This window comes from Elephas maximus, chromosome 16, assembly GCF_024166365.1.
Source record: "Elephas maximus indicus isolate mEleMax1 chromosome 16, mEleMax1 primary haplotype, whole genome shotgun sequence".
In the NCBI taxonomy this organism is placed as follows: Eukaryota; Metazoa; Chordata; class Mammalia; order Proboscidea; family Elephantidae; genus Elephas; species Elephas maximus.
Window position 1 is genome coordinate 39,570,223 of NC_064834.1, and position 122,963 is coordinate 39,693,185.

General features: G+C 39.6%; 3 protein-coding genes across 3 annotated transcripts in view; 2 read left to right on the top strand and 1 right to left on the bottom strand.

The window, feature by feature from the left end:
* Positions 1–14,872, top strand: part of LIPN (lipase family member N) — a 26,170-nt gene extending 11,298 nt beyond the window's left edge. The window contains exons 4-9 of the mRNA XM_049855427.1: positions 2,355–2,464; positions 5,322–5,458; positions 7,737–7,883; positions 9,721–9,792; positions 10,966–11,037; positions 14,639–14,872. Coding sequence (XP_049711384.1) covers positions 2,355–2,464; positions 5,322–5,458; positions 7,737–7,883; positions 9,721–9,792; positions 10,966–11,037; positions 14,639–14,872 — 772 coding nt within the window. The remainder of the gene's footprint in view (positions 1–2,354; positions 2,465–5,321; positions 5,459–7,736; positions 7,884–9,720; positions 9,793–10,965; positions 11,038–14,638) is intronic.
* Positions 14,873–38,606: 23,734 nt separating this feature from the next.
* On the top strand, positions 38,607–60,406 carry LIPM (lipase family member M). The gene is made up of 9 exons (XM_049855362.1): positions 38,607–38,753; positions 45,441–45,558; positions 49,041–49,239; positions 50,104–50,213; positions 53,852–53,988; positions 54,128–54,274; positions 56,327–56,398; positions 57,714–57,785; positions 60,035–60,406. Exons 1-9 carry the CDS (start codon positions 38,607–38,609, stop codon positions 60,311–60,313), a joined length of 1,281 nt encoding a protein of 426 aa, XP_049711319.1. The 3' UTR covers positions 60,314–60,406.
* A 1,558-nt stretch (positions 60,407–61,964) lies between these two features.
* Positions 61,965–92,990, bottom strand: ANKRD22 (ankyrin repeat domain 22). The gene is made up of 6 exons (XM_049855881.1): positions 92,821–92,990; positions 76,158–76,349; positions 70,383–70,490; positions 66,438–66,515; positions 63,536–63,634; positions 61,965–62,659 (listed from the first exon to the last, which is right to left on the bottom strand). Exons 1-6 carry the CDS (start codon positions 92,839–92,841, stop codon positions 62,582–62,584), a joined length of 576 nt encoding a protein of 191 aa, XP_049711838.1. The 5' UTR covers positions 92,842–92,990; the 3' UTR covers positions 61,965–62,581.
* Between the last annotated feature and the right edge of the window lie 29,973 nt (positions 92,991–122,963).

Below are 122,963 nucleotides of genomic sequence, written 5' to 3' on the forward strand. Positions count from 1 at the left end.
CCTTTACACGAACAGATATATGCACACCCATGTTTATTGCAGCACTGTTTACAATAGCAAAAACATGGAAGCAACAAAGGCGCCCATCAACTGATGAATAGATAAATAAAGTATGGTATATTCACACAGTGGAATACTACACATCGATAACGAACAGTGAGGAGTCTGTGAAACATTTCATAGCATGGAGAAACCTGGAAGGCATTATGCTGAGTGAAATTAGTCAGTTGCAAAAGGACAAATATTGTATAAGACCACTATTATTAGAACTTGAGAAACAGTTTAAACTGAGAAGAAAATGTTGTTTCGTTTGTACGAGGTGGGGAGGGAGGGAGGGTGGGAGAGAGGCATTCACTAATTAGATAGTAGATAAGAAGTACTTTAGGCGAAGGGTAGGACAGCACACAATACAGGCGAGGTCAGCACAATTGGACTAAACCAAAAGCAAAGAAATTTCCTGAATAAACTGAATGCTTCGAACGCCAGCGTAGCAGGGGCAGGGGTCTGGGGACCATGGTTTCAGGGGACATCTAAGTCAATTGGCATAATAAAATCTATTAAGAAAACATTCTGCATCCCACTTTGAAGAGTGGCGTCTGGGGTCTTAAATGGTAGCAAGCAGCCATCTAAGATGCATCAATTGGTCTCAACCCAAGGAGAATGAAGAACACCAAGGACACAAGGCGATTACGACCCCAAGAGACAGGAAGAGCCCCATGAACCAGTGACTACATCATCCTGAGACCAGAAGAACTAGATGGTGCCTGGCTACATCCAATGACTGCCCTGACAGGGAACACAACAGAGAACCCCTGAGGGAGCAGGAGAGCAGTAGGATGCAGACCCCAAATTCTCATAAGACCAAACTTAATGGTCTGACTGAGACTAGAAGGACCCCAGTGGTCATGCCCCCCAGACCTTCTGTTGGCCCAGGACAGGAACCATTCCCGAAACCAACTCTTCAGACATGGATTGTACTGGACAATGTGTTGGAGAGGGATGCTGGTGAGGAGTGAGCTTCTTGGATCAGGTGGACGCTTGAGACTATGTTGGCATCTCCTGCCTGGAGGGGAGATGAGAGGGTGAAGGGGGTTAGAAGCTGGCAAAATGCACACGAAAAGAGGCAGTGGAGGGAGAGAACGGGCTGTCTCACTAGGGGGAGAGTAATTGGGAGTGTGTAGCAAGGTGTATATGGGTTTTTTATGTGAGAGACTGACTTGATTTGTAAACTTTCACTTAAATCACAATAAAAATTATTTTTTAAAAAAAAGACTAAGAGTTTTGAAGTCCCACAGGCATGTCAAGAGTTGTTAGTTGTCATCAAGTCTTTCTAATTCATGGTGATGCCATTTGTTATAGACTAGAACTATGCTCCATAGAATTTATCCCGCCCAGGGATCTAAGTTTGAAGTTGTTGTTTATTGTTGTTAGGTACCATCAAGTTGATTTCAGTTCATACCGATCCCACGTGACAGAGTAGGACTGCCTTATAGGGTTTTCTAGACTGGAATCTTTAAGGAATCTTTACAGGATCAGATTGCCAGGTCTTTCTCTTGCAGAGCTGCTGGGTGGGTACCAACTGCCAGCCTATCTGTTAGCAGCCAAGCCTTAACAATTGTGCCACCAGGGCTCCTTCAGTCAAAAGTGTTGTCGTGTGCCATGGAGTTGATTGCAACACACAACGATCTTATGTTGTTGTTATTAGGTGCCATCAAGTAGGTTCCAACTCATAGCGACCCTATAGGACAGAGTAGGGTTTCCAAGGAGTGGCTGGTGGATTTGAACTGCCAAACTTTTGGTTAGTAGCCAAGCTCTTAACCACTATGCCACTAGGGCTCAGTAGAGGCCTGTAAACTAGACTGGGAGGGAGAAGAGAAAGAAATCCAAGGGAAGGGAGTGAAGACAAAGGATGATAAGAATGAACTTCAGATACTATAAACAGGTTTTACTACAATGTAAAAAATATAAACACAGCTGGAAAAAGTTACAATTGCCTACATTTTTTTGGAAATCAAAGCCCATTGCCATAGAGTCAATTTTGACTCATAGCAACCCATAGGACAGAGTACACCAGCCCTTTAGGGTTTCCAGGCTGTAAATCTTTAAGAAAGCAGACTGCCACATCTTTCTGCAGCAGAGCGGCTGGTGAGTTCAAACCGCTGACCTTTCGGTTAGCAGCTGAACACACAACCACTGAACCACCAGGGCTCTTCAACCACATAAAATTGGATAAAAAATGAAATACACACTGAATAAGTAGACAGCACAGAATTCTGAGTGTAAAAAAGAGGAGTGTGCAAGCACTCAGAGTTTTAAACTTAGTTGTATTTATAAACCCCTGTTTTATTTTGCAGTTTTGATGAAATGGCCAGATATGATCTCCCAGGAATAATAGACTTCATTGTAAATAAAACTGGTCAGGAGAAGTTGTATTTCGTTGGACATTCACTTGGCACTACAATAGGTATGTTTAGAAGGACAAATGTTATCAGAGTCTTACAAGAGCTCGCCTTAAATTGGAATAGAATAACTGCCATTTAAAAACCATACCTGTTGCTGTCGATTTGATTCTGACTCATAGTGACCCTCCCTGTACAGTGCTTTTAATTCTCTGTCTTTTGAGGGGCAGATACTCTAGCGCCCTAAGTGGAAAGACCACCCCTTCCCTCGTGCCTAGAGGCCATGAATATGTAGGGTAAACCTTTCCCCATCTCTAGTCACAGTGCCTCATTTGTAATGGTGACGCAGTTTCTCAGGGACAGCATGGACCAAAATCCAAAGAAATAATTCCAAAGAGTAAGTTTCTAGATTCCCTCAGCTGAAAATGTAAAGCTGAATGACTTGAAATATCCCCGAGAAATGGTAAATATACATCAGTCATACCTTCCTTACAACCCACCTGTGATTTTTAAAAAATAAAAGGGTGGGACTTATATTTGGACAAATTGAAAAGAGATAGATATATTTTGCTGTCGGGTTGGACAATATACGTTTATATATAGATCAGCTGAGTTTACTTAGCATGTGATTTAATATGTATGGCGTAGCAATTAAATGTAAGCAGTATGTAGAAAATTTTTTTAAAGTTCAAGACACTGCTCTTTGAAATGTTACTTTTTTAAAGATTGCCTGGATCTTTTGGGAAGAAATCAATAACCTAGTTTCAAATAAAAAAGGAATTCATAATAATTAAATTTTGAATTTGTTACTGATTTTCCACTAAATTTTTCAATAGTAAGGGACTGGGGACTGAGTCATGTGGAATGTGATATTTCAGTTTGAATTTTTTTAATTAAAACTGCAAAAGCCATTGCCGTCGAGTTGATTCTAACTCATAGCGACTCTTTAGGACAGAGTAGAACTGCCCAATAAGGTTTCCAAGGAGCCCCTGGTGGATTTGAACTACTGACCTTTTGGTTAGTGGCCATAGCTCTTAACTACTATGCCACCAGGGTTTCCGCTAAAACTGCAGGAGACAATAAACATTCTTACAATGTTTTCATTATCACCATCATCCTCAACAGTGAGCATATGTTGATCCTCAGGCAGCTTAAAATCTTAGGACAGACAGTATCAGAGAGCATAAACTAAAAGGATATCAAATGACTAATGGGAGACCCCCAAATGCCACTAAGAGCCAAATAATTATACTATACTAGCTAACACTATTGAACACTTACTATGTGTCAGGCACTGTGTTCAGGACCTTTTGCACAATATTTCCCTCTAATCTGCAGAACAATCCTACTATTATTATCTCTATTTGATAGAAGAAGAAACAGAAGTTCAGAAAAATTGAGTTGTCCAACGTCCCTTAGCACATAAGCTGCAAAGCACAGACTCAAACCAGGTCAGCCTGACTTCACCAATGGGGTGCTTGGGCCCTGTGAAGAAACTGTATGAAGGAGGAAAGGCTTTAGCTGGGTCTGGAAGAAAGGGTAGGACTTGGATATGCTCTTATATATGATCTGCAAAGACAGCATAGGAAACTCAATCATCATTTTTCAATGAACACTATTAGCATTTTGGGAAGGGAAATGTTCACTATTTATAGGACATTTGGTAACCCTGGCCCCAGCCCACTAAATACCAATAGAGCTCCCCAGACAAAGTGACCACCCAAAAACTTATCTCCACATACTTCTAAACACTCCCTAGGGGGCAGTATCAGTATAAGCCTGGTTTAGTCTTTGTATCAATTGCTCAACCAAATATTTCAGTTCTTTTTCTGGCCAAGGCCCTTTTAATATTCCAACAAGGATTTCAGCAAAGAGCCTCTGCTATGGATCCAGACACACACACACACACACACACATATTAATAGAGGTTCCTGAAGGAGACACATGAGGGAACCATAATATACAGATACTTCCCTTGCCTTTCCCTGTCTTGCGCTTATCTTATCCCTCATCCTCCTAAGGCTATAAATGTTTGCAATGCAATTGCTGAAAGCACGGAGTGGATGAAGCCAGTTGGTCCTTGTTGTAACCACGGTGAGCCCAAGGCAAGTCTTCCATCTTGGAAGCAGGGAAGAGTCTGAAGGATTGGCAAGCATCCAGTGAAATGCTGGGAGAGTGAGCTCTCATTCCATTGTGAAAAAGGAAGCCTGCCAAATAAGTGGGTGATGCTTCAGAAAAGGATTGATTGGCTCACCTCTCACGAACAGACTATTTCTAGAAGCTCTGTGACTCATCCTCGCATCTCAGAGTTGAGAGTAAAATGACAGCATTGCAAGCATTTACCCCATGCCAGGGAAGTAAGGTCGTCCACAGTTCATCCGGCTGTAGCTGCTTTGGCAGTTTCTCCTCCACCTTTCCCCCATTAGCTGCTCCAGTTCCCCAACCAGGTTAAATTGTCCATAGAGAGAATAAGAAAAAACTGGGAACAAAGGAGTAGAAACGGCTAAAGGCATCTTTGCAGAACAACTCGGAAAAGTTTCCCACCTCATCCCCAAGATCACTGCACTAAATCAAACAAATCAAACCGTCTGCCGTCAAGTCACCTCTGACTTATAGCCACCCTATAGCATTGCGATAAGAAAACCAAACCAAACCTACTGCTGTCGAGTTGATTCTCCCTCATAGTGACCCTACCGGGCAGAGCAGAACTGCCCCATAGAGCTTCCAAGGAGCACCTGGTAGATTCAAACTGCAGACCTTTTTGTTAGCAGCTGTAGTTCTTAACCACTATGCCACCAGGGTTTCCTAGCATGGCAAAATAGAAGAATAAAAATAACAAAGCAGAGTTCTACTTCTGTTAGTAGAAGCATTACGTAAGTATCTCTAATTTTTACAAAATTGTCTTGTCTCCTGTTCTCTCAGGGTTTGTAGCGTTTTCCACCATACCTGAACTGGCACAAAGAATCAAAATGAATTTTGCCTTGGGTCCTACGGTCTCATTCAAATATCCCACGAGCATTTTTACCCGTATTTTTCTACTTCCAAATTCCATAATCAAGGTAGGCATGCCCTTTCACCAAAATTTATCTGAGGATCTCATTTTCTATCACAGATCCTTTATTATCCTTTAAGTAGAAGTAGGAAATTTAGATGAAATCTACAGCAATCAGACTCTGTGAGCATGTGCTTATGTGTGTGTGTGCCCTTGTGCATGTATGTCTTTTTCTTAGTGCCTACAGCTCCCACCCACACTTTAATATACTAAGTAATAAGCAGAGCTGAATATATGTCACATGAACTTCTAGATGAGCTGAGGGTTATGTCAGTATGAGGTCCAGTTACAAATTTTCTTGGGACATTTAGTTGGGCAGTGTCTTAGTTATCTAGTGCTGCAATAACAGAAATATGACAAGTGGATAGCTTTAACAGAAATATATTCTCTCACAGTTTAAGAGGCTAGAAGTCCAAATTCAGGGTGGCAGCTCAAAGGAAAGTCTTTCTCTCTCTGTTGGCTCCGGGGGTGAGTCCTTGTCATAAATCTTGCCCTGGTCTAGGACCTTCTCCATGCAGAGACCCCAGGTCCTAAGGATGTGCTCTGCTCCTGGCTCTTCTTGCTTGGTGGTGATGAGGTCCCTCTCCTCTTTGCTCAACTCTCTCTTTTAAGTCTCAAAAGAAATTGACTCAAAATACAACCTAATCTTATAGATTGAGTCCTGTCTCATTAACATAACTGCCTCTAATCCTGCCTCATTAACATCATAGAGGTTAGAATTTACAACACATAGGATAATCACATCAGATCACAAAATGGTGGACAACTACATAATACTGGGAATCATGGCCTAGCCAATTTCACACAGATTTGGCGGGGACACAATTCAATCCCTAATGGGCACGTCAATGGATTCACAATGCCCAAATGGAAGACACTCTTGAGTTACATATGACCACTGATGCCCCTGACTTTGATGTTAGGTGAACCTAGCAGGTATACCCCTTTCCATTTGGGAGCTTGTACTAATTTACTAAAGCTAAGATTCCAATTCTATCTTAAAGCTCAATTATTCATTCAAATATTTTTTAGTTATTTTCCAAAAGTTGGAAAAGTAATTTGACTGCCAATTGTGGATTTGGACTTTGTTCATTGAAAGGATTTTCCCCCATTCCCTGTTTTTGTTTCTCTAAAAAAAGTCATTGCCACAAAGAACATAATAGTTTACCAAGATTGTCCATTCAATTTGGAGTAGAGGATAAATTAGACGTGGATCAAAATAAAGTCAAGGAGATCAGTTAAAGAATCACAGTAATTCACATTTAAGAATATGAAGTTCTGGTTTTGGGTGGTGGTGTTGGAACAGAAATTATTATTTGTGAGTTTTAGCACAAAGAAGACTTTCCATAGGGCCTAATGATTGGTTTGATACCAGTTTTATTGTTTTGTTTACTGTAAACACAAGCAGTAACTTCCCTTTTGTGTAGTTGATAATTCTATTTCAATGTTTATTGACATCAGTGAGTTTTAAATGTTTTCTACATTCGGACAGGGTTGAGCAGATTAATTTGTTAAATTAAATTCAGAGGCAGACACACCTGTATTTAAATACGCCAGCTCTGTACATTTTGTTTTGCATAGATAGGTCATGTCTGAGGCAAAGAATGTCCCTGGCTTCTTTCAGCATTATATCACCTGCTTTCAAATTTTCTGCTACTTCAAGTCCTCTTTCCATCTCCCTTTTATTTCCATTCCCAGCTTTTCAGAATATCTGTGGCCCCAGAAGCTCCAGGCCCCCCACCAGAGATCTCTACCCAAATTATTTTCCCATGCCTTTCTAACATCATCAAATCTTTGCTGTCAAGTGTCCCCTCCTTTCCATGCGCCACTCTCTACTTTGCAGCGTGAGAACTAGCTAATCTGGGACACTAATATAAAACCAGTGTACCAATGAGCAACAGAGAAAACTCTGCTTTTCCTTCTTATTCAAAGTAATATCCGACCTTAAAGGGAAATTGTTGCACCTTCCTTGCCACTAAATGATAAATACAAAATGCTGGGCAATCTCTAATTGGACAAAATACAGGGAAGCTTCACCATAGGGAAGTCAATTTGGAGTTGAGGGTCCTTTTCTGCAATCTCTTTGTAAATAATACTGATGATCTTCCATGGTTGGAGACGGAGTCATAAGTCAGTTTTCCTGAATACATTGGTCTCATTGACCAAAACAGCAAATACAAATATATTCCTAAGTATGGCTCATACCAGGGATAAAGAAAATGTCAAGAAGTCTGAAGATAGTTTTTGGAAAAAAAAGTATATATATATATATATTACTTTTACAGGCTTTTATTGGCACTAAAGGTTTCTTTTTAGAAGATAAAACAGGAAAGCCACCTTCTGTCAAAATCTGCGACAATAAAATACTCTGGGTGATATGTAGCGAACTTATGTCCTTATTGGGTGGATCCAACCAGAAAAATATGAACATGGTATGTATAATGATTATGAAAGTTTTCAGTAATTTAAGAAATTCTAGCTTTCCTTTGATTTGTTTTGATGTACCTATTACTGCATAAATTCATATGACATATTGTATATACTTAAAATCAGAGATTCTCTGTACACAGGTCAGGTATTCAGTGGACCATACAGTGCATTAAAAAATAAAATACTAGAAAAACAGAGAAGCATATGCAGGCATTGAACGTATTTCATGTGTGCCTTAACTTGTAGATGATTTTGACCTCAAATACAACTTACCACTTAACCTGGAAAATACAGGAAGAAGATGGAATTCACTTCTTGTGAAGAAGCAGCAGTCCTGTTTCATCAACTCTCTGTTTCCTGTTATTTAAAATTAAAAAAGAAGGAGAAGAAGATAACAACAAAGAGGAAGAGGATGAAGACAAAGAAAAACAAAAGAATGAGCAGAAGGGGGAGAAGAAAAAGAGATTATATTTGCAGACTACTGTGGCGGCTGAATAGTTGTTGTTGTTAGTCTCCATGGAGTCAGCTCTGACTCCTGGTGGCCTCATGTACAACAGAACAAAACATGGCCTGGTCCTGCCCCATCTTCCTGATCACTGATATGCCTGAGGTCATTGTTGTGGCCACTGTGTATTTTGAGTGCCATCCAACCTAGGGGGCTCCTCTTCAAGCACGATATCAAGCAATAGTCTGTTGTGATTCACAGGGTTTTCATTGGCTAATTTTTGGAAGTAGATTGTCAGGCCTTTCTTTCTAGTCTGTCTTATTGTGGAAAATCCACTGAAACCTCTTCGCCATGGGTGACCCTGCTGGTATTTGAAATTTTGGTGGTATAGCTTCCAGCATCATAGCAACATGCAAGCCAGCACAGTACAAAAAACTGACAGATGGGTAGTGAGTTGAATAGTTACCTCTGCCACGTTCCAAAAAGGAGCCAATGAGACTGTTACAGTGCAGCTAGTCCCAAAGAAGATAACTGTTCTCCACCGGCTCTCCTCACTCCCATTCCTTAAAAGGCTAAGTTGTGTTAGACTGAAAACCATGAAGAGCCATTATTTAAAGCCTGCTTAAAAAAAAAAATTTTTTTTTTTTTTTATTCAAAAGTAATGATTTTCAATAGTTTTCCTTGTTGAGTTTTACTTTATTCCAATGCCTGGAATTATGATGACAAGTCTGTAAAATGTTTACAAAAATTGAAGTACGGTGCATACGGAAGTGATTGGTTTTCAGCTTGTTTACTTTTCAAATATTTATTATATCCTCACAGGAGCCTGGCAAGTTGATAGTACGATTTTTAGTATGTTTCACTTAAAGGATGAATAAAACAGAAACTCAGAGATATTAAATAACCTTCCCAAAGTCACAAAGTTTATGATTAACAAAGTAAGACCTGAAATCTAGCACTTCTGATCTCCTGTTCTGTGATCATGTATGTGCATGTACCTGCACACACGTGCACACTCATACACACGTACATATACATTCACATACACACACACTTACACACAGCCTTTCTCCTAGTTGCTTTCTCCATGATGTCCATTGCTGCTCCTTCTACTTCAAATTAAGAAAAATTTCCCAGCTTCAGAGCTAGTGCAGGTTTGCCCTCAAGCAACCCATCCCTCTACTCAGCCCGTATTTTTTGCTCGCATCCAAGTGTCCAACATGAATATGTATTTATCTGGATGAGTCTGCTTTGCCATTACCAAAAAACCCAGTACTCATTTACTAATTCTTAGTATGCTTGTTCTCTGCTCCTGAAAGGCCTCAGGTATTTTGGTGGGTGATTCATTCTTGCTGTAACATATTTTGTTGTGTGTGTGTTTTTTTTTCCATCAGAGTCGAATGGACGTGTATATGTCACATGCTCCCACTGGATCATCAGTACAAAACCTCCTGCATATAAAACAGGTAGAGTCTTTGTCGTGGAAAACCATTCCAATCATAATTTTCATAATACATCAAAAGACAGATTCACCGCTGTTAACAGGCCTACTTTAAGAAACTTAGCCACTAGCTTTTGTTTTGTCCTTGGTCTCCATCTTTATGCTTTAATGATCCTTGGATTTTAAGAGCAGGCATTGATTTTGCTGGATGCCAAGTAGGTGACATAAGCCAGACCTTGTAAAACAGACCCTAAGCTAAAGCAAGAGGTAAACTGAGGAAGCCCAGGAGAGCTGAGGCTTACACAGAGAGAGAAATGCCTGTGATTTTACTTCCTCCTGCAGAGTCTTGGGGAAACCCTGGTGGGGTAGTCGTTAAGTGCTACAGCTGTCAGCCAAAAGGTAGGCAGTTCAAATCCACCAGGCACTCCTTGGAAACTCTATGGACAGTTCTACTCTGTTCTATAGGGTCGCTGTTGAGTCGGAATTGACTCAATGGCAACGGGTTTGGGTTTTTTTTTTTCTTCTTCTTCTTCTTTTTTAAGGCGTCTTGGACCCTTGGTGGTATAGTGGTTATAGAGCTATGACAGTTACCCAAAAGATCAATGGTTCAAATCCACCAGCTGCTCCTATCAGTCAACCCTATCAGGCAGTTCTACTCTGTTCTCGGGCCGCTATGAGTTAGAATGGCCTGGATGGCAATGGGTTTGATTATTTTGGTAAGAAGTCTTAGCAAGCCCTGATGGCTTAGTGGTTAAAGCTCCTGGCTGCTAACTAAAAGATTAGCAGTTCATAACCCACCAGCTGCTCTGCAGGAGAAAGATGTGACAGTCTGCTCCCCTAAAGATTACAACCTTGGATTCCCCTTAGCCTTTTCTTCAAACAAAGGAGACCATTGCTTCTCTTTCTCTGTTCAGCCACATTTTCAAGTGGTAAAAGGTATTACTCCAGTGACTCAGTGGAAATCCTGGTGGCATAGTGGTTAAGAGCTATGGCTGGTAACCAAAAGGTCGGCAGTTTGAATCCACCAGGCATTCCTTGGAAACCCTATGGGGCAGTTCTACTCTGTCCTATAGGGTCGCTAGTGTCAAAATCAACTCATCCGTAATGGCTTTGGTTTGGGTTTAGAGACTCAGAAGCTTTATTTTATTCTTATGAGTCCTAGCTTGAATGTTCTCTTTTTAAAAATTATTTATTTCAGCTGTACGGAGCTGACGAATTCAGAGCTTATGACTGGGGAAGTGAAGCTGACAACATGCGTCACTACAACCAAGTGAGCTACCCAGAATGACCCCAGAATAGTGGTTTTGGGAAATTATAAGAAAGAATTATTCAAGAGTTAGAATATTACCTGAAAGTTGGTGGCACTGGCACTGATAATTTTTTTTTTAATTTTTAAAAATTTAAATTAAATTTTCTTTAGTTATTACTTTTTTCCACTTTTAATCTGTACTCATTGCAGAAAAGTCAGAAACACATATAAAGGAAAGTATATCCTTTGTAATCCCACTATCTAGGGATAACGAGGTATGTTAATATTTTGGTTTATTTTCCCCATCTTCTCAGCATCATACTGCTTATACACAATCATGTATCTTTCTTTGTAACTTCCATTCATATCAAGACAGAACCAATGTTAATGAGAGTTTTTAACATGATTTTTAATGGCTATATAATAACAGAAAATATTTCATAAAAATCTTGACACAGAACAAATGAATATTCACTTTTTGATACCAATGGAGAAAAATCAGGATTCCAAATGAAAATTGAGAGTATTATCCGCCCTTAAAGAGTTGGGTCTTAAAGCATTATTTTCCCCTATAACTTTATGCACCAAGATTTGTAGATAGATTTAGATCTGTACTTTCAATTTATCCCATTATCACCATTTTGGTACTCAAGCAAATACTGAGCTTCTAAGCATGGACTAAGCACATTAAGTTAAAATCTCCCAGCACATTTATTCAGAGCAGTCGATTTCTCAGTAATGGATTTGATTGTTAGAGGAATGATTCTATTAGTCCTTAGGACAACTACAAGAGCCAGGCTATGTATATTTCCCTTCTTTTTTTTTTCGTTCAGCTTGATTAAGGTCTGATTTACAAACAATGAAATTCATTTTATGTGTCCATTTCAATGAGTTTTGAGAAAGGTATTCATTTGTGTAACCATCATCACGCTCAATATATAGAACTTTTCTATTACCCCCAAAGTTTTCTCCTGACCCTCAAACTGTATATTTGGAAAAGTATATACTGTACTGGCAAATGCTTAGGACAGGTTGAGAAAAAAAATATTAAAGTGGTTACCTTCAAGAGGTGGAGGCTTGGAGAAAGGAAGTAGACAGACATGAAAAAGTTAAAGAGCACTCTCGTTTTGGACTTTACATACTTCGGTTTTCTTCAATTACTTTTAGTGAGCATGTTATATTTATATATTTTTTACATTGACAAGAAAATGGAACAAAAAACACACACTCAAGATTGTGTACAGTCAAGGTCTAACATATGTGCAGAAAGTCAGTGTCCTTAGAACGTATCATCGGTTAGCTGATCCTACCTGGCTCCAGACAAATCCTGTTTTGTTTGTTGGTAATTTTAGAAGTTATGAAGTCAATTTTTATTACATTCCCTCTGAGTAATTAATCCCAACAGTTTACCCGCTCTGCAAGTTCCCAACACCATCTCTGTTCCCTTCTTTATGTTTCATTGAGAAAAAAAGATTGGCTCATGCAAGCTCCACAAAGGTAGGTGTTTAAAAAAAAAACCTCGGTTTTACTCACCGATATTTTGTCAACTGGAAGAGAACCTGGCATTTATACTGTGCACTCAATACATATTTATTGAATGAATACAATTTCTTAACTTCCCTCTTAACTACCTCAAAATGTCTCTGTCCTCCTGATTTTCTCCTTTCTCTCTCAGAAAATGAAAGTTCCTTATTTTACCAAATTAGCTTAGTCCCGAGCCCTTTCTCCCACCTTCTCTTACCTCCTCTCTTTCCTGGCTCCTATTTTATTGTCTTAAAGAACTCCTGCCTTTTATGAAAAACAAACCAGCAAACGAACCTTCCCTCAACCTGGCAACTCTCAAGTCACCTTTCCATTGCTCTGTTTTTATCAATATATTTTTTAAATATTTAAAACAGCTAAATATCTCCACTTTTTCCATTCTTCCATTTACTCCTGGGTCTAGGAAATGTGGTTTCTATCTTTATATTTCTAACCACTCTATTTGAAGTCACCAGTGACATTTAACGGAGCCCTGGGTGGTGCAAATGATTAAGCACTCAGCTACTAACTGAAAGATTGATGATTCAAATCCACCCAGAGGTGCCTCAGAAGAAAAGGTCTGGTGATCTACTTCCAAAAGATCACAGCCATTGAAAACCCTGTGAAGGACTATTTTACTCTGATACACATGGGTTTACCATGAGGTGGAATCAACTCCATGGCAACTGGTTTGGTTTTGGGTTTTTTGGTGACATTTAATTACTAAATATAATTGCCTATTTTCACCTTCTGAAATATGTTATTCTAGTTACTACAGTCTCCTTGTAACTCTGCTACTTTGGACTTCCACAATGCAGTGATCTCTGATTTTTCCTTCCTTTTTTTAATTATTCTCTTTATCTCCTTCACTGGCTACTTCTCCTCCCACCACTCTCAAATTCTCAGCATTTCCCACGATTCTTCACAGTTTTGTCCCTTGGAGAATTTAGCTATCTCCATAGCTTCAATTGGAGCAGTGGTGGGGAAGTGGTGAAGAGACTGGCTGCAAACAAAAGGTCAGCAGTTTGAATCCACCAGCCTCTCCTTGGAAACCTTCTGGGGCAGTTCTACTGTGTCCTATAGGGTCGCTATGAGTCAGAATCAACTCCATGGCAATGGGCTTGTTTTTTTGTTTTTGTTTTTGTTTTTTAATAGCTTCAATTATCCCTTCTGTAGACCATCCTTACTACTTGCCTAGAGTTATTCAGGAGCTACCTCCAACCCACCCCTTATTCAAGTTATCCCACAAACTGATACCAATCCATTCTTCCTAAGACATCCAAAACCAAAAAACCAATCCCACTGCCATCAAGTCAATTCCAACTCATAGCGACCCTATAGACGTACAGCTCTGAAAAATAACCCTGCTTTGCCCCCAAAACATCTAGAAGATATCTGAATCCCTTACACTGGCATTCAGATCTTGACTGTCTGATTCCAGCCTTATACCCTGCTGTACTTGCTCACAGATTTTGTCCTCCAAGTACACTGGACCATGTGTATTGCTGACCATGGCCTGCAGAATCTTCTTGCCTCCTAGAAAGCTCTCCTACCCCCATTCCTGCCTGTCAAAATCCAACCATCCATCAAGAGTCATTCCAAATGACTTCTTTTAATGAAGCCCCCAATAAGAAATAATTTCTTCCTTGTCTTTACTTCTCTTGTATTTTGGGAGTGTTTTATAGCATTTGGGAGTCCTGGTGGTACCGCGGTTAAGAGATCGGCTGCTAACCAAAAGGCTGGCAGTTCAAATCTACCAGCTGCTCCTCGGAAACTCTATAGAGCAGTTCTACTCTGTCCTTAGGGTCTCTATGAGTTGGAATTGACTCGATGGTAATGGGTTTGGTTTGGTTTTTGGTTTATAGCATTCAATATACCCTACTTTGTACACAAATGTTTATTTAGCTATCTTGTCTTGCTTATTTTTTCTCAAGTTCCTTGAAGGTAGGGACCAGTGAGGTTTTCATCCCATCTTCCACAGTGCCAGAGAGAGCTATTGTCATAGTAGATATTCATTGTGCAACCTCTCTATTTATTTGAATGTGGCTGTTGCTATAATTGTTCTTCCTCTTATGAATGACATTTCTTTCCTCTTCCGTAGAGTGGTCCCCCACTATATGACTTAACTGCCATGGAAGTGCCTACTGCTATTTGGGCTGGTGGACAAGATGTACTTGTAACGCCCAAGGACGTGGCCAGGATACTCCCTCAAATCAGAAATCTCAGTTACTTCAAACTACTGCCAGATTGGAACCACTTTGATTTCATCTGGGGCCTTGATGCCAGCCAACGGGTATACAGTAAAATCTTAGCTTTGATGAAAGAATATTCCTAAGTACAATATATTCACTTCTCAGTTAAAAAAAAAAAAAAAATTTTTTTTTTTTCTTCTCAGTTAGAAGTTGCTTCCAAGCCCACAAGAGGCTTTAGGAAAAATACTAACCAGCAGTGAGGTTGCCCCTAGCACTTCCCACCTTTTTGCTCTCACAGAGGTGTTTCCTTATCTTGGCACCCCAAGTAGGAATTATTTAAACTGTGCTCCTCTCAATACAGGGGAAGTCAGCGCAGCTAAACTAAACCAAAAGCTAAGAAGTTTCCTGAACACAACCAAACACTTCAAGAGGCAGGATAGCAGGGGCATGTGTCTAGGGACCATGGTTTCAGGGGACATCTAGGTCAATTGGCATAACAAAGTTTATTATGAAAATGTTCTGCATCCCACTTTGGTGAATGGCGTCCAGGGTCTTAAAAGCTGGCAAGTGGCCATCTAAGATGCATCAATTTGTCCCTACCTACCTGGAGCAAAGGAGATTGAAGAATACCAAAGACACAAGGAAAATATTAGCCCGAGAGATTAAAAGGGCCACATAAACCAGAGACTCCATCAGCCTGAGGCCAGAAGAACTAGACGGTGCCCAGCTACCACCACTGACCACCCCGACAGGGAATACAACAGAGAGTCTGTGATGGAGCAGAAGAAAAGTGGGGTACAGAACTCAAATTCTAGTAAAAAGACCAGGCTTAATAGTTCTTACTGAGACGGAAGAAACCCTAGAAAATATGGCCCCTGGACTCTCTGTTAACCCAAAACTAAAACCACTCCCAAAGCCAACTCTTCAGACAAAGATTAGACTGGACTATAAGACATAAGATGTTACTCGTGAAGAGTGTGCTTCTTAGTTCAAGTAAATACACAAGACTAAATGGGCAGCTCCTGTCCAGAGAGGAGAGGAAAAGGCACAAAGGGGCAGGAGTTGGTTGAATGGACATGGGAAATCCAGGGTGGAAAGGAGGAATGTGCTGTCACATTATAGGGATAGCAACTATGGTCACATAACATTGTTGTATAAATTTTTGTATGAGAAACTATCTTGAGCTGTAAATTTTCACCTAAAGCACAATAAAGAAATAAAAAACTGTGCTCCTCTTTCTCTAAGGAATGTTAATATCTGAAATCACAGAATCTTATCCCCGTAGGCAGGGGTAAACGTTTTTTTTAATCCAAAATGAGTAAGCTTTGCTTTGATAAATGCACAACTGAGGGAGTAGTTAAAAGAGGTCTTTTTCTTTCCAATTTTGAGAATTATACTGTGGCTTCATGTAAGTAATACCCCTTCCCATTCCTTTTGTCAAAGGATTGAACATAAACATAGGAGTACTGGGCTATAGAGAAAGCCTTTTGCAGGGTAGTTATTTGGGAACATATTTTGAGTGGCTATAACCTTGCAGCTTACCTGAAATGATAGCTAAGGCAATAGCCATTATTGTCATCTATAAGCAAACTAAGAGTCCCTGCTGGGGCAGTGGTTAAGAGCTATGGCTGCTAACAAAAGGTCAACAGTTCAAACCCACCAGCCACTCCTAGGAAATCCCATGGGGCAGTTCTACTCTGTCCTATAGGCTTGCTATGAGTCAGAATTGATGGCAATGGGTTTTTTAATAAGCAAACTATGAAATAAGCCCTGGTCCACATCAATGAGCCTGAAAGAAAATGGTATAGTGGAAAGCTAATAAAATTTAAGTGTTCCAGGAGCTTGTCTTACGCTTACAAGCTAAAAAGAAAGATATAAAACTGGGAATGACTAAGGAAAGTTGAATTACTAATGTTTTTTAATTAGTCATTCTAGGCCTATTAAATTAATATCAATTTGAGAAATAATCTCCTATTGTTTTGTTCTAAAGATAAACTGAACTGATCAGACATAAGTCTTCATTATCAAAGTAGAAGTTTACTACTGCTCTTGTATCCGTGTAACATTTAAAGCAGTTCCCAGAAAGCCTGATTTAGAACCAGCAAGGGAGGCACTGGGACTATTTAACCTCTTGCTCTAGTTAAGTCTCTAAAACATGCAGGACGTTGATTCTAGGATTTAGAGCAGAGTTCAAAGAGTGGCATGAAATACTGGCTACTTTGAAGAAGATTGGAATTTTAGTGTCATTTCCTCCATTTCTGAATGGTATGAACCTGGAAGAGTCCTCTACCTTCTATGAAGATGTGATTAGTGAGAAAATGATACACATATATACCTTCAACAGTTTATTTTACCTTACAACAGGTAGATGTAAATTAACTCACTAATATTTTCATGTTGGACCAAGGCCTTTTAAAAAAAATACTGACTCCCTGGTTGTTTTGTATACCACATAACTGCTGTTCATTAAATAATCCATAGTTTGTCATTTTTTGTTTTTAGTATCTTTAAAATGTTTAAAAGAACTTGGGAAGCAATTTTAAGTGCAAGTCATTCTGTATTTTTATGATTTTTATTTACCAAGTGAGACTAATTTGACCACATTTTTAATGACTTTCATTAATCTTTTCCAAAGAGTTCAATGCAGCTTTCATACAAACAATACTTTCTTTATCTAGTCATAGTTCATCAAATTATACAAAGTTAATTAAATAATTTAACTGTTAAAATAAGTACCAGTATCTATTGCCATCGAGTCAGCTCCAGCTCATAGTGACCTTATAATAAGTTCAGCAGGGATAAATAAGTTTGGGGACAAATATCTGACTCTTAGTAAACATACAATTCAAGTAAAGGGAGTAGAAGGATGTGGCTTTACTAAGTTAGCCTATTAGTTATGAACATTTAGTAGGCATTGGACATCAGTTAATGTATTTTATGGAGAAAAAGAAGCCATGTAGCAAGGACCGGGACCCAACCCACAGCTTTGAGTTAATCTCATTGATCTCAGCCTGAAGCAGCACCACCTCATCCAAATTGCAGACCTGTGAACATAATAAGTGTTCCCTGTCATAAGCCACTGAGATGCTTGTCGGTATTTGCTCCACAGCATGGTGTAGCAATAGTTGACTAAAACAAATGCCATACGAGCTCTCTTAACTGATGTTTACTTAAGCAGATTACTATATTAACCTACATCCTCCTTTCTCTCCATAAAACAAGATATAAAACTGTCCATGTCCACTAAAATCTTCCTTGTGTTATTCCTTTATGGTCACAACCACCACAAAACTCTCCTTGTACCTGATGCCTGGAAACCACTAATCTCTTCTCCAGCTCTATAATTTTTTTTTTTCATTTTAGTCTGTAAGTCGGAATCAACTTGACAACAACTAACAACAACATGCTATCTATGTAAATAGAATCATGCAGTATGTGACCTTTTGATATTGGCTTTTTTCCCTCAGCATAATGTCCTTGAGATCCATCCAAGTTGTTACATGTGTCAAGTTGGTTCCTTTTCTTAATAATATTCTGTGCCACAATTCGTTTAACCATTCAACCACTGAACAACATCTGGGTTGTTGCCAAGTTTTGGCTTCATCTTTTAACTTTCAAGGTCTATCAAGGTGACTTGGAAATACAAAATACTCAATTCAGATTCATTAAATTAAATTAAATGCTAGTCCACCCAATCTGTGCTGATATCTTCTCTGATGTGTACAGTGTCCTGAAGGGAAATGTCGGTTTCTCTAAAAATTTCTTGCCTACAAAGGGTTGACTTGACTACACAATTCTTCAATCCTATCTTAATCTTATATTTAGAAATTGCGAAATATTTATTTGACTCTCTTTACATTTTAGAGTCCTAATGTGATTTAAGAAAAGTGCTTCGGAGTAGGGTAAAAACAGGCTGTTGGTATTTAAACCTTGATAGATTAAAGTGTGGCAGGGCTTAACTCCATCAAAATTTCCATCAGCATGAACACCTCTTCCACAGAGCCAACCCAAATGAAAACAACAACAAAACAACAATGTGTGTAATTTTTAAATATGATGTGACATGTATATGAAAACATCAATAAATGCTTTTCTATTTTACTAATATGTTTTTTTTTTTTTTAATTAAACACTGTATAGACTATGGAATACTGGCTCAAGAAAGGCTCTTAGTTTTCTCCATTCCATTTTCAATCAGATTGTCCCAACCCCTTCCTGTGGGAGAATTCTGTAGCCAAACATTCCTTCTTTCTGTACATCTTACCTTTGTTTGCCATTTTAATTTGTATGTGAATAGTCAATTGAGGTGATAAAGTTAATTTATTCATAATACTATGCACCCTTGATAAGCTTCATCAAAATAAGCATTTTTATTTTTAATTTTCTGGGCCCTGCCCCCTTCCAAAAAAAGAAAAGATTCCCTGGAACCTGTACTATAGGTAATGAACACCTAGCCCTAGACTTTGTCATAGCACGTCATCAACAGTGTCCGGTGAAGAAGCTCTGAACATTGAAAACGGAAGTCAGCAAATCAGCTTTGGGGTGGAGCAAAGAAAAAATTACTAGCCATAGACTCCATAAAACTTATCAAATGTGTACATGGAGCCTGAGAATATTTATTTGTTTTAATTGATTATTTTTTCATTTTATAAAAATAATATGTGTGTACGATAGAAAATTAAGAAAATGTAAATATTATGAAATTGTTTTAGTGTTAAATAGCTTCTTTATACTGGAGTTTTTTTTGTTTTGTTTTGTTTTTGGCATTGGCCCAATGCATATCCATACTTTCACAGTTATTTGTATGTATTTAATTTTAACTTCTTTGTTTCACTATTTTTTATGTTGTATCTCTTAATTTGATGCATGTTTCAAGTAATTTTTTTCAGGAAGGAAGCTATGTTGATTAGGGTCTGAGCCTATGTGTGTCTGAGAATGTCTTTTTGCCGCCGTAACACAGAATCAAACATCTTGGGTCAAAATATCTTACCACAAACTTCTGGAGACATTTTTCCATTGTCTTCTGTAGCTTAGCATTACAACAGAGAGGTCTAAAGCCACTTAGTTTTTATACATTTGTAAGTAGCCTGTTGGGATTTTAAATAATTATTTCTCTGCTAACATGCTTATTTTTTAATTGTTTTGTTTCATCTCTATAGTTCAATGACGTGAGCAAGCATAGTATGCAAAGGTCTTTCCCTTCCGTTTTGATTTGCAGTGAGCCCTTTGAATCTACATTTATATGTTTTTCTTCAATTCAAATGTTTTCTTCTATCATGCCTTTGAATATTGGTGTGTCTATCCTTTTGTTACTGTCTTTCATTCTAACCTAGTCAAGGAAACTCAAATATCCATATATTGTTTCCTCAGTGTTTGTCATCGTCCCTTATTGTTGATATGTCTCTGCCTTTTCCTTTGACTTATGGGCATAGTGACTGAGTTTGTTCTCCAGATCACTAATATACTTCCATGCAATTCTGTGCTTTATAGCCTCTAGTGTTTTTAGCTATTTGTTTTCAGTATTCTTGCAATTTTTCTCTATCTTATCCATCTTCCTTTATCATGCTGTCATCTTTTCATAATGAAAAATTTCAGACTTAAAAAACCATATGGAAAACAATACAATACATAACTGTGTTACCACCCAGGCTCGGGAAAAAAAAATTATGAATGGAATTTATGTCTTTCTCTGCATCAACTGTGGTATATTTTTCTAGAATCTTGTCTATTTTACCTGAATTTATCTATCTTCCTCTCTGCCTACCTATACATATATATACATATCATATATGTGGATGTGTGGATTTACATATGCATAGGTACACATGTATACATATATTTTTAAATATTACATTATACCTTAAATGCACCTTCCTTCCCTCCCCTTTCTATTTCATATTATATTCTTTTAATTTCAGTATATTCTTATTTCCTGATATTTTCATCTGAGTCCCACTGAAAATTTTGGCATTAGCTCACCTAAAAAGTGAAAGCACTTCTCCAACAGGATGCAAAATTTTTATCAGCTATGCCACAAATGTGGCCAGTCTAAGTGGCAATTGTGTTCTTCCTGAGTGACCTTTGGAATCAATCACTTTCCCACCACAGGCTGGTAACCATTTTTCGCAATTTAGTCCATACACTTCCCTTCCTCTCCAGAGTAGGATGAGCACGGGACTGGGAGTCAGCTATCATGATGTCTAAAACCAAGGCTTTATAGTTATTTATTTGATTTGGGGAGGTTCATTTTGTTTTGCTTTACATTAAACAACTCAATTTCCCTTTCTGGACCTGTTTCCTCTTCTATACAATGAACAAGTTGGATTGGGTAGTCTTTTGTTTACTCTAAATACTTATAAGTCTATTCTATACATTGTAGAATACATTAGTTGCTAGTTACATATGGCCACATTAAATTAATAAAGGTCAAATAAAAAAAAAATTCAGTCCCTCAGTCTAGCCACATTTCAAGTGCTCAGTAGCTACCTGTGGCTAGTGGCTACCATATTGGACAGCACACATACAGACTATTTCCATCATCACACAAAGTTTCATTGGACAGCACTGAATATGCTCTAGAAAGGCACTCCTCAGTCAAAATGAGTGAACCCTAGCAAAGCAGGACTTATTTAAACAGAGCTCAATTAGTTCTAGGCTGGGAAAAGCACTTGTGGGCTAGCAAGGCCCACTGAGATCAATTTATTGGAGGGGAAGCTTACCAACATTGCAACCAGACAGCACTTGAATCAAACCTCTGCTATTTACAAGCCATCTGATCTCAGGCAAGTAATTTAGCTTCTCAGACTCAGTTTATACTCCTGTAAAATGGGGATAACAAAACCATGCCTCATAGCCTGAGCACTATTAGTGTGGTAGTATATGTGAAGCCCCAAGCATAGTGCCTGGAGACTGAATGGTACTCAGGAAAACTTTCTAGTATTGAGGATGCATTCAGGATTCGAAAACCTGAAGTGTTGGCAATGACAAGGCTCCCCTACCTGAAGTGCTCCGTGAGGAAATTCCTGTTAAGGCCCCAGTGAAAAGCTCCCTCTGCCATGAAGAGTTCCTTGATCCTGCCCATTCTCACTGTATTCCACAATCACTCATCATCTCTACCATCAGTTGATAGAATCATGTCTCTGTCTGAAGTCTGTAGCACTTTATCCTTCCTTTTCCTGTGGGTCTAGCTCTTTTCTACCTCAAATTGCCCTGATTTGTTGTCTTCTTATCAGAGTGAGACTACATGAGTACCAGGACTTACCTCTCTCTCAGCAAGCCTTGCAAGGAGATCTGCACGTAACCGACGTCCAATAAATGACCCAGCAGATTTTCCACCCGTGATTTTCAATCTTATTTCTCCCTGTCTTGCTGGCTCACCCTCTGTCCATGTAGACAACAGATTAACAAAAGGAAATTGTTTCACAATCTCAAAGGATGCTAAGTGAGGAGCGCAGTGAGCCCTGAATGTCCTGATTCTTCCCTAAATTTAAGTAGAACAGTGTCCTTCTAAAGCAATATTTCCCAAACTTTCACATTCTTCACTCACAATGTTTGTTATATCTGCATACCAGAAACCAATTGCCATTGAGTCGATTGTAGCTCCTGGCAACCCCATGTTTCAGAGTAGAACTGGACTCCAAAGGTTTTTGATGGTTGTGATCTTTCAGAAGTAGATTGCCAGGCATTTCTTTTGAGGTGCCTCTGAGTGGATTTAAACTGACAACCTTCTTTTAGAAGCTGACCACTTAACTGTTTGTGCCATCTAGGGGCCATCACCTATAATATTGCTCATTTAAATGTCTCAAAGTCAATTCACCCAATTAAATTAAATACCTTTTTAAAAAGGAGCCCTGATGATACAGTGGTTAAGCACTCAGCTGCTAACCAAAAGGTCAGAGGTTCTAACCCACCAATAGCTCTGCAGAAGAAAGATGTGACAGTCTGCTTCTGTTGAGATGACAGCCTAGGAAACCCTGAGGGACAGTTCTACTCTGTCCCATAGGGTTGCTATGAGTCAGAATCAACTAGACAGAACACAACAACAGCACCTTTTTAAAAGAAACTCTATAGAAATACTAAAAATGGGGGGGGAAATATCATCAAAACTTGTAGGTAGCTACAAAAATAACAACAATAAGAAGCAAATAACATAATAAAATAGATGCCGTGACTAGTCTGTTTACTTGAGTTTTAGAACTGCTTTCTTTTTGTTAAACGTGCTCTTTGCCTGAAAGAGAGATTAGCAAGTGCTAGAAAGAAAGACAACAGCCAAAGCTAGACTTTCCCATTGATGAATTTAGAAGGTTGAAAGAAATTTGATTGGGAGATTGTGGTTGGTTAAATAATGGCTCCCCAAAGATGTCCATGTCCTAATCTCAGGAACCAATGAATGTGTTACTTTACATGCCAAAAGGGACTTGGCAGATGTGTGTAAATTAAGGATCCTGAGACAGTTTATCCTGGATTATCTGAGGGAGCCCATATAATCACAAGGAGTCTTTTAAGAGGGAAGCAAGAGAGTTAGAGTCAGAAAAAGCAAATATGACAATGGAACCAGAGGATGGAGTGATATGCTATGAGCCAAGGATGGCAGGTGGCCTCTAGAAGCTGGAAAAAACAGAGAAATGGATACTCCCCTGAAGCCTCCAGAAGAAATGCAACCCCGCCAACACCTTGAGTTTAGACTTCTGACCTCCAGAACTATAACTTTATGTGGTTTTAAGTCATGAAGTTTGTGGTAATTCGTTACAGCAGCAATAGGAAACTAATACAGAGACTAACTCTCACACTATGTGACTCAATATTATTTAATACCATGCCCATATACCACCTAAAATCTTCCAAGTCCCTATTGGTATATACCCTGCACATGGGGAAACACGGCAGAATGAACTCCACTGGGCCAACAGGGAAAAAGGTATTCATAGATTAAAGGAACCCCAGAAGAATTTAGGCCTGAGGCAGTGAAACTGGTTGCTAAGGTGATGGCTGATTATAGGGGAAGCCCTGCCCGGTCAGTGTCCTGCTTCCTCTGCTATCTCGGCCTTTATTTATACTGTAGCTCCTAGCTGAGGAGACTGTTCCTGAATCAGCCCTTCTGTAGCAAATGGACTTTGTATTAAGGTAAGTTCTTTCTGCTTCTAAATCCCACTGCATTTCTCTGAGACCAAAATAGGCTTGGGAATATTCTCTCTCTTTTTTTTTTTTTTTTTTTTAAGGATTTATTGTGTTTCATCTAGTTACAAAAATAAAAACTGTCTCTTGTAGATATTTTAGAACAAAGACCAAAAGAAGAAAATAATAGGTAACCAATATCCTCACCACCCAGAGAGAAGCACTTGGTTTACAATTTTGATAGATGTTTCTCTGGTTCCATTTCTATTCATATTTATAACTTAAAAATTATTCAGTGCTGTTTTACAGCCTTCATTCTTCCCTTTAATACACATTATGAACGCTTTTGCATTAACGGTAGTATACATCTACAATATTCTTGTGATAACTGAACCGTATTCTGTTGTAAAGATAAAGTAGAACTTACGTAACCCTTTCATACACATGGCTGTTTAATTTGTTTATAATGGTTCACTCTTTTCCCTATACGCAAATATTTTTGTCCACCAATGATGGCTTCTAAAATACATTTCTAAATTAAGAGTATTTAAATGTCTCGATACATATTTCCGAATTGTCCATCAGAGAATTGTAATAATTTACATTCAACCAAAGGAATATTTTTTAAAGAGAGTTCATTGCACATTTGAGTGACTAAAATAGAGGCAAATAAATGTTACCCTTAATAAAAAGAGAGAGAAGAATCTTTTATTTTATACTTCTTGTGATAGCAAGGCAATGAGCTTGCCTTTCTCGACCTGGCCAAGTCAAGAGAGAGAAAGAAGAGGACACAAAAAGATGGAGTAATTTCTTAAAAAGAAAAAGTAAAGGACTTTTTTTTTTTTCCTAGAGGCATTGAGATGAACTTAAAAACAGTTCTAGTATCAGTGTTTTCAAGTTTTGGAATGGTGTAGTAGCTGGACAATCTTCATTATAGCAAAATGTAGGTCTTTCCAAAGTCTTAGCCTATTTCAGTAAAGTTACATGGTATAACCCTGCCAAGAATAGATCTGATGATTTAATCAATACGGGCATTCAATCTATGTAGCTTTAAAATCAATTTCCGCTTTGTCTACACAGATTGTTAGGTGGAGAACTTCCAAATCATTCACTTGTTTAATATGGTAGCAAGTCTAATGGCTACTAGAGCAGTGAGTATAGACAAGGTGAGTTTTGCCCAAACACTGCAGCTGACCTAGCCCAGCAAAGGATAACTACTAAAGAGCTTGATTTATTGTTGGGATGGTGCCTATTCCAGGCTCCTTAGAGATTCTAATTGAAGAATGAGGTAGAAGATTTCCAAGTAACCAACTTTATTTTAAATCTTCTCTACCTCACATCTGCAAATTGATATTAATCCTAATAATAATAATAGCAATAAGTAACGAAACCAAAAATCTGCTGCTATCAAGTTGATTTCGACTCATGGTGACCCCATGTGTTACAGAATAGAACTGCTCCATGGTGTTTTCTTGGCTATAGTATTTACTGAAACAGATTCTTTCACAGTGCCACTGAGTAGGTTTGAACCTCCAATCTTTTTGATAATAGTCTAGCACAAACCATGTGGGCCACATAGGGATCTATAGCAGCAACATGTTAAGTACCTTCTGTGTGCCAAGCATTACGTGTGCACCTTACACACATGTTTTATGTAGTCTTTACCATGATGCTATAAGGAAGGCAGTATTATTATTATCAACTTATAGGTAAGCAAACTGAAAATCAGAAAATTGTCCAAGAGTCCACAGCTGGTAAGAGGCAGAGCTTGGATTTGAACTCAAGATTTGTGGGACTCCACTATTCTCCACTCTCCTTCTAGGTTGTCTCCTTGTTATGTGTCCTTGTGGCTTTAAAACCAAACCAAACTTGTTGCTGTCAAGTTGATTCCTCATAGCAACGCTATAGGACAGAGTAGGACTGCCCCCATGGAGTTTCCAAGGAGCGCCTGGTGGATTTGAACTGCTGAGCTTTTGGTTAGCCACCATAGCACTTAACCATTATGCTACCAGGGCTTTAGGTCAGTTACTATTTCCAGGCCCCATAACCAAACCTACACATACCTTTACTTACCCCTTTAAAGGGGTAATTTTAAAATGACAGCTAGAGTCATTTCTGATCCCTGGTTGCTCCTTCATTAGGTATATTACAGGTTTGAAAGAGCAGGGAATAAAAACAAATTTTCTCCTATATACTTAAGGCAGTTGTTTTACAAATTCAGCTTCTGGATTTTTTGTTGTTTGTTTTGGTCTTTGTTTGGTGTGTTTTAACGTGATTAAGGATAGGCTGCATTTTCCCTGTTAGAAAGATACGCTGAGCATATCCCAAACAATCAGATATACAACCCAGGGCAGGAATCTTTGGGGAGAGGCTTCTGGGAATGGTTATATCAACACGAGTCATGGGGCAAAGTAGGAAGCCAGCAACTGATATGTTCTGGCAATAGAAAGGGGAATCCCAGGGCCTCATCCCAAATGCCAGGATGCATAGATAGAATACTGAACACAGAGACACTTACTATTTGATTCTTTTAAAAGGCAAGAGTGGATGTTAGTAGGATATTCCCAAAATACTAGTGAGGCAATGGAAGGGGCCTCTCTTTGCCCTACTTCCTTTCTACTCTTTTCTCTTGCTTTTCATTTCGTACTCCTCCCTGCCTGCCTTAACCCCTATGGTGTGGAAACTGATCTTACACATTTGGGCAAGTCGTTTCTCTTTTCTGCACTTGAGCTGCCTCACCTGTAAAACAAGGGAGATAAAGAAGTCGATCAGCCAGTTCTTTGCCAGCCTCAGCATGTTATATTCCTATAAATGTGATTACTTTAGAAATGAGGGTAAGATGAAAGTGGAGTGAAACAACCATGCACTTCTGTACCCCCACTCAGGAAAATTAAAGTCTCACTTTACTTCAGTGCCTTTGAAGGACCCCTCCCATCGTTTAGTTCCCTTCTCCCCTCGGAAGGGTTTGTGGTACTTCCTACAGCTCTGCCTGACCCAAACCCTAACTTTGGAAGCCACTCAGCTCTAATCTCCCCACCAGTGCTGCGGGCACTAAAATAATCCCCCACATCAAAATATCCAAAATCCCCAAGGATGATGACATAAGCAGATATTTTCTACTTTTTTCAAGTGACTTAGAACAGAATGTCAGAGTAGGGCATATAGACGCCATCATGCCCAGTGATTTTAAAACCTTTTAGAAGCAAACATCTTTTCAAACAAAAAATCTTACATAAGGTCCCAGTACACACAAAATCAATAAATAGAATATGGCTAGTATAAATCTATCATATTCAGATTTTCAAATATTCAAACATGTAACCTTCACACATTCTGAAGTGGTGAGGATGAAGCCACTTTGGTGATCCCCAAAATTAGAAATGGGGTTATAAGCAACCTTGCTCTAGTTATCTTGTATCCATCTCAGATTACACTTTAGGGCTCTACTTCGGCTATATCATAAGGTAAAATCTACACAGATCAGTAGTTGAAGTCATAATTGTTTTTAAACACCTTTCCTTACAAATTCAGGGTTATCTTCAATTATACAAGATAGCAGAACGAGTTTTATTCTAAGGTTCCAGCACATATCAATAAATATGAGGTTCCTAAAGTTTTCAAATTCAATATACAATATATACATTTTAAATTATACATTAAGCAAAGTTATTTAAATAGGTAAAATTATATTAATTTATATCATGTTAATTACTATAATTGAATTGTATTAATCAAATTAATTATGTTAATTAAAACACAACTTAATTCATGTGTTTGCAGATTCATTAAGTCTTCTACAGAAACCAGGCTTCCTCAGTGTTAGTCTGAAAACTACTGATCTGGTTTAAACTGAATTTTACAGATGCTGAGGCCTAGAAAGGTCATACGACTTACTGCTGAAGAACCAAATCCCAGACCCTGACTCCTAGTCCGTGATCTTTCTACCCCACATGAATGTCTCATTAACCAAATTCATTTGTTATTAGTGGAATTTTAGGCCTTATAATCAAAACATAGTGATAACATTTTTCATAATTAGGGGAAGAGAAAGGTTTGGGGACAAAGAAATTGATTTAGGTAGCCCCTAAGTTACTTAACAGCCTTCTTGGATAATTTAATCCTACATCTGATTACTATTCGGTTTATTTATCTGTTTAAATTCACTCACAAATCATAGGCAGTTTTAAATGCAACATTTAGACTTCTTTGCCTGCTGGTTTATAACAGGTATAAAAGTCTTAAGATTCTCCTCTTCTCAAATTGTAGCCTACAAGTCTACAATCAGTAGTCCAGATTTCTTGCTCCAGAAACCATGAACTCTGTAGCTAGCATTTAGAAGTAGTCCTAAGCGCATTATCCAGGGGTATTGGGAGACACAGGGAATGGAGATGCCCTAGTTTTCTCTTTAGGTGATGTATACATGAAGCAACAGCCCTCCTTTTGGCCCAAAGTCACATTTCCTGTAAGGTTGTTTGTCATTCAGATGATGGACTGACTAGACACAGATGTCACCAAATCCCTAAGGCCAAAAGGGACCCCAGAGACACTCTGATTTCTGCCCTTAGTCTTTTTCACCAAAACATACTCCACCAGGGAGTAGCTATGTATCTAGCTAGTTCTCCGGGGTTTTTTTTGTTTTTGTTTTTTAATAGCTCCTCTATCACAAATATCTCCCTTTTAGGGTTTACAAACATGTATTCAACTTTGTCAATTCAGCCCACTCTTTTTTTTTTTTTTTACAGAGGTGAAAAGATAATTTAATTCTCTTTGGAATTAACCTCTTATTGGTGGTTCCCGCTTTTTACACAGGGGAGGAAGTTGAACAACCTACCATTGACAATAACTTTGGAAAAAATAGTCTAAGTAGGTACAAAGTGTGACCACAAATAATGTGATAGTTTCTGAATGCATATATTACCCGTCACCTTGGAGTCATTTCTGACTCATGACGACGCTATGTGAACTGTGCTCCATAAGGTTTTGGAAGTAGATTGCCAGGCTTTTCTTCCAAGTTGCCTTTGGGTGGGCTTGAACCTCCAAACTTTTGGTTAGCAGCTGAGCACGTTATTTGTTTGCACAACCCAAGGACGTCATTGTTCTTTGTTTGTTAGGTGCCGTCGAATTGGTTCTAACTCATAGCAACCTCGTGGGCAACAGAACAAAACACTGCCTGGTCCTGCGCAATCCTCACAGTTGTTGCAATGTTTGAGCCCATTGTTGCAGCCACTGTGTCAATCCATCTCATTGAGGGACTTCCTCTTTTTTGCTGACCCTCTTTGCTTTACCAAGCATGATGTCCTTTTCCAGGGACTGATCCCTCCTGATAACATGTCCAAAGTAAGCGAGACAAAGTCTCACCATCTTCACTTCCAAGGAGCATTCTGACTGTAATTCTGACAAGACCAGTTTGTTCATTCTTCTGGCAGCATGTGGTAGATTTAATATGCTTCACCAACATCATAATTCAAATGTATCAATTCTTCTTCAGTCTTCTTAATCACTGTCCAGCTTTCACATGCATATGATGTGATTGAAAATACCATGGCTTGGGTCAGGTGCTCCTTAGTCTTCAAGGTGACGTCTTTGCTTATAACACTTTAAAGAGGTCTTTTGCAGCAGATTTGCCTAGTGCAATGCTTTTTTTTTTTTTTTCATTATTTGCAGATTTATTATTTTCAGGGGAGAACTGATGACGAGGACCTTCCTCCATGGCCAATGCAGCTGGCACCCTGGGTTCAGACTTCTGGCCTACTGGACTGTAGGAGAATGAATTTCTCTTTGTTGAAGCCACCACTTGTGGTGTTTCTGTTGTAGCAGCACTAGACGACTAAGACAGCGCAGGACCAGCAAGTGTTTCGTTCTGTTGTACAAAGGATCGCTAAGAGTCGGAACCTTCTCGACTGCACCCAACAACATAGGTTACCAGGGACTGACGGGCATGAGAAACAAGGAGTCATTGCTTAGGGGCACTGAGCTTCGGTTAAAGATGACGGAAAAATTTGGAAACTGATATTGATGATCACTGCACAGCATGATGAACATTATTAATGTCACTGAACAATACATGTAAAAATGTAGAAATAGAAATTTTTTTGTTATATATATTTACATACTTAACTATAATTTTTTTTATTAACTTTTATTGAGCTTCAAGTGAACGTTTACAAATCAAGTCAAACTGTCACATATAAGTTTATGTACACCTTACTCCGTACTCCCACTTGCTCTCCCCCTAATGAGTCAGCCCTTCCAGTCTCTCTTTTCATGACAATTTTGCCAGCTTCCAACTCTCTCTATCCTCCCATCCCCCCTCCAGACAGGAGATGCCAACACAGTCTTAAGTGTCCACCTGATACAAATAGCTCACTCTTCATCAGCATCTCTCTCCTACCCACTGTCCAGTGCCTTTCATGTCTGATGAGTTGTCTTCGGGAATGGTTCCTGTCCTGGGCCAACAGAAGGTTTGGGGACCATGACTGCCGGGATTCCTCTAGTCTCAGTCAGACCATTAAGTATGGTCTTTTTGTGAGAATTTGAGGCCCACTCTTTTTAAAAAATATTCTGAGGATAAATATAATGAATCTATTAGAAACAGAAAAATTGGGATGCCAAGATATAAAGACTTTAAGGTAGCCATTTGTTCTTTTCCTAGCCGCTTAGTATACTTAGGAAACCCTGGTGGCATAGTGGCTAAGAGCTACAGTGGCTAACCAAAAGGTCCACAGTTCAAATCCACCAGGTGCCTCTTGGAAACCATACAGGGCAGTTCTACTCTGTCCTATAGGATTGCTATGAGTCAGAATCGACTCAACGGCAACAGGTTAATTATACTTAAGAACATTATTTTGCTATCATGGAAGAATTCTGGAAGTTCAGGCTCATCGCTGCTCTTGTCATATCTCCTTACCTCTAGGACTGAGTGACCCTGAATGCTAAACATCTCAATAAACCGTGGAAAATTCAGTTTATCATTAGGGCATTTGCAAAACCTCTACCAGGTTGGCATTAGGTGATTCACTGCATTTTTCACTTGACATCATGCAAATAAAATCTATGTGATTTTATTCTCTGTGTTTTGCTACATTTGTTGCTTTGATGCCAGCTAGTTTTATGATGCTTAATTAATGTTTAAATCCTCGTTGAGATGAAAGAAAACTGAACCAACATAAACTATCATTAGCAGTCACAGAAATGAGTAACCTGCCTGTTTCTTCAACCTCTGTATTTTCTCCTTGTCTTGTTATCTAGTGGTGCTATAACAGAAATACCACAAATGGATGGGTTTAACAAACAGAAATTTATTTTCTCACAGTTTAGGAGGCTAGAAGTCCAAATTCAGAGTACTAGCCCTAGAGGGAGCCTTTCTCTTTCTGTTGGCTCTGGGGGAAGGTCCTTGTCTCTTCAGCTTCTGTTGCCTGGTTCCTTGGTGATCTCCATGTGTCTTGGCATCTATCTTACCCCATCTCTGCTCTGCCAGCTTGTTTTAATCTCTTTTATATCTCAAAAGAGATTGACTCAAGATACAGTCTACACTAATCCTGCCTAATTAGCATAACAAAGACAACCCATTCCCAAATGGGATTATAACCACAGGCATAGAGGTTAGGATTTACAATATATATTTTTGGGAGACATGATTCAATCCATAACACTTCTTATACATTTTAAAGCCTCAAAGAAAAAACCATGGTTATTATGAATCATCCTTTTACTATATTTCTGATGCTGGTAAATACACAGGGAAATGTTTAACCCTAAAATTGCCCAGTCTTATATCTCTGCCTAGAACCAAATTTCTCTCTGGGGAAAGGGCCAAGTTGGGACAATTTGCCTTGTAGGGATTGGAGCATCTCTCTCCATAGGCACTGGTGTCACTAGGACTGTGGGAGATGCAGACTGAACTAGGCGACACTGTCAGAGGGGGTGACACCAAAATGACTATAACATTTTTGTGCAGTGGTTCAGCAGAAATTTATTATTTTTTATAAAAATATCCCCATAGTTATAACAACAAAAACATTTTTCATAAAGCCAATTTATATGTATCAATATACCTACAAGGCTAAAACTCTATGTTAATTTACCTTTTGAACCTTCTAATAGACTTGTCATTATTACTCAATTACAATGCCACTTTGAATCACGTAGTTTTGTCTGCACGTGCTACAAGCGTGCACTGTTGTTTTTGTTGCTGCCAGTGTTTTTATAGTTGCTGATTTTGTCAAATTTTCTGATGTTTTAGCTACAATATTGTGGTAGTGAGCATTTGTGGACTTACATCAGTAACTTTTTTGAGAATGATGTAGCAGTTAAAGGAAAAGGAGAAAAATCTAAAAAGACTTCTACTCCGATATTAATAATGTTGTAACTAATAATGTTGTAAGTCAATGTAGAACGATTTTACAAATAATTTTGTTGTTAGTATTCATATAAGCTAAGAAATATTGGGGCCCTGGTGGCATAGCGGTTAAGAGCTACAGCTGCTAAACAAAAGGTCGGCAGTTGGAATTCACCAGCCGCTCTTGGAAACCCTATGGGGTAGTTCTGTTCTGTCCTATAGGGTTGCTATGAGAAGAAATATTACATTTAAGCAATTTACAACTATATTTATCACATATTATTCTATGATTAAAATTGTTAATAGACATTACTAAAAATTCTGTATGGTCTGGTACAGGAGAAGGTCCATGGCAGGGGGGAGGGTGTAACACCATGATTTACCACACTGGGTGACACCAACCCTAGTGACCCCACTGTCTACAGGCAGGGTGTCTCTGAGTGCTTCACAGCAGTTGCTCTCAAACCTAGCCTATTCTCAGACTCATTTGGTTCACTTAAAAATACAAATTTCTGGGCCCCGAACCCAGAGACCTACTTCATTAGGTCTCAGGCCAGAACCTATGAAGGTTAAACAATCTATTCTAGAGTTGGTGAGAAGAAAATTCTTCAGTGTCATGGAGAATAGGAAGTATCTCAGAGAAATGAACTAACATTGCTTCCAAGACAGACAACGAGAACAGTTCACATTTTTTCACCTGGAAAATAGACATCTACTAAAGGAAGGTAACAAGCTCATATGCAAACCCATTTTGGAGGATTTATCAACAGATATTGAAAGGCAAGATTTTTAAATACTGATTTTAAAAACATGTTATATATGTTTTATAAATTGGAGGGTGTTATGGATTGAATTATGTCCCCCGGAAAGACATGTTGAAGTCCTAACCCTTGGTGCCTGTGAACATGATCTTGCTTGGAAACAGGATCTTTGAAAATGTAATCAGTTAACAGAAAGGCATACTGGTGTAGGGTGAGTCCTTATACAATCATAAGCCAAAAAACCAAACCCACTGCCGTTGAGTCGATCACAACTCATAGCAACCCTATAGGACAGAGTAGAACTGCCCCACAGGGTTTCCAAGGAGCGTCTGGTAGACTGAAATCGCAGACTTTTTGGTTAGCAGTTGTAGCTCTTAACCACTGTGTCACCAGGTTTTCCATCCAATCGCAGTGGAGTCCTTACAAAAGACTAGAAAAAACGCAGAGAGACAGACAGAGGGAAGACAACCATGCGACAAAAGAGTTATACTACCACAAGCCAAAGAAAGCCTGGGGTTACCAGAGGCAGGGAGTGGCATGAAACGATCTTCCCCTATAGCCTTTGGAGAAAACATATTGCATTCAGACTACTACTCTCCAGAACTGTGAGACAAATTTCTGGCTCTTTAAAACTACCCAATTTGTGGTACTTTGTTATGGCAGCCCTAAAAACCTAACATAGTTGGAAATTTTTTCCCTCGGGCCTATATTCAGATACTGTTATGGCTCTAGGTCAAGATTTCTCAACCTCGGCACTGTTGCCTTTTGGGACAGATAAGTCTTTGTTGTGGGAGGCTATCCTGTGCATCACAGAATGTTTAACAGCCTCTCTGGCCTCTACCGCTAGATGCCAATAGCATCCCCCCAGTGGAAACAACCAAAAAAAAACTTTCTTGACATCACCAACTGTTCTCTGGGGAGCAAAAATCACTCCCAGTCGAGAACCATTGCTGTAGGAAAATCATGTAACCTCTCTGGGGGCTTCAGATTTTTGCACTCTAAGATGCGGGGGTAAAGGTGACATTCAAAGCAGTGGAATCAGAAAAGACTATATAAGAAGTGATACTGATAAAATTAAATACATAGAATATATTTTTACAACTTTGGGGTAAGGAAGATCTGCCACAGAAAAACAGAAAACCCAGAAGCTAAAAATGAAAACATCAAAAGACTCAACTCTGTAACATTTTAACATTTCTGTATGATTAAGTAATCCTAAAAAGGGGGGGGGGGCAGGGAGAGGGGGCAAGAATCAAAAAGGAACTTTAAAAGAAGGGAAAATATTTACAACATACGTAACAAACTGCAGATGAATAGCCATAAAAAATAAAAGGCCCAATCAGATCATTAAAATAAAAACAGAAAACAGGATAGTAATTTTAAAAGGCAATTTAGTAAGGGAAATCAAATAACCAAAACACATTAAATATGTCAATATAATTCATTATATCTCAGGAAAATGCAAATTAAAACTACAGTGAGATATTTTGAGCCCATCAGACTGGAAAAATTGAAACGGTTTATGAAATGCAGAACTGGCAAAGCAAGGTGTGGAGAAAAAGGTATGCTCATCCCCTGCTATGAAAAGTTACGTTGGTTCAAGCTTTTTGGAGGCCGTTTTTTAGCAGTAGCTGTGAAAATGTAGACCGCGCATAATCTTTCACCAGTAGTTGACATCTATAAACTTACCCTAGAGAAGTATTCTTCCTTGAATGGAACATTCTCAGATACAGATCCACTCAGAAGGTCAGCCAATTCAGTTTAACATAGAAGACAAGGCAGAACTGTGACCTGGTAGAGGGTGGCATATCCACCAGATGTGGCCAAGTCGTTGGCATCCCTCTAATCCTCCCACCACCTGGCCAATAGGCACTAAATGAACATTTTGTTATACCAAGAGATAATCAGGTAATTTTAACAGCAATCAGCACGATGCAATCATTTACAGGGAAGCCTATCCCTACGAGAGTGACTGAATGTTTTAGCCCCTAGCCCAAAAGACATATCTCTAGGTTCCCGAATTATCTGGTAAACAAATGATCAATTCCTTTATAACTAAGAAAGTCTCTTGGTGAATGTGGAAATAAAGCAAGGGGAGGTGATGGGCAGGAGAGTACTGCTCCAGCCCATGGAGCGGCCTGAGGATTCATCCCTCTCCAACAGAAAATCTCATTTGGTGAAGGAATCACTGTGTTCCCCAGGTTAATTCCTACAATTCTATTATTCTAAATCCTTCCCCATTTCTGTCATATCTAAAATGTCTTTAACTCTCATAAATGGCCTCAAAACAAATTGATTTTAAATTACTTTCATTCCAAAGATATATATGTGTGCATTCCCTAAATAACTTTTTTGAAGATATACATTATGAAATCCAAATCAATAGTATTAGAGTTATAGATCTCACACTTGTTGAGAATCACCAATCTATGTGCCAAATGGCAGAATTCAAAATATGTGAATGGAATTACAAGATTTAGTCATCCTTGAGCTATAGCTGGGCCATAAGTTGGACTAGCAGTATCTCTCTCTGTGTGGTCCTTAGGTTGTGTAGGCTGTGTCCATGGAGCCCAAGAGTTCTATGAATGGGCTCTCTTGAAAAATGTATGAAATTTTGTCTAGATGTGCATATGTACATTTTTCAGAGAAGAGGGTTTACAGTTTTCATCAGCTTCTCCAAGGATTATATAACTTAGAAATGTTTGAGAACATTTGTATGAGCACTGATCTTTAGTCTATGTGTTCTGAAACCAAAAACCAATCGGAAAAAAACATATGCTTTGAGCTCATGCATACCACCTAGGAAATTTTTTCATTATTTAAATTTTGAAAGGTGTCATTTCCCATGTCCAAATAGAGTTAGTCCTTCAATACTAGATCTCATCAAGGCCAATGTTATTTTTCTACATGTCATGGTTCAAAGTAAAAGGAACTCACTAAGCAGATTTGAGGTGAGCTTTTTTTTTTTTTTTTTTTTTTTTTACTGGGCACTTGGCCTAACAGGTGGAAGTTTCTGAAGCTGCTTTTGACAGGTATTTCTTTCCTCCTTCTTTCCTCCAAGTTATGCTATGCTTCCACTTTTCATGTTTGTTTTCTTGCTCTTGTTTTATTGTTTTTGTTTTGTTTTTTAGCTGTTTCCATTTTTACAGGTTCTACCTCCTACACACTGTACTTTTCTGGATAGGGCTACAGGACACTTTATTCATTTTTTCTTAAAAAGCTTTTCCTTAATTTTTCTCATAGTTGACCTGTTGCCTTGATGTAACTTGGTATTTAACTGATTTATAGATTGTGAACATGAGGGGAGAGCCATTTTCTTAATTTCAAGATGTCCTAAAAAAAAAAAAAAAAAACCCATTGCCATCAAGTCAATTCCAACTCATAGGGACCCTATAGGACAGAGTAGAACTGCCCCATAGGATTTCCAAGGCTGCAAATCTTTATGGAAGCAGACTGCCACATCTTTCTCCTGCAGAGCAGCTTGTGGATTCAAGCCGCTGACTTTTTCAGTTAGCAGCCATGCGCTTTAACCACTGCACCACCAGGGCTCCTTATTTCAAGATGTCAGAGAGCTTCAAATCCTCCTGTTTATGTTTATGTATAGAGATGGTAAAAACACATTTTTTTTTTTAAGTTTTTTGACAGAAACCACTAAAGATAAATCTCTCAAGATAAACAACCCCAAGTTGAAGGTCACCTGGCACATTTGGGTCCCCTATCTCTCTTGATAATGCCTCTGATGCTTTCCATGGGCTGGGGGTTGCTAAAGTGATGAGGGCAATGTTAATATTCTGCTGTGGGTAAGAACTGTATTTATTTAACATTGCTTCAAGATGTAGCTCTTTGATGTCACTTTACCTTCTTCCAAAATGCTAGTTGTGAGCCCATAAGGTCACTCAGGAATCTGAGAGTCAAATTGGTTGCCGTCTTCTCTGCATTGTGCTCAGTACCCAAGGAGGTCACAGCTGCTAAAGGCTGAAAAAAAAGGGGACAGTCGTTCTACTACCAAAAACATAAGACTCTTCCTAAACTAACCAGTTTATTGCCATCAACTCTATCATTAATAAATCTGTATAATACTCACAAGTATATTAATCCAGTGTGGGAACTGAGATCTCATTTGAACATATTAAAGCAAGTATGAGTAGATTATAGTTCCCAAATTTATAATGAAATCGTTTTTTCCCATGTGGTAATACTATCAAACAGTGAATTAAAATATCAGAATTTAATTTTGGCCTTGCCACTATCTAGCTAGATAAAACTGGGCAAGTCATTTAATACTTCTTCGCATTTACAAAAATGAAGGCGCTGAATGAGATGTTCTTCTCTTCTGGCTATAACATTTTAAAATCCTAAAATGTCAACAGTGCGAGACAAAGTTCTTTCCTAGATTTTTTTTTTTTTTTTTGTACCTAACTTCAGAGTGAGCTTTGTGGGGTCTGAGGACAAGGGTCTCTGCAGAGCGTTTGACAAGTTTCACTTCAGCTCTTCTAATTAGGTCAAAATGGTCCTCTCAGGCATGCAGCAAACCAGCAATGATGGCAACATTCTGACTAGTCCTGGTAAGAACCTCAGGGTTACCTCATCACACCTGTTCAGCCAGCCCAGAGCAGGCGAGGCTGGGTTATGTGGGCAGGTACCTTCTCACAAGACTTGTCATTCCAGCTTCAGCTTCAACTAACTCTTTTACAAGCCAAATTCTAAGTCTGCAAACTGGCATGGCTGCTTTTAGCTCAGTTCGGAAGAGCTGAAGTAGAGAGTAGAGACATATTTTACTTTAAATAATTTACTTTCTTAAATTCCAGCATATTCTTTACTTCAGTGGCAATAATTCTACCCTCCTGGCCTGTTCAGTTATTACCAGACTTAGGAAATGCTCACATCTCCACACTGGGACTTCCAGTTCATGAAAATAACTAGGCAACAACTCATTATTTTAGACTTTGCAGATGATTTAATTACCAGATATCGATCTAATCAATCAGCAATGCACTACTGATTAAAACGCAAAATAAAACTTTTTGCACATGTCTATTTAGTTGAACTAGATAGAAATGGCCTTAATCACAGAAGATCCATTTTCTTCTAATATTCTCACTCAACACTAAAAATAGGAAGTGTCCTTAAAATTGTTGGTGTTTTAAATAAAAACACTTGTCACTATATTGATCTTCAACCAAAGTACAGCGATCATTGAAGCCTCAGAATATAACTACGAATACTTGTAATAATTTCTGTGGACACCACATCTTGATACCTATCAGAGAAAGGTAAAACCTTAAAACAAAAGGATGCAAGCTATGGTCCTGATGATTTGATGATGAAGAACAAGTGAGTTATAGAATGTATTACATGGGCATAACTCCAGATTGCATCAGAGGAAGTTCTACACACCTAGAAGTTGAGAGATTAGTGATTTCATGTTATATGAGGGTGGAGTAGGAGGAGCCAGATGCTATCAGGACACCCTAAACAATGCTTCCAGCCTCCTTTGTGTTCTTCCATTTCTATCAACCAAGCCTACTTAATTTACTTCCTAGTTTGTAGAAGGAATTACAGGTGGAAAATATATGAAAGAGTTTTTAAAACCAACAGATCCTTCTTCTCACTTTAGAATTAGTTATTATATTGCCAGAAAAAAATAAATGCAGATGTTGGATCATGTCAGAAATTTTTTCAAGAGAATGGATTGTTTCACACAGGGTGGAGATGTGGCTTCTGATTCTGGTGGCGTATTTGTTCGAAAGAAATGTGAATTCGGGACATATGCCAACTAAAGCTGTGGACCCGGAAGCATTCATGAATATTGTAAGTTGAGATTTTCCATAATGTTTTGGGAAAATTAAGTGCCTTTACATGTTAACGTTTGCATTTTGTATTATCCGCATTATGTATTACATTTATGTATTGTGGTGATTTATGCTAGCATAACATAGTGAGAAAGTGGCATATTATACTAGAAAAAACGCTGAACTGGGTGTCAGTAGGCCCAGTTCTCCTTTAAAAAATTCAGTAAACTCAGGCAAATAACTTATCTCTTTGGACCTCAAACATAACTGAACATTTCCTGAACTCTTAGATTCATCCTATAACAGAGAACTCACTGAGATCTTTTGGGCCAAGCCCAGACTCTTATCATGTCCATTATGTTTCTGCTTTTTATTCTTTTCCTATGTTCTTCCTTATTGTCAAGGGATCAGCCCTCACTTCTTGCAATCAGGGCACCTACTTCCAGTTGCATCCTGTACCATTCTAATCTATTAATTTTATCCTGTTCAGGACTGATAACTCTGTAAAGTAGCAATAAAAGGACCCTGAGTGAGTGCTAGAAAGAGTCTCCTGTGAGTAAAATGCATGAATGATGTGACATCTCTTTAGATCTCCCAGAGATTTTTGGGTGAAGGGGACTTACTTTCAGATTCTTAATTGTGTTTTAATAATGGCTGCCATATATTAACACTTATTCCACACTAGTCTTCATGCTGAAAGCTGCACAGATACTATTTCATTTCATGCTCACTGCCCTATGCAGTAGACATTATCATCCCCATTTTTCAAATCAAGGAACTGAGAACTAAAGAGGTTAAGCAACTTAAACTAGGTCATGCTACTGGTTTATGGTAGAGTTACAATTTAAATTCAGATCTGCCTGAACAAAAAGCCCATTAATTGTAACCATTACCCAATAAACCCTCCCAGGTAAGAAGGAGGAGAGTCTACTTCCAGATGAGTAAGATGATTGTATGTTTTGCTCATGCTCCGTAGACTTATCTAATACCTCTACAATTCTGACAAACCATATAAATATGCTAAATATACAGGATGACCAATATCAGGTTTCTTTTGACCATTTCAATCATTGATTGTCCTTTGATGGTTTGTCGAGATAGTTACAAGATTGGTGCAAATCCTTAGGAGCCACCCTTCTGGCCCCAAGAAAATCCCACACAAATTCTTCTGGGTTCATGGGTGGAGAGAATCTCTTCAGCAACAGATATAGCCAATCTCCTGAACGCCACCCACTGCGTGTGCCGAGCACCCACACACTGTTGGGGTTTCAGGAGCCCTAAAACTAAAACCACTGAATTGGGCTTTGCATTGGGTAGTCCTGGTGGCACAGTGCTTAAGAGGTCAACTGCTAACCAAAAGGTGGGCAGTTCAAATCCACCAACTGCTCCATGGAAACCCTATGGGGCAGTTCTACTCTGTCCTATAGGGTCGCTATGAGTCAGAATCGACACAACGGTAATGGGTTATTGAGCAGCTATGCCTACAGAGGCAATGTAAACAGGAAATTTATATAATTCTTGGTGTGAAGTCAACAAAATAGAATAAAAGTGGTTCAGAGTCTGAATTAATTTGACTCTGTATACTAAGTTATATGAACCATAGTCTAGCCTATATTTAGGTGTACAACTGGCTTCATTCATATATTTTTCTAGCAAATGTTTACTGAGCACCTACTAACCCATTTCTGTTGAGTAGACTTCTACTCATAGCGACCTTATAGGACAGTGTAGAACTGCCTCGTCGGGTTTTCAAGAAGTGGCTGGTGGATTCGAACTGCCAGTCTTCTGGTTAGCAGCCTGAGCTGTTAACCACTGCATCACCAGAGCTCTGAGCACCTACTGGGACCCTAATATTGTGCTATGCACTGAGATTACAGTGCAAACCAAGAGTATCAAAGGCCCTGACTTTATGAAGTTTACAATCCAGCAGGAAAGATAGACAATTACTAATTGTGAGTACTGGGGTCAAATAAAATAAAATAGGGCTACCTAACACTAGGATCTTAGGATTTTTTTTTTTTTTTTTTTCCCTTAAGAAAGGTATTTTAAGCTGGAGTCTGAAAAATGAATAGGAGTTACTTGAGTGGACAGGGACCACAGTGGTGGGAGATTGTAATGTTTGAGAAGAGTGTTCTAGGCAAAGAGATCAACATGTGGGATACCTCTGGAGCAGCTAAGAACGTGCCATATTCAAGGAGCTAAAAGTAGACCATATATAGCTGGATTTTAAACATTGATATTTTTTCTTATCACAAAAAGTAATACACGCTCATTCTAGAAAATCTAAAAAATGCAGATGGATGAAAAAAAGTGGACAACAATCACCAGTATACCCAGCACCCAGAACTCACGGCCAACAATTCTGAATCATAGCTATTGTGTCTGAGCAGAACTGTGTTCCGTAGGGTTTTCAATGGCTGTTTTGGAAGCAGATCACCAGGATTCGAGGCACCTCTGGGTGGACTCAAGGCTCCAACCTCTTGGTTAGCAGCTGAGCACTTTACTTGCACCACGTAGGGACACACCCAGAACTAACCACTGATAATTTTGTCATATGTTCTCCAAATCTTTCTTCTTATCTATGAATCTCTATTTTCTTTAAAACAAAAAAAGGGGGAGGGAATGTCATGCATAATTTACTGTTTCTAATATTTTTCAATTTAATATATATCATGAAGAATTTTTCATGGTATTAAATACTCTTTAATACCATTCAAACTGCCTGCAATCATGTTCCTTTTTTTGGAGGGGAGGGTTGGGGGAGGGGCTGTTATATATATTTATCCCAGCTTGGATTCTCTGAGAAGCAGACTCTGAGGCAGAGTTCATGTGCACAATGTATATTAAGGAGAACCCTCAGGATCAACACCTGTGGAAAAGAAGTGTCTTAGTTATCTAGGGCTGCTATAACAGAGATACCACAAGTTGATTACTTTAACAAAGAGAAATTTATTCTCTCACAGTCTAGGAGGTGAGAAGTCCGAATTCAGGGTGCAAGCTCCAGGGGAAGGCTTTCTGTCTGTGTCAGCTCTGAGCGAAGGTCCTTGTCATCAATCTTTCCCTGTCTAGGAGCTTCTCAGCACAGGGACCTGGGGTCCAAAGGAAGTGTGTGCTCCTGGCTCTTCTTGCTTGGTGGTAAAGAGGTCCCCTTGTTTCTCTGTTTGATTCTCTATATCTCAAAAGATATTGACTCAAGATACAACCTAATCTTGTAGATTGAGTCCTGACTCATGAACTTAACTGCCTCTAACCCTGCCTCAGCATCATAGAGATAGGATTTACAACACATAGAAAAATCACTTCTGGTGACAAAATGGTGGACAATCACACAATACTGGGAATCGTGACCTAGCCAAGTTGACACACATTTTGGGGGGACACAAAGCAATCCATAACAGGAAGGGAAAGAAGTAGGAATGAGCAAAGGTAGAAGCCAAGCTGCAATGCAGGCTTTATTATCCTTTATAACCCTCCCTTTGAGTATAGAGTATAGCCTGCTGACCATCTGCTGCCTAGAGACAATGCTCACTGTGACTACATGTCTTTCTCTTCTGAGATGTCCATGCTCCTATCCTACCCCTTCAGCTTTTTTGGATAACTGCTCAACACTTGGGGCAGTGGTTAAAGCACTCGGTCACTAACCCAAAGGTCAGCATTTCGAACCCACCAGCTCCTCCATGGGAAACAGATGTGGCAGTCTGTTCCCATAAAGATTACAGCCTTGGGAACCCTATGGGGCAGCTCTACTCTGCCCTACAGGGTCACTATGAGTGAAATCAACTCACTGACAATGGGTTGGGTGGCTCAAATTCTCCCACCATGATGCCTTGCCTGACTACCCTGCTCGTGGTGCTCTTCCTGCTCTGAATTCCTTGGCTCCTTCATTCGCTCACATCCTTCATCCCTCAGCTGACACATTACATATATCTTCTCACTACACATTGGTCAGATATCCTCCATTCTCATGTACTGCATACCTATCTCCCCAAATAGTCTACAACAGTGATACTTGAAGGATAGGCCCCAGAACAGCAGTATCAGTATCCCCCCAGTAATAGGTAAAAATGTAAAGTCTTCAGCCCCACCCTAGACTACTGAGTCGAAAACTCTGACAATGGGGTCCAGCAATTTGCATTTTAACAAGTCCTCCAAGCAATGCTGATGCAGGTTAAAGTTTGAGAATCACTGATCTATAAATCTCTTGGGTAACAACACAATGGTGCTACACACACACACACACACACACACTACATTCCTTAAGACTTGGTTAACTGATTTTAATTACATTAGTAGCTAATGCTGGTTGAGTGCCTACTATATACCAGGAAATACAGTTAGGCTTGTATGTGCATTCTCTTTCTTGCAATAACTCCATGGACTATTAACCATTAGTATTTCTAATTTACAGATGGGTAAACTTAGGCCTAGGGATGGGTTAACTAAACTTCCCAAGTTGAAACAGCTAGTTCAAGTAATAATGTTAGAGCCAGGATTAAAACTCAAGCAGTGGATGTAAGGGAACATACCAGCCTAGAGATATAGGTTTAGGTGGTAGATATTTCTACATATATAACTGTAGGTAATGCTTATATATCAATACAGACAATAGAGCACACAAGGGACACAGTCAGGGCAACTTCTTAGAGGACAGAGAGAGGAACGCAAAAATAAAGGGCAACCGACTTAACTACTATAGCACAGACAATCCTGCAACAGTGGTATTAACAAACAATAATTTATGAGATAGTTAGAAAGATATGCCAAGAGGTGTGGGAGGGCATAAGATTGCACAACCATCACAGGTACTGATTTGGTGGTGGATATGTCTACATACATGACTGTAGGTGTTCCTCATATATTAATTTAGACACTAGAGCACACAAGGGGCACAGTCAGGGAAATCTCTTAGACATAACCAAACACCTCACAGGATGAAGGTCCTAGGCTTGAAGGCAAAAGGCCATAGACTCCAGGACATCTACATCAATTGGCACAACATAGTTCATAAAGACAATGTTCTGCATCCTACTTTGGTGAGTATCGTGTGGGGTCTTAGAACCTTCCATGCAGCCATCTAAGATACAACTATTGGTCTTTTACTGTCCAGAGCAAAGGAGAGTGAAGAAAACCAAAGACTTAAGGGAGCAATTTGCCCCAAAGGACTAATGAACCACAGCCTACATGACCCGGAGACCACAAGAAGTAGATGGTTCCTGGCTACCACTACCAACCGCTCTGACTGGGGTCACAACAGAGAATCCTGGCCAGAGCAGGAGAAAAATTGTAGAACAAAAAATCAAATTCACAAAAAAGGCCAGACTTACTATTCTGGTACAGACTGGAGGAAGCTCCAAGACTATGGCCCCAGGACACCTTCTGAACTGGAACTGAAGCCATTCCCAGAGACCAGCTTTCAGCCAAACCATAGACAGGCTCATGAAGTGAACAATAACACCCAAGAAGAACGTGCTCCTTTGTACAATCAATTATACAAGATCGAAAGGGCAACATTTGCCCAAAAGCAAAGTTGAGAAGGCAGAAAGGGATAGAAAATCAAGGTGAAAGGAAATGGAGAACTTAGGATGGAAATGGGGAAAGTGCTGACACATTGTGGGGAATGAAACCAATGCCATGGAATACTTTATGTACAAACTATCGAATGGGAAACTAATTTGCTATGTAACTATCACTTAAGGCACAACAAAAATTAAATAAAAAAAAAAAAACTTCAAGAAGTGGGGCTCCAGTGCCTTTTTCTTAATTACTATGTTATATTGCCCCTTATTCTATAGGGAGCATATAAGCTCCTGGCCTTCTCTACTCTTGTTCCTTTTAAAGCAGCAGCTGATAGAAATAGATTCCTTCTGGTCTGAGCGATAACAGTGGGCAGAAACGGTGAGAATACTTAGATCTCTGTAGCTTCGTGTTTTTCAAAAAATTTCTACATGCTACAACTGATAGAGCAGGGTTCTTTACCAGGGGCCCAAAAATAGGCAACAAGGAATCTGAAACCCCTGAGACTATGTGGAGAAGTGTGTGTGTATCCATATGATTATTCATTTTTTATAATTCTCCTCAAATTCTCTAAGGACTCTTGACCCAAAATTAAGAACCACTGCTCTTGAGTCTGTGGTCATAGAAGTAGAAAGAATGTTAGGGAATGCATGGCCCACAGGTTCCTAAAAGCTGGCCTGGAACAGGTGCCAAACTGGCTGCATTAGAATCACCTGATCCCTTACCTGAACTGGGTCTGGGAATCTGTATGTTTAAGTTTCGCCAATGATTCTGATGCACATCCAGGTTTTAGAATCAGTGTTCGGGTCCAGTGGTTCTCCAATGTGTTATCAGAATTCCCTGAAGAGCTTGTTAAAATGCAATTTGTTGGGCCCCATCCTCAGAGGTCCTGATTAAATAGGTCTGGAGAAGAGCCTGATACTTTGCAAAAGTTCCCAAGTGATGCTGATGCTCTTGGTCTAGGGCCCACACTTTGTGAACCACACTCCTAGCCCAAACTCCATATTGAAGATGAATATGAAGGCCTGGAAGAAGTTGACTGATTTTTCTAAGGTAACATGATTTATTAGGAAAAAGCAAGAATTTCTTGTCTACATCTGGCAGCATGAAGGAATCTACTTTTTTACTTTCAGATTATTAAGGATATTGCTATATATAACTGAACTCGAGAGAAATTACTCTTTTTTTACAGAGTGAAATCATCCAACATCAAGGCTATCCCTGTGAGGAGTATGAAGTTGCAACTGAAGATGGCTATATCCTTTCTGTTAACAGAATTCCTCAAGGCCTCGTGCAACTTAAAAAAACAGGTACGGTTCATCCTATGTCATGCCAACAAGGCAGTCCTCCCTGCAGCAATGATTTCTTTGTGATTAGAGTCTGTAGAAGAGAGTTTGAGTTCTTGGTACAAACTGGGGCCCAGTGTTGGGGCCAAGAGATGGCTTCAATTTCCCCATAATTCCTATCACCACCACTCACGCCCCCATCAATTATCTCAAATAAACATACAGTGTTTGCTTCTCAAAAACACCTTCAAGAAAAGTCCATTCCTTGTCCCCTTTCCAGCACTTAGCCCTTACCTTAAATCCCTTTTTAAATAGATATTCCAGAACATCCACTGGTGGAGTCCCTTGAACAGGCCTCATCAAGCCCTGCCCAGGAAGAACACAAACTCTAACGTGGGCCCTCGTGCTCAGCCCCGGACATACCTATATTCCCAGTGCAAATAACACTTTAAATATTTACCATGTTGACCAACTTCTGACTAAGGAATTTTTGCTACATGACTTTTTTTTTTTTTTTCCGTTTTTTCTACATGTTTCCATAATTCATACAATTCCAATTTTTGTATATGGAATTTTCAGCTCTGGCTTTTTTTTTTTTTTAAATCAGCTTCATCACCATCCTCCATTTCTACTTTGTTGCTCTATTCATTTTAAAAAAGCTTACAGAAAAAAATACGTTATCTGTCATGGGTACGGAGCATGTAATTTTTTATTGTGTTCTTTCTATACGCTAGGTATTATGCTGAGCACTTTATCTGCATTAGTCTCATTTAACTTTCATAACAACTCTATGAAGAAACTGGCACTCACAGAAGTTAAGTAACTTACCCAGAAAGTACGTGCTAGTGCTTGCTAGTAAGTGGCAAAACCTGCACTCAAATCAAGATCTGTCTGCCACTGTAGCCCATGTTCTTAACAAGGACCAGAAAATGCCAGACAGATGTATGCTACTGGGATTTGGTGGTCAAGAAGCTTCAGGGTTCTATTTTATCCCAACTTGTACTGTAGAGCTTTATGAAATTAACGTTTGTGTTTACACCAGCTGCACATGCCTGGTATGCTTCTGCTTTGGTGCCTTTGAACCTAGGATTCCTCCTCTGGATGGCTGTTTCAACAGATACCTACATATCTTGCCCAGACCCTTCTTCCCACCCTACTTTGTGAGAGACTCATTCCCTGACCACCCTATTCAAAATATCAACCCCTTCCTGCTTACTGAGATCTAACTTGTTACCCTGCTTACTTCTCTTCATAGCACTTATCACCACCTGATATGATATTTACTTGTTTGTTTATTGTCTGTCTCTCCCCAACTAGAATGTAAGCTCAATGGTAGCAGGGACTTTCCATTTTGTTTAAGCCTATATCCAGTGCCTAAATGAGCGCCTAGTACATTTTTCCAGGTACCATCAAGTTGATTCTGACTCACGATGACTTCATGTGTGTCAGAATAGAACGATCCTTCCTGGGGTTTTCAATGACTGATTTTTCAGAAGTAGGTTGCCAGGACTTTCTGGGTGGACTCAAACCTCCAACCTTCCAGTTAGCAGCTAAGCATGTTGTTTACATCACCCAGGGTCTCCTAGCATATTGTAGGTGCTAATGTATGTGGAATGGATGAATGAATTTTATATAAACAGATGAATAGCTTGGGGACACTGAAGAACTTTCCACAAAGGCCCACAAAATCCAGGGGGATAGACAAGGCCTCAGCTCTTCCTTCATTCCCTCTCCGTGTCAGGTGTCAGGTGCTCACCTCTCCCAAGCAGTGGAGTGGCTGTAGCAGTTCCTAATCGCGGGATCACCTGCAGCGCCTCTGCATGGACACAGCTTATTTTCTCACACCGTTTTACTTAATCTGTTCACTAATTACATACGAGTTTGGGATTGCAGGAATCAGCCTTCTCCGTGCAGAACTGCCCCCTCTAGTGGCTGATGTTGTTCCTGCAGCTCCCTTGCACCTCGTCCAAGGAGGAAGTGACACAGCACTGAAGGAAAAAGGATTTTTTTTTACCATCCATTCAAAGAGAGGGCCGATCAAATTCGTACTGCAAACAAGTCGGAAAAACTGAAAACTATCTATAAGCTTGTGATAAAAAGCCTTTTTGTCTTACATCATCAACAAGAAAGAAAATTGGCTTAGGCCATCCTTAAAAATGGCGGCTTTTTTAAGCATAACACACACTAACCTGCTGGCTATAATCTAGATGTCAGCATACTCTATGAGATGTCTAAAATGATATAAATGAGCCAGTTCCCTCACTAGGTGGACCAAACGTACAAATACAGCTAAAAAGGGCCAGGCTGGCCCCAGCCACGGAAATGTCCTAAGGACGCCACAGGGTGGCGCTGATCTTCCTTGATTTGATCGCCAGGTGTTGAGACAGTCGGGGCCACCTCCCTGAGAGCTAACAGGATTCACTGAAAGACCCAACGTTAAGGAAGACCCAAAATAACACCAACTGCCTTTCTCCTGGCCCTGTGCTCACAGCCCTCCGTGTCCTACGTATTTCTCTTCCCAGAAGGATAAGATGAGGCAAACTGAATACTTCCCAGATCCGATTGAGTTTGTTGTAGAAAGGTCTGTGTCTTACAAGGAGACTGCCTACAGATTTGATTCAGGGGTTAATCTACTCCTTTATAACAATAATAACAAGAGCTACTATCTAATAGGAGTGTACAGTGGTTCAGGTGGCAAGCTGAAGGCTTAATGCACAGTATCTCATTTAACCTCCCAAAGCCCTCCCTGTGAAGTGGGTGATTGGATCCTAGTTTTCTGATGAGGACACTGAAGCTCAGAAAGTCACTTCTAGCAATAACTGCAGCAACAGCAGCAATAAAGCTGCTCCTTATCACAGGATTTTATTATTTGAAGGCTTCCTTACTTTCTTACTTCGCTAATCTTGTGCTTTCACTGCCTCAATCCTGAAATAGTCCTTATCGCCAAGAAGGAAGATATGTTTATAACACAGGCCCATCTTACTCCAAAGCCTGTAACCAGCAAGTTACTATATATCTCCACATCTACATCCATCTGTCATCTATCTATCATCTATCTATCAATCTATCAATCTATCAATCTATCTATCTATCTATCTATCTATCTATCTATCTATCTATCTATCTATCTATCTATCTATCTATCTATCTACCTCCTGGGGCACTTTCCATATCCTCCTCAGAGGAGCCCAGACAAGTAATAACGACTATAATAACTACTCAAAAACAACAATAGAACTGACCTTTATTCATTCTTTCTCTGTGCCAGGCATTGTGCCACCTTCTCATCATGTACTATTCTATTTAATTACGACAAAAATCCAGTTTTATTTGATAAGGAAATTGAAACACAGACAAGTTAAATAACTAGCCAAGAAAATCAAACTAGCAACCAGCTGAATCAAGATCTGAACACAGGTTTGTCTGACATGAATGTTCACGCATATTAGCAAATAATGAGAAAGGTGGAAGACCATTTCAAACTGTTGAAACTCTCCCTTGTGCAGGTTCCAGACCCGTGGTGTTACTGCAGCATGGCCTACTTGGAGATGCTAGCAACTGGATTTCCAACCTACCCAACAACAGCTTGGGCTTCATTCTGGCAGATGCTGGTTTTGATGTGTGGATGGGGAACAGCAGGGGAAACACCTGGTCTCGGAAACACAAAACCCTCTCTATAGACCAAGATGAGTTCTGGGCTTTCAGGTATATGAGAACCTTGAGAATGGAGGTGGACACGGATATCTTAGGGACAACTGGGTAACGAATTACTGCTTCTAATGTTTGGATAATATAGTTTGGTTGGGTCTTCAATATCCTACAAGAAACCCCTCTACTTGTCTTAATTAACTAGTGATTCTTATGGGGAAGTAGTGAGGAAGATTGGGTTCCCAGGTGGAACATTGGATCTGTCTAATGGGGTGAGAATGCTGGTTGGCGATCACGTTATTCTGAAGTGATCGGAGACTGAAATAAGAGAAGCGTATATAGGTCCATTGCCTTGCAGATGTGTATCCTGGGACTAATGCTTGGCGTTATATTGTGAGTAAGAGTGATGACAAGGGCTAGTACCCCTAGAAGGAGATGAGACCAGGCAGAATTAAATAAGGAAAACTGTTAAGCCTAGGGATCATCAACTTGAGTAACACATCTCTCATGCTCTTACGAAAAGATTTTAATGTTTTATTTAAATCATCTATTGGCATTCAACCTACTCTTTTATACATTTCATCAAAGAAAAGGCCCTACAGAATCTTTAATACTTTTCATATAAATGCATCTACAGGGATGGCCCTGTGTTGTTCTGCTAACAGTACATCAGGATACCTCCATTAGGAGGTGGAACATGGGCTCAGAAAATATTAATTAAGGATGACTATTGCTCTCTCTGTAACATCTGAGGAAAACAGTGCATCACAGGTTTGAAACAAGTCAGTTCTGAGTGTTATAAGGGACACAGCAACAGGCTGTTGGGACTGACCACTCAAGGGCTTGCTTGTTAAACCCTGGGCTGCTTTTGTCTGTTTCTGATTATAATTTTTCATATAACTTTGTCTTTTCCCCTTGTAGTTATGATGAGATGGCTAGGTTTGACCTTCCTGCAGTGATAAACTTTATTTTGCAGAAAACGGGTCAGGAAAAAATCTATTATGTCGGCTATTCACAAGGCACCACCATGGGTAGGTTCAAAGGAAAGCAGGTTTGTATACACAGAAGAAATGTGAGCATATGATGCACAGCTCCGACTGGATCAGTGCCATCTCACCTCACACTTCCCTCAGATCTGGTCTTATCCTCTTCCGTGACTCTAAAGGCCACGAGAAAGCAGAGACTAAATTGAGGGAGGCTTGTGGTATGGTGGAGCCCTGGTGGCACAGTGCTTAAGAGCTCAGCAGCTAACCAAAAGATCAGCAGTTCGAATCTACCAGCTGCTCCTTGGAAACCCTATGGGGCAGTTCTACTCAATCCTATAAGGTCACTATGAGTCAGAATTGACTTGACGGCAGTGGGTAGGTTGGTATGCTGTGGTAGAAAGAGCAAGTACTTTGGAGTCAGACAGATGTCGATTTAAATACTGTCTGCCACTTCTTAGGTAAATAACCTTGAGCAAATTATTTTACCTCCTTGATCTCAGTTTAAGTACCCCTGGTGGCACAGGGGTTAAATCGATCGACTGCTAACTGAAAGGTCAGTAGTTCGAAACCACCAGTGGCTCCATGGGAGAAAGATGTGGCAGTCTGCTTCCGCAGAGGTTTACTGGCTTGGAAACCCCTATGAGGTCTCGATGAGTCAGAATCAACTCAATGGCAGTGGGTTTGGTTTGGGTGGGTCTCAGTTTCCTCGTCTATGAAATAGGGATAACGATGCTGCCTTCTTAGTTATTTGGAGTATTCAATGTGATGATGTATATAAAGTTAGAGTGTAAGCTCTGTGAAGCCAAGAACTTTGTCTAAGACACTGATGTAGGAGCACTTCCTGACACGTGGTGTGCACTCCAAAAATGTGTGTTGAGTGAATGAATGAAGCCCTGCGTTCAGTGTCATGCACATGATGGGCAATCAGTAAGCACCAAGCATTACTATCATTTTCTTTCCAGAACTGAGGGAAATTTTACTCAACCCTTCCTGGAAAAATCTCAGCCAGCTTTTTGTTAACTCAAAAGATATTTATTGCTCACTTAATTCAAAAACATACCACAGAAGTCAGTCTTAAGCCATTTGTTTTCTGAGACCTCACCAGGCCATCCAGTCACTTTGGCCACTGACACTGAGTTGCCCTGTGATTAGATTCTGCAAAAGTTCATAGTGAGCATTACCTCTTCAAAATGACTGTTATCAGCAAGCTCCGAGTTCACCTTTTGCTAGCTATTTATCTCCCAGGATGGGGTAGTCCACTTATCTCTCCCTAGCATTCCTCGCATATAGGCTCTGTCCTCAAGTAACTGGAGGATAAAGTACTCACTTGCTCTAGGAAATTTCAAGGGCAAAAGAAGCCATCATCATTGAAGGGGGAGAGGTTTTATGTAAGTTCAGCGTTTTCCAGGAAAGTCTTTTGTGTATCAAATTGCCTTAGCAAACACACCCTGAGGAAGGAGTCTGAGACTCATGACCAGTCTGGTTAGCAAAGACCTACAAGGCCTGGACCCTCTGGCTCATCCTACTTGACAACATCCATGTACAGCAGAATAATGGGCAGTTTTTATTTAACTCCCTATCCTCTATAGGACAGTTCTACTCTGTCCTATAGCGTCTCTGTGGGTCGGAATCGACTCGATGGCAACAGGTTTGGTTTGGTTTGATCTGCTCATATTTGTATAAATAGTAATGTTACTATATGTGTCTATTGGGGTAGATGTGATTCATAGGAGCTTCTTAAGCATTAATCATGCTATAGAACTTTCCAAAGCTCTTTCCAAGCCATTGTTTGTGGTCATTACTCACTGACAACGATGTTATACGTTGAAGAATAAAAATGAACTGTGAATCAGGAGTTCTGGCAGCTTTAGGACTGCTGGGACTCAGGACACAAGTTCATTAGGCCCATTTTTAACTGCTGCTCTCTAGTGAATGAAGAGTTTGACTTTTACATTTTCCTTTCCTTATTTTTCAATATTATTAACTTATTCTGGTGATAATTTCACTAGGCACTTCTTAGAAAGAAAGATAGGGTGTCATGTCTGTTCCTACTCTAATATCCAGAGGCCTCTTCAGTTTTTTTCCCTACACTCCAAGCTCTTCAGTGACATGAAGACAGAGGTGCTAATGATGAGGCTAAATCTATTTCAAGGGGAAGGAGGGGACAAAAAAACAGGATTCTTCTGGTAGCGAATCGTGGAGCTGTTAATATGGAGAGCTTGAACGTACTTCACGTAAAGAGAAGTATTGCTGGAAGAAGTTAACTAGAGTTCGCAGGTCTTACCATCTGAACAGAGGTCTAACATAGTTAGAATTAACCTGGGATGTAATTTAAAGTGTTTTCGACCCCATCTACCGATGGCACAGCTGAAAGAATAAGAAATAATAACGGGTTACTTTTGTGCTTACTTTTGTATGTGTCTGGCAACCTAATCAGATGGTGGGAAAAGTAGAGAAAAAAATCAGACTTCTTTCATACTCACTAACTTTCTGGGAACTAGTAAGAAGTCATGGGATTCTAATTTTTCTCTGCCCAAGCTCCTAAAACTGCTAATATCGGCCTAGACAGACAGTGCACAGACTCTCTTGAAATAGACACATAGCTTTTCAAATATGATGACAATGCCCTGGCTTTATAGAATAGCCTTTTTCTCCCAAAGGCATCACAGAGATTATGGTAATTTGGGGAATTCATCTCTCTACTTTACAGATAAAAAGAAACTGAGACACAGACTAATTTATACCAAATCTATGGCAGAAATAAGTATTGGAATTCCATTCATCTGATAATTTGTCCACTAGATTATGTTATAAATTGGATTCCAAAAAAGTTAGGGATCAAGAAAAAATACCCCAAACCCTGCTATTCTCAATGTCCGTCATGTAACAGAACATACTTGTTATCAATAAACAAGGCAACTTCTCTGATTCTCAATTTCCTTCTCTGTAAAGTAGAGATTAGAATATGAATAAAAACCTCACAAAATTCTCAGAATTAACTGAGGTAAGAACCATGAAAGTTCCCAGCAAAATATGTCTAACACATAGCTTTATCTCTCTCTCAGTATACATTTTGAGACTATAATTCTCAAAGTCAATATTATTGGATTCAATAATTTAATTCAATAATTCAGTGTGAGTCTGCTACTTGAAAGCAAATATGCTGGGTGTCATAGGGAATACAGAATTTTTTGCTTTTTCTCCTTCAAGGAGCTTATAATTTCATAGGAGAATTAAGATACAATCACATGTAACTAGCCCCTGAGGTCACCTTTTAGCTAAATAACAGTTTGGTTGGCTCACAAAATGAAGACTATCACCCATAAGTACTATGCTTTTTTAAAAAATCATCTATGAGACCAAACAGTCAACAATTACTTTAAGATAAAGACAGGAAGGTAAGGGAGCTGAGAAACTAGATTAATGGCAACAGAGCAACCAGAATGGAAATACCGAGAATGTTCGCACATTATGAAGAATGTAGTCAATGCCATGGAACAATTTGTGTAGAAATTGTTGAATGGGAACCTAAACTGCTGTGTAAACCTTCACCAAAAACACAATAAAATATTATTTAAAAAAAAAAGATACACCCATACATAATTACTGAAGCATCTTAAAGTAGGATAGATATGATCTCAAGGATGTACCGTATACATGCTGACACGTTTCCCTTCTCGCAGGCTTCATTGCATTTTCCACCATGCCAGAGCTGGCTCAGAAAATCAAAATGTATTTTGCTCTAGCTCCTATAGCCACTGTCAAATATGCAAAAAGCCCTGGAGCCAAATTTTTGTTGCTGCCAGATATGATGATCAAGGTATGTGACTTCTCAGATAATTCCTTGTCTATGTAGAAGAGCCTTCCAGCCCAGCTTGCTAAAGCGCACCCTTTTCAATTAGAGCCACTTCCTTCCTGCCTGTAATGTAATGACTACTACTTCATTTCATATTTTACAGGGATTGTTTGGCAGAAAAGAATTCCTGCACCAGCACAGAATTCTTAGACAGTTTCTTATTTACCTTTGTGGCCAGATGATAATAGATCAGATTTGTAGCAATATCATGTTACTCCTGGGTGGATTTAATTCAAACAATATGAATATGGTAAGTGGGAGCCTCACAAATTTTTTGTTTCCCAAAGCAAAGCTAGGAGTTATTACTCTCATTCCTGGAGGGTGAGCTAATGACACTGAAGACTTAGAGAAACAACATATACCCTGTCTTTCAGTTCTCTACAAATTGTAATACTGTGAGGGAAGTCCTTCAGCATGGGCTAAGGCAAGGTTAGCATAAGGGCATTGCTAAACATTAGGTTCACAGATTATAGATGGAAGAGGTCTGAAAGCAAATTTACTGGCATAAATTAACAATGAAAAAAAATTAGAACCTAGTAGTCAAAGGAGAGGAATGCCATATATCATCAACCTATTCCTTCTACTTGGATACTTCTGGTATGTGATTTAAGCCCTTTTGTGGGAGGTCTGGGAGTTTTGGTTAGTCTTAGGCCCATGGGAGCAGCAGTCAAGAAATCAAACAACATATTGCATTGGGCAAATTAGCAGCAAAAGACCCCTTTAAAATGTTAAAATGCAAAGCTGTCATTTAGAGGTCTAAGGTGTGCTTGACCCCAGGCCATGGTATTTTTAGTCACCTCATATGCATGCAAAAGCTGGACAATGAATAAGGAAGACCAAAGAAGAACTGACGCATTTGAATTATGGTGTTGGAATATTGTCTATACCATAAACTGTCAGAAGAATAAATAAACCTGTCTTGGAAGAAGTACAGTCAGAATGCTCCTTAGAAGTGAGGATGGATAGACTTCATCTCACTTACTTGGTGTATGTTACCAGGAGGGACCAGTCCCTACAGAAGGACATCATGCTTGGTAAAGGAGAGGGTCAGGAAAAAGAGTAAGACCCTTGATGAGATGGATTGACACAGTGGCTGCAACAATGGGTTCAAACAGAGCAATGATTGTGAGGATGGTGCAGGACCCGGCAGCGTTTCATTCTGTTGTACATAGGGTCACGATGAGTCAGAACCAACTTGTCACCTAACAATAAACGACAACATAGGTACCAGTTAGTGGGCATCAGGGTGGGTCCCCTAAAAAGCATACTCTGAGATGTTTAGTGTGCAGAATGGTTTTGAGTTGTGCTCTTGGAAAGGAACAGATTTGGGCAGTTGGAAAAGTAGAGCTGTGATATAGTCTCAACTGAAGCCTCAGTTGGCCCTACAAAGAGCTGTGAAGATGGGATGACTCTTTAGAGCTTTCTCAACTTAGGGCAAGAGAGCTAAGTTTAATGCAGACCACCCCAGAAATGTAGGACTCATTGAGCAAAGCAACTCTGCCCCTGAGGCAGTCTGCAAAGTGGAGGGCTATCTGCCAGCAGCACTCACAGGAGCTTGAGGAATAAGTCTTTAATTCCCAAAGAAATTATTTTATTAGTAATACAATGATTACATTAAGAGGTACCATTTGGTAAACATTTATTACATGCCATGCTAAATTAATCCCTATAACAGCCCTATGAGAGAGAAATTATCAATATCCTCATCACTCTACAGATTAGTATTCTGAGATTTAGTGTGATTGAATAACTCACTTAGATTCACCTAAAAATTAAATGGCAAAGCCAGGATTTGAATATAGGCAGCCCAATTCCAGAATCCTCATCCTTAATAAAGGAGCCCTGTCGGCGCAACAGTTAAGTGCTCGGCTGCTAACCAAAAAGTTGGTGGTTCAACCCTTCGGTGGCTCCACTGAAGACCTGGTGATCTGCCCCTGTAAAAATTACAGCCTAGAAAATGTTATGGGGAAGTTCTACTATGTCACATGGGGTCACCGTGAGACAAAATTGACTCAATGGCACCTAACAACAACCACATCCTTAATAGCTCTAGTAAATTTTTTTTAAAGAGGTCAGATCTCTAATGAGAAGTTACCCTCAGAAGAAAAATGTAGGTGCCCAGGAGTACATTTGGTAACGGTTTTTATTTACGTGTACATGTGTATTAATGTTTCATAGATAATTGCTGGTAATTTAATGATGTTCCCATTTCTTCGTCTAACACCCTGAGGGTTTGGTCTTGACTGGGTGCACAGCTTGTGAAATTTCCTAAGTCCCACAAGCCACTCATGCTTTGTTACAGAGCCGAGCAAATGTGTACGTTGCCCACACTCCTGCTGGAACATCTGTGCAAAATATCCTACACTGGAGCCAGGTAAGGACATTGGATGTGTAGTCTTTGCTAAGGGCCATTGCACATTTTTCCTGGAATACTCAGAGGATGCCCTTGTGACAGCCCAAGAGTTTTTTACATTTATTCTGAGATGAAACTCAACCCTGCCAATCCTATTTCACCTATAAATTTGATCTAGAGTATTGAAATTTTTTAGAAGATGAAAGGAAAACACAGGAGTGGCCCAATGGCGCCTTTTGTGAATCTTGAAAGTGTGAATTAAGGTGGTCCAAGTGAAATATTTCTCTTTCTCTGACCATGAAAACATGAGGCTGGAGAAGACCTTGTTTCCATGTTCTCCTTTTTGGCTCTTCCAGCAGCTGGGATAAATAACCAAACCAAAAACCAAACTCATTGCATCGAGTTGATTTCGACTTAGTAACCCAAAAATGCAAAAGTGGCACCTTAAATTAATTGCCCTAATTGTCCAAAGAGGTTTTCACGGGAGTCCTATGTGCTGCAAATTTCACGTGCAACACAGCAATGAAATACCCAATTACCAATCAAATGAACTATCTCTGAGGAGTGGTGTGATTAATTTAAGGTACCATTCAGAATTGATTCAAGGTCAATGGAGTATCACAAGTAAATGTTAAGTGTTCTTTTGCATATGAAGAAGCACTGACTACAGGAGTGGTGTAGATGGTATCACAGAGTGACCCCAATTGGCTGTGGAAATAAGGGTGGATATAAGGCCAGAGAGCTAGAACATAACTACCCTCAGGTTCTCATCTAGTAAAAATACCCAGTTTGTTTAAAAAAAAAAAAAAGGGTCTTAAGTAGAATATTTTAAGAATACTGATGATGACATTTATAAATCATAAATATGAGTCCAATCTATTCTAACAATTGAGAGTCTAGTCATATTCTTCTACTGTCGTATTTTTGGATGTGTTTGTGTACGTGTGAAGTTTTATAACCAAAACCAAAGAATTCTGATTGGGCTAAGTTTGGCCACTATCTCCCAGGACAACCACATTGCCAGTTCCAGGGGGTGCTTTCCCATTTTGGTCTATGGAATTGTGCAGAACACCCACATAGACTACAATGCGGATGCACTTCTTGGATTTGCATAACGTAGGGGTCAAATATTTCTTAATACATTTTTCTTCCTGAAAGGGCTTCATTCTTGCCTTACGCTTGCCAGATTACCCCAACACTGACTGGAAGAGTAGCCTCAGCCTTGGGTTTCTGCTTCCGCTCACAATTGCAGACGTGGTAGCAGATTTCCATCATCATCCCGCCCTTACCCAGTGATATATTTGAATGCCTCATAAATTTTTCTGCTTCCTTTTAGGCAGTGAATTCTGGGGAACTCCAGGCATTTGACTGGGGGAGTGAGACCAAGAATCTGGAGAAAAGCCATCAGGTAAGACTATCTGATACCATCTGCTGGAAGTGTGTGAGGGAAGTAGTAAAAGGGATGGGAATAACATACAGGAATTTAAGCAGAAAATAATGGTTTTGGTTTGATTCCATTTGAAAATGGGGAAGTTCACAGCTTCATAAGGAGATCTTTGTGCTTCTTTAAAGAAGTAGCAGGCCGTTTCTGATGAGGCTGCCTCTGTGAACCAGGCCCTGGGCTTTTCTAGAGCAAGAAGGGGTAGATTTAGAACAGTGTAGTCTGTGAAGCTTGCCAGAAGGATCCTTTTAGGATAAAGAAGAAGAATGGGAATGGCAGTAGGGTGGAAGAGTTCCATGCTATAGACAAAAGCTCATTAAATGGCAAGTGGAGATCACTATGTTAGCCCGACCTCTGCACTACTGTGTATTGTGGGCAGGTCGTTTTGACTTTTCAAGCCCCTGTTTCTTTATCTTTAAAATAAAAACTATTGGACTAGATGATCTTCAAAAGATCTCCAGGTCATATTTTTAATGAATGTGTAATCTGCATGTGAAAAATATGAAAAAGAATGTTATTACATGACTCAGTGTGTTTTCAAAGCTATAAAGTTAAATGTAAAAGTTATAGAGAATCGGAAAAGGATAATTATGCTCTTCATTTAAGAATTTTGGTTAGCATGTGTGTGAATGTAAACCAATATTGACTACACAAACAGTAAGCTGGAGGGAGCAGAGTGGAAGCAACCTAATCCTTCTTGGAGAGTCTCATGTCATGGTTAACATCCCCTTGCTGCATAACGATCCAGACAGAAAAGGTTAGGAAACTGGACAGACTGTGTAATGCCCCTGAATAGCAAATTCTCAATCACAGGTATCAGCTACTTTTTTTGATCATTCTTCACTGTTTCCTAAACCATGTCTTTAGAGAAAGCATCCCAATCCTAAGACAATTTTAATTTATCAACATTTAATGTACTGGTTTCTAGAGAAGGTGACAAGTGGAGCATCCAAAAAAACCAAATTCATTCCCATCAAGTTGATTGGGACTCATAGCATCTCTATAGGACAGAGTAGAGCTGCCCCACAGGATTTCCTAGGCTGTGATCTTTAGGGAACCAGTCTGCCACATCTTTCTCCCATGGAGCGGCTGGTGGGTTCGAACTGCTGACCTTTTGGTTAGCAGCCAAGTGCTTAACCACTGTGCCACCAGCACCCCCAGGCACCTGAAAATGGTAATGGAAAAGAAGAGAAAACATAAAAGAGGTGTCATAGAATCACAGAACCTTAGAACTAAACATGGTGTTTATTTCAATCTTTTAACCTGTAAGATAAGAAAAAATATTACTGGCCCCATAGAATATTCCAAGCTTCACTAGCTACGTTAGGATATAATTCCAAATTCTTAGGCACCACAAAGAGGAGCAATGACCTCTCAGAGTGGAGGCAAGGCTCCATGGTGGATTTGCTGAGTAAGAAATGGGCGTCTATTTCTGTGGAACATTCTGGGTGCTGATGAACTCGAGGGCTCAGCCAGCCGGCCTGATCTGGTGGTACTACTTGAATAAGGTGAATTCTGAGGAATTAGGAATTCTGGACACGCTCCTTTGAGTGACAGGAGGTTTGAGCAGGGGTCTAGTTCCTACCTCACCTTGGTTCAGACTGCCTGAGTTCCTGTGCCACAGGCCAATTTGTTGATTTTCCCTTGTTTTTGGAGAGGTGGTCAAGATGGGCCTGCCTCAAGCATTTTATGCAATCCAGAGTCAGAAAATCCGATACCTTCCACTGAAAACATACCCTCTGGAAATACGTGAGAGAAAAGTAGTCGCAGCAGGTTCCAGTAGCTTCCATTCTTTGGCCTCTCTCTGCAGAATATCTCTAATCCTTGCCTCATGAAACATATGTGAAATTATATCTTAAAAAGACAGGGACATTATTTTTAAAAACATTTATTAATAGGAAGAAAAAAAGTTGAACACTATTGAATGCCTGAAGTACTAAGTAGTTTACGTGTTTTCTTATTTAACCTACTTATTACAGACATTGTCCCCATTACACAGATGAAGAAACTGAGGTTCAGTGACATTAAGTAATTTTATCTTAGAGTGTGAAACAAAAACTCCAACACAGCTATGTATGATTCTACCACCCATACACCTTCCACCACAATACATGGTGTATTTATTAGGCTTATTTAAATGTAAGTTATGAATTTGGAAATCCTAAATGTTTTTTTTTTAATGTTATCTAGAGTTAAAAACCATTCTTTTTCTCTAGCCAACTCCTGCAAGGTACAAAGTTAGAGATATGATGGTCCCTACAGCAATGTGGACTGGAGGTCAGGACTGGCTTTCAAGTCCCGAAGATGTGAAAACACTCCTCTCTGAAGTGACCAACCTCATCTACCATAAGAACATTCCTGAATGGGCTCACGTGGACTTCATCTGGGGCTTAGATGCTCCTCACCGTCTGTACAATGAAATCATACATCTGATGAAGCAGGAGGAAACTGACCTTTCCCAGGGAACGTGTGAGGTCAGGTTGTCAAGCACTTGATACTGACAAGTCTTAGAAACACCCTCATGGAAGATGGGGCTGGGGTCCATAAGCAGAATTTTACGGAGGTTTTCCAGAAGTGAAAACCTACCATATCGGTATATAAGGTAGAAAAGGGAGGGAAGAGAGAAAGTATACATACCTTCAGATCTCTGTGCTTGACACTGACTGACATTTAATTTTTCTTTCAATTAATTAAATTACTCATTGGGTGAAAATAGGCTTCATGTGCTATTATATATTCTACCACCTCGAAGGATAGGTTTTGCCTGATGGTCAGCAAGTATCTAGACATTCTCTATATCATCAGGTCAACTTCCTTTAATACATTAATTTTTTTCTATAAGCCATATATTTGCAGCAGCAAAGTAAAATGACAAATTGGGATAGGTATTGAGGTCTCGAGTCTTGGGTTGTTGTTGACTTCGAAAAAATAAGCTAGACGTTTTCACCTTATAACCGTAGAGGCATAACACTACCTCAGAAAGCCAAGGTAAAATGCAGATGAAATATATTTTAAGTATCCTTATAATAGGCCCACATTTTAAAGTTGGGTCTCAGGGAAGAAAATTTTGTAGGATATTTATGAGTTGTCCAACAAAGGCATTATGCATTACAGAAAGCACGTATATGTATTTTAGTACCTACAGCCTAGACCACGTTTGAGAGTTTACAGCCTATTGCTTGGAGATACAATGGCTAGAAATGTCTGGCCCAGTTTTCTGCCTCTAAAAATTAATAATAGCTAGGAAGAAAATATTATAATGTAATGAAACACGCTTATGTATTTTATCCTTTGATCAAAGTTACTGTCAGACAATCACCCCAACTCACCCACAAATCGAGATTTATTTCTTTAGAAAAATTATTCAATTTTCATACAGCTTCAAAGACGGCAGTAATAAATTACACGAGTAATAGTACAATTTTGCAAAGTCTAATCCGAAACTAAATCCAAGGTACACTGGCATATAGAGTCCGCTTGTTTCCCCTCACCTAGTCACCTGGTAACTCAGTTCAGTGTTAACGGATCTTAAATGGATCTCAGATAATATACTGAGTTATTTAAGGGTTTCAGAATATTTCTACAGGTTCCTTCCCTTACAAAATATGTGCCTTCAGGCCCTGTACATAAAAAAAAAAAAAAGTACATAGTTCAATAAATATTCCTAGGTTTGACTTTTATTAGACCTTTGTTCTGGGCAAGAATAGTAAACCTTTCATTCTTTAGGTTGTGCTTATTACCACACACAGTGTGGTTTAGCTTGTGTCCACGGCCATGGGTCATTCAGACTTGATTTGCAAAGTTCAATCATAATTTTTTAAATATATTGATTTCCACTCTATCTCATTCACAAAAGAGGTGAGATATATTTTGGTTTCATAATCTCTCACTTAAAAGTATATTCCAAATACCACCTCATCTCATCATATAGCTATATTTTTTGTAAAGAAACTCTTTACCCAAATAATTAACAATAATATTTAAAATTTTATCAGTAAAAATAAACAAAACTAGCAATTTTGGTATCCGGTTTTTATTCTCAAGAGAATCATAAAGATCGTTTAGAACAAACATATTGATAGTTACATAGTCTCGTTCAAAACTAAGACAGCCTTTACTTGAAAACTGATACCAAAATGTCTCATAGTGTGCTGATAAAGTGGCAGTCTGGAAAGAAAGGAAAACAAAAACCCTCATTTCTAGCATTTGCAATTTCGGTGATGTAAATACTTCTACCACTGACAACTAATGGATGTCTTTGTTGAAGTTATTTCACCAAAGGAATATTTACACATGAACCTCTAAACCCACACATATATGCACATCACTCTATACAAATGCCCACATTTTGACTTTTCTTCTTGCTAATCAAAGGGACCTGAAAGGAACAGTTTGTGTCCTAGGGCATGAAGTAGACAGGACAGACTCTATAAGTAAAACAACTGCAAAGACAGAATACTCTTTTGTATAACTCTGCTCCTTTTCTTTAGAAGAGACTGAGGTTGAAACATCACGTGTTTAGGCTGAAGTGAAGACTCCAACAAATTCAGTGCTTCCCCTACAGGATTATGGCAGTGGTGAACCACACAGAGCAAAACACATTATAAATAACAAGCTCTTCAAAAACGCTGCCCATGGCAACCGTAATTATCCCCATAAAATGGTGGCTTTCAGATTGAGTGGCCCACATTCCAACAGTCCAAGATGGAAATAGAATCCAGTTCTTTAACTTTGCCCACTTCTCCATCTGTGAGGCCACAGGATTATGAAACTCTCCTTAGCATTAATTCAATCTGGAAAAATTTTAATCTCCGGGCAATGTCCAGTGAATTCTCACCATGCTGAGGAGAAAAAAAAAAAAAAAACAGTTACTTATTTCCAATAGAGTCAAGTGTCAATGCAAAGGATCTAGCAAGCAGTTTAGAGTCATTGACTCTCAGGCTTGACAAAGGCTTTAAATGTCATTCAGTTCTAACAGTAATAACCCCAACCAGTTGCTGTCAAGTCAGTTTCAACTCATGGTGACCCCATGTGTGTCATAGTAGCACTGTGCTCCATAAGGTTTTAATGGCTGATTTTTCACAAACAGATCACCACCTTATTCCAAGGCTCCCCTGGGCGGACTCAAACCTCCTACCTTTCAGTTAGCAGCCTAGCACATTAACCATTTGCACCGTCCAGGGACTTCCTCGAACAGTAATGTTGTTGTTTGCCATGGAGTCGATCCTGATTCATAGTGACCCTATAGGACAAAGTAGAATTGCCCCATAGGGTTTCTGAGGCTGTAATCTTTATGGGATCGGATCGCCAGATCTTCTCCCCCTTGAAGCCACAGGGTGGTTCGAACCAGTGACCTTTCTGTTAGCAGCTGAGTGTTTAACCATTGTGCTACCAGGGCTCCTATAGCAGTAATTGTTGTTGTTGTTGTTATGTGCCATCAAGTTGAGTCCTACTCATAGCAACCCTATAGGACAGAGTATAGGGTTTCCAAGGAGCAGCTGATGGATTCCAACTGCCAGCATTTTGATTTGCGGCCTGAGTCTTAACCACTTTGTCACCAGGGCTCCATTACAATAATAGGATAAGTCAATCCCTTAATGAAGACGATTAATTCTATTTTATTAACATCAGAGGCAAATAATTTACTTCAGCACAAGGCCTAGGTTAAGATATGATGCTACTGGAAGAACTTCACACCATAGGGCACAGATCCTTACCTTATTCTTTATCATGGGGTCTGCATGGGCTTCAAGGAGCAGAGAGACAACAGTCTGGTTTTTCATCTCACAGGCATAATGTAGGGCAGTGCAGCCATACTGAAACACAAGGGGCCAACATTGCAGCTCATCAGTCAGGCTCTCTGAAGACAACAGTATGTGGCTTCTTAACAAATACTTTTTTTATTTTGTAGCTTATAACTTAAGTAAAACAAACAATTGGCCAACTATCTATGGGCAACTGTATTTCACATACTTAAAACGAGTTATCTTCTCTGCTTCCGTGTATATATTAATATCTTACAGGTCATCAGTATCTCCCTTGCTCATTATCTGTTCTGAAGTTAAAAAAGCATCTTACAAAAAGCTGGTGCTCAAAAATCCCAAAATTTCTTTGTAAAACTCTACGCGCTTGGGTAATCACCGCCTTGATCATGTTCCCAGTTTTCCCCTTAAAGAACTTCCACATAAACTTTTTTTCCAAATATTACCCTTTATGGTCCTTGATCAAATCCCCACATCTGAAAAAGACAAATGGCGCTCACACTGCTGCAACACACCTACAAGATCAATGCAGCTCTGAGTAGAAGTTCCCTACGCTTTGTGTATCATTAGTGGATCATACTGTTGGTACTAATTAAAAATGCTAAGGACAGATCAAAGGGAATTTAAAACTGGGGCATTTGTGTCCAAGATTTTCTCTTTCAAAAAGCAGCCAAGCAGCCCTGGTTTTGGTAAGTGAAGAAATAATATCCTTGGCCATCAAAACTAACAGAACTAATTCTGGGCCTGGTTCCCTAGGAGCTCTTCTAAGTGCTGCAGTCACTTATTTTTATTAAGTGATGGCATGAGGAATGCAAGATCTAGCAGTGAATTTTTCCTGGTGAAATAGAGTCTAATAACCTTAAAATCCAAAACACTACATTACTTAGAGTTGGAAAATGGATCTTAATATTCAGATTATTTTTGGATAATGTTTGGGGTGTGTGTGTTTGTGTGTGCACACACACATAGAAATATACTATCTCTGTCTAGAGATAGAGACATAGAAAAACATTCTAGAGAAATTTTGGTTACAGGCACAAACTTTACACCTTTTGAATTTTTCTTAACCTTTACTAGTATTTTACTTAACACATTTCAAAGGTATCTAAAGAAATTATGATACATAGTAGTAATGTCTATCCAAATTAATTTTAAAACTCTGTTCAAAATAAAACCATATATTATATAAACATTCTCTTGATCTCACACGTGCTGTGCATGCGTGTGCGTGTGGACACATACACACACAGCCTCCATTTTAAACAAATGATATAAATATACCCAAAACTAAAATGATATAAATAATTCCTAGAAACAGGGATGGGGACATTTTCTCTATCACAGAACAGTGTGCACACTCAAAAGAAGTCAGGCATCACAAATAAAATATTACCTTTTATGGCGTCAAATTTCAACTTGTCCATTTTTTCAATAGAGAACTGGAAAGCCAATTTTTTATTCAATAAATGCAAGCAAATTTAAAAGATGTACAAATGAACTTTTGACTCATTATGATCATTTAAGGGAGGAAGGTGAATGCAAGGATGCAGGCGTAGAGGCAAAAACAAAATAGATATGTGGACTGAAAGAAGTTGACTGAGGCTACTTGTTATACATTGAGTTATGTCCCCCAAAGTTATGGACTGTAAATTCTAACCCCTACTCCTGGGAATGGGAAACCCTGGCAGCGTAGTGGTTAAGAGCTATGGCTGTTAACCAAAAGTTTGCCAGTTTGAACCTACCAGGCACTCCTTGGAAACCCTATGGGGCCATTCTACTCTGTCTTATAGGGTCATTATGAATGGGAATCAACCGGACAGCAATTTTTTTGTTGTTCGTTTTTATTCCTATGGATGTAATCTCATTTGGGAATAGGGTTTTCTTTGTTATGTCGGTGAGGCCATGGCATTGTAGGGTGTGTTTTAAGCCATTGGCACAGAATAGGCAAGCACAGACTAGGCACAGAAGAGGCAAGCACCAATGGAGAGGAAGATACATGCCACATGAAGATTGCCACAAACACCGAGAAGAAGGCTAAGATGCTGTGGAGATTGCCACAAACACTGAGAAGGAGGCTAGAGAAGCTAAAACAAGGATATTCCCCCAGAACCAACAGAGAGAGTCTTCCCCTAGAGCTGGTGCCTTGGATTCAGACTTCTAGGCTCCTGAACTGGGAGAGAATAAATCTCTGTTCATTAAAGCCACCCACTTGTGATATATCTGTGATAGCAGCACTAAGAAGCTAAGACATTACTCCTGCTGTGATCTCTACTCTTACTCATCACCATTTGGATTTTCTTTGACCTTTCAGTTACCTTCAGTTTATAGCTGGGGACTCTTCTACTACTGGGTCGGGAGCTCGGCTGCAGGAGCAGCTGTTATGATTTACTGAACACAGGCACTCTGCTAAGTGCCTTACACAAATCAGCCCTGTAAGGTAAGTACTATCAATATCCCCATTTTACAGATGAGGAAACTGAAATTAGCAAAAATTTACATCTTGCCAAAACTCACGTAGGTAGTAAATGACAGGCCTAGATTTGCAGATAGGCATTCTAACTTCATCTTCTTAACCACCATGAATGCTGTTTTGTTATGAGAGCCTCTGGTTTCCTTAACTTCTCAACAAAGTTAAAATCAGTTCTTTCAAAAATATTCCATGATCAGTAAAGACTTATTCCTTTGAGTTCAGTGGTGGAATATAGATAATCTCAAAGTCCCCTGACTGGCAGTAAAAATAAAAGAGAAAACTAAATGCCGGAAAAGAATTCAAGCAACTCCATCCGTAAATGGCAGTACACTACCTCCAAATACCATTTTGAATATTATTTCAAAAGAACTGAAATGACAAACTTACGCAGTCTGCAGCATTAACATCGACGCCAGCAGCAAGTATCATTTGTACAAGAGTTTCATTCTGCTTTGTCTTTGATATCTATAACAAAGGGCAAACACAAAAGAAGTTTACTTTAAAAAAACGTTTTCTCCATCTTATGTCTGGAACTATTTTAATCAGTTACTCAATGAGCTTCATTTTCATCTCAACACCCAGCATGCCTATCCATTGTTTTTAAAATGTCCCCACCTGGTCAACACACACCCCTTAGCCCTGTCGGTTAGTTAAAGCTGCAGTTCTCAGAGTACAGTCCTTGAATGGCAGTATCAGTACCTAGAAACTTGTTTTAAATGTAAACTCTCAGCTACACCCCAGACCTACCAAAAAACCAAGCACCGCTAAAGATGGAGTCTTTCCCATCCTGGCTGAAAGCCCTTCAATAATTTCCCGTTACTCTCAGGACAAAAATAAGCTCTTCGGTGTGGTCTATGAAGCCCCCGTATGTTTCAGCCTCTGCATATCTTCCCAGCCCCGTCTCACTCTGCACCCCCTGGCTCACCCTGTTCACCTGCGCTGGCCTTTTGTAGTCTTTCATTCTGACTGGGCTCCCTCCTTTACAGGATACTCCCTCTACCTAGAAGCCTTCTTCCTCCCATCTTTGGTAAATTCACCTTTTAGATCTCAGCCCAAGCACTCTTCCTCCAGGAAGCTTTTGCTGACCTACCTGACCAGGTAAATCCCTCTCTTCTAGGCTCACATATACCAACCACCTTCTCTGCATCAACTGCTTCATGGCGATGTGTTTGTGTCGTTATTTGATTAATGACATTCTCTCCACCACCCTTGAAATTTCTTCAGAAAAAGGACTAAATTTGTTTTCCTCATCATTGTATCCCTACCACCAATGCCTGGCATGCTACTGGTCCATAATAAATACATTTTCAATAATTGAACAAATGAAATTCACTTTTCCTCCCTAGTCTGCGGAGATTCTGACCACACGCCCATTGGAGCCTTCCCCTAGCTTTGCATTGACAAGGAAGCACAGCTCTCTCTGCTCATGTGGCCTAGCCCTGGAGTTCAGCTCCTTTATCTTCTAGAAGTCCCAGGATGGTGCAAACAGCTGACTTGCTCAGCTGCTACCCAAAAGGCTGGAGGTTCGGGTCCACCCAGAAGTACCTCAGAAGAAAGGTCTGGCAATTTACTTTCAAGAAAATCAGCCACTGAAAACCCCATGGAGCCTGCTGCCCTGAGATAATCTTTAAACCTTAAACCAAAAATATCCCCTGAAGTCTTCTTTAAGCCGGGGTTTCAAACTAGTTTGTTCTGGTTCGGAAACGCTGCTGATAATTTGCATTTCTAACAAGTTCCCAGGCAATGCTAATGCTGCTGGTTAGGGACCAATTCTGAGAACCACTGGTACAGCAGTGGTTCTCAAAATTTATTATAAATAAGAATCACCTGGGGATCTTGTTAAACTATAAGTTCTGATTCAGTATATCCGGGGTGGAGATGCAAATTCTTAGCAGGGATGCGAACTGGAACAAATTGGTTCAAAGCCCTGCCTTAAACCAAATGATAGGTTAGATTACTTAGTAAAGAATGTTTGCCTTGAGCGTGGTACTCCTTTGAAGAATTACCTTTATGAGATCACATTGACAACAGCAACTCAAAGTCAGATAGGAAGCTTAGGGAGCAGTGAGTTTATGTTAATGGAGGTGAAACAATTGGGAAAAGGAGGGTGAGAATGGTTGTACGACGTGAAGAATGGGATCAAGGTCACTGAATTGTACATGTAGAAGTTGTTGAATTGGTGTATGTTTTGCTGTGTATATTTTCAAGAAAAAGAAAACTATGGAGCACGGTTCTACTCTGACACCCATGGAGTCACCATGAGTCTGAAATGACTTTGTAGCAACTGATTTTTAGCACCTAGGAAGCTCCATTAACTTGTCTCATTTCCTCTTACGTCCCTCCTGTGTCAACTTCCAAATCGCCTTTCTCCTTCTGCTCTTCCCTAAAGTAACTCAATACTTTCTGGGCTGTTCCCCCCCTAATTTTAGCTCATGCCACTTTGGCTTGTTGCAAACCTATATTTTCAGACCCCATTAATCAATAAGATACAAGTGCAGTTAGAACCGGGGATAATCATTCCACTTAGTATTTTTTCCTATGTCTCCAGTTTCCAAACATTGAACCATCTTAAGAGCAGGGTTGTATGTTAACAAATTCTGAATGAACATGGTAATCAGTGTGATTTCTTCTTGGTTCAGAATTTGAAAAAAGTCTGTAAATGAATGACGGATTTCCTCCAGCCTGAAACTACAAATATTCAAATGCTATGTGCCATATTTTTACATAAATAACGCTCACCTTCTGCATTTGTTTGCCAATCATGCCCTTACCCTCCCTCCATGAGGCATTTTCATAAGCACTGCTATGCTGAAAAAACTGGCATAGAGGCACTTACAAAGATACCTGTCAGGGGAGGGCAAGTTTGGCAAAAGAATGTGGAAGGCGTGTATTATTTGTGTAAAAAAAGTATTAAATTCCCTGGGTGGTGCAAGCAGCAACTCACTTGGCTGCTAACCAAAAGGTTAGAGATTCGAGTTCACCCAAAGTCACCTTGGAAGAAAGGCCTTGTGATCTACTTTCAAAAGACCATAGCCATGAAAACCCTATGGAGCACAATTCTATTCTGACATACATGGGGTCACCATGATTCAGAATTGACTCAGTGACATCTGGTGTGGTAGCATGTAATAAATACACAGTGAAATTTTTCAAGCACTTTTCAAGAATATAAGCAGGTTATATATTTATCAGAGGAAACTCTGGTGGCATAGTGGTTAAGTGCTATGACTGCTAACCAAAGGGTGAGTAGTTTGAACCCACCAGGTGCTTCTTGGAAACTCTACGGGGCAGCTCTACTCTGTCCTATAGGGTTGCTGTCAGTCGGAATCGATTCGACAGCAACGGATAACGTATCTATTTATCAGTGAATTATAGTTTTTCTGTTTCTCATAAATCCAAACATCAAAATCAACGTTGTCGTATTTAATTATATTGTTGTTGTTAGGTTCCATCGAGTCAGTTTCAACTGATAGCAACTCTATGTACAACTGGTTAGTTAATTACAGTTCCTCAAATTCTATAACATACTTAAAAACCTAAGGAAATAACATCTCCAATTGGTGGACGTTGTCTTGGAGCTTACATTAATAGCGGTAACTAACGTCCATGGTCTGTTAGTGACGAGGAAGGAGCATGGCTATTTAACTGGAATGGATTATGAATCTGGTGGGTCATCTCTCGGAGGTGGAACTGACCACAAGGGGGAACAGTTGGCAAAAAGCAGACGAGTCAGTGCAAACTTGTGACTCTGCTTGAAAATAAAACTGGGGCTTCGTCCACTCATAGTGTGACTGCATTCCTGCACAGAACAGTTTTTTCAAGAAAATTTCTACCTGTCAAAGATTCATTGAAGCATGAATAGGTCCATCAAGGTGAAAGATGGACTTCACATTCTCTATAAAGATCTTCCATGTTAGTCAGATTTCTGGATCCAAGCCTCTTTAATTCACAACCAGGGTGGATCCTTAAAAATCAGCAACTTGGAAGTATATGTCCACAAACCTGAACGTCTCTTACAAAAAAAAGAGAAAAGTAGAAAGGGAAAATTTTTATAGCGTTCAAGATTTTTGTGTTTCCTTCAGATGATTTTTCATCAAAATTGATTTTTCCAAATAAATATCACACAGATTATCTGACTATTGATGGCTAACAACTTTGGATACCTTTCTTCTTCCTTTACTTCATAGCACTGCATGTGTGTTGGAAATGTCATATAAAGTACAAAGGCTTATTTTGTTTTTACTTCTTTGCAATGTCTCACCAGCCAAGCAAAACTCGACGAGTCATGTGATTGCCTCCCTATGCCTTAGTTCTAACAACGGTTGTACTCACCATGAGGAAATAGCCAATAAGCAGAATAGGCATTAAGAGGATAATGAGTAGATAATCAAAGAAGGTGAATCTCCTCTTCACAGCATAATGCAAGCAGGTTCTCTCTTTCTAAAAAAAAAAAAAAAAAAAAAAAAACGATGTTCTTTATTTTAAAAAATTTCACTTCAACTTTCATATTTTTCAGATTACCATATCAAAAAATTTTATGGGTGCTTTTTATTTGTGCAGTACCCATGGGATTTTCACTAGCATCTCTTTCTATTTGGCATGTCTGACCAATAAATTCAGTTTTCCCATGGGCCAGAACACTGAACACAGGCCTGTTTTAACAAAATCCGTGGAAGGACTACAGAAAGACAGTAGAGGTGAAATATACATTTTACAAATCATCTAAAGATGGATTCTCACAATCATTGTAGTTTTTGGGAAAAAAATACACTGAGATGTAAACATAGCACTGAATTTAGTATTAAAACCTATAGGTATTCCTTAATCACCCATGGTGTACAAGTTATCCATTTGGTGGTTTGTGCATAGGAAAATCATCACCAGGTGGCAAGTTTTCCATGTTCCTCCACGCATACTGACAGTGCTAGAAGAATGCAAATAACTCAATGTAATCCTTCAAATACGTGAATGTTTATCAGGTCATGTATTTAAGCTTTTAGGAATTATGGGGGATGTGAAGTCCCAGGGCCTCGTAATCAAACAAAGGCAGAGAGAAACATACACAAATACATATAATGCCAAACAGTCTGTGATAATTGGATTACCAGCCACATCAATGGCAGGAGAGGGAGAGAGAAAATAGAGGTTAGTTCCAACTGGGGGAAGGCACAGATCTGAAATAAGAACACTTTTTGTTTTTCTAAATGTCCAAGTATATGTTTCCTGTAAAAAATTTAGAAACCATGCAAGAGTATAAAGATAGGCTTTAAAATCACCCTTTATCCAACAGCCCAGAGTTAATTGTTGACATTGTGGCATATTCTCTTCTGGTCTTTTAAAATGCAGGTTTGTGGGACTTAAAAATGTAGGATCAAATTGCATATTCAAAAATCAAATCTTGCTTTTTTGCACTTAATATTTATAATATATGCATTGTTTGTGCCATTTACTACATTTGAACATATGATTTTAATGGCTGCATGGCTTTTTATCGAATGGAGCTACTTTATTTAGCCAAACCCTACATGTTGTACATTTCAAGTTTTTAACTTCTCATTTTTATAAATAATACTGCCTGAACATCCTCATTCATAAAGCTTTGTCAACATTTCTAAATTTGTTGAGCATAAATTTCTAAAAATAGATTTCCTGGCATAAAAGTTACTAATACTTTTCATAAGATAGTGTCAAAGCATGCTTGGACAAGATACTAATAATAGTTTACACTTCCTCGTCAAGACTTTGACTTTCTTTTTTAATCCTGGTCAGTTTGACAGGCTACATATATATATATATATATATATATATATATATATATATTTGTCTGTGTATGTGTATATATATCTTTTTAAAAATTAATTTAATTTGTTCTTTATTGAATCAATGTTGCTTATTGGGCACACTCATCTGAATCACCAACAGAGATTTTTAGTTTGTTTTTAAGCCATTTTAAGACATTTGTTGATTTAGTACTTCTTATTAATATTAATATAAAAAGATTAGCTAAAACCAAAACCAAACCTAGTGCCATTGAGTCGATTCCGACTCATAGCGACGCTATAGGACAGAGTAGAACTACCCCATAGAGTTTCCAAGGAGCGCCTAGAGGATTCACACTGCCAGGCCTTTGGTTAGCAGCTGTAGCGCTTAACCACTATGCCACCGGGGTTTCTGTAAAAAAGATTAAAAAAAAAAAAAGATTAGGTCTGGGAAAATGAAAAGATTACCTAGACATTAAAAAAAAAAAAAGAAGAAAAGAAACTGCATACCAAAAACAGTTTAATCTAGAAGTACCCACTGAAGTTCTTTCCATGATTTTTATAATACCAGAGGACTCCAGCTGGCTGGCTCAGGGTTCTCCTCTGCAGAACAGATAAGGCACCTCCTTACTCGGTCCCTGTGTTTTCAAACATCTCCCTCCCTCAGTTTCTTAAGGAACAAGCGTCTCAAAAGAGTATATGAACCATCCCACAGACATCTGTCTTCCAGCATCACCTCTCACCATGTTTCTACCCACCTAGTTTCACAGCTGTGTTCAAAAGACATCCTGTCATGCTCTATTAAGCCACTTATCTGTTAGCTACAGCATAGACATGACTTGCATTTAACCGCCAGCAAACAAAAACTAGTCAGCACATTTGTCAAGAGAGTCCCGTAGTGATCAATTTTCTGATAACACATTATTACATCAAATTAGCTGGCATTTAAACTGGGGAGTCCCTGGGTGATTCAAGCAGTTAATGTGCTTGGCTACCAACCAAAAGGGTAGAGGTTCGAGTCCACCCGGAGGTGCCTTAGAAGAAAGGACTGGTGATCTACTGCCAAAAAATCAACGATTGATTGTTCTACTCTGACACATGGGGTCACCTCGAGTTGGAAATGACTTACCGACAACTAGTTAAACTGACTTGGGAGAGACGTGGGGATGCTACAGAAACTTTTTTCTCGTTAACTGCACTTGAGTGGATCCAGGAAATTCATTATTATTGCAAAAACAAAAAAAGATTTTAATATTTAGTCAGTCTAATATAAATTCAAATGTTGCCTTTACTATGCTGCAGACACTAGCGTTCAGAAGGGATTCCGGGAGGGCGTTCACAGGCATGCGCACCTAGTCTGCTCTTTCTTGCACCTGAAGGCTCTAAGGCAGTTAATGTCACGTCTTTAAATACATTCTTTATGCCTTTCTGTGTGACTTGAAGTAGTCTCTGGTTGATGAGCTAGCTCATCCTTGGCAAATTTCTTAATAGTAGACAGCCATCCTGATATTAGCATATTTTAAAAATAGCAATTAATTTTAAATCACCCACTTTTCCACCACATTTTCAAATGAGAATGAAAAACACAGAAAAACAGGCAAAAAATATATCCATTTTTCATGACTGCTCTGAAAGAGAACACAACAGAAAATCCCTGATGGAGCAGGAGAACAGTGGGATGCAGATCTCCAATTCTTGTAAGAAGACCAGACTTAATGGTCTGACTGAGACTGGAGGGACCCTGGAGGTCACAGTCCCCAGACCATCTGTTAGCCCAAGACTGGAACCATTCCCGAAGCCAACTCTTCAGACAGGGATTGGACTGGACTATAAGATAGAAAATGATACTGGTGAGGAGTGAGCTTCTTGGCTCAAGTAGACACGTGAGACTATGTGGGCAGCTCCTGTCCAGCAGTGAGATGAGAAGCCAGAGGGGGATAGGAGCTGGTTGAAGGGACACAGGGAATATAGGGTGGAGAGGAGAAGTGTGCTATCTTATTAGGGGAAGAGCAGCTAGGAGAACATAGCAAGGTGTGTATAACTTTTTGTATGAGAGACTGACTTCATTTGTAAACTTTCACTTAAAGCACAATAAATACATATATCTCCACATGCAGAGAGCTAAGAGGTCCTCATCTGTCATGCTGTTCTCATGCCACAGTATCTAATGCTTGTTCCCCCATCACACCAAGGCTGCACACTTAACGAATAATCAGATGCAATCAATTTGCAGCAGCCAGTATCAGAAGGCACGTTTGACAGCATCCTCACCCACAATGCACCTAATTGCTTCCCTTAAAGAAATACTTTAAATTAATTTTAAATATGTCAAGTTAATTGTTGAACTCAATTTTCCGCTGAGCTACTGGTAGCCACCTGTGATGTTTTCTAAAAATATAGGTTGCTGGACCCCTTGTAAGTCTGCTGAATCAGACTATCAGCAAGACCTAGGCCTTTAAGTTTTATAATACTTCTTCAGGTAATCCCGATGTCCAGCCAGAATCGAAAGTCACTACTTTGAGTACTAATGAGATGAAATTGTTATGTTTGTTTTTTTTCTTTTAATTTGGCCATTTGAAGGGAAAGAGCCTAATAATACAAACAAAAAGAAAAGGGAAAACAGCCTATGGATTAACACAATGCTATGGACCGAATTACATCTCCCCAAAATGTGTGCCGTAAATCCTAACTTCTATGCCTATGGTTATAATCCCATTTGAGAAGGGGTAATCTTTGTTATGTTAATGAGACAGGATTAAGGTAGGGTATGTCCTAAATCTATCTCTCTTGAGATACAAAAGAGATTAAATAAACAAGGAGTAAACAGAGATGGGGGAAGAGAGAAGCCAAGCCGCATTAAGATTGCCCAGGAGCAGAAGCTTGAAAGAGACAACCTTCCTCCGGAGCCAGCCAACAGAGAAAGAAAACCTCCCCTGTTGGAGCCAGCACTCTGAATTCAGACTTCTACCCTCCTAAACTGTGAGAAAATGAATTTCTGTTTGTTAAAGCCACCCACTTGTGGTATTTCTGCTATAAAAAAAAAAAAACCCACTCCCATCGATTCAATTCTGACTCATAGCGACCCTATAGGACAGAGTAGAACTGCCCCGTAGAGTTTCCAAGGAGCACCTGGTGGATTCAAACTGCCGACCTTTTGGTTAGCAGCCATGGCACTTAACCACTATGCCACCGGGGTTTACTCATTTCTGCTACAGCAGCACTAAATAACTGATGCACACATGAAACACATTAATGTGGTTTCTGCCTTCTTTAATTAGCAAAAATAAAATAGTTGATTGTATATTCTGTTCAAAAATAATATTAAGTGTGGTCTACAAATACCTGCACTGCAATCAGCTAAGGTGCTTGTTAAAATTCAGCTTCTCCAGAGGGTTCTGGAGCACACTGAAGACAGAGCCACTTCTCCATGGCATGCTTACCAAAGCTCCAGTGCCAGAAGGGGGAAGACTGGAGTTCTTTTTTAAGACTCTGGGGCTTTTCTAGAACCTTTTAAAGCAATTACTTCTTGACCCTTTCAAAATATCCCTATCTCAGTAAGATGGGAATAGAGCGTTTCACCCAAACTCAAATTGTGTAGAACTTCTCGCGAGAGGAAAATGGAGAAGGTTTTGACTAGTAAGAAAGAATCTTTAACTGCTTTTTTTCTGGAAGAATGCTTTTCCTGCTCCTTACAGCCCTTTCTGCTTCCTGGACGTCCATGAAAATGGCTTAATTACCCTGAGCCTAGTTTGGTTCCCTCAGCTGGGAAAAATGGTCTAAACTACATGAGCCTCTGTGGTAATATTAACAATTTGAATAGCTCTTCATTAACATCATTTTCATCTCTGACATTCTAAAAATTGCTGCATTCTTTTATTCTATAAGCAAACTATATAATTAATAAATTGTCTTCTGGAGATCAGGTCCTCACCACAGTAAAAATCTATTGAAATAGCACCAGCAGGTCAATATCTCTTTTCCGGGAAACCCTTTCCATTACTTGTACAACAGTGGCAGGGGAGGGGGGAAAAAGGGGGAAATGAAGAATGAAAAGAAAGGAAGAAACTCTATGCTGCCGAAAGAGTGACCCATTCTCTTCCAGAGTGTAAGGACATCATTGACCACAAAATATGCCTGCTGATTGAACTATGTTGTATATTGCTTTTTAGCCTAATAAAACATCCTCTGTGTGTGACAAATCTCTCTAAAGTAAGGCAGATAGAAACAAATATTGTTGCCATTAGGAGCTACAAGTGATGAGAAAATGATGTTCACCACTTTCATTGATGTGAGGAGGAAGGAATCGCTGTGGTCAATTTCTCTCTCCGCTCAAGTGTCATAACCTCACCTGGTTTTTGAGATTCACATCAGCATTTCTTCTTAAAAGGAAGGAAACGATTTTCAGGTGCCCACGCCTGCAAGCACAGATCAGGGGGGTGTCTCCATTAAAGCCATCTTGAATGTTAATGTAGTTGTTGTCTTTCTGCACCCACCGCCACACTTGACCAAAGTCATCCTGATAGGCCGCCTGGCAGATGGGCTGAGTAGAGAAAAACAAATGCAGGTTTTGAAATACATGCATACTTAAGCCACCAAAAAAAAAAAAACTTCAAAAGTTTCCAAGTTGTTATATATTGCTTCGATGGTTAGATTTTTGGTCTTCATTATAAAATATATACCCAGCCTTAAATCTAGAACAAGTATAGCTCATGAAGTCTAGGAGCCTATAAAATTTTTCTAAATTGCTGGGCACACAGAAGTATTTGTTAAATGCATGAATGAGTGAGTAAATAGATGAAATATTGCAAAATCTACTCAATAAGGAAACTGGGTATTGTGCTTCTAGATAGATAGGCTTGTTAGAAGAACAGAATTTTTGCTAAAGACAAAATAGGCGTATTAAAAGTTTATAGCAGGCCTTAAAATTTCAAGTCAGAAACCACAAGTCATCAAATCTTTTAACATGATACCTTAAGAAGCAAAAAAATTTAGCTCTGATGTCAGCTGTCACCATCCAGAATAGCCCACCAGTGCTTTCAATGTCTGAAAGAACCATTCAAATGTCTTTGTAGTACTTGTCAGTTGAATTATAAGAGACTTATTTCCATTATTCTCTTTATCCATACAACATTCTACACCTTTGAAAAAGAAGATACTCTAAAATAAAGGTTCTTAATCCTGGCTACATATTAGAATCGCTCGGAGAGCTCTGAAAACTACCACTGTCTAGATACCACCCCAGAGTTAAGTAAATCAGAATCTTCCCAAATGAAGTAACAAAGTCACTGCTCTAAAAAAATCACATAAACCAAGTGCATTACTGAGCCTGAGATGACTGCCTTGGAGCTCTCACAGCTGATTCAGGGGGACATTGTCACCCTCTCGCATTATCTGCAACCCAGCAAGGAGGTGTCCTATCAGCACATCCTTATGATTCCCTCTGCTTCCCCTTCTGTAAAGTAGAAGGGTTGTTGTGTTTATTCTATAAATATTTAATAAACACATTTGGGGTTCCAGGTCCAGATCCAGGAACTGGGGGAGCAGGGGTGAGCAAGGCCTGCTTGGCCCTTGTCCTTAAGGAACTCAGCATACAGGAAAGGACAGATTTTAGACAAATGAGATATGTAATTAGCTGCAATCCATTAGATGCTGTTTATAAAAGGCATTATAAAAACTTTGCAGAGGCCGATGAGAGTTTAATAGCAAAGCCTCAGCTAGCCTCATCTTGCCCACTTGTCCCCCTCTGCTCCAGCCCTTCTGGACTTCTCTCCTTTCTTCATCATTACCCTCTTTCATCTGGACCTCTGCCATTACTGTCCCTTCACAAAAAATGACTTTCCTCTTTCTCATATCTGAACCAAAAAACCAAACCCCTTGCTGTCGAGTTGATTCCAACTCATAGTGACCCTGTAGGACAGAGTAGAACTCCCCCATAGGGTTTCCAAGGAGTGCCTGGTAGATTTGAACTGCCGACCTTTTGGTTAGCAGCTGTAGCTCTTAACAACCGCTATGCCATCAGGGTTTCCCTCTCGTACCTAGGTAAGTCTTATTCATCCCTTGGGCCAAAATTTGATTTTCGTTTTATCCAAGAAGTCCATCCTAACTCTTAATACTCAGTGTTTCTCCTTCACAGCAACTCACGTAACTGCAATTGTTTTCTTAATTATTTATAATCATTTGTTCCAGGTTAGCCTGTATCAGGAAGGGTTTGAGGCAGCATTGACTGAGAGAGGTATTAAGTTTCAGATGATAAACTCCATGTGGGCAGAAGCCACATCCATTTGATTCGCCACTATAGCCCCGGTACACAGCACAGCACTGGGCACATGGTAGGCAAACACTAAATATTTTTAAACTGGCTTTAACTAGACCATGTAGAAGAAACACTTAAATGGCACATGGATGGCACTAGATTTACGGAAGCTATTGTTATTGTTATTACATCATTTTTTATTTATAATCATGTCAAACCTCTACTATGTGCCAGCCACAGGTGAAGTGGGAAAAAAAGGATATAAAATATGTAACTTTTAGCCATGTGAAATTTATTTACCAGGCAAGGGAAATAAGACACACACACACAGAGAAAACAACCAGAAAACAATTTGAAAGGAGTATAGACTTGGCATAAGCACCAGTAGCAAGGGGGCAGACAAGTGAGAAAGTTGAGTGGGTACACTTGCTACCCAACCCATGTTCTCTCACAGCCAAATAAGCTATGACACTTTTAAACTCAAAGATCTACTCACAAAAGACACATCATAAAGGAAAGTCAACTCAACAACAACTAGGAGGCAAATGAGCATAAAACATGGATTCCAACCCTCAGCAGGAAATAAGCAATTACACAAATCACTTCTTCTATTACCCTTTTGTGTTAGCGGCCTTTGAGGTGGCTCTGACTCATGGCAACCTTATGTATAACAGAATGAAACACTGCCCGGTCCTAAGCCATCTTCATGATCGTTGGTATGTTTGAGTTCAGTGGACTCAAACATAGCCCTTTACTAGGATTTATCACCAGTTGGGCAAAGCAGCGTCTCCGGGTACCAACTGGCTGGTGCAGAAAGCACTGATGCAATTAAAAGAAAAAACACACCCAAAGTTGAAAAACAGGTTTGTGGTTGTAATACTGCTACTAACTCTCTGGATGGCCATGGACAATTCACTTCCTCCTTGTGTGCCTTAATGTTCTCAATCATGAAATAAAAGAGTGAGACAAAAATTTCTTTGGGTGCTTACATGTTTCTGGGCCTCTAGTCTCTCCCCAACCAATACATCTTCTACATTATTGCTAGGGCCTAGCATTATCCCAACACAGATAATGCATATAAATTTTCAGTGAATTGCCATTGTCTTAGGAGTAGTACCCAGTCACTTGGATTTCAATGACAAGTAGAACAAAACACGAGAAAACTGACATAAAGTCACCAACTTTTAGTTTTTTCAATTAAAATATTAGAAATAATACCATTATTTCATAAACTAAAGGATATTTTAACATCAATACAAGGATATTTTATCACAAAATACATAAAGATGTAATCACAGGGGAAGAAAAAGTAGACTTTTATATTGGATAGATTTAACTTTGTGGAAAAACTTTCTTCATCATTTTGATTTTTGTAAAAATTTCACTATAAACCAGTGAAAAGTTTGTCCCTGATTACTACTAATCATGGGATTAGTATGTTGGAAACTGGTGGCCTACAATGCAAAATTATTTTTTTGTTTTCTTAAAATTTTAAATTACTTTCCAACATTTAAAAATCAGACTATTTCACATAGTAATCTGGATTTCTACCCTCTAAAAACACAGAGATTCGATAACACTAGGTCTGCATTCTCGTAAGACATCAAGTAACTGGCATTTTGTGGCCATGGCTCCAATTTCTCCACGATCCCCACCACTCTCTATTACATCCCACCTGGTCCATTTCACTCATCTATGTTACCTGGCTGGATAAAGCCTCCAGGATAAAGCCTCTTCTCTCTAGGAGTTAACTGAAAAGAGGGAGGGAAAAGGAGAAGAGCTGTTTTTTTTTTTTTCCACCCCCCCGCAAGAGTCACTTGGCGCTTTTGAGTGCTTTCTCAATCTTCTTTGAGCAATTTACTTAAAATATTCAGCTGGTTATACCTTCAATCTTCCCTAGCTTCCTATATCCTATACACACAGTTTCTGTTTTTGAAAAATAAACTGTCTTCTGACTCAGTTGAGGCACACAAGTGATTTGATGCATAAATCATACGAACACCTGAAGTAAGTCTATGCTTGATCAACCAAATTTCTGCTAGGGGGCAGCCCAGAGCTACAAAAGCACTGACCACTGACAACGCAAGTCCAATAGAAAAATGTTGGTTGACAAGCTAGGAATGAGAAGATGGGGCTGTCTGTTTGAGTTGAAGGAAGAGTTATTTTGGATCCATGTTGGCCTTTGGAAATTCTTGAACTTAGTGGAGCTCCGGTGTAAAAGAAACCAGTTGAGAAGCTTGGGTGATTTTATCCACTATTAATCCTCCTTCTATCCGTCCTCATTGCCAAGGTTCTAGTTCAGGTCCTCATCATTTCTCACCAGGACTATAACAAAGCCCCACCTGGCCTCACTTCCTCCCACCTCACCCATCCAGCCTCCAGTTCCTGCTCCAAAGAGCAGCCTCAAGGTGCTATCAGGAGACTGTCCTCAAGCTGACACACAGGATTCTTCAGCTCTCACATTCTGTCCTTCCACCTTTATCTCCTACCACTCCCTCATGTATACCCCTGATCTAAGTAAATGAAAGTATGCGTTTAATGAACAGCCATCTCCCCAACTAGTTTGTAAGCTATGTGAGAGCAGGTAGGGTATTGGTACTTGTACAGCATTGTATCCCCAGCACCGAGAGAACTCCCTGACATATCTTGGCATTCAATATACCCTTAGTGAATAAATAAGGGAGTGAATAAATTATAATATGAGCTAATATTTATTAATTCCTCAGTTATTTCATTTAACCCTCACAATAACCGTATGAGGTAACTAATTGTCTTACCCCCATCTTGTACAGGTGAGACTGAAGCAGACGGAAGTTATCTTTCTTGCCCAAGGTCACACAGGTAGTAACTGGCAGTGCCAGGAATCAAATCAAGGGGAGTGACTGCAGAATCCACACATTGTTGTGTGCCATTCAGTCAATTCCAACTCATAGCAACCCTATAGGACAGAGTAGAACTTCCCCCATAGGGTTTCCTGGGTTGTAATCTTTACAGGAGCAGATCACCAGGTCTTTTCTTCCGCTTAGTCACTGGATAGGTTCAAACTGCAGACCTTTTAATTAGCAGTCAAGCGCTTAACCATTGTGCCACCAGAGCTCCTTCAATCCGCAACATACTTCCTGTAATTACTTCAGACACTTTGAAAACCAGACTTCAAAATGTCTTCTGGCTGTAAGACTGTGCATTTGAGACTGTACTCAACATTAAGTTACAGTCTACATTCTCAGGATACTGGTCAGTCCTCTTCCGATCTTGGCTTGCTGGAGTCCAAGCCCCCCACCCACAAGGTTATATATCCAGATGTCTGATTCCAAACTGATCTAGCATTAGCAAAGTCTGCCAAAAGGTAAAGGGGCCCTGGTGGTGCAGTGATTAAAGCACTGAGCTGCTAACCAAAAGGTTGATGGTTTGAACCCACCAGCCGCACTTCAGAAGAAAGATATGGCAGGCTGCTTCCAAAGATCACAGTCCTGGAAACCCTAGTGAAGCCAAGAGGCGAAGAAGTAGTGATCAGAGAGGTTGCAGAAGAAACCAGAAAAAGACACTGCCTGATCACTCAATTTAAAGTAGCCATCTCCCAGCCCAGGCACTCTCTATCACAACACCCTGTTTTATTTATTTATTTTTAAATTGCATTTATCATTACTGAAATTGGGCTTAATGGCCCCCATTTCTTAGAGAGTCAGGTGTCAATGATTTTTCCTGGTTTTCGAAGCCCCTCTCTGTGGTCCAACTGTGCAAAACCACTGCTCTTCTGCATATTATTGCCTCTTTGATCAGGCCAATCTCCTCACTTTCTTCTGTGCCTACCTGCTGGCCACCCTCAAAAAACAATCCAAACTAGTTGCCATTGAGCTGATTTTGAGTCATGGAGCCCCCAAGTACCACAGAGTCGAAGTGTTACATAGGGTTGTTTTGGTGATAATCTTTACAGAATCAGACTACCAAAACTTCCTTCCATGGAGCTGCTGGGTGGGTTTGAATCGCCAGTCTTTAGATTAGCAGCCAATTGCAAACCACTTGTGCCATTCAGGGACCCTTAAGCTTTTCAAACTGCACAGTCCTTTAAGGCCTAATTCAGGGGCCACCTCTGAGAAACTTTCCTTGATCACTCTTACCTACAGCAAGAAGTATACACTGCCTCAAGTTATTCATTGGCCTTTTTCCAGTGGATTAAGTCTAGACTCCCTCACTTGATTGCAACCTTCCTGAAGTCAGGCTTCCACAGTGGTAAGCACCTAGAACACACATAAAATCACTTGATTGACACACTGACCCTCCTGGCCTGGCCTGGGAGGTAAGATTAGGGAAGGGGTTGAAGTTTAGAAGGTAATATATCATGGAAGGACTAGGTCAATATTTTAGCTCACTGGTTCTCCACTCTGGCTTAGCATTAGGACCTAAAACATAGGTCCAGGCCAATTGAATCAGAATCTCTGGGAGTAGGATGGGGACTTTGGTGCTATTTAAAAGCTCCCCAGGTGATTCTGATGCACAGTGAGGGCTGAAAACCACTGCAAAGGTCACAGAAACAAGCCGCATAATTAAAGCCATAATGAAACACTGTAACTCTTAAGCTCATATTGGTTAAAGAGCGCTCAAAAACTCTAGAAACTTGGACTATTAGGAACAACTTTCTGCACACATTAGTGTCTGGCTTTAAAAATAGCCAAGAACATGGCACTAAAGCCCCACCCCATCCCATTTTTCATCTCACTTTCAGGGGCCCTAAAATGTAAGAAAGTATCTCTGGGTAGCACATGAGGTCCCCAGCATGTCTATGACTAACCAAGATGTTCGGCAAATATTCTTTATGATAACTGTGTTTTGTACTGCTCCAAGCTCGGTGGGTATCACAGCTAGTAAAACCTTTTTGTATTATTTTAATAATATAGAAATACCCAAACTGCTTGCACCATTGTGAAGGTCTCCAAAGCAAAGCTTCCCCCAAAGCCCAATTTTCAGTATTGTTGCCCCCAAAGTGTAAGGGATTTTTCCATAATTCCCAATCTAAGACAAGGTCGTTTGGAACCTTGCCTGAGGCTCAGAGGACTAGATAAGTTGCCTGCTAACCATCTCCATGCCGAAGCTCCACTCACGGTTCATAACAACTTCTGAGGCAACGGTTTGGTTTTGGTTTATAGCTGCAGCGTGAGGTTTCAGAGGAGTCTCAGTCTCATGTATAAAATTCTCACTTTGATTTTAGCCCCACTGGGTGGTGCAAACAGCTCAGCTGCTAACCGACTGTTTGGAGCTTTGAGTTCACCCAGAGGCACCTCAGGCAAAGGCCTGGTGATCTACGTCCAAAAATTAGCCCTTAAAAACCCTATGGAACACAGTTCTACTATGACACACATGTGGTTGCCATGAGTTGCAATCAGCTTAACAGCAAATGGTCTTACCCCACAGGCACACTTGGGATGCTGTCCCAAATGACTGTCCCTTTCATTTGTCATTGCCTCATCGTTGGGAACATGGCATTAGGTGAATGCTGATGCCCTTGAACAACTTAACAGTGATACCATTTCATTTGCCAAAGCTTACCCAAGTACCCGCTTGCAACTTTAAAATGTTTACTTCCTAAAGACAGGAAATGAAAGGATGAGTGGGATGGCACAGGACTGGAAAGGACCAGAATCGTCTTGAGAAATCACTTTCTCCCTCCCCCTGCCAACAAACCAAGGCTACACTTATCTTTAAGAAATTACCTGAAATGTAAAATTCTTAGAAACCCTGGTGGCATAGTAGTTAAGTGCTACAGCTGTTAACCAAAAGGTTGGCGGTTTGAATCCACCAGGTGCACCTTGGCAACTCTGTGGGGCAGTTCTACTCTGTCCTATAGGGTTGCTATGAGTCAGAATCCATTCAATGGCAATGGGTTTGGTTTGGTTTTTGGTCCCATGTCTCACTACCCATATAGGCAGAAATATCTTCCTTATTTCTGTCTTAAATTCTCATCCATACATTCAGCAAACATTTTTGAGCACCTCCTCTATGCCGGGTACTATTATAGACATTGGGGAAATAAAAGGAAATGAGATAAAGTCCCTGTCCTCACAGAGCTTACATTCTGGTGAAGGAGACAGAAGAGATGAGAAACAAATGGAAATTTAATATGCTTTCTGGAAGTTCTAAGGGCTATGAATAAAGCAGAGTAAAAGGATAGATAGGATCCCTGGGTGGCGCAAATGGTTACGCACTCAATTACTAGCCAAAAGGTTAACGGTTTGAGCCCACCCAGAAGTGCGTTGGAAGATAGCCCTGGCAAGCTGCTTCCAAAAGGCCACTGCCTTGAAAACCCTACGGAGCAGTTTTACTCTGTACACATGGAGTCAACATGAGTGGGAACTGACTCAACGGCAACAACCAGAGGATAAGGAACGACAAGGCCGCTCTTTTAGATCGCTTGAGATTTGAACAAAGATCTGTGATCTGTATTAAATGATGGGGCCAGCCAGGCAAATTTCAGGGGGAAGAAGCTTCCTGACAAAGGAACTCAAATGCCAAGGCCTTGAGATGGGAACATGTTTGGTGTGTTCTAGGAAGAGCAAGGAGGTCGGTGTGGCTTCAGGAGCCAGGAGAGTGGCAGGAAGTTGGAGCAGCAACCAGGACCACATATCATTGGGCCTTGTAGGCCATGGTAAGGATTTTGAATTTTATCCTAAGTTTGATGGGTAGCTTTTGTGCAGTTTTGACACAATCTAACTTAAGTTTAGAAATTCACTTTTAAGACTTCCCATTTAGTCAATGTGCAAGGACTTGATTTGATTATGGTAGTTTCAGGATTCCCAAATAGTAAATACTTCTTGTTCTCATCTCTTTTTTCAAGTTGTCCAAAAAGGCATTTCAATTGCAATATTTTTAAGATCAGGGAGCTATACTATTAGTGCTGTTTATATAATATAAGTAAATGGCAAAGACTTGTAATTAAAATAATTTTCGCTTAGAGTCTATGGAACTTTTATTTTTCAAAGAGATCTCTTCTATGCCTTATCTCATTTCAAATAACTCCCTAGGCCTTTAAAACATCAAAGGGAATTCCTCCTGTGATAAAAACCTACAATTTATTTAGCAAAAAACATGTTTGTTATTTAAATATTTTTTACACAAAGACTTATGAAATGAAGTTTTGTTTGTCTTGTATAAATGCATATTCAAATAAAATGACTTATTTTCTTTCCCTTAGAAAACAAGCTTGTTGGGATTTTTTTCTTTTCTCCCTTTCTTTTTGGTATCAGTGGAGCTGAGATTTAAAGCCAGGTCTTCCTGACCCTAAAGGCCAGCCCATTTCTGCTTTGGGCTCTCAGAGAAGTGAAACTTCTGGGGAACAAGTTATTTTGTGTCCTCGTCATTTTACAGGAGTCAAAAAAACAAGTCTCTCCTCATTACCACATTTTGTATTGATTATTTAACTTCACATACAGAGCTTAGAAACCCCTACAATTTTTCTCTCTTGCTACATTTTGTACATATTTAGCTGACATATAGAGAAGTTAGAACTCCCTAAGTTTTTGTTTCTAGAATAAAGAAAGGAAGAGCCAAAAAATAATAATAATAACTCTTGTTTACCTGAGAACATTTGTGATTATTGAGTGCTACAGGCTCCTGCCACCACTCATCTGTCAATTTGTTGTACTGTGGTGGCTTGTGTGTTGCTGTGATGCTGTGAAAAAGCAAAGATTTTACTTTGAGGACTAAGGTGCACCTGACCCAAGCCATGATATTTTCACTTGCTTCATATGTGTGTGAAAGCTGGACAATGAATAGGAAGATTGAAGAATTGATGCATTTGATTGTGGTTTTGGCGAAGAATATTGAATATACTATGGACTGCCAGAAGAATGAAGAAATCTTTTTTGGAAGAAGTACAGCCAGAATGCTCCTTATAAGTGAGGATGGCGAGACTTCATCTCACATGCTTTAGACATGTTACCAGGAGGGACCAGTTCCTGGAGAAGGACATCATGCTTGGTAAAGTAGAGGGTCAGTGAAAAAGAGGAAGACCTTCAGTGAGATGGATTGGCGCAGTGACTGCAACAATGGGCGCAAACACAGCAATGATTGTGAGGATGGCACAGGACCAGACAGTGTTTCGTTCTGTTGTGCATGAGGTTGCTGAGTTAGAACCAACTCCACAGCACCTAACAACAAGTTCCTGAGAAGATGCTCAGGGGTAATTCTGCTATAACAGCTCCTTACTTCTCTGGCAAAACCACACCTGGCGTCCTCTGCTCCCTCTATCGTCTCTCTCTAGCTGAACTCTTCCTTTCCCATGGCTTTAAATACCATCTCTATGCAGAAAACTCTGATTATTACCTTGTGCCCCAGCCTCTCCTTGGAGCTACCTTCCTATATCCATCTTCCTTCACTGCCTGGGAGCCTTGTAGGTATCTCTTATATAACACGTCCGGATAGAACTCTGAATCTAGTCATCTCTCTTTCCCTGTCTGTTTCCATCCCATTAGCACCACCATCCAATGGCTTGCCAAAGGTAGAATCCTGGGTATCAACTTTAATTTCTCTCTCTCCTTCACTTTCCACCTCCAAACCAGGAAACATTTCACCTAAAATTTTACCTCAGGTTCATCCCCCAGCCTAATATAACTACGACTCTCACGCCCTGGACCTCTGAACTAGCCTCCTTTCAGACTCTTGCCATCCCATCTCTCCAAATGATTCTCTCCATAGCTACTAAAAAAACAAAACCCACTGCCCTCAAGTGGATTTCCAACTCACAGTGACCCTATAGGACAGGGTAGAACTGCCCCATAGAGTTTCCAAGGAGCGCCTGGTGGATTTGAACCGCTGACCTCTTGATTAGCAGCCGTAGCATTTAACCACTATACCGCTAGGGTTTCCCCACAGCTACCAGAGAAAAGTTGGGCCCTGCTGGAATAATTGACATAGTAGTAGGCTAAGTGGGTGCCAGAGGGACCCATTCTTTCGGGAGCAGGAAGTGAGAGAGTGTATTATCTGTACAGAATTTAAAAATATTACCAGAACTAACTAAAAGTTGCCTTGCTTTTTCTTATCACCATGGTCCAATAAACAAGGTGAGTTTGACATTTTCCTCACCACTCCTATCACCCTTGGCAGCTATTGTCTGACAGAAATTCCTGGTTCCCAGAAGGCAGTGAGAGTGACAGGAGCAGGAGTTGGAGAGGTTGTAAGGGACCAAGTCATGCAGGTCCTGCAGCCAAGATAAGAAATTCAGATTTTATTCTAAGTGCTTTGGAAGGTCATTGAAGGATTTTAACACGGGAGGCAACATGACCCAATTTGTGTTTAAAAGGCTACCACAGCTACCAGGGTGACCTTTAAAATACAAATTGGGTCATGTTACCTCCCGTGTTAAAATCCTTCAATGACCTTCCAAATCACTTAGAATAAAATCTGAATTTCTTATCTTGGCTGCAGGACCTGCATGACTTGGTCCCTGACAATCTCTCCAGCTCCTGCTCCTGTACTCTCACTGCCGTCTGGGAACCAGGAATTTGTCAGACAATAGCTGCCAAGGGTGATAGGAGTGGTGAGGAGAATGTCAAACTGACCTTGTTTATTGGTTTATTATCACCATGGTGATAAGAAAAAGCAAGGCAACTTTTAGTTAGTTCTGGTAATGTTTTTAAATTCTGTACAGATAATACACTCTCTCACTTCCTGCTCCCGAAAGAATGGATCCCTCTGGCACCCACTTAGCCTAGCACTATGTCAATTATTCCAGTAGGGCCCAACTTTTCCATGCTTCAGATTCTCTACACGTACTCTGTCTAGAACACTTTTGCCTCAAGCTTCCCAAGACTAGATTCTTGTTCCTCACACCTCAGCTCAAATAACACTACCTAAGGAGTGATTTCCAGGTCAAACCTAGTTTAATATATGTACTCCTTCTGGCCCCTCTTATACACTATTTCTCTAATCTGTTTGCTTCCTTTAATCCCCTTTTTACTATTTATAACTATTTTTTTCATTTGTATGTTTATTTTTCACATTATTAGCTCCAGGAGGTCTGGGACCACCTTTATTTTATTTACCACTATATACAAGCTGGAAACCCTCATGGCAGAGCGGTTAACAGCTACAGCTGTTAACCAAAAAGCTGGCAGTTCAAATCCACCAGCCAGCCGCTCCTTGGAAACCCTATGGGGCTGTTCTACTCTGCCCTATAGGGTCGCTATAAGTTGGAGTTGACTTGACAGCGATGGGTTTGGTTTGGTTTGGTTTTATATACCGGCTGATAGCACATGCCATGTGCCTGGAATACAATGTGTACTCAGTAAATATTTATTGATTCAATTTATGGTTGAGTGAATGAATAAATGAATGAAAGTTTACAAACTTTTGGCCCTCTTTTCTGTTCAAACATTAAAGTTATCATTTAGTTTTTAACATGTGACTTACAGCTGCATTATAATTTTTAAAATTACTTATGGTATTCAAGAAAAGAATTAAGAAACTAATTGGAGTAGAAGACACTGGGTGTTTTGTGCATGTGTGGGGTTTTTTTGTTTTGTTTTGTTTTCATACAGGAATGCCAAAAATTTGTTAGGCTTTCAATATTGAGACAAAGTAGATAGGAAGAGTACATAAGATCGTGAAGAAGGCATTTTTCCCAATTTTCTTTACCTTTCCTTTCCCGGTATCACCGAATGGTGCAAGGTTGAATATTGAATGAGATGTCATCCAATGCTCTTGTTTTATAGGTACACAAACTGTGACTCAGAGATTAAGAGTTTTCCCCCAATTTACACAGAGTTTCTGGCACAATCAGGACTCAGTTCTAGGTTTTCTTGATTCCTAGTCCAATGGCCTTCCCATTAGTCACAACTCTATTCCTCTCTCTCAGAGTTCTCCAGCTCAACTATATCAGCTTTCATACGAAGGCCCTCCTCAGCCTAAATTAAGGAGCCCTGGTGGTGCAGTGGTTAAGAATTTAGCTGCTAACCAAAAGGTTGGCAGTTCAAATCCACCAGCTCCTCCTTGGAAATCTTATGGGGTAGTTCTACTCTGTCCTATAGTGTCACTATGAGCTAGAATTGGCTCAACAGCAATGGGTTTGGTTTTTTGGTTTTGGTCAGTGGTGTAATAGTCAAAGTGCTCAGCTGCTAACTGAAAGTTCTGCAGTTCAAACCCAGTGACCGCTCTGCAGGAGAAAAGACCTGGTGATCTATTTCTGTGAAGATTATAGCCTAGGAAATCCTATGGGGTAGTTCTACTCCATCACATGGGGTTACTATGAGTTGGAATTGACTTGAGGACACACAACATCAGCAACTTAAATTGCTTTCTTTAGACATTGCATTTTTCGAACTGATCCTTTTCTTCTTTGAACCACGTGTCCTTTTTCTACAGTACCACCAGCTTTTCTGAAAAATTGATACTTTCCCAAAGGAGTAGTATTAGGGGCATGTGTGTGTGTGTGTGTGTGTGTGTATACATACATACCAGTTCTCCCTTCTGCTCATAGATAACCTCATAATTAGAACTTCCCAAAGTTTAAAGGGATACATCATCATAATCCATCAGGACACTCCTTTGGGGGCCTGTTTCTGAAGCTGACAGAGTCAGGAGTCTACAGGAGATTCTATCGGCCTCTTAAGCATGAATTCTTAGGCTCTTTGAGTTAAGTTTTCATACGTCTTCCTTCTTTTCACTTTTTGTAATGCTGTGCAATGCAACAGCTCTCTTCTGCAGAGTCTAAGTAGAATGTACCTCATTGGAACCTGGATTCCATTTACTCCAGTCTTCCTATTAATGGAAAGGGAAAATAATTCAACTGGCAAAAAGCACTAGCAGAATAGCAGAGCAACTAAAACCAACTCCTTTGTGGAGTATGGTGTCCCTGTTGAGATAGCAAGTCAAAAAGAACTTTTTTATGTCCATCAGTGGCATGGAAGTATTTCCCTGAATATACAACTGTGAGTCTCATACTCAAGCCCCAGTATGCTCTATCTAACTACACTACTTTGGGCAAGTTACTTAAACTGTCTTTGCCTCAGCTTCCTCATTTTTAAAATAGGGATAATAATACTGATTTTCTTACATGGCTGCTGTGAGTATTAAAAGAGTTAATACGTATAAAATACTTGGAACAGGGCCCGGTATATAACAAGCCCTCAGTAAATGTTAGCTTATGAACAAATATCTTTGATAAGGACTTAAATGAATCAGCCTTGTTTAAAAGTCCACCTCAAGTAGTTACAAAGTTAGGTTCTCTCACAGAGCTCTAAGCTCATTCTCTCCTAAGATTTTAGGGCCAACTCTGGGGAAAAAAAAAAAAAAAAATTTTTTTTTTTTTTTCTGGGATAGTCACTCATTATCTCCTTCTTTCTAGAACAGCATAGTGCATAAGTATGAAAAATGCAAGGCTCTAAGGAGAAATAATTAGTCTATGTCCCCAGTCAAGAGTAGCTTCCCACACTCAAGGTAGGGAGTAGAACTTTGCAAAAAAGTAAAATAAAAATCAATGCTTCGAGGCCTCATAGGACCAGGGAATGAAGCAGGAGCAGAAGGCCCTTGCTCTTGCATTAATCAGTGACTCACAGCTTCTACACCTGGGAAAGCAGTGACTGACACATGACAGATGAGAAATTGGTATATGATAGTTGAGTAGGTTATGCATAAATATTTGAAAGATTACTCCAGAGTTTCTCAATCTCTTTAAAATCACAGATAAGACAGTCCTACTCCAGGCCTTCTGCATCAGAATATGAGTGGGTGGAACTAGGATTTTTTTTTTTTTAATTCTACATATAAATCCCATATACAACCATAAGAAGCAACAGAAGATTTGTTTCAGTCTAAAAGAACTCAATCCTCCAGCATTTTCCATATATTGCCTAGGTCAGATTATTCTAGTCCTGGCCATTCCACAGCACAGTGTTAGTGAAGATATCAAAAAGTTGACATCAAGGGGAAAACCTGCTTAGGTCAAGGCAAATTAAGAAGTTATTTGCCAAAAGGGTAGACAACAGCTATATTATTTCTATAAATGGCTAAGACTTTCTAGGTGGGTCATGTGCTTCATGTTGTTGACATTAGAGTGAGTACGTGTACAGGTAAGCAGAATCAAATGTGAGGGTGGAGAATCTACTTCCACTTGTGATGCTGAGTTGCAAGGCAACAACATTTATTTTAACAATATCTTATCCTTGATTCAACATTAATTGTGAGCTTTGGAAAGTTTACCTTTGAGCTTCTAGGTAAGTTAGGGTTTTTTGTTTGTGCTTGTGCTTTGGTGTGTGTGTACATGTGTGCGGGTGTTGTGTGGTGTTTGTTTTTAAGTATGGTAAATTCCAAGTTTTTTGTCCTTAATATACCTGAAAAGTAAAATATATATTCCACTTCCAGAAATATTCTCATTTGATACTTAGAAGTAATTTGACATCTTTCCTTCCCTTGGCTCAAGCCACTTGCCAAATCCACACTCAACCAATAGAAAATTGCACTGTTCTTGAAGAGACTTTTTTTTTTTAATGCAACTCTTACCAAGATATAGACTATAGCCTTGCTACTCACAGTGTGGCCCGTCGACCAGCAGCATCAGCATCACCTGGGAGCTGAAATGCAGACTCTTAGGCCTTACCCAGACCTACAGAATAAGAATCTGCACTTAAACCAGATCTTTGAGTGATCCGAATGCACATGAGAGTTTGGAAAGTGCGAGCTTAGAGCAGCGTTGCTCTCTGGATCAGTGGTAAGGTGATCACCTATGTCAGAATCACCCAGCATGCTTCTCCAAAAAGGCAACAGACCCTCGGAAGTGGGGGCCCTTGCAAGTGCATTTTTAACCAGTTCCTCTTCTTCAAGCTTATGCAATCTAAGTTTGAGAATTATCAGAGGAGCATTTTAGAACATTGCTTCTGTTATCATTTTCATATATATGATCTCTTCATGAGACTGTTATTGAGCAAAATATACCTAGAATTAAAAAACAATCAAACAGCACACTTTACTGCAGACACATTAGTCATATACACAGGCCACATTAAAAATAACTGTAAATGCAGAGAAGCTGCCTTTTCAATACCAAGGAGGTATTATTAAATATCTGCAACGGAATGCAGAAGAACTGGTTAATTGTGTGAGACAGAAGAGGGAATACATCATCAATATTAATGTCATTAAACATCCTATAATCTTGTTTAAACATTACTGTCTTGTACACTCTTTAAAATATTATTTTAAAGTCATTGATTCTAATAGGTTACTTTCCATACAGGAGAAAGTATTTTGTGCTCATCAGACATGAAGAAAATGTTTACAGTTTTACCAAAAAAGTGGTATTCTGTTTTTATTCCTTTTCTACACAGTGATAAACTTTATTTATAATTACTAAAGGTGAATTTCCTTTCGAAGTTGTTACTCTGTCTATGCAGTTTCGTGAAAGAACCAGTCAATCTTTTGTTTAGAAAATCCAGTTAGGTGCAATTTTCATTTTTCTTTGATCTTTGAATCAGAAAAGTACAACTCAAACTCCATTTTGCAAGATTCAGTTTGTCTCTGCAAACATCTGGACATCAAGGAATGTGTCTCCCATAGATCTCTACTTAGATTTAGTTAACATTTTAGAATTGGGAAATCATTTGCTCTTAAAATACATCAAAAAGATTAACATACAGAACTTAATTTTTCTGACTTAATGCTCACACAGAAAGTTAGAAGAAAAGGAGACATCAGCCAGGACAAGAAATTAAATTTCAAAAGACTAAGTAGTACAAAACACCTTTGAAATCCTACTTCCGGAAAGGCTACGTACCTCGGAGTATAGAATTCCCATGCTGGTTCTTCACGGGCTTACTTCACCTCTAAAACTTATCTTCTGGAGGTATTTCTGATTAATTTCAGAACCCTTCCCAGCTGTGAGAAAGGTCCCTAGATGCCCAGGCCGGTGGCAAGCCCTTTCTTTCCACACCTGTGAGTGATTTCCCAGCAGTTCTGGCAGCAACACACCTTCTAGAGAGCCCTGCCCAGTAGCACAAAGGCATTGGTTTACAGTGTATCATCTAATGTTACAACCCTGGGGAGCCGGTTTCTGAGTCATATTTGCTCTGCCAATGGTAGCACTCAGGAGGGAAGGAAGCCAAGTTGAGGGGGAAAGGAAAGTTCTCATATTGGTAGGAAGTTTTCAGGGTTCAGAATAGGACACTGTAGTTGGGACATTTCCTAACTGAAATCTGGTTGTTGGGGGTCATTGAGAAAGGCTAGAGAACAACAAACACACTTACGAGAGCCATACGTGTCAGACAAAAGGTATGAATTTTTTTGTATTTTAAACACAGATAAAATTATTTATTATACCTTGAAGTTTTTTATTAACATCAACTGATAAAAATAAATTAAGGTTGATTTATAGATTGTGTGATTTTACATAAATGTGTTCACAATCACTTTTGAGGGCACGTCTGAGCAACTCATGTTGAAAAAGAACTAAACTCTTTGAAGAATCAGTCCCATTTACATCCTAGTTAATTATATCCCTTTAAAAGTTTTCCACTACACTAACAAAGTTAATATATTTAACTTTCCTTTTGAAGCACATCAATTTCCAGCTACGGAAACCATCTCGTTAATCTAACAAATTAAAATTACCAATGTAATAAATCTTAAATTGTCTTCAACATTCCAGTACTATTTATAAATGTAGCCAAACTATTTTATAATATTCAATTTAAAAATCCTAAGTTTAATATCAACTACTGCATTATACATTTTAAATTGAGTAACCAGGCTACTTGATCAAACACACCAAATTTTCTTAAACAGTGTAAACAGTTTATATACTAAACATAATACCAAATATTCACACATTGTCTCTGAACTTAACACAATCATATGTATTTTAAGCTTTTCCAGAATTAAAACACACCCCACTCCCACCAGCCACCCTCCACCCCCACATATACAGGCATTACAGAAACAGTTCAACCAGCCCAAGTGAACTGATGTGATTGTCCCAGTCACTCATGTTTCCTTAGTGGCCAGAGATCCAAGGCCTGTGCCTATACACATCCAGGAAAATTCTTCCTACCCCACTGATGGACATACGGAGCTGTTTCTGTAATGGCTTTATGGTAAAATCTAACCTCCCAGAAGTTTAAGAATTAGCTAATTTTGTTACAGGATGGGGAAGTCTGCAATGCCCACTAAGATTGCAACCGACTTCCTCTTTGACTTGGTTTTATTTTGCATTTCTTTAGTCTCTGGAGACTCCGGGGTCTTCCCATTGACTTAAAAAAATTAATATTATTTCTACTGTGTACTTCACCCTCTTATGCAAATCGTTTGTAATCTCTTTTAGTCTTTTGTTACCTCTTTTAGGAAACCCTGGTGGCATAGTGGTTAAGTGCTACAGCTGCTAACCAAGAGGTCAGCAGTTCAAATCTACCAGGTGCTCCTTGGAAACTCTATGGGGCAGTTCTACTCTGTCCTATAGGGTCGCTATGAGTCAGAATTGACTCGAGGGCAATGGGTTGGTCGTTGGAACCTCTTTTAAGGAGTCCCTTGTGGTACTAGCAGTTAACCAGCTTTGCTTTTAACAGAAGAGTTGGAGGTTCAAATCTACCCAGAGATGCCTTGGAAGAAAGTCTTGCCAATCTACTTCCAAAAAATCAGCCATTGAAAACCCTGGAGAGCCCCATTCTACTCTGAAACACATGGGGTCGCCATGAGTCAAAATTGATAGTAACTGGGGTTTTTTTTAATCTCTTTTAACTGATTTACATGGAGAGAACTCTTCACTCTCACTGACTCTCTGCTAAGGTTGCTGCTAGCTTCCTACTCCAAGCTTTGTCCTCCCTGACAGAATGCTGACGATTTCTTTAATTTTCTATTAGGATCGTGACTCATCTCATTGGTTTCTGCATCTCTCTCTTGACTGTTTCCGATTCCAAACGTACAATATTCATTATAAAAATTAACTCTTTCATTGAATGGCTCGCTCTAAAAACAAACCAATAAAAAAAGCATAGACTCATTACAATTTAATACTTGCATTTAACTCTAGGTCAGTGTTTCTCAGCCAGAAGTGATTTTGCTTCCAGATAGGGTTGCCAGATTTAGTAAATAAAAATACAGGACACCCAGTTACAGGTCAACTAAGTGATATCTGTTGCCATTGAGTTGATTCTAATTCATAGCAACCCTATAGGTCAAAGTAGAACTGCTCCATAGGGTTTCCCAGGAACAGCTGGTAGACTCGAACTGCTGACATTTTTAGTTAGCAGCTGAGCTCTTAACCACTGTGCCATCAGGTTTCCAACTGAAAGATAATGGTGCCTAAGCAAGCAGAGCAGCAGTGGGGATGGTGAGAAGAAGAAGAACTGTAGAGGAGTGTGTAGGAGGTAGAAACATGGGCTTTGTCAACTGCAAGCTGTGAGGATATTGTCTTTCAGCTTCAATCCCACTTTTCTGTATTTTGTTCTCTGATGCTGACACTGACTGGCACTCTGCAAGCCATGTTTCTTTTTTCCTAGCTGGCCTCCTGTCAGAATCTTCTTACAGGGGGTGCTCAAAGGAAACTCTAAGACTGAAGAAGGAAGAAAGAGACCCACATGCTCACTGCTCTTATCAACATCATCTGAGCAATAGCACTTTATCCTAGAAACTGCAATTGGCCTAGCTTTTTCCCATACTCCAAGAACCAGCCTGGTCCTATCTTTCAGGGTGGTCACCCCCCACCTATAAGCCAACTTCACGGAGCTCCTTCTTTGAGCTCCTGGGGTGATAGCAACAACGAGGCAATTGCCCTTCCTCAAGACCAGGTGTCAGATTTTCAGGGTTTTTCCCCCAAGCTCCAAAACTCTGATAATGCCAACCTCTTCTCTTTGTTTCCCCACCCTAGCAGAAGAAGCTATTCCTGCAATTCTACCTCTATGTTACATCAGTGTTCAATCTTTGCCTTTTCAGTCCTCCAATACATATTTAACCAATTCCCTATATTAAATTCTTTCTCTTAAAATAACTAGGATGGTTTTTCTGACTGGGCCCTGGCTGACAATGTGTAGAGATGTTTAAAGCTAAACATAACAAGAGTCCTCAACTAATCTGATATAAAATGCATGGGGTCCTGGATGCCACACCTGTTTCTGGATTGGGAAATTTAGTAGATTTTGATACCTTTCACTGAAATGCAAAACGCTATAGGAAAAGGAAGATTAGGGAAGGGAAGAGATGATCAGTTTAGTTTTGTACCAATTGTATCAATGGATCAGTAGCACATCTAAGTGGAGATATCCAACAGGAAATTTGGTATATTGTTCTGGAATTTTAGAGTGAGATTCAGGCGAGAAACAAAGATTTTGATAGTCATTAACATATAGAACAGTGGCCTTCAATATAAGAAATGAAAGAGTTTAAATACCCTAGTAAACTCTAGTTTTTTATTTTGTTTTGCTCCCTAGAGCCTTATAAAGTCCTTGGGTACACAGGGCTATTTCTTCTATAAATAACACAAGGACTTTTTCTTTTCATTGTTGCACCTTTTAGTGCTGACAATTGCTATCAAATCAAATAAGTTCTTTTGGTAATCAGAGTGTTTGCATTTCAGAGTTGTATGCATTGGAGCCCTGTCACCTTCTTCTGTGATTCTCTTGCTTGACAATGCTTTTTGTATTGTTTCTTCACTTAAAATTAAATCTAGGACTCAGAGGCCAAATTGCAACAATAATTGTTGTTTTACACTAATATACGGTCTTTACTTCCAAGATTGAAAGAATCTTGTCAAATTTGAAGTCAATTTTGAATCTGTCATTGAATAGAAATTAATTATGATGAAGGAGGAAATGGGGTCAGCCAGTCCTTAAAAAAAAAAAAAAGGTGGCATCGTAAGTTTAAATTTAAAATAGGTCATTTCATTGCTAAGTAAGATTGCTTAGCACTCAGGCTACACTTAATTCCTTGGAGTGTTCTATTTCTGTGTCATCCCCTACTATTTACTTGTGGAATTAGTCATTATCATGCCACTGAAATGGTAATACAAAGAGTAAATATCATACTCAAGGCCCGGTAGTCTTTGGAATGCTGTGTTTTGTGTATCCTAATTTTTGAGCTATTTTAACCTATCTGAGACAAGCGAGTCTATTTCTATTTCTTGGTAAAAACAGAAAAGCAAATAAGAAAGTAACTATACTACTGACAAATCCTGTTGCCTTGGATGACTGAGGATATAATAACCTACTTCTGCAAACTGTCCACTACTCCAGCGACTCAAGAATCTGCTGGATGACGTAAATTGTTACCCTCTTTCTGTTTTGCGGCAAAACCAATTTCACAGCATGACACAAGGGTGTGAGTAAAGTCTTTATTACTCTAACCTAAGATGGAAGATGCTGCCTACGTTAAACCGGTGCCTTTTAGGGTTTTAAAAAAGAGATGATTTATGAATGCTCCCTTGAGTGGCTTTAATGTTCATTGTATCGCATTCTGTTCTGAACCTATGAAATATAGCCTCAAGTTTTTCTGGGCATTTGTTTGGTTGGTTCCATTTTTTTAAAAGGGGGTTTTGTTTTTGTTTTAATTAAGTTTTTGTTAAGGTCAAGGCTGTCAGTCTTTGGTTGGCCAGATTCCTATTCTTTTTCTTTAGAAGCTGACCTACTTCCCCAGTTCATGGTAATGCCAGATCTTTTCAATCAACCATTTATCATAGAATAAGGCATGGTCCCAAGGGTGTAGCTTCATGTACCACTCTATCAGTTCAAAACATTCTTCTCTATCAGTCACGAATCCACCAAAACAAGTGAACAGAACTACGTAGGCCTGAGATAAAACAGTCAATGGTCTTGACTTCGTAAAATTGCTTTGAAAGTATTAAGAGTGGCAGCATCTAATAGTTAAAAATCTTACGTCAGTACTTCTTTCAGGACCAACCATTTTATAAGGCACTTAACATACTAATCTTTAGAAGTGTTTGTCCATATTCATAACCACTCTTTCCCACTCCCATTTTATATTCCTCATACTCACAATTACGTTTTGAGCCAGCTGCGTGATGCAGTGTTTAAAAAGGCTAAGGAAACAGTGGCAGATAGATATTCCCTGTGACATTTAGGATATAAGAAACATCACAGATTTATTTTTTAGATCAAATTATATGTGACTTGAGCCTTACTTGCCAAGGCTTTTGAATAAATCCAGTATTGGTCAAATTCCTTGGTATTTCCCTGCCATGGGATTTATAAGAACCCTTGAGGTCTGGCACACAGTGATCACTCTATGTATTTTAGCCATCTTTGCTATTAATATCATTTGTATCATTATTATACAATGCACTGAAGAAAAACTTAAGAGCTGGCTAAAATATAAATCCCTCATATCCACATCGGAGCTAACGAATCAGAATCTTTAGGCAAGGGCCTGGGGACCTGCATTTTAATAAACATTCCAGGCAATTCTGAAAATGGGGGTCCAGAGTCACTTTGAGAAATGGTGATTTTTGATCTTTCAGGTGCAAAAGTCTGGAACAGAAGTAGCACAGTGACAAACTGAACATTTTCTCTCTCTCAAAGTGCAGTTTTATACTTGTATTTAAATGTGTTTGAGTATGAGATTTTGGAAAGTTTTCACAAAAAATTAATGAAGCTGTGTTATGAAGACCAGATTCAAGGGGGAAAAAAAAAGGACAAAAACATGGAAAGGTCAGCTTTCCAACCCTCTCCCACTGCTTGGTTCCCTCAACCACCTCATTCCACACCCACACCCAGCAAGGAAAAATGAGAGAAATAACCAAAGGTTGAGTGGTAGCAGCTCTTTCTTGGGTCCTGCCTTAAAGGCCCTTGCATCTACACTGTGGCTCACTGACATACATCTCTCCTGGGTGAGAGAGAAGAGGCAGAAGCAGGCAAGTTAGCAGTTATGTTTAAGAGCTTTATCCTTTGTTTACCTGGATCAAGAATATTGGTGACAGAATCAGTTCCCCTGGACACTATTTCTTTTTTATATTCAGTGGGTCTAATGGGCTGAAAAGGTTAATAAAAAAAAAATTAATCCCTAGGATTGATGACTCATTTATTGAGTATTCAGTAAACATTAACTACTTATATTTTACAAAATATTGTGCTTGCTTCTTAGGAGTATCACACATTCTGCATGATTGAAGACCTGCCACGCATGCCCCAGCTAGGTTACAACACCTCTGCAACTTCAATGCCCTTAAATCTCTCAATCCAAAAAAAAAAAAAAAACCCATTACCATTGAGTTGATACCTACTTACAGCAGCCCCACAGGACAGAGCAGAACTACCTCCAAGGGTTTCCAAGGAGCAACCGATGGATTCAAACTGCTGATCTTTTGCTTAGCAGGGGAGCTCTTAACAACTACAGGCATTTCCCTCTGGACATCTTTGGGGCTAAGGTTGCCTGCTCATTTCTATTCAGGCATAAAGCCTAAAAGAGTCTTTATGGTAAACTACCTGCGAAATAAGGGCAGGTTCACACATGTGTCTGAATTGTTGGTACCTTGATTTCGACCTTTCCTGAACACTACGTCTTTCTTTCTTGACCATCAATATTTGGTTGTTTCTCTTATTTCAACTGATACATTCTCAGTAGGGGCAACATCACCCCCTAGAAGGCAAAACTGATTCTTGGGGGTAAGGAAAAAAACTTACTGTTTTTATGAATAAAGCACAAATATAATAAATACGGTACATAAATGGTTATAATTTTATTTGTCGTTGAAATTTTCATGGAAGGAGCAAATAGGAAAAAAAAAAACACTTTCTTAAGGGAGAACAATGAGAAAAGGCAGAGAAACACTGTTTTAACTGATTTCAGCCTTGATTTTCTAGTCTATAAAATAAACAACTGTTTTTTTTTTTTACTCTAACCTATTAAAAAGAACTATATATAATCATTATAGAAAATTCAGAAAATAGAGAAGAAGAAAATTTCCAAGAATCCCATCACACACATAATACACACTCATGTAACAACACCAAACATATAGATAGTGCTTGCTTTTACCAGGAAATAGTTTAAGCTCTTTATATGTATTAAACCCTTTAGTACGAACAGCAATTCTATGAGGTGGTTACTAGTATCATTTATAGATGAGAAAGCTAAGGCACAGAGAAAATAAGTAACTTGCCCTGAGTCACACAGCTAATAAATGATGATACCAGGATTAAAACCCAGGACATTTAGCTTCAGAATTCATGATTTGAACCATTAGCATATGTGGCCTCTCTTTTGGTATATATACATCCAATCTTTTTCCTATAAATATATAAACACATTTTTTTTGTTTATTTCCAGAAAAAAAAAAGATTTTGTGCACAATCTTTTTTATCTTATATTTTTCCTTTAAAAGCATATAGTGACATTTTCCAAGTCATAAAATAGTCTACATCATCTTTAGAGACTAGTTAGAATTTCTTTGTGATGGATGATAAACAGCACTTAGCACTGTGCTGAGCCTTTTGCCAGGGTTTATAATCCCTTGAGATAATAATAATTAAAAAAAAACAATAATAACAGCAGTTATTAAGCATTTACTATCACCAGACACAACTTAAGGACCTCATCTACATTGCCTTCTTGAATGTTTTTTCATAATAAACCTATGTTGTTGTTGCTAGGTGCCATCAAGTTGATTCCAACTCATAGTGACCTTATATACAGCAGAATGAAACATTGTCCCATCCTGCGCCACCCTCACAATTTTTGCTATGCTTAAGCCCATTGTTGCAGCCACTGTGTCAATCCATCTCATTGAGAGCCTTCCTTTTTTTTGATGATCCTCTACTTTACCAAGCATGATGTCTTTCCGCAGGGACTGATCCCTTCTGATAACATGTCCAAAGTATATGAGACCGTGTCTCACCATTCTCACTTCTAAGAAATTTTCTGGCTGTACTTCTTCCAAGACAGGTGTGTTCGTTCTTTTGGCAGTCCGTGGTATATTCAATATTCTTCCCCAACACCATAATTCAAAGGCGACAAGTCTTCTTCAGTTTTCCTTATTCATTGTCCAGCTTTCGCATGCATACGAGGTGATTGAAAACACCATGGTCAGGCTCACCTAAGTTCTTAAAGTGACATCTTTGCTTTTTAACACTTTAAGGAGGTCTTTTGCAGCAGAATTGCCCAATGCAATGCATCGTTTGATTTCTTGACTGCTGCTTCCATGGGTGTTGATTGTGGATCCAAGTAAAATGAAATCCTTGGCAACTTCAATTCTTTCTCCATTTATCAAAATGTTCTTTATTGGTCCAGTTGTGAGGATTTTTGTTTTCTTTATGTGGAAGGGTAATCCATACTGAAGGCTGTAGTCTGTGATCTTCATCAGTAAGTGCTTCAAGTCCTCTTCATTTTGAGCAAAGCAAGGTTGTGTCATCTGCATAACGCAGGTTGTTAATGAGTCTTCCTCCAATCTGATGCCCCGTTCTTCTTCAAATAGTCCAGGTTTCTGGGTTATTTGCTCAACATACAGATTGAATAAATATGGTGAAAGGATACAACTATAATGCACACCTTTACTGACTTTAAACCACGCCGTATCCCCTTGTTCTGTTTGAACCACTGCCTCTTGGTCTATGAGGTGGGTACTATTGTTACCTCTACTGATGAGGTAAATAAGACTCTAAGAGGCAAAGTACTTACTCAAGATGGGGAGAGTCCAGACCCAAACCCAGATCTGTCTGCCTCCAAACTCCTCCTTTTACTACTGCACAGTCCTGCTACCTCAAAGAGACCATAGTATATTTAATCTTTATGTACTTTAGTTCTTACAGGCAAATAGACTTCTTGCTGTCATGATGGTTTCTTGGTTTCCAGACCTTGGCTCATTTCACCACCCCCACTCACTTCTGACACTCCATATTGCTAATTATGATCTTGGATCCCTTGATCTTTTTAAAATCTAATTTGACCAGTCTTTGTCTTGTTGCGTTTCAACACCAGCTTTATTAACTGTGATCTAATACTTTGTCTTGTTGCATTACAACACCGGCATTATTAACTCTGACTAATAAAGGGCACAGTAGATAAATTCAAAGTTCTTAGAATTTTTCTCTCTCATGGCAAGGGCTTCCTGAAACTAGTCCAGAGTCACACAACATGAGGGAGCATCTGTGGCCTCTCTTTTGGTATATATATATCCAATCTTTTTCCTATAAATATATAAACACATTTTTTTTGTTTATTTCCAGAAAAAAAAAAGATTTTGTGCACAATCTTTTTTATCTTATATTTTTCCTTTAAAAGCATATAGTGACATTTTCTAAGTCATAAAATAGTCTACATCATCTTTAGAGACTAGTTAGCATTTCTTTGTGATGGATGATAAACAGCACTTAGCACTGTGCTGAGCCTTTTGCCAGGGTTTATAATCCCTTGAGATAATAATAATTAAAAAAAAACAATAATAACAGCAGTTATTAAGCATTTACTATATTATCACCAGACACAACTTAAGGACCTCATCTACATTGCCTTCTTGAATGTTTTTTCATAATAAACCTATGTTGTTGTTGCTAGGTGCCATCAAGTTGATTCCAACTCATAGTGACCTTATATACAGCAGAATGAAACATTGTCCCATCCTGCGCCACCCTCACAATTTTTGCTATGCTTAAGCCCATTGTTGCAGCCACTGTGTCAATCCATCTCATTGCAGGTGTGTAAAATAAGACCAAATTAGCTAGGAGCTAATGTTACATTTTCTGCACATTTTCCCAGCCCCTTTTTTCACTTCAGGGCTCTTCTTCCCCATGAGGCTCCTGATCATACAAGTCAGGTGGAAACCACTCATGATCACATAGGTCAGGTGGAAACCACTCATTATTTGCCTCTGTCTTGTAGATACACCCAGCCCACAAAATTAGTCAAGCCGACAGAGTAACTAAATTATAAAAGATGAAAGATTCCATACATCTTCAGAGGTTTGATTCCTCTCAAAGTTTACCTCTAGAGTAGATAGGAGTGTAAATTATTACAGCCACCCTGGAAAATTGTTTGAAAGTATCCAGTAAAAGTCTACATATGAATATCCTGTAATCAAAAGTTGTTACTTTTAGTTATATTCCCAACTGAGATGTAAACACAAGTGCACCAAAAGACATAGAAAAAGGTTCAAGCAGCATTATTTGCCACAGACAAAATTTGGAATCAACCAAATTCTATCAACAGTGGAATTAATAAAATTTTCTGTATTAATACAATGGAATATGGCACAACAATAAAAATAAACAAGTTATCACATATGAAAAGATGGATAAATCTCAGAAGCATAATGTTGAGCAAAGAAGCAGACACAAAAGAGTATATACTTATTATTCCATTTATATAAAGTTCCAAAGAGGCAAAGTAATCTATGGAGTAACAGTTACCTCTAGGGAGGAGCACAGGACAGGAATTGGGAGGGACCTTGAGAGAGCTCTGTGGTGTTTTCAATGTTCTATTTCTTGACCTGTGTTATGGTCTCACAGATATATTCACTTTACAATAATTAATTAAGCTTACGATCTGTACGGAAACCCTGGTGGTGTAGCGGTTAAGTTCTATGGCTGCTAACCAGAGGGTCGGCAGTTCAAATCCACCAGGCACTCCTTGGAAACTCTACGGGGCAGTTCTACTCTGTCCTATAGGGTCGCTGTGAGTTGGAATCGACTCGAAGGCAACAGGTTTTATTTTGTTTTGTTTTATGATCTATACGTGTTCTTATATGTATGCTACTTTTCAATTAAAAACAAAAACAGACCTAGCCTTCTCTAGGGCAAAAGGACTTATTTCCAAGAGATATGGCTTTCTAGGGTTCTCTCCCCACACTGCTTCCTCATCCCCTCACCAAAGCTGGAAATGATCCACGCTATTAAATAATCTTCCAATCCTCAGTCTTGCCAAATTCCTTGTTGTCCCAAATGGCAGTGACTGCATCCCACCTATGACTAGAGCAGGCCATGAACACCTGTAGCACATGCCTCATCCCAGCCCTTAGTCACCAGTGGCCCCAGAGGAAACCATCTTGTTTGAGAAGTGTGATAGGAAAAATGGAACCTGGAATCTGCCTTTACCCCTCTTCTTTTCCTGGAAGGATTCTGATGTGTCCTGCCTTGTCTTCCTCTATCAGCCATGCATGAAAAAAAGAAAGAAAGAAATTGTCATTGAATGCAATTAGAAGAAGGAAGTAGTAAAAAAAAAAAAAAACCACTTAGACTGCCATCTGGTGTATTTCTGCTAAATGGCACAAATATCTCTGTGGCTAAGAGCCATAGAATTTAGAGTCTTTCCCTGAAGGATGATTACAGGCCTCTCGTTTTGGATCTAACCTTTAACAGAGTTATAAGAACTCTTATGAATCTATTTGAGAAATATTGAATAACTAGATGTAGTGAACTTCTGTATGTAGTTTTGGATGTGGTTCTGAACATGGAATTTCCAACTATGGAAAACAACAACAAAAAACAAATATTGGATATCTCAAACTCCTTTTCACCCCCTAAACCAAACTCACTGCTGTCAAGTCAGTTCGGACTCATAGTGACCCTATAGGACAGGGTAGAACTAACCTATATGATTTCCAAGGCTGTAATCTGTACAGAAGCAGACTGCCACATCTTTTTCCGGTGGAGTGGCTGGTGGGTTTGAACCACCAACCTTTCAGTTAGCAGTCACACACTTTAACCACTGCACCCCCAAGGCTCCTTCCTTTTCACCTCAGACATGAGTATATTACCTAGGGTTCACCAACTAGAAGCACCTGCCAGCCTGAGCTTAGAATTAGAAATTCAAATGGAAGAAGTTGAGACTCTGCCATTTCCATTTTAGTGACTACTTCCATGTTCAAAAGGCAGTAATAGCAACGGTTTTAGCAACAAGGTGCAAGAACTGTGAAGGGTCTGAGATTTTATCCTACTTGTAAGCTAACAAGTTAAACTGCACCATTTCACGGATGCTGATAGAAGACACAAGACCACTGGGTCAGAGACAAAGGACTGTTATTCATGGTACAGCAAGCTGCATGAACGTCAGTATGTGCATCAGTTTTCCTTGCCCCCATATCACACAGGTGTGATGCAGATGAACCCAGATAAATAGATACCTGCATATACAGTGGTCTTATTACAAAAAAAAAAAAAAAAAAAGGAATTCTTATCTTAGGAAACCTGAATCTTTTATAATGCGCAGTAAGCATGCCTACTCTTTGGTCTGGAGGAAAATAGTATCTCTACCTTCCATACACTCATCCTCGAAAAGATGTTATTGTTGTTGTTATGTGTTGTCAAGTTGGTTCTGACTCATAGCAACCCAGTCCTGCACCATCCTCACAATCATTGCCATGCTTGAGTCCATTGTAGCCACTGTGTCAATCCTTCTCATTGACAGTCTTCCTCTTTTTCACCAACCCTCTACTTTACTAAGCATGATGCCCTTCTCTAGGAACTGATAACTCCTGATAACATGTCCAAAGTGTATGAGACAAAGTCTCACCATCCTCTCTTCTAAGGAGCATTCTGGCTGGCTGTACTTCTTCCAAGACATATTCTTCTAGCAGTCCATAGTATACTCAATATTCTTTGCCAACACCATAATTTAAAGGCATCAATTCTCCTTCGGTCTTACTCATTGTCTGGCTTTCGCATGCATATGGCACAATTGAAAATACCACACAGCTTGGGTCAGGTGCACCTTAGTCCTCAAAGTGACAACATCTTTGCTTTTGAACACTTTAAAGAGGTCTTTTGCAGCAGATTTGCCCAATGCAATATGTTATTTTATTTCTTGACTGCAGCTTCTATGGGCATTCATTGTGGAGCCAAGTAAAATGAAATCCTTGGCAACTTCAATCTTTTCTCTGTTTATCATGGTGTTGCTTATTGGTCCAGTTGGACCAACTGTGGAAACAAACCATCAATTGCTCAAATGCAAGTTCAAGTTGAAGCTGAAGAAAATTAAAACAAGTTCATGAGAGCCAAAATATGATCTTGTGTATATCCCACTTGAATTTAGTGACCATCTTGAGAATAGGTTTGTCACATTGAACACTAATGACCAAAGACCAGACGAGTTGTGGGATGACATCAAGGACATTACACATGAAGAAAGCAAAAGGTCATTAAGAAGACAGGACTGAAAGAAAAGGCCAAAATGCATGTAAGAAAAGACTGTGTAAACATGGGGTGGAGGTGGCATCTGACCTCCTTTAACTTCACAAGAGGGAAGGAGAATCAAGATCAACAGTCCAAAGATGATTCCTATGAGGCAGAGATCAGACATGCCTCCTCTCTCGGCCGTCTTTACCAATTCTGGCACCAGCTGTTCCTCTCGTGGAACTCTACTTCTCTGCCGGGTTTGCTAATTCATTGGAATGGCCACAGAGAACTCACAGACCATACTCAGAGTTATGAGGTTCATTAGGGATGTAACAGGTTACAACTCAGATTCAGGAGCACTCAGGATACAATTCTTCCATCAAGATAGCCTCTTCTCAGTTGTGCTTGGAGACACCCCTCTCTCTGGCCCTTGGCCTCTGCCCTGCTTTGCCAAGTGTTACAAAGCTCTTCAGTCTGCTAATAAGTGCCTGGAGGCAACCCACTTGGCCGGTAAGCCTCAGGCTGAAGGTGGTCAGCTCTAACTCCATGGACTGGCAAACCTAGCTCCACCAAGGGCCCAGAGGCACCCTACCCCACCAGCAAGGCTCCTGCCCAAAGGCGCTCAGCTTTCTCACTCAGTTGGTGGGGAAGCCCACTACACTGTCAGCCGTCTATCTCCTGCCTGTCTCCTGATTCTGCTGCCTCTGCTGCCGTCATTTCTCTGCTGCTGCTTCTCTCTGTCTTTGGTATTACAGTTCTCTCTGTTTCCCTGGATCTAGGTGGGTTTCAGCACAGGGATCCCAGGTCCAAAGGACACACTCTGCCCCTACCTCTTCCTTGGTGGTGGTGAGATCCTTCTCCTCCTGCCTCTGGGATGGTTCATTTTAAGCCTAGCAGGGTGGCAAATCTGACCAATCCCCTCATTAGGGTTCCATATACCTTATAATCATTTGGTGGGAGTTACAAAGGCTATGGCTAGAAGAGCCATATTAAGCAATTCATTGCATCACACTCTGAAGCTTGCTCTTAAATGTAGAGTAGCTACAATGAAATGATGAAGAAAAAGAGTTAAACAGAAGATTTCAAAGGGTAACTCTGAAGACAAGGTCAAGTATTACAATGAAATGTGCAAAGACCTGCAGTTAGAAAACCAAAAGGGAAGAATATGCTTGGCATTTCTCAAGCTGAAAGAACTGAAGAAAAAATTCAAGCCTTGAGTTGCAATACTGAAGGATCGTATGGACAAAATATTGAACAATGCAGGAAGCATCAAAAGGAGATGGAAGGAATACACAAAGTCCCCGCACCAAAAAGAATTGGCTGACATTCACCCATTTCAGGAGGTAGTTTATGATCAAGAACCAATGGTACTGAAAGAAAAAGTCCAAGCTACACTAAAAAAAAAGGCACTGGTAAAAAAAACAGGGCTCCAGGAATTGAAGGATTACCAACTGAGATGTTTCAGAAAATGGATGCAACGTTGGAAGCACTCACTTGTCTACGCCAAGAAATTTGGAAGACAGCTACCTGGCCAAGCAACTGGAAGAGATCCATCTGTGTGGCCATTCCAAAAAAAGGTGATTCAACAGAATGTGGAACTTATCAAACAATGTCAGTAATATCACATGCAAGTACACTTTTGCTGAAGATAATTAAAAATGGTTGCAGCAGTACATGGAGAAGGAACTGCCAGAAACTCAAACTGGATTCAGAAGAGAATATGGAGCAAGGGATATCATTGTTAGTGTCAGGTGGATCTTGGCCGAAAGCGGACTTTAAAAGATAGTCTGGAGCAAAGGCAATCAGTGCCTCTGCTCAGAAGATGTGCAGAAATATAAGAGGCCAGCAGAGAATTGTCTCCTAACAGAGGTTTCAAGGGCCAGTGTCAATAGAATTAGATATGCTAATCGTAGTGACTCAACCCACATTGCTTCCAGCGGTATCTTCATCGGATTGGTTCTGTAGCATAACTTCTGGCATTGGCCCTGGCTGTATTTTTGCCAAACCTGATTCTTCCACCCATCTGGAGTTCATGAGCTGTAACCAGTATTTTCTACTTCTTTTCGAACTCACAATCAATCCTGACTGATGCACTAAGAAAACGGCCACTTTTCACTGTAAAAAAAAAAAAAAAGAAAGCCTATTTGTGTCAACTTCTTGTTCTTTATTTTGGCCAGTTCATTTATCCTCTTAGTGGGTAAATCATCTGCCTTACCCGGTATGAAATTTCCCGTACATCTGCTTTTAAAGAAAAAGGAAGTAATGGTCTCACCCAGAGAAGCTGAATCAAGGGTAAAATCCCCACATAGTACAGTTTCTGAAGGTGCCGGTTACCTGGCCTTCAAATTGCTAGAATCTTAGAGATTTTATCTTAATCCAGGATGAAAAGAAACTCAGATTTGGGAAAACTGTTAATGAGTTTAATCATTTGTTGGTTGCTTCTCTACAACAATACTTCCTAGGGTAGTGTTCACAGTTCTTGCATGATAACATTTTTGTTCACTGATTTGTACAAGCACATGTATATTAATTGGATGGCCTGAGTTTAATATTTCATTGCTGGGGGTAACAAAAAATCAAATATTATTCTTGAAGGATTGCCTCTTAAAGACTTCAAAATCTTAATACTGACCTTCTTATCTAAATATATTGTTTATAATTGTCGCACTGTCTTTACAGTAAATAAAAAAAAAACTTTTTTCTAACAGTTTTCCAAGATGAATTGTATATGTTGCATTAGCTCCCTTCTAAGATCAGCTACTTTGTCTATATTAGCACTTTGAGTTACATTGCAAGTTAATTAAATATCACATTGCACTCCCTCTTAATTTAAAGAATTGTAGGCTGTTAGAGGGGAAAGGGACTTTGAGATCATCTTCTGGTTTACTCCTCAATTAAGAGAGGAGGAGTGACTCCCACATGCTACAAAGTATAGTACTCTGTTTCTTTTTTTAAACACTCCATTTGTTACATTTTACTTAAAGGAAAAAAGTAATACTTGCTTATTATTAAAAAAGGAAAAGAAAATAAACATGTTTTTAAAGTTATCCAGAGAGAATTCAGTACCAACATCCACGTGCATTTGTTCCAGGCCCTTTATTTCTCTCTACGAATTTATTATACTCCTAGATTTACAATGTGTATTTTGTTTCCATATTGATTATTTTCCACTTAGCTTCGTACCATTTTTTTCTTTTGGCTTAAAAGTTCCAGGGCTCCTAAAGATGGTTCCCCTTTCCCCCAAAGTAAAAGGTGATGAAAATTATCATTCTTAGGAGCCAATTTTAAGATATTATTTTCAAATTAATTTCTCACTCTCGCATGCATTTGTTTTTGTTGTTACTTGCCTATAACTTCTGGTGACCTTATGTATAACAGAATGAAGCACTACCCAGTTCTGTGCCATCTTCATGATTGTTAGTATGTCTGACCATCGTTGTGGCTGTTGTGTTGATCCATCTCATCGATGGTTTCCTTCGTTTTTGCTGACTCTACTTTACCAAACTTGATGTCCTTTTCTAGCAATTGGCTTTTCCTGGTGATGTGTCCAAAGCAAGCAAGCTGAAGTAATAAAACCTTCAGAGCAAGTAGATCTATCTCCAAAAACTAAGGCTTTATCCTAGCCCCAACAGGGTCAGATATCTCTATTCTTCAATTGTATATATATATATATATATATATATATATATATATATATATATATATATATATATATATATATATTAACAAGCAGGAAGACCAAAAAGTGAACGTACTGGGCAAAGACTCCAGGTTTTATCACCTTAGGTCTGATGTTTGCCTGGAGGGTTTTATCACCTTAGGTCTGTATGTTTGCCTGGGGGCCCTCTCCTCTCCAAATCATTTTGAACACAGTGGTCCTATTCACCTTTCAAAACACCCTTGTACATTGGTGTGGTAATAAGATAAGCACTTCTTTCATAACTTTTAGAATTTTTATTATTATACAAGTAATAAATATTCTTTGCAGAAAGATTAGAAAATACAAAAGTAGTAAAACTAGAACTTTTTTAAAAAAAGAAGAAAATAGATATCACACGTAATTCCATCCCCCATCATCCAAGAGCTTCCTGAATTCCAGTCATTCTCCATGCACTGAGATAAGGCTGGAATAAGTTATTTCCATTACAATAGCTTCCTTAGGCTAAGTCAATACAGATTTTAATCACGCTAAATAGGATCTTAATGAAACATCTGCTGATAGATGCATTTTGGCTTTTTTGTCTAGCCTGCATTGCAAATGTCTCTTTTTGGCTTGGACATCAGAGATACAAGAGTAACCAGATCCTTTCAAATGAAGAGCATCATTGTCCTGGCAATAAGCTTGAGTATTTGCATGCTAAATGGCCTGTAAGTAAATAGACAAGAGTTTACCCTCCTCCCTGCTGCAAAACCTTGATTTTATGGGCTATTTTTTTTAATGGACTTGCAGAATAGTTCGGAGATGTCTCTCTTATCTGTCTCACCCCTCCTACTATCTGCTAATAAGGAATTCTCTTTTATTACTAATAGTTATGATAACTGTGTAGCGAGTGCCTGCGGTGTGCCAATCATTGTGTTAAGCACTTTAGTATATGCTACCTCAGTGAATACTTACAAACTTCCTTTGAAGTAATATAAAGGAGCCCTGGTAGCACAATGGTTAACCGCTTATCTGCAAACAGGTCTATGGTTTGAACCCACCAGTGGCTTCTCAGAAGCAAAGACCTGGCAATCTGGTCATGTCTACTCTATTACACAGGGTCGCTATGAGTCAGAATCGACTCAGTGCTACATAACAACAACCACAATATTATTATACCTGTTTCACAGATAAGGAAATTAAAATTAAGAGAAGTTAATTTACTGGCTCAGAGCCACACAGCTGAAAAGTGGCAGAACTAATATTCAGACCCAGGACTGTCTGACTCCAAAGCCTATTCTCTGAACTGTTCCACTAAATAGCCTCTCTTTCTGCAAACATGGCTCAAACATGGTTCTAAGGATTCAAGTACAGAGGACTGCATGGGACCAAGACAATGTAAAGGGACCAAGACAATGTAAAGGGCCATACACTCAAACCTTAACTCCCTGAAGATCCTGTCTTCTGAGATCTAAAATTCAAATTTCTTAGGGTCAATAATTGCTGTTTTATTTAGTACAGCTGCCTACCATTTTCATTTTTATCTCAGCAATTTGGTAAGAAAGCTGGTATCTTCCAGAGGCACATTCTTCTGATGAGATTTCATATATGTATAAAAAAAAACTTTGTTTTGGATGGAAACCACCTGAATATCTTTGACAACTCTTTTCCTTCCATCCTTATGCCTCAGGTGAAATGTGTGTAATAGGGATACAGTTACGGACTTGGTGAGGTCAGAGGGGACTATAAGAAGTTTCTTGCTTCTGGTCTCCCTTTCCTTGCACAGAATTTGGGTAATGCAAGAAGAGAAAATCGGGGAAAAGGCTAGGAGGCTATATCGATCTACATACTAAAGAGCTAAACCAGAGAAGTGAGGGGGTGGGGAACAAAAACCCTGCTGCGTTCAAAAGATGTTGGTGGAGCTTTGAGTATGTGGGTGGGGGTGGGGGGTGGGGGGTGGAATATGAAAGGAATCGAGGAAACCTCTGGGAAAAATGCCATTTGTAAGATTGAAAATGAGATAGAATTTTTAACATTATGGAAGTTTTTCCCTTTAGTATCTTTGTGACGCCCAGTCGTAGTGGTTAGCTGATGTTGAGTCAATTCTGATTCATGATAACCCCGTGCGTACAGAGTAGAACTTGCTCCATAGGATTTTCCAGTTTGTGTGACCTTTTGGAAGCAGATCACCAGTCCTATCTTCCAAGGTGCCTCTGGGTGGGTTCAAACCACCAACCTTTCGGCTGTTAGCCAAGCGCTTAATCATTTTCACCACCTAGGGACTCCTGACACCCAGTAAAGATTTACATTGATCTCTAAAGTTTGGATGCTGAATGGATATTTCTTTAAATGCAACAGTGTACCAAGAAAGAGCTACAAGGTAAAAGAACATGACTCTAGCTTCAAGCTTTCCCCTTGCTTCTGAAAACTATTCCTCCTGCTTATATTCTTGACTTTATCCTATCCTGCCTCCTTCAGGTTCTTACTCTCTTCATTGTCTCTGTTCCCATTCCAGTCTTCTATCTTCCAGGACCTTCCCTCTGCACAGGCTTCCCTACCTGGAGAAAAAAGCTGCTAGGCTCTGATGACCCTCTGATTACCAAGCTAATTTTTGCCTTCCTTTGAGTTTTTTTTTTTTTTTTTTTTTTGAGATAACTGGCCCGCTGTTGTCCCCATTTCCTTCCCAACAGTCACTCATCAATTCCCTGTAAACTGGCAAATGTGCCTACTCCTCTTTTTAAAATGTACTCTCAATGCTCAGTGAATTTTAAATGGCCAAATTACTTTCTCTGAGGTTTTGTTCTCCTTGCCATGTCTGCAGCTGTGGCCCTGTTCATCATCTCCTCCTTCCTGAGACTCTCTTCTTCAGTGGTTTAGAACACCAGCCAACAACATGGCTTCACCACTCCGTTCTCTCATCTGTAAAACGAGGATGGTTATAATATGACCTACCTTGAAGGGCTGTAAGGACTCAATGAGATGAAGTAAGGAAATCACTTAGCATTGGCTGGCACAGAGTAAAGATTAAGTCAAGGTCAGCAATATAATTACTATCACCCACATTCAGCATGGGTGGCTCACACCTAAGATCATCTTTTCTGGACCACTAAGAACTAAGGCTGCTAACCAAAATGTAGGCAGTTTGAATCCACCAACTGCTCCTTGGAAACTCTATGGGGAAGCTGTACTCTGTCCCATAGGATTGCTTTGAGTTGAAATTAACTCAAGGGCAATGAGTTTGGTTTTTTGGTTTATTCCCACCACTGCCCAGGACATGTGGACATTTATTAAGGCTCAATCCTTGATGCTTCAGCCTTTCTCATTCACTCTTCTTGAGAATTTCATCCATTCTCTGGATTTACCTATCACCACTTGGCAGGTGATCCCAAATCTAGAACCACTAGGTTGATTTCTCAGGACTACTAGGCATTTCTATTTGGATGTTTTTCAGTCATCTCAAACACATCGCTGTCTCACTGTAGCCCGTATTATTGCTTGATTTTTTCTCCATTTCTAGCAAAGATACTAATCTGCTTGTCGTACAGACTCAAAAACGTCTTTGAACCCCTTCCTGTACTAAACATAATGATAGATACTTTATAAATGTTATTTCATTTAATCTTCATAAGAGTTCTATTATATTTATTCATCAAGAAACTCAAGCTTAGAGAAATTAACTTGCCTTTGAACTACAATTCATGCAAACAAAAGTACCTTTTTTTTCCCCCTCAGCTACCCTGCCACTTAATATTCACCTTTCACAAATTTCTGTCACTTAATCCTTTACTATTTGTGATAGATGCCCATTCTTTCCTATGCGGCATTTGAATTCCGCTTTCATTCTGACCTTTATTGTCAAGTGCCTTGTGGATTTGCAACCTTCCCCCCTCTGTTCCTTTCTGTGCACCACTTCTATAAACACAATCCTTCATCTTTTGGCCTAATCTGCATCCTTCTTCCCCTACAGGGCTGTTAAGGGAACCAATTGACATTATGGCTGAGAAAGTAATGTACAATCAGTAAAGCTAAAATCTAATAAAACTAGCTTGTGGTGAGCTAATGGAGTTTCCTGATTCCCGTTGACCATAATGGAACAGACACAAGATTAGAATGTAGTGCGGTTGTCAGTGGCCTTAACAAGTCCCACCACTCTCAAGATGTTTTCTCTTCTGTAAAGTAAGGAAGTTGGGTTAGATGATGTCTGTGGTAGCTTCTGATCCTAAAATTTGAGGATTCTGCTTATTCAGAAATCCTATTTTCCACCGTAAAGTGTGATAAAGATCCTCTGATAGGGAAAAAAGAAAAAAAAGGCACCATCAACAACCTCTTTAAATTTCTCCTTGGAGTGGGGAGTTCTTTGGGTTTACACAAGTCTCTTAAAATAGAATTAACAGGACACAATGAATTATGATGGCAATGTTAGATATTTAATCAGAAAGACTGAATAAGTCAATGTAAAAAATGAGAGATTCGTGATTATTTTGCCCCTTGGAGTATGACGAATCCCATAGTTTCTAAGAGACTTGGTATGAAACTACATGGTTTCATTCAAGGTCTATTTTGTACATAGTACATTCAAATGGCAAATAACTGTTATCTACATTAGAAGACTAAGTGTTAGTTCCAGCAACACATGCCTAAATATATATTTAGAGACCTGCTATTTTTAATATTTGTCCTTTGAAAAGGTCATGTCTTTGCCTACATAGCAACACATAAATCTAAGAGTTGTATTTTAAGGCAGTTTTATTCACGCCAATAAAAACTTTAATGGTCACATTTTTTTTTCTACAAGCAGAAGGCATTCTTTTTTTCTGTTGATCAAATTAATTTTAAATTTAAATAACCAATATAATGGTGTCTCGAGTGGTTTATACTTCCTTTTTTAAAGAAAGCTGCTCAAATCTACTGAATAGCTATTAAATAATACCAAAAGCCTGTGATGAAAGGATTCCTACGGCATCGGAACAGCCTCAGGGGAGATGTGAGAGTTAGAAGATACGTTTTGAATGTAAGGGGCATTCGCTGTTCTACCACCTCCCTCCCAGCACCCCCCCACCTTTCTGTCTTCCCACACGCATACTCCATATATATAAATCAACTTGCAGAAAAGTTTTTTGTTTTTTTTTTAATCTAACACCCCAAACACTATCAATATTTTGTTCCACATTTGCCAACATCTAATGTACCTAGAAGACCTGGTGGTGCAATGATTAAGAGCTATGGCTGTTTACCAAAAGGTTGGAAGTTCGAATCCACCGGCTGCTCCTTGGAAACCCTAGAGGGCAATTCTGCTCTGCCCTATAGAGTCACTATGAGTTGGAATCGACTCGACGGCAACGGATTTGGTTTTGGTTTTAATGTACCTAAGGTAGTTTTTTTTTTTTTTAAGGTAGTCCCAGGATGGCGCAAAAGGTTTGCACTCATTTACTTACCTAAAGGTTGGCAGTTCAAACCCACCCAGCAGCACCTGGAAGAAAGGCCTGGCAATTTGCTTCCATAAAGATTACAGACAAGAAAACCCTATGGAGCAGTCCTACTGTGCAACACATGGGGTCATCATGAGTCTTAATCAAGTCAATAGCAACAGGCTTGGTTTGGCTATTTGGAATGTACCTAAATCAAAGGATCAAATAAATATCAGTTGAAGAGAGAATTTAGATTTTTTCATCAAATATCTGCCTGTATGTTGAAACATTTCTTAATAGTATCTAGCCCTATATCTGCAAATTATAGTTTTCAAAAATGCTTTCCTGTACATTAGCTTGTTGGCCTAGGAGGTATCTGGACTATTACTTACCTGTTTCCAATGGGAAAAAGTAGGTTTGGGAAAACAAGGCCTAGGACAGTTTGTAAACGGCAGCAGAGGGCAACGTTCCAGGTATTGGCACCCTTGCACAGTATAACGGACATGAGGATGTATAAAAGAGGAAGTAGTGGATATAAAATTCTCTAAGTCTAAAGTAACTAATACGAAGAGAGCACTAAACTGAGTCACACAATGGAAAGATCCAATCAAATGTGCCTGTGGTTTCCACCTTTGAAGCAGCTGCTTCCTGCATTTATCGACACAGGCTAAGTTACCACATCCATTACGTAACTCCTCAAAGGAAAAACAGGTTATTTAGAACTTATTAGCTCCCTAATGGCATAGACCAGCGGCCCTGTAACTATTGGTCTCAGGACTTCTTTACGCTCTTAAAAGCTATCAAAGACTCCAGAGAGCGTTCATTTATGTGCATTATATCTATCAAATTTTACTATATTAGAAAATGAAGCAGAAATTTAAGAAATCTCTTATCAATATATTTTAAAAAACAATAACAAACCAATTACATGGTAGCCTAAATATAAATTTTTTTATTACGATATAACTATATTTTCCAAAACAAAACAAAAAATTAGGGAGAAGACTGTCATTATTTTACATTTTTAACAAATCTCTTCAATATCTGTCCTAACAGAAGACAACTGGATTCATGTATCTGCTTCTGCATTTGAGGTGTTATAAATACATGTAGCTCTGGAAAATTCCACTGTAAACTTGTGAGAGAATGACAGTAAAAAAGACAAATAATGTCTTCGTATGAAAATAGTCTTACCTGTGCAGGCTCTCTGAAAGAACTTCAGGGTTCCCCAGGCCACACTTGGAGAACCACTGGTATAAACAATAGCACAACCCAGGATTTTAAGGAGACATTTTTTAAAGGACAATAATTTCTGAGGTACATGCTTTTAAGTACATAACAATCTCTAAAATGAGTATTTCTTCCAGCAGAATCAGTTAGATACTTCATTCTTGTCTTTAAGCCCTGGAGATTACGATTTTAGAGATAAACCAGTCAGGAAATTGAAATCTGTGAAACAAAGAACAATACTCCTGCCCATCTGGTTTCGGCAAGAAACCCCAGTGAGCCTGGTTGTTACCTCAGGGACCACCAAGGTATGTGCACACACCAAACAATTAGAGGAGTACATGAATTGAAATTTGATGAACATAAATCCAACTTTGCATAATTTCTGTTTGTACTGAGCTGTAAGAAATACAATCTGACCAGAATGATGACAGATGGGGACAGGGAAGTTACTCCAGGCTCTTGAGCTTTCAGATGCCTTAGCAAGGGTGGCAGACCTCCACATTAGGGCCAATTAGAGGCAAAAAGGGGCCTCTTTGTCTTGGATACTAACAACCTGAGGCCATTCCAGTTTTTCTGAACATATCTGTCTCTAATGTGGGACTGGGAAAAAAAATCTGAGTGCTGGCTCCGTATTACTCATCCAGTGGGGAAGGTGTTAATGTTTTGTCATTTGTCATCAGTTGGAAAATACTCAAATGTAGCATTACTTAATGAGAGCAATTTAGAACCTAATGTTCTATTTCTACATGTGCATCAACTAAGGCAGATGACAAGGAAGCCACAATCCCTTATCAGTCTTCTCCTTCCTTCCTTCCTTCCTTCCTTCCTTCCTTCCTTCCTTCCTTCCTTCCTTCCTTCCTTCCTTCCTTCCTTCCTTCCTTCCTTCCTTCCTTCCTTCCTTCCTTCCTTCCTTCCTTCCTTCCTTCCTTCCTTCCTTCCTTCCTTCCTTCCTTCCTTCCTTCCTTCCCCCCTTCCCCCTTCCCCCCCTTCCCCCCTTCCCCCCCTTCCCCCTTCCCCCTTCCCCCCTTCCCCCTTCCTCCCTTCCCCCCCTTCCCCCTTCCTTCTGTCCTTTCTCAAACCCTTCCGATGTACTTATTAGGGATGATGCACTGTTAGAGATACAATCTCATATTTATTTGTCTACCAATTCTGTTTATTTTTACCATTAAAAAAAAATTACCATTAAGTACTTCTTTTCCCTAAATAAAAGCAAAGCTTGCCCATTATAGAAAATTTTTTAAATACATGGAAGAATAAAGATCAAACCCAAACCAAACATACTACCATTGAGTTGATTCTGACTAATAGCGACCCTTTAGGACAGGGTAGAGCTGCCCCATAGGGTTTCCAAGGCTGTAATCTTTACAGGAGCAGACTGTCATGTCTTTCTACTGTGGAACAGCTGGGGGTTTTGAACTGCTGACCTTTTGGTGAGCCGCTAAATGCTTTAACCATTGCATTCCTCTGAAGAATAAAGGAGATTATAATTGCCCATCACTTACTCTTGAGGGGATAATTTTAATAAATTCATCTAGATATTTTCCTATGTTTTTACCTGTAAAAATAGCACGGCGTCAGACCTCCTCTAACTGCAGGTGGCGAGAGAGTCAGCATCAGCATCATCCCGAAGCTGATTCCCGGGAGGCGGAAGTCCAACGTACCTCTGCTCTTCGACTTTTCTGACCCGTTCTGAGACCAGCTGTCCTTCCCAGAGCACTCTCTACTTCTCTGCTGGGTTCCGTAAGTTGTGGCAATGGCCACACAGAACTCACAGGCCATACTCACGATTACGGGGTTGATTAGGGAAGGCACAGGTTAAAATTCAAGATCAGGAGCAACTTAAAAGTAACAGCAACAACTCACAATACAGTTCTTCAATCAGGATAGCTTCTTCTTACTAGCTCTGTAAACCTTCATCTAAAAAAAAAAGTACAAAAAAACAAAAAAAAAGAATAGCTTCTTCTTCTGTCGTGCCTGTAGGCAGGCCTCTGCCACCAGGCCCTGCTCGGGCCTGGCCTCTCACCTTCAGCCTCGGCTCCTCTGGGGCCTAGCCTCTGCCCTTTTCAGGCAAGAGTTACAAAGCTCTTTAGCTCCACAGAAAGTTGCCCAAGAGGCACCCCACTCCGTCATAAAGCCTCCTGCCCAAAGGTGCTCAGCTCTTTCATTCTGTGGGTTGTTGAGCCCACTGTAGCCACCTCTGTCCATGAGCTGGGAAGCCCACACACCATCTCATGCCAATCTTCTGGTTCTGCTGCAGCTGTTTCTCTGCTGCTGGACTCTGCTCTGCTTGCTGCCACTTCTTGCCACACTATCTCACTCTGTCTTCCATGTTACAGCTTTCTCTGTCTCCTCGGTCTAGGAGGTGCTCAGCACAGGGACCCTGGATCCAATGGACATGTTCTGCTCCTGGATCTTCTTCCTGATGGCAGTCAGGTCCTCCCTTTAGCCTCTGGGATTGGCTTCTGAGCCCTGGTGGTGCAGTGGTTAAGCATTCGGCTGGTAACCAAAAAGGTCAGCAGTTCAAATCTACCAGCTGATCCTTGGAAACCCTATGGGGCAGTTCTACTCTGTCCTATAAGGTCACTGCGAGTTGGAATTGACTCGACAGCAATGGGTTAAGCCTAGTAGGATAGCAAAACTGACAGATCCCCTCATTAGGGTTCCATATAACTTATTTGTATAGTCCCACCCCTGCAAGGGTTCTAGGCACCTTATTTGCATTAGCAAGTTGTCCAATCCCCTTGGTGCGCCACAAGCACTTTATTTGCAAAGTCTTGCCCAATCATTTTGAGGGAGTTACAAGACTATGTCTAGAAGGGCCATATAGAAACAATTCACTGCACCACATTACCTACTTGACAATATATGTCTATGCAATTCTGTGTCCTTTTTTGTTTAACATTATATCATAAGCAGTTTCAATGTTGTTGAAAATCCATCATGAACATCATTTTAATGCCCAAAGTTGTATTTTACTATAAATAACACTGTAATAAGTGTCTCCATGGAGAAACATTTTTCCTCATTTCAGATTTTCTTAAGATAGATTCCTTCCTGGAAGTGGAATTACTCAGAAAAAGCATGTCAACATTTTACAGCTTCTGTTAACATATTAGCAAATTTCTTTTACTGTAATGTATCAGAATTATACCACTAGATTTGAGAACCCATTTCATTGCACTCTTACCAGTATTGAAGGCAATGTTTATTTACAAGTAATTTTTGCTAACATGATTGGTAAGGTTAAAAAAATTCTTATCATCTTAAAAATTTGCATTTTTTATTAATAATGAGATTGAATCTTTAAAAGTGCAGGTAAAATTATAGATCCTTTTAAAATTCTTTAAGCTAAAAGTAGTAAAAATACTTCTGTGTCAACTCTTTATCAACTCAATTAATGAAAGGGAAGCACAGCTTGGATCATCCCAAAACTCACTGTATCAGTCAGAGTTCTTTGTGACTAACAATGAAACCAATTCTGAGTAACTTAATCAGAAGAGAAATTTATTGGAAGGTTACCAGGTAAAGAAACAGGAAGTCTGGAGAACCGGATTCATCAAACAGGCAGGGAAGCTTCGCCGTTGGGATCAGAGCAGAGGTCACACCACCCAAACATCCAGCGAGGATACCAGTGGTACTGCCACTGGACACTACCACCTCTCACCTCTGGCACTGCTGTCCATAGACACAGAAGCCACTTCACAGTGAGTGGAATTAATTCTTAATGTCTCTTCCTTGAATCACAGACTCCAGAGTCAAAGATCTGGACAGAAGCCTCTGATTAGCTGAACTTAGGTCATGAGATGGTACTGTAGCTGCCAGGGGGCAGGGACAGTAAGTGTTGGGACATTTTGGCTTTTCTGAGGGTTTGGATGCTATGTAGTCAGACCATGATCAACAACCACTGTAATTGTGTATATGAAATATTTTGTTTCATAATAGGATTCTGGTTAACCTTTTTAATTATCTCTGAATTTTAGATTGCTCAGAAGGACATGAGATTATCTTGTCCAGAACTATAAACTCAAATGTCTACCAGAGCCTCAAATGTCAGTGGGATGGGGTGTACGGAGGTGGTGGGGACTGCTGAAAACTGAAGAGGAACTTCCCAAACTAAAGGGGGCATCTGCTACTTGGCTCCAGCTGATGATTGCCAGACCCTGAAGTGGACCAAATGTTGTGAGATCTTCCAGTTTTTCAGAAAAAGCCAAAAATTCAAATTTTTCTGTAATTTCCCGGTTTTAAAATTTGGAACGAAATTCAAAATTAGAAAACAACATCATTGCTTCTTAAAAATCAAGGTTACAGGCTCTCAGATTGTGACCTCCAATAGTTAAGCCTCCTCATTTTAAAAACCAATGCACATGGGGTCCTAAAAGCTTGTGAGTCGGCCATCTAAGATACAATTACTAGTCCAGTCCTGTCTGGAGTAAATGAGAATGAAGAAAACCAAAGGCGCAAGGAAAATATTAGCACAAAAGACTAAAGGACCACATGAACCACGGCCTCCACCAGCCTAAGCCCAGAAGTACTAGATGGTGCCTGGCTATCGCTACTGACTGCTCCAACAGAGTTCACAACAAAGGGTCCCAAGCAAAGCAGGAGAAAAATATAGAACAAAATCCTAATTCACAAAAAAAGACCAGACTTACTGGTCTGACAAGAGACTGTAGGAACCCCCAACACTATGGCCCCCGGACATCCTGCTAACTCAGAACTGAAGCCACTCCTGAAGCCCACTTTTCAGACAAAGATTAGACAGGCCAATAAAACAAACAACAACACACGTGAGGGACCTGCTTCTTACTTCAATCAAATATACAAGACCAATTAGGCAACTCCTGCCCAAAAGCAAGACTAGAAGGCAGCAAGGGACAGAAAAACTAGACGAATGGACATGGGGAACTTGGGTTAGAAAGGAAGAGAGTGCTGTCACGTTGTAGTAATTGCAACCAATGTTACCAAACAATACCTGTGTAAGTTTTCGAAGGAGAAAGTAACTTGAGCGGTAAAGTTTCACCTAACATACAATAAAATTAAATAATAATAATGGCCCTGTTAAATTGGAGAGGAGCCCTGGTGGTGAAACAGTTAAGCACTCAGGTGCTAGCCAAAAGGTTGTCAGTTGGGACTCACCCGGCTGTTCTGTAGGAGAAAGACTTGGTGATCTGCCTGTAAAGATTACAGCCAAGACAACCCTGTAGGGCAGCTCTATTCTGTCACATGGGGTCACTATGAGTCAAAATCCCCTCAAAAGCACCTAACAACAACAACAGCAAACTGGAGAAGCCAAGGGATCAGACACCAAAAAGGAAGTTCACAAGAACAAATACATCTGGGGAAGGGAACCAAACTGTGCCCCTTCAAGGTGGGCACGAGATAGCTATGGGTGAGTGTTTTGTATACTAATGGTTCAATAACAGCAAACTTGGTCCTTTGGGGTTTTCCTAGGGAAGAGTGGGCCCCATAAAAACGTTTGTAGCACTAAAGAACTGTTGGGCCTTTACCTGCATTACTGCTATAAAATAGAAATAAGTTGAAAATATCCAAAATGTCCAACAGCAGAATATTTAAATAATCTAAAGCATTGTTAATAGAAAAAATAATATGCAGTTACTAGAAACTTGATTTCCCAAAACAAATACCCAAATAAAAGACCTATGGTATTGTACTTTCTAAAACAAAACAATGCATAAGATGAGGCCAGGTGAGGTGAAATGGCTGAGAGCAAACACTCAGTGGTGCCAGAGCCAGGGCTAGAAGCCAGGTTTCCAGAGCAAAAGCCAAGGAGGACAAGCCGATATTCCCGACTTGGTTCTACAGCCACTTCTCTCACTTGGAGGTAACTTCCCAAGCAAACTCAGGAAGAGTGACTGCAACAGTGTGTGTAAAATGTTTATAAATAAATAGAGTCTGTCTAGCCAACAGAAACAGCTTTTGGTGTCAGGTCAGAGTTGAAATCCTAGCTTCTATTACTTTCTAGGTGGGTGACCCAGGGCATATTATTTTTTCTTTGTGACTTAATCATGGAAATAATAAGAGTGCCTTTTATAGGGCTGTGAAGAGGGTGTCCCTGGGTGGCACAAACTGTTAAGCTATTGGCTGCTAACGGAAAGGTTGGTGGTTTGAACCCACCCAAAGGCACCTCTGAAGAAAGGCTTGGTGATCTTCTGAAAGGGCGCAGCTTTGAAAACCGTACGGAACACAGCTCCACTCTGCACACCTGGGGTCGCCAGGAGTTGGCACTGACCGCACAGCCATGGGTTTGGTTTTGGACGAGAATAAAATGAGATTACATGTATACAGTGCCCGGCACAGCGCAGGCACATGGTAAATACCACAAATAATAATTATAATAACAGTAGGAAGATATTGTTTGTGTTTCCCGAGTACACGAAGGTTGGGGGTCAAGGGTATTTGGTGCTGGTGGTAGGGTACAGATAACTCTTAAAGCTGAATTTCTATTATGAAGTATAAGTGGGATTTCCGCCAGTACCCTAACCTTCCCCGGACTCCAATGCCAGTGTCCCAGCCAAATCCAGCTGCTTCACTGCACACTTCGCCGTCTTCAAGGCACCCACTCAGGTCGTTCTAG

What these genes read in the sequence shown, in the direction of transcription:
- LIPM (XM_049855362.1), top strand. Translation starts at nt 38,607, where the DNA reads ATGTCAGAAATTTTTTCAAGAGAATGGATTGTTTCACACAGGGTGGAG. An exon ending in CGGAAGCATTCATGAATATT is followed by an intron (nt 38,754 to 45,440) that starts GTAAGTTGAGAT and finishes CTTTTTTTACAG; the next exon opens with AGTGAAATCATCCAACATCA. An exon ending in GATGAGTTCTGGGCTTTCAG is followed by an intron (nt 49,240 to 50,103) that starts GTATATGAGAAC and finishes TTCCCCTTGTAG; the next exon opens with TTATGATGAGATGGCTAGGT.
- ANKRD22 (XM_049855881.1), bottom strand. Translation starts at nt 92,841, where the DNA reads ATGGGAATTCTATACTCCGAG. An exon ending in TTATTGGCTATTTCCTCATG is followed by an intron (nt 66,516 to 70,382) that starts GTGAGTACAACC and finishes CCTTTGTTATAG; the next exon opens with ATATCAAAGACAAAGCAGAA. An exon ending in ATGTTAATGCTGCAGACTGC is followed by an intron (nt 63,635 to 66,437) that starts GTAAGTTTGTCA and finishes CTTGTGTTTCAG; the next exon opens with TATGGCTGCACTGCCCTACA.